The sequence below is a fragment of the Dermacentor silvarum genome, chromosome 1, assembly GCF_013339745.2.
Source record: "Dermacentor silvarum isolate Dsil-2018 chromosome 1, BIME_Dsil_1.4, whole genome shotgun sequence".
In the NCBI taxonomy this organism is placed as follows: domain Eukaryota; kingdom Metazoa; phylum Arthropoda; class Arachnida; order Ixodida; family Ixodidae; genus Dermacentor; species Dermacentor silvarum.
This window is the reverse complement of record NC_051154.1, coordinates 443,989,003-444,133,181: the sequence shown is the minus strand read 5'-3', so window position 1 is coordinate 444,133,181 and position 144,179 is coordinate 443,989,003. Positions and strand designations below refer to the sequence as shown.

At 46.5% G+C, this 144,179-nt stretch overlaps 2 protein-coding genes across 3 annotated transcripts in view; both read left to right on the top strand.

The window, feature by feature from the left end:
• Positions 1–36,597: 36,597 nt before the first annotated feature.
• Positions 36,598–113,120, top strand: LOC119448993 (uncharacterized). The gene is made up of 6 exons (XM_049660826.1): positions 36,598–36,797; positions 37,639–37,932; positions 50,089–50,189; positions 92,190–92,403; positions 105,837–106,031; positions 112,894–113,120. The coding sequence occupies exons 1-6, from the start codon at positions 36,599–36,601 to the stop codon at positions 112,995–112,997; spliced, it is 1,107 nt and encodes a 368-aa protein (XP_049516783.1). The 5' UTR covers position 36,598; the 3' UTR covers positions 112,998–113,120.
• A 14,533-nt stretch (positions 113,121–127,653) lies between these two features.
• Positions 127,654–144,179, top strand: part of LOC125942620 (uncharacterized) — a 66,438-nt gene continuing 49,912 nt past the window's right edge. For both annotated transcript variants that reach the window (XM_049660827.1, XM_049660828.1), the window contains exons 1-3: positions 127,654–127,778; positions 129,454–129,603; positions 130,883–131,209. In XM_049660827.1, the coding sequence (XP_049516784.1) occupies positions 127,730–127,778; positions 129,454–129,603; positions 130,883–131,209 (526 nt within the window). In that variant the 5' untranslated portion in view covers positions 127,654–127,729. The remainder of the gene's footprint in view (positions 127,779–129,453; positions 129,604–130,882; positions 131,210–144,179) is intronic.

Genomic DNA, 144,179 nt, shown 5'->3' with positions numbered 1-144,179 from the left:
AAAAAGCAGTTCTTCTTTCTGGGGTTTTACGTGCCAAAATCAGTTCTGATTATGAGGAACTCCTTAGTGGAGGGCTCCGGAATAATTTTGACCACCTGGGGTTCTTTGCCGCGCACTACAACGCAAGCACATGGCCGTTTTTGCATTTAGCCCCCATCGAATTGTGGCCACCGTGCCCGGGACTTGATCCCGCGACCTCGTGCTCAGCAGCGCAACGCCTTAGCTAACTCATCAACGCAAAAAGCAGCGTTGTTAAACTGTGTGGCGAATGCGGTAGTGAGAAACTGTCAAAGCAGAAATTGAAATGTAAACGGTGTTCCTTGGCTACATTTTTAGTGCAAAAACCACATGCCCTGTAAGGATGGCAACCTGTTTCGGTACCTTATAAGTGAAAAAGGGCCATGGCAACATCATGCCAACAGTTTTGCTCTAAAAACCTTTATCGACTTCAGGTTAGGGACCCTTTTAATGCGTAAGAATTCGTTGGTGAGTACCCCAGCAAAATCTTTCCATCACGCGTAAAAGTATAATGCCTTGTATCTGCACAAAAATGCGTAATTTGCAAAGTTAAGACATTTATTCGTTAGAATATTGTAAATGTTGATTATTGGTAGCTTTATAAGCGATAAGGAACAATTGAAACTGAAAAAAATCGCAGTTTCGCACGAAAGGCGAAGCATCGATTGCGATAGCAAATTAGTAGACAGCTATACGAAGTAAGGATGGTAGTTTTATCGACCGCATAAAATTGTGAACATTTGCTTATTAACTGAATTAACACGCACGATGTCACGCGCGCACACTTAAACATGAAAAGGTCTCACTCGACGACCACGGAAACTCGCTGTTAGAACCCTTGGGTGAGGAAGCGTGACAGCAACACCGAGCGAATTGACCTTCGCGCTACCTCTCGCTTCAACGCGAACTAAGCATCAAAAGCACTGCGCAAACTAAGCTACCAGCACTTGGCGCAATTTGTCCAAATCGCAGATCGCTTTGAAGGTGAGGCCCGCAAGACCGCGTACTTTGTCCACATCGCAGATCACTTTCAAGCTAAGGCGCCGCGCGGTCGCCCCGTACGCAGCAGCCCCTCCCCCCTGTGCCTCGCGAGGGACGGAAGACGGCGCGCTTCCTCTTCGCTTTCCTCCCATGTGCACACAAAATTGAGCCGCGATTATCGGCTGACCCTCGCAAGCTTTCACTCGCACATACAGCATACAGTAAGCGGCGACGATGTTGGGACTTTATACGGAACATCACGTATATGCTTGGACTTTATACAAAACATCACGGTAACGCCAACTGTGACGACAACTGCAGAAATATTCCAGAAGTGTCCGTATAATTTCTATCGCAATAAAAATAAAAGTGATCACACAGATTTTCCATAGGGATAAAAAAATGCAGGGGAAAACCTACATTAGAGGTTGGCCAACTGAAGTTTGGCGTTGGGCCAACCTAAAATTTAGAAGCGGGCCAACTTAAAATTCGGTGGGCCAACTTGAAATTTAGAGGTGCCCCAACAAATAGTCACAGGCCTGCGCGGCACACGCAGCACAGTCACAGCGTAAGCTGGTAGAGCGGCTCAGGTAGCTCCAATTGGGCACCACGCACAACAGGGTCTTCGCGGCAGTCTGTTGGCCTCGTTTCGGGTCTGGCCCCCGATAGCAAGCGCTTCCGTGGCTCAGTTGTAGAGTATCTGGCTCCCACGCAGCGGGCGCGGGCGCGATCCCGGCGCGAACCGGGTACTTTTTTTGCATTTCCAGCGATAGCGGTTACGTTTGCCGGATGCCGCCAGCGGAAGCGGCGGCGGCGGCGGACACCATCGCGAACCGAAACGGCTATTTGAATGAGCCCATAACAGCTTACGCTGTAAAATTAGGGGGTCTGCTTACACATAATTGGACAACTCCAGTGCAGTTTCAGCATACTTTTTTGGCTAAGAATTCTGAGGAAGTTGTAATTTTTGCGCAGTAGCGGCCGCGTCGGTTAGGGCTGCTCAGGCCTTGTATTCTTTGCCTGACTCTGAACTGTTCATCACAGTGAAAACAAGCATTCATAACAACGACGAGGCTGAGTTTGTGATCCATGGTGGCAAGTAGTGTAACATAACCGGGGACACAAGAACAACGAACTGCGAAACATAAGCGCTAACTTCAACTGCATTTGAATGCGAAAAGCGCTTGATGATCATGAAATAAACTTTAATTTTCGAGACAGTGTCCCGAGCGTTTGAGCTGTGGATCACTGTAGGTGGGAGGGTCCCTCATTCCAGGAATCCTCTGGCCGCGATAGCATCCCGGGCTCTGGCAACAAGACGTCGTTGTTCATCCAAGTCCGGGCTGGAGATCCTGGCCTCCCACGTCTCGGCGAGGAGGTTCACGTCTTCGGACGTTGTATGCTTGATAACGGCGTGCTCGGGACGCCACGGGCACTCGAGTAGTAAATGAGCCAGAGTGTCTGGCACGACGCATATCGGGCAGTTGTAGGTGTGCAGTGTCGGATGGATGCGATGCATTATGATCCCATGGGTGTACGTTTTGCTCTGGAGTCTTCGGAATGCGGTGCTTTCCTCTTTGGTTAGTTTTGGCTGAGGTGGCGGGTACACCCTGCGTCCCAGTCGGTAGTGTTGGAGGATGACGTTATACGTGGGGGGTATTGTCTACGCTTCCGTTGCGTCACCAGGCGGTCGGGGGTCTCGCGAGGCGGCGAGAGAAGCCCGGTTGACGTGATCGCGGGCCGCGGCGTGTGCCGCTTCGTTTCCCTCGAGCCACTCATGCCCTGGTACCCACGTGACGCAGGTGTAAGGGAGCGGAGTGCATCTTTTCTTCAGAATTTTGACAGCTTCCACCGATATTTGGCCTCTCGTGTAATTGCGTACTGCGGATTGGGAGTCAGTGAGGACTGCGACCGCGTTCGTGCTCGTGGTGGTGGCGAAAGCGATCGCCGCTTCTTCCGCTGTATCCGAGTTCCGCACCCTGACGGTGCGAAAAGCGCTTACATAAAAATATAAAGAAAGAAAGAAATCCACAAATAAACGTTATAACGCCACGTGTCATGCGCAAAGCACCATTCATACAAAATTATCTTGCGCTCCACCTAATATCTAAATTTTTTCATGTAAGCGAAGCATACGTTGCAATCACACATGTTAAATCATCACGCTGGATGGATTTGCTTGAATGGTGCTTAGTGTATGACAGGCGACATTAAACATTCGTCTGTGAATTTATTTCCTTTCTTCTTCATGCTTATATGTAAGCGATTTTTACATTAAAGCTCAGTGGAAGCTAACGCTTGTGTTTTGTTGTTCTTGTGCCCCTGTTAATTTTGCGCTACCTGCCACTAGGGACTCTCACCAACTAGCCCGATCAAGTTGCGTGTTGATTTTGTGAGTCAGGTTGAGAAGACAATCAGTATTTGGTACCATCAGCGACGTGACGAGCGATGGTACCAAAAATGGCCGACGGCGTAAAAAGTAAAAACACGTCAAAATACTCGAATTGACGTGAAAATTCTCACGAACGCTCCTGTTAATTAACGGATATGAAAATGATATTGTCGCGGTACAATGCGAACAGAAGACAGGGAGACGTTCTTCAAGAACAGCACAGGACGACCTGTTCCAACAAAACAGAACAGAGACGCGTCTTCTTCCTCTAAGAATCCCACTGACCCACTAGACGGGTTCCGCTAATGCCCCCATCGTCGTCGTCGTCTGCCTGTAGAGCACGCGTGTCATTTGTCCCTCCCTAAAAGAACATCGCCCCGATGCTAGACCGGAAACGTCACTTGCGGAAGTGAGGGTCCCTCGCATAGTCATTCGCTCACATACGGCTTCATGCGCACAACATGCACAAGCTCAAGGGGGTGCGGGCGGCCCCGCGTACAGTTGGGACTATCAGGGACGACCTCGTAGGTGACATCACTGAGTCGCCGCAATACTCGATATGGGCCGAAGTATCGCCTTAACAGCTTCTCGGAGAGGCCCCGTTTCCGTATGGGTGGCCAAACCTACACTAGGTCGCCGACTTCATAGGTTATGGTTCTACGGTGAGCATCATAGCGGCCTGCGTCGTAGTCTTGCTGCTGGCAGATCCGCAAGCGCGCGAGCTGCCGAGCCTCTTCGGCGCGTTGGGTAAACACATCGGCGTCCGTGCTAGTGTCGTCAAATTCGTGTGGAAGCATAGCATCCAACATCGTTCGTACATCCCGGCCGTGAACATGGCTGAACGGAGTCATGCGCGTCGTCTCTTGTTTCGCGGTGTTGTATGTAAACGTGATATAAGGGAGGATGTCATCCCAATTTTTATGTTCGACATCCACGTACATTGAAAGCAGGCGCGTAGCCAGGGGGGGGGGGGCTGATGGGGCTTCAGCCCCCCCCGAAATTTTTTCGTGCTGGCATGCACCGCCGACCAAAACTACCACCGACGACGGCAATCATGCTGGATTTTGTCTACAATGTCCTTTTCACGCTTGAAAAGACATTTCGGCACGAACATTGCGAACTCGGGCTGGATTTTATGACAACGCCCTTGCACCTGGAGTCACGTAACGCAAGGAGCCCCATCCGAGCACAACCTTTCAACGGCTTTTCGATAGCGAGCGGGCGCGTTGCGGCATCTCGCAGCGGCCGCGGAATAAACGGAGCGCATGGATTTCCATTACAAAAGTTTATGGGTATAAAGTTCTCATAAACGTTTGACGCGAAAGGTGCGCTGACATTTCCAAAGGCATGCTTTAAAAGATTTTCAGTTCTAGAACTTTATGGGGTTAATGTTCTTATAAACTTGGGCCAACATGCGCGCACTGGAACGCTCGTGTCCAAGCCGTTCCATAAATGGAAGCGCACGCTCGCAATCTCCCACACACACGAAAATACTAAATATCACCGTGACTGTCAGCTAGCAGCTGATAATTTTCTCCAAACATTTTCAGGAAGCGTGCCCAATGTGATTGATCATGCTGGACCAGGGCAGACAAAGTAAAATGTGAGAAAACAGAAGAAAGTGAACGGCCTATTATTGAGGATTTTTTTTTTTTTTTGCGGGCGACAAGGTCTGACTCGCCGTGGCCACATGCAGGGACAGGGTCCCTATGGATTTAAGCAATGCCCCTGCTGAAAATACAGGCATTTTCAGAGTGCTTCTTCGCATGCGAGCTGATTGTAGAGATGCATATCTGTAGAACCATTTGTAAAGTTGCCCCAGTATTGCCTCGTATTTAAGCCTAGACGCACAAAACCAAATTATAGAAATCTGTGGTGACATTATCAAAGAAAGCTTAGATTCAAAAGCAGGCTGCTTCTCCATACTTCCTGACTAAACGACGGACATCGCTGGAATCGAACAGCTTGCTGTTTTTGCAAGGTACCTAAACAAGTATGCCAACGACATCAAGGGAGTGTTTCAGGTTTTAGCACCGGAATAGATGCCCATCTCTCACTGCGACAGCAGGTTCTATGTAAATGTGTAAATACTGCTGCAGCTTCTAGTCACCCTTCCAGTGACCACTGCCAGCAAAGAGAATATTTTGTTAACAATAGTTTACTAAAAAACTACTTGCGCTCTACAATGTCTGTGGAACGCATGGTTAGGCTGGCGCTTCTATACACCGACAGAGACGTCGGCATCAGCGTGTCCGAAGTCATTGACCGCTTCGCTCAACTTTCCCGCCGTGAGAAGTTTGTCCTTTAGATAGCGAAGCAGCAAAAATCAATGCAAGTAAAAAGCAATGTTCCTTCAGGTCCATAACTTTTTAATTATGAAAACGTATGACCGTTCATTAGCTTTTAAAACCACAGAAATTTTCGCCATTTATTCTAGCAGTTAACATCATGATCACAATTATCACGCGAATAGAAAAATTACGAGGATACCAATAACCAATTTTGACCAGCCTTGCTCATTGAAAGCCCGGCCCACGCGCCGTTCGCCAAAAACACACTCGGATATTGGGTAGTTCAACTTACCGCATCATCTGTGGCCTTCGTTTGTCCTTTTCTTTCCTTTTGAGCTACCTGCTTTTATTTCTTTTTTGAAACGAAGGAATACCCACCTTTATTTTGGGTGCAGAATAATTGTTGGCGTTGTGCAGGCAGTTAAATTAGACATTTTAGTAATGATTTATGCATTATTCCTTCATTATTCTACCCACATGGCACTGTCGCGACCGCTGCATGGCCCAAGTAAATATCACGATTTCTGCGATCATAGTTGTGTTCTTGCATAGATCATCTGTCTTTCTGTGCGCAAAGTTTACTATCTGTGACTGAGCAACATGTTTATTTGTCTTATTTGACGCATTATATACACTGACGTTCGCTTAAATACGTAGCTTTATTGGAGACTCATACGTATTCTTAAATATCTTATTGCGAGGTTTTGTGTATACAAGCAGTGAACTTTGTTTCCAGCGACTCTTTTTTTGCCCTTTAGCGAGCTTTATCTTCGCATTTGTATATTCTATTCTATCTTCGCATTTCTAATATATATTTAGCAGAACTCCCACTTTTTATTTCTACTCACTGCTGCGAGTATTATCTCGGTGTAATTACAATACACGACGAATTACAGCTGCTCCTGCGCAATCGACTGCAACGAGGGATAGCATCATTGAGGTTTCTTCCTGGCCGTTGCACATGTAGAAAAATGTAAACAAGGTTCTTGAATGACAAAGATTCATCAAAATATTTGTCCTCAACTTATTCATTTCATGGCCTTTACGTTTTTCATATAAGCTGCATGCAGTGATTTGCTGGTTTCGAACTGATTTTGGCCCTTTTCGCGGCGATCCCGTGGGCGCTGCCGTGTTTGATCACGTGGGGACGCGTCTATTGCTTGCCTCAACTGCCTCCGTTGCCTCCTTGTTTACAATGGAATGTATGACGCCGGCGCGGCTTAGAAAACCTCTTTTTTCGGAGAAATCGTAGACGGTGACTAGGTGGACGACACGAAGCTTTGATCACCTGCAGCTTCAGAGAACATGCAAAAGCGCTTTCGGAGCTGATTAAGCTATGTCCAAACGGCGCAAGCAGTGTATATGGTGCTTCTAAAAGCGGGGCTAAATATGCATTTCAAGCTTTGCGATTATGAATTCAGTCAGGATTAGTGTGTTTTGCTCTTTGTTCTTTATTCGGCAAATATTTTGAAGCAGTGAGTGGCTTGTTAGTTTCTGACTCAGTGAAGTTCCTCGTTGCGGCCACTATCTGATTATTTTCTGCCTAATCGCTCGCGGGTGTGCTCAGTTCTGAATCCGATAGATTTGTTCTTGCTGCGCATAAGGCTTGCAACGTAGCTGTTTTGTACATTGTAAGACCTTGTAGCAAATATTATTACAGCTAGTAACTTGCTTACTCTTGTGGACCGTCACGAAACATTCAGCTTCGACCATTGCAGCACCATAGGTGTAGTCCGTCATTTATGGTGTGTATACAGTGCGCATATACTCAAGTGTGCGTCCATTCACTTATTCTTGATACGTCGGCGATAGAGTGGGCGTAAGTTTTCCTGCCATTAGGACAGATGTGTATAGATAACGTGCGCGAAACTTACTATGACAGGAAGCGGCGCTACTCCCTTTGTCATTGTTTAACGAGTGGTACTCACTCCTGCCGACGTTATGGGTATGAAGCCCTGTCTTTGAAGGTTAGCGATAGAAGGCTGGCGGATGAGTAAATTTTTGTATTCTCGAGGAAAGCCGTACATCACGAAGTGCCGGTAACACGTTCGGACAATTGCAGCAGCGGTCCACGAACTTCGCCACACAGATTCATTCTATTCCTTAACATGCCAGTCACTATTTTTGCAGCCAACTACTGCACACGTCTTCAATCCACATTATTCAATCTAGCATGATTGGAGCACAGTGTGTTAGCGAAAACTCAGTTGCATTTCCGACAGCTGATCGCACAGAAGCAAGGTAGAAGCGGTAATGGTTTCGTATTCGTGCGCGGTCGCTGAGGAGAGGTATGGCGCGCCGCCGTGAGCGCCATCTCGTTTCTCTAAAACAAACTGCTCCGCGAAAAGGGTCAATAGTCCTAAAGTGCATGTGTTGTTTTTTTACTGATTAATTAGGCAAAAAAAAAAAACGCGGAAGCACTGATAGCAGTTATTTCTGCCACAATTTTTGGGGCATACGGATATGTTCTTTTATGAAAACATACATATTTTAATGGACACTGCATAGCGTTCAATAATTCGTTTGCAGCATCTAATATACAATGAAATTGGCAATGCAGTTATTATTCATGCATTTGATCCCACGACAAATTCTATAAGGAGGAGGCCGCGCTGAAACCTGAGCCCCCCCCGAACAAAATTTCTGGCTACGCCACTGATTGAAAGCATGTCTTCAATGGTTTTGTTGAGGCGCTCCGTCAATCCGTTGGTTTGTGGATGGTAGGCAGTTGACTTCCGATGAGCCGTTCCACTTAGCAGCAAGACGTGATCTAAAAGCGCAGCTGTGAAAGCGGTGCCTCGGTCGGTTATTACGACGCGTGGTGCACCGTGTCGCAACACAACATTCTCGATAAAAAATCGCGCCACCTCGGCTGCTGTGCCTCTCTGGATGGCCTTTGTTTAAGCGTAACGTGTCAGGTAGTCGGTTGCGACGAGAACAAAGCGATTTCCCGCTGTAGAAGTAGGAAGTACACCCAAAATATCCATTCCGATTTGATAAAATGTTGTTCGTGGAACCTGAACAGGTTGTAGGAGGCCGACTGGTTTCGTCGGGGGCGACTTGCGCCTCTGGCAGTCGAGGCAAGTGCGAACGTGATGTTTCACGGCGGTGGTAAGTCTCGGCCAGTAGTAGCTTTGACGCACTCTGCCCAATGTTCGCGTGTAGCCTATGTGACCAGAAGTCACCTCGTTGTGACAGGCTTGAAGTACTTCCCTACGAAGAGCTGCAGGAATGACGACCAGATAGGGGGATCCGGTCGAAGAAAAGTTTCTTTTGTAAAGGACGTTGGCCCGTAAACAAAACGATGACAATCCTCTTGCGAAAACTCTAGGTGCTTTCGCAGATCTTCTTTCTAAGTAATTGACTAGACCAAGCAACTCAGGGTCGTCCCGTTGTTGAGCGACGGCGGAGGTGTCCAGAACACAAAGAAATGCTGTTTCATCTTCTTCGAGTGAACAAGCCGACTCTATCGGTGATCGAGACAGGCAGTCAGCATCCGTATGTCGCTTCCCCGACTTGTACGTGACTGTCATGTCAAATTCCTGCAGCCTTAGGCTCCAACGTGCCAATCGTCCAGAAGGATCTTTAAGGTTCGTCAACCAACACAGTGAATGGTGGTCGCTGACAACTTTGAATGGGTGGCCATACAAATATGGGCGAAATTTCATAGCCGCCCATACCATGGCGAGGCATTCCTTCTCAGTTGTGGATTAATTTGCCTCTGTGCATGAGAGCGTTCTGCTTGCGTAGGCAATCACTCTTTCCGTGTCCTCCTGCCGTTGCACAAGAACAGCTCCCAAGCCAACATTGCTGGCATCAGTGTGGAGCAATGTAGGAGCGGTCTCATCAAAGTGGGCCAGCACTGGAGGTGTCTGGAGACGCCGCAAGACGTTCAATGCACTTTGCTCTTCGTCGCCCCATACAAAAGCAACGTCGTCTCTTGTGAGGCGAGTTAACGGCGACGCAATGTGAGCAAAAGCTGCAATAAACCGCCGGTAATAGGCGCAGAGACCGAGGAAGCGCCTGACAGCCTTTTTATCGGATGGTACGGGAAACTGTGCGACGGCGGCAATTTTTTCGGGATCTGGGCGGACACCGGCGTGGCTGAAGACGTGGCCAAGAAACTGTAGTTCCGCAAAGCCAAAGTGGCACTTCTCCGGCTTCAGGGTGAGGCCGGCGGATCGTATGGACTGCAAAACCGCTTCAAGCCGTGCGAGATGTTCGTCGAACGTTGCGGAGAACACGATGACGTCGTCGAGGTACACTAAGCAGGTTTTCCACTTCAGACCCGAAAGCACAGTATCCATGAGGCGTTGGAACGTAGCAGGGGCAGAGCACAAGCCGAAAGGCAAAACCTTAAATTCGTATAGGCCATCTGGCGTCACAAAAGCAGTTTTTTCACGGTCCCTCGGGTCTACCTCAATTTGCCAATATCCGCTCTTTAAGTCCATGGAAGAGAAGTAACGTGCGTGTCGAAGCCTGTCGAGGGAATCGTCGATACGGGGAAGCGGGTACACGTCTTTCTTCGTCACCTGATTTAGTTTTCGGTAGTCCACACAGAAACGCAAGCTGCCATCTTTTTTCTTGACTAGAACTACAGGGGATGCCCAGGGACTCGTTGATGGTTGGATCACGTCGTCTTCAAGCATTTTCGTCACCTGTTGTTGTATGGCTTCACGTTCTCTGGGAGCCACACGGTAAGGATTTTGGTGAATTGGTCTTGCCGTATCCTCTGTAATTATTCGGTGCTTTGTTAGAGGCGTCCGATCGACTCTTGACGTCGACGCAAAGCAGTCGTTGAACTTGGCTAGTAGCGTACGAAGCCGTTCGCGTTCGTGCTGCGGCAAAACAGTGCTGACGTCAAGTGCAGGAGCTGGGTCTTGTGTAGGCGCTTCTTCGAGTGGTGAACAGCAGCCGCGAACATCCGCAACACCGTCAAAATAAGCCACAGCCATGCCTTTTGGAAGGTGCCGTCGCTCTGTGCTAAAGTTTGTTAGCAATAGATTCGTGCGCCCGTCGGTGACATTTACAATTCCTCGTGCGACAGAGATACCGTGAGTAAACAACAAAATGGTTATTTGGTCGGCAACTCCTTCGCAATGAAACGGTACGTCACATGCCACGAAACAAGGATACATGACCGAGGTGGGATTACGACGTCGTCTTCTGTTAGACGAAAGGAGTTGTGTTGCGGCGATAAGCAATGAATAAACGAGGGCTTTTATAAAACGTCACCATGCGGTCTGGGAATGTTAATTACGGCGCCATATTCTCATAGAAAATCCATTCCAATAATCAAAGCTTTACAGCACACGGGAAGAACAATGAAAGCGGCCACGAACGACGAATCTCCAATGTTAAGCCTAGCAGTACATCTTCCAGTAGGCATCAGCAATTGTCCACCTGCCGTCCTTATGTGAGGTCCCGTCCATGGCGTCTGTACTTTCTTCAGCCGGAGGGCGAGTTCCTGACTCATTATAGAGAAGTCGGCACCAGTGTCGACTAACGCTGTCACCGGCTGTCCATCCACGAAAATATCAAGTTCGGCGCTCACAATTTCTTCGGGGTCAGTGATTATCGGCTTCTCGGCGTTCTGCAGCGGGAGAGTTTGGGGGCTTTTTATGGTCTTGCGGCGGGCCTGCAACCTTACCCCCAGAGGTCGCCGCCTTTAGTTTCCCCGGCGGGGACTGGGTGACCTTCGTCTTTGAACGTCAGCAAAAGTGCGTCCAGCAGTCAGCTCGCGTGGAGGGGTTGGAGAGCATGACCAACGGCCGAAATCAGTTCGATCATTGGGCGCAGATGCTTGATTTGGGTGCGCTATGGGAGGAAAAGCAGCGTCATCACGCCGTAGCATGGAGTCGTCATTTGCACGTCGAAAATCAGACCACGGACGAAGAGGGCGAAATGATGAGTCGCGATGCCAGCAATGGCGCGAAATATACCCGGCACCCCCGCAGTTAAAACAGAGAGGGTGGTTATCGGCGGTGCGCCACGCGTCGGATCTCCGATATTGTGGCCGTCTCGTAGGGTCATTTTGCGGCGTGGTCCACGGCGCGGCGAATGATGGCTGGCGGTATGACTGCATCGGCATCACGGGTGCGCGCCTCAAAGCCTCCTCTTGTGGCGGCGACCAAGGAGCGGCTGTCGGAAGCTGGTGGTACGGCGGTGTGACTGTAGCGGGTGGGGGACATCGGACGGCGGCGGCGTAACTCATGGGACGCTGTTGGTCTTGAAGATCGGCAGCCGGGAACGCCTGCCTGATTTCGTCGCGAACCACTTCGGCGATTGACGTGACGGGTCTATCCACTGTCGGTGTCATAATTCTGTGAAGTTCTTCTCTGACGACCTCTCTGATCATTTCCCGCAAGGAGCTCTGATACTGTGGAGTCAATGCGGCGGCATTGATTGCGGTGTTGTTGGACAGTCGATCGTACTGCCTGCACCGTTGATGAAGAGCGCGCTCAATAGCCGCAGCCTCTTTGATAAAATCAGCGACGGTGACTGGAGGATTTCGCACAAGCCCCGCGAACAACTGCTCTTTTACACCTCGCATGAGGTAGCGCACCTTTCTATCCTCGGTCATGTTCGGGTCGGCTCTACGAAAGAGACGGGCCATGTCTTCGGCAAACATTGTGACCGACTCATTGGGTTGTTGCACCCGTAGCTCCATCAACTGCTGGGCGCGGTCGCGTCGGTTGGCGCTTGCAAATGTATCTGTGAATTTCTGCCGAAAGTCATTCCATGTCGTTAGGCCAGCTTCGCGGTTCTCGTACCAAGTACGGCCACTGTCGTCAAGGGCGAAATAGACGTAAGAGTGCTTCTGCTGCTCTGTCCACTGGTTAATCTGTGCGACGCGGTCATACTTGTCAAGCCAGTCTTCAATGTCTTCGAAGGCTGCACCGCGATAGCGATCGGGGACCAGCGGATGAAGAACGGTTACCTGTTGCGGGCTGGGAGACCCGCTGCTTTGGGGTGCTAGCGGTGGGCTGGTTTCGGCCATTGCCCGATGTGTGGATCTCCTGTGAGGTGGTTGAAGAGGGGAGAACTCCGCGGCAAGGCCTAGCAGTCGACGACTGAAGTGATGCACGGGTGTCGTAACTGGTGACAATGCGTCCGGGCTAGATGAACGACTCCCAGAAGGAGTCCGGGGCATCAGGCGCTGTCAATACCCAGCACATCCACCAGTGTCGCGGTACAATGCGAACAGAAGACAGGGAGACGTTCTTCAAGAACAGCACAGGACGACCTGTTCCAACAAAACAGAACAGAGACACGTCTTCTTCCTCTAAGAATCCCACTGACCCACTAGACAGAGTCCGCTAATGCCCCCATTGTCGTCGTCGTCTGCCTGTAGAGCACGCGTGTCAATATTTGGCAGATTCCGGTCTGGGTGGGAGTCGAACCCGGCACTCCGAAGTGCGAGACGAGCACGCTTTTCCGACGGCGGCTCCACGGTTCTTGCTGACTGAAGCTGTGCCTAGTGCGTGCGTTATTGCACACATCGCAGCCATCTGGCTGACTAAATGTTTCACAAAAGGGACTATGTTTTCGCATTCCCACATATAAGCAGTCTTAAGTGTATCTGCCGGATTTTTATACACCATACTGCTTCGTTTACATGTTAAAGCTACAGTCCAATTTGGTCGTATGTAAAAAAATTACATTATGCGGTTATACTTCCCGATACCACGATATGATTATGAGGCACGCCATAGTGGGGGACTCCGGAATATTTTGGACCGCCTGGGGTTCTTTAACGTTCACGTAAATCTAAGTACACGAGTGTTTTCACATTTCGCCCCCATCGAAATGCGGCCGTTGTGACCGGGATTCGATCCCGCGAACCCGTGCTTAGCAGTCCACCAACACCATAGCCACTAAGCAACCACAGTGGGTATTGTCGTATATAGAAACTGTGAACAGGTGAAACATAAATTATTATGAGCTACTTACAGCAAATGAAATTATTGACAGTGATATTCAATCTTGTTTTATGGAGCTCTTTCTCTTCGCTAAAACTGTTCGTAAAAATTACTGAAAATATTCGCTGCAAGGCCTGCTACATTATTAGTTCATACATGTGGTGGTTCATTAGCGAATTTTATTTTTTTTTCAGCTGACGGTCTACACCTATTCGGTGAGTACTTTTCCACACTTCTCTTTCGGCATTGGTCAATAGAAAGCAGAACATAATACGCTATTAAGGAGAACTCTATCACTAGCTACGGAGGTTCTATGCAACGCTAATTTTTGCGCAACTTATTGCACATCTTGTATGGTTGCTACTCTTACCAAAGCCACATTTACACCGATGGCCCTTCCACTCAGGTCTACCAATAAGTTGTAGTGATTATCCTGTCATGGTCAACTGGCAAGGAAGTCTAAATTTTACACGTGCTGACTTCAACGCATTCAGAGCTCATTGCCTTTGTGGAAGCATTGATCGAACCACATTTTTTACAGTGAAGCTTTCTTCTAGAACCCTCCCGGAATTTGATAACTGCTGATGCTGCCTGCCGCCGCCACCAACACTGAATCTGCTTATATATAGCCATCTGGACTACCGCCCCCGATGTGTCGGTTGCCTGCTGTGTTCTCTACCTTCTTCCGCAGTGAAACAACAATGTACCTAAATATCCTCACCGCAACAAATATACACCGTCACCCGCAGTTATTTTATTGAAGGGAAACTTTCTATGCTTTATTTCCCAAAATTTCGCGCGTATTCTCGGTCGGTTTCTCGTCGAGTAACGTGGGCCGATCCTCACGCCAGTGGAATTGTAAAGTGGGCCGATCCCGCTGATGATGTAATAAAAACTAGGCCTACCTCGGAGACAGTGTAACTCCCGTGGTCACGTGGGACGTGGGTCGCGTGGCGGGGGTCTCCGCGCATTTCCGTTTTGCCGGGCAGGCACGTAATCGCTATGCAGCAAACCGCCGTGAAGAAGATGAACAGCATTAGAGCATTTCATTAAGTGCTTCAAGAAAGTTGCTCGAACTTCGCTGTACCTGTGCAATGCCTATAACGTGTTTGACTCCTCCATTCGCTGTTAACTTTTCGCGTTAATGTGCACCATCAAAGCACAATGCATGTGCAGTAGAATTATGCATAACAATGAATAGGAAGGTAATTAGTTCATTGTTTCACTTAAGGCCGAACATCTGTGATTCAACAGGATAATTTCGGCCCGTCGCATTTCGTGCATTCGCCATGGCGAAGCGTACATTGTTCCGGCACTGTCAAACATATGCTAGTAGCGGACGAAGAGTTATATATTTCAACTTATAGATTGGCACGCTGAATAAACCTTTTTCATCAAGCCTTCACACATCACAGAAGGCGACGAGATCTAAGCGCTGCGATTATTGCGCGTCATTGGTTTTTACCTGCATAAAAATCAGGGTTAACACGACTTCGTCGGCACTGAAACTAATGAGTTGACTCACGGAGACTCACACCAATCTGCGAAACTGACTCTAAAGTGAGCCCGAATGAGACCTAGGGATTCGAGTCCGGTAGTTAGTTAGCCGCGGTGACTTCAAGTATCAGTATTGTGAGTGAGTCGAGGTGAGTAAGATAGAGCGTTAATCAGTGAGTCCAGATGATGCTCATTGGCTATGAATCTGAGTCAGAGTCCCACAGTAAATTGTAAATACAGTTGAACCCGGATATATGGCACCCACATATAACGAGTTATTGTGTATATCGAACAACTGTAAAATCTCCTTCACATTATTATTGTTTATTTATTGTTCGCCACATCGAATTACCCATTTATCCAACTATTTCGCGATCCCCATCTAGTTCGATATATCCGGGTTCGACTGTAGCACGAGTCTGAGTGAGATTAGGTGAGTGTGTATCAGGCCATTCTGTTGGATTATGAGTTCACAAAACTACATGCGAAGATGATTTCACATGATCTACAATGAATGTTTGCAACAAGGAGCGGTGTCAGTTCAAAAAGAGAAAAAAAGAACGAGTCTGAGCGAGTACTAAACAACAATGGGCTTACGTAGGTGCAATAAGGAAATATTGCCAGGATTAATGTCCCAAAATTGCACAAACTGTTATAAGGGCTCTGGAATAATTTCAACCACACGGAGTTCCTTAACGTGTGTCTAAATCTAAGCATAGGTGCTTTTTTTTTATTTAGTCCCCATCAAAATGCGGCCGCCGCGGCCCGCAATCGAACCCGCGGCATCGTGCTCGCCAGTAAAACGCCTAAGCACTGAGCCATCCCGATGGGAGGTGCCATAATTCAAAATTTTTAAACGTAAGGTGCCATCATATCGAGTAATTTGGGCAAGTCTACTGTTGTGAAATATGAGTTGAACTAAGGTTTACCTGCTAAGCCAGCTGGCATTGATAGTGCTCCTTCTACACCTTTGTCCAGGTTTTGTATCATAGGTCGGCGTACTTCCTCGAGAATGCACCCATCTAAACACTCCTTTCACAGATATAAATGCAAGTTACCAATTGTGTGAGTGGCCGGGAATATAAGCAGTAGTCACACTTTGAATGACCGAATGAATTCTGGGGTTTTATGTGCCAAAACCAGGATTTGATTATGAGGCACGCCGTAGTGGGGGACTCCGGATTAATTTTGACCACCAGGAATGCTTAACGTGCCTCCAATGGGCGTTTTTGGACATGGGCGTTTTTGCATTTCGCCTCCATCGAAGTGCGCCTGCCGCGGCCGGGATTTGATCCCGCAACCTCGCGCTTAGCAGTGCAACACCATAACCGCTAAGCCACCGCGGCGAGTGTGTCAGCGAGCGTGAATAGATGTGAGTGTCAACGCGAGTGATTGTCGCTGAGTACTGCACGCGATGGGAATGCAAGTGCTTGAGTGGAGGCGAGCATAACAGGGGAGGTATTCTGTAAGAGTCCACCTAGTGGACATGTCCATTTCGTCTGCTGTTGAACTTCTGATTGGCTGGGCTGGGTGCGCTTCAGCAGGAGCCACGCCAGGTCACAGGTCAAACAAAATTCTGTGAGTGAGTACAACAATGTAAATCTCACTCGCAATTTAACCTCAAGCGTACGCGTGAGTCCAAGGTTGAGTGAACTGGAATGGTCAGTGAGTTCGAGATCCGCGGTCGACTAGGTGTACTTTTACAGAATACCTCCCCAGGTGTTCTAATCCAGACCCTTCCTCAATCCCCTCCATGCTTCAACCCTTCACCACACTCCGCACCCGCAAATATCTCCTCCAGCAGGCCACAATCTCTCTCTTATCCCAACGTGTGTCCTTACCCTCCTTAGACACCTTTTGAGTGTCATGCTACAGAGCAGGTGGATGGTAATTTCTCTCTTTAATGAAACTTCCTCCAGTATGCGGACTTCCGCAAATCTGATTTGTCATATTCAGTGTTCCTCCACTTCGAGTTGTTAATAATTTCGGCCTCACCCTGAATATGTCCAAGCCTCCTGGTTAGCTCAAATGGCAGAGCAACCACTCCGGAAAAGCATTGGTGCTGGGTTCAATCCCCAGATCCGGACTAAGTTTGCAACTGTGAAACTTCCTCTTTGAGAAAGTCGCATGGGTTTCGTTTATAGCTTCGTGCTACAGTTCAGTGGATTCCAATTTTCCCCTTTGTTGTTTCTATGTGTTCACTAATAGCTCTGCTCTCTGAACTGTGTCCCACCCATCTTATCTCATCAAGAAAGTGATTTTTATTTCAGAACCGTCAAGATTTACGAAGGTTATTGCGTGCCTTCATGGTCTATGACATTTACTTTATCTTAATGGAACGAATTCTCAGGATGACACCAGTTTCTAGATATTAATTCCCGAACTTCGCGGAGAAATGCATTGGCGTTCCAGTTGGTTTCTTAACAAAACGTAGCTTTATGCATTGAAGCACAAAATTAACTGGAAAGCCAATGCATTTCTCCGCAAAGATCGGGAATTAATTTCTTGAAACTGATGTCATCCTGAGAATTAATTCCAAGTGGATCCGCCTTGCGAACGCCATGGCTGCAATTTGTAAATTGCAATATGGGTCATAAGGTAATTAGTTAAAAACTTAATTATATAATTTTTGTTAATTAGTTGATTATGCATTTCAAGTTTTTGTGCAAGTAATGCCCGCCTGTTCGAGTAGACGAACTCATTAATTAGAATTGGGCTATGAGCCACAGGCAACCTGAAATAAGTTTTCAAAGTGTTCGCTGAAACATCCTGTAGATATATATATATATATATATATATATATATATATATATATATATATATATAAAGGGAACGAACATAAAGTATGCACAAGTGGGGGGTGAGGGAGATAAAAATAAAGTACGTCATAAAGTTGAGACCCTGTCGCACTATCGCGCGAAATAAGGTTTGAGTCGTACAACGTGCACAATCTCCGAGTGGTGTCTTCGACGCTGGGGCGATATGGCACTATCCGGGAGAACCTCGTAATTCACATCACTAACGCGACGCAGCACTTTGTAGGGTCCAAAGTAGCGACTGAGCAGTTTCTCTGACAACCCCTGGCGGCGCACCGGCGTCCATACCCAAACTCGATCGCCCGGGTGGTATTCCACTTGGCGATGGCGAAGATTGTAGCGGCGTGCATCTACACTCTGCTGTTGTGTGATGTGTAGGCGTGCCAATTGGCGAGCTTCTTCGGCGTACTGCGTAAATTGCTCAGCGTCAGGGGTGAGCAGTGCGTCGTAATCGTGTGGAAGCATCGCATCCAGCATGGTCTGAACCTCACGTCCATAGACAAGACGAAACGGCGTGAATCGCGTTGTCTCCTAGATGGCAGAGTTGTACGCAAATGTTACCTACGGTAGAACCTGATCCCACGTCTTGTGTTAATTGTACATCGGCGTACATGGATAACATGTCGACGATGGTTTTGTTCAATCGTTCCGTCAACCGGTTGATCTGCGGATGATATGCAGTGGTCTTGCGATGGCTCGTGTAGCTTAGCTTGAATACGTCGTCAATCAGCTGGGCCGTGAAAGCTGTGCCTCTGTCAGTGATCACGTAAGACGGGGCTCCATGTCGAAGAATGATCTGGTCTATAAAGAACTGGGCAACATCGGCAGCCGTAGCACGTTGTAGAGCGCTTGTCTCGGCGTATCTGGTTAACCCTTTGATGCCCAAAACTTTATTTCAATAAGGAGCATCACAGGAACTTTAGCATGCATAAAGGACGAACAAAATATGCGAATTATGCTGTCAGAAAAAAATTATGTTTATTCATGGCTGCATAATGAGGTGTTGCTCCAGAGCAACGTTGGGCATTAGTGGTCCTACTTCACATAGAATGCCTTGAAGCAGTTGCGGCTTGGAAGGAGGCATAGGTCACTATTTATTATTCCGCTATTATTTGACTATTATTTTATTACTAATATTTATGCTAATTATTGTTATTATTATTATATTTATTATTGTTATTATTAATATTATTATTATTTTATTATTATTTCTTATCCCATTATTATTCATTCCAGTCAATGTCATCAACTGAAAGGTCTTCTTTCCTCCTTGTTCTGCGAACGTTTTGTTTCTTTTTCTTGCGCTGAGCCACCAAGTCGCCACGAGAAGTTACCGGCAAAGCTGAATTCACATTAGCGCTTGACATTATCGTCATCCTCTACGCATGGCTCTTTATCGCGAAGATTGGTCACTATTTCTAGTGGAAACGCATCAATCAATTTTCGAGTATCTCTCGGATCATAGCCGGGGTCATCCGGTCGCTGTCGAAGTCAGCGTCGGACAATTCACCGTCCGGAAGAAAGATAAGCTCCTGAATTTCTTCATCAGTCAGCCACGTTTTTTTCTTTTGACATCGCCATGTATATATGACAGACAAAAAATCTGACCTTATGACGAACCCTTATTCTACTCGGTAGAATGAACACTCTAGCTATTGCTTTGATTTACCTTCAGCACAGCAAAAAACTGCCACAAACGATATCTCCCTACATGTGATCACGCCTTCGCATATGCCCGTTGTTGCTCCTGGGCAACACCACTTTTGGCGAGTAAAAGTTTGTTGTACAAATTGCGGCCACACCGTTTAGCCTCCTCATAAATGTCGTACAAGGCCTTATGAGCTATTCTAAGTATGGCAGTTGTCATAGTAGTGTCCTATACCGCCGTAGCTGAACAAATTTACTCGCGTGTGGGATCCTTGCGCTGGCACCTCTCAGAACAGTCAAGAAAAACAACAAAAAAGGAGCGGTGCTGCCATCTCAACGTATTTACTTTAAGCTCAAGATGCTCGGTAGTCTTGGTACATTCCATAGATGGCGCCAGCGGTATCGTTCAGCAAGGTGCGTTCAAGAAACAAAATTGTTTTTAGGCTGTTGCTCCTGGGCAACAGTGGGCACCAAAGGGTTAAGTAGTCTGTGGCGACTACGATCCACTTGTTCCCGGCTGATGATAGTGGAAAAGGCCCGTGTAAATCCTTTCCTATTTGATCGAATAGTGCCCTGGCTGGTGCGATCGGTTACAGCAGCCCCGCGGGCTTTAGTGGCGGGGATTTGTGGCGTTGACATTCACAACAACTCTTGACGTAGCGCTTTACAGATGTAGAAAGTTTGGGCCAGTAGTACGCCTGTTGAACTCTGGCGAGAGTTCGTGAGGATGACCAGATGTGGGCTCGTCATGGCAGACAAGATGAATGTCGTCGCGCATGTCAGCAGGTATGAGGAGAAGGTAGGGTTTTCCGTTGCTATTTGAGTTTTTCTTATACAGGACACCTCTTCGAAGGCAGAAGGACGAGAGACTGCGAGAAGGGCGTCGAGGTGGGGGAGTTGCGTCCAGCGAGCTTTGGATCATTGCGCGGATTTCGGCATTCGCGCGCTGTCGTGCGATCAAGTCCGTTGCGGTGAGGGACCCAAGGGATCCGCTGTCATCCTCAGCGGCCGGATCACAAAATTCGGTGGGTGCACGCGACAATGAATCCGCATCTTCGTGCTTGCGGCCTGATCTGTATACGATGGTCAGATCTAATTCTTGCAGACGAAGGCTCCATCGTGCGAGTCGCCCAGCGGGGTCTCGTATATTGGTCAACCAGCACAATGAATGGTGGTAGGTCACTACTTTGAAGGGGCGACAGTATAGGTAAGGCCGAAACTTCATGGTCGCCCATACCACTGCAAGGCACTCATTTTCTGAGGTGGAATAGTTTGCTTCTGCTCGTGAAATAGTGCCGCTGGCGTAAGCTATCACGCGCTCTTGGCCCTCTTGGTGTTGGACCAGGATGGCGCCAAGACCCACGTTGCTGGCGTCGGTATGGACTTCAGTATCCGCGTCTTCGTCAAAGTGAGCAAGAACTGGTGGTGTCTGCAAACGCTCCCGCAGTTCGGTGAAAGCCGCGTCCTGCCCTTCATTCCAGCCAAATGGTACATCTCCTCGTGTGAGGCGAGTCAGAGGTTCGGCAATCCTAGAAAAATTGCCGATGAAGCGGCGATAGTATGCGCAGAGCCCCAGAAAGCGACGGACTGCTTTCTTGTCACGGGGAACAGGAAACGAGGCTACGGCGGTGGTCTTGTCAGGGTCAGGCCGAACGCCATCCGCGCTCACAACATGGCCGAGAAACTTAAGTTCTTTATAACCGAAGTGGCATTTCTCTAGCTTCAGAGTGAGGTTAGCGGCGCTGAGTGCGTCCAGCACAGTCTTTAGACGATTCAGGTGTTCCTCAAAGGTCGCCGAAAATACGACGACGTCATCAAGATAAACGAGGCAAGTATGCCACTTCAAACCAGTGAGAACAGTGTCCATCATTCTCTGGAATGTCGCAGGTGCAGAACACAAGCCGAAAGGGAGCACTTTGAATTCATACAGGCCATCAGGTGTAAAAAAGGCAGTTTTCTCGCGATCTCGTTCATCAACTTCAGTCTGCCAGTATCCGCTTTTCAAGTCTATAGATGAAAAATACTTGGCGCGTCGCAGTCTGTCGAGTGAATCATCGATGCGGGGCAGTAGATAGACATATTTTTTAGTCACGCTGTTTAGCCGCCTGTAGTCAACGCAGAAACGTAGCGTTCCGTCCTTCTTCTTCACGAGGGCGACCGGCGATGACCAGGGACTTTTGGAAGGCTGTATAACATCGTCCTGAAGCATCTCTTCGACTTGCGTATGTATCGCGTCCCGTTTTTTGGCCGAAACTCGGTAAGGCTGTTGTTTTATGGACGAGACGTTGGTATACGTAATGATTCGGTGTTTCGGGATGGGCGTCTAACGCACCTTAGAGGACGAGGCGAAACATTCTTGGAACTGAAGCAGCAATTCATGCAGCGCTATTTGTTGTTCCTCCGGTAGAGTCGAATTAATGTCTACTTTGCCTAGTGATGCCGTCGCAGCCCCCGATGTCCATTGGAGAGCATTGTCCAGTGATGCAGACGTAAAACATTCAGCAGTCTCTGTTATGGGGTAGGCGAGAGCGATGGCAGTGCGACGAAAAAGGTGACGGTGCTCATTACTAAAATTCGTCACAAGCAGCGTAGAACGTCCGTCACGAAGCGTGACGAGGATGCGAGCGGCGCAGAGACCTAGTGTGAGCAAGAGCGACATGTTGCCTTCAGCGACTGCCTCACCATCACGTTACTTGTCACACACGACATCAACGAGGACACTCGAACGCGGGGGTAACGCGATGTTGTCGGCATAAACGCGAAACGGGCTGAGATGGCTGTTGTCGGCTTTGTCTGCTGCTCCCTCTGTCAAGGTCACGGTGCGCTCCCACAGGTCGATAATAGCGCCATATTCCCGTAGAAAGTCGATTCCCAGGATGATGTCTCGGGAACATTCGCGAAGTACAAGGCAACTGGAGAGAAACGTACGTCCACGAATGCCAACTCGGAGTGTGCATATACCAAGTGGGGTGACTACATGTCCGCCGGCAGTACGAATTTGTGTTCCGTACCAAGGCGTAACTACTTTCTTCAGGTGTGTCGCTAGTTTTCGGCTCACGATCGAGTAATCAGCCCCTGTGTCCAATAACGCACTGACTTCATGGTGACCGTCGAGCACCACAGGTATATCCAAAGACAGTCGGCTTCCGAGTTCAGTTGTTGTCGTCGAATCACTGCCGGCACCTGGTCGCGTCGCTGGGAGTCCTTGCTCGCGTCGATTATCAGCGGCCTCGCCCCCGAAGGTCACTGTCTTTAGTTTTCCCGTCTAGGGCTTGGTGAACGTCCCTGCGCCGCCACTGCGGAGCTCCGGGAATTTGGGGAAAATCGTCTCGGCGACGGTGACCATGACTGCCGTCGCAAGGGCAGTGGCATGCGCTGTTGAGACAGGTATTCCTCAATGGCTCTTGGTCTTTCGCCGAATCTTGGCCTTGGAGAGTCGACGGCAAAACCCTGAAGTCCAAGGCGGCGATACGGGCATTCACGGTATACATGTCCGGCTTCGCCACAGTGATAGCACAGTGGTCGCCTGTCCGGTGTGCGACAGACGTCCGATTTTCTTTGAAGTGGTTGGCGGTTCTCCAAGTGCTGGATCGGTTGCACTGATGGAAGTGTATCGTGAGGTGTGGGGCGGACGAAGCGCGGAGAAGCAGGTATATACCGGCTCGCAGCTTCCGCGTATGATGCGCGCCGAAGCTCCGTCGGCACAGGTGGTGTGACCTCCCTGGCAAGCGGGACTTGCAGAGCATGCTGCACCTCGTTCCTGATGAGGCTGGATATGGATCCCGCAGTAGGTTGAGGCGGGCAGTGGATTCTTTGCAGCTCGTCGCATACCACTGATCAGATGAGGTCGCAGAGGGAGTCGATGTTGATGCTAGCTCCGGCAGCTCCGATCTGATCCATCGATGACGCGACGCTGATTTGCCGGTCGTCCACTGCTGACCGCTGCTAAAGCACTTTTTCCATTGTCGTGGCTTCCGTTAAGCACTCGGCCACAGTCGTCGGGGGACTCCGAACAAGGCCAGCGAAAAGCTGCTCCTTGACCCCTGGCATTAAGTGGCGGAGCTTCCTATCTTCTGCCATGTCCGGGTCATCTCGACGAAAGAGGCGCGTCATGTCCTCAACGTACATCATCACACTTTCATTGGGCATTCGTGGGGCATTTTCGTTGGGCAAGATGGCTGACCCCAAAAACGAAAAGCCTCTTCTTCTTCTTCTCTCCTTGCCTGAATACTGGCTCGCGCCCGCCGCAGCTCGTGACCTGGTGGCAATTTATCTATATATACACGAGGGCGATTCAGAAAGCCTTTGCCCCTATATTTATTAGCCCAAATAAGACGCATACTGGTAAATACAAACATACCTACTTTCCAACGTACCTTACACAATTTTCACATAGTGCCCTTACCGGTTCCGACATTTGACGTATTGCAACACGTTCTGATTCGCCCTCGTATATATATATATATATATATATATATATATATATATATATATATATATATATATGGCATCCCTGCTCAAGTCAGCTGGGACACATTGTATACAGGGTGTCCCAACTATCATGCACCAAGATTTTATAATATGCGAATGCCACGTTGAGGAGAGGTTGCTGACAGGTCAAACAAAATTCTGTCAGCGAGGTCAACCATGCAAAACTCCCTCGCAATTGAAGCTCAATCGTACGCGTGAGTCTAAGGTTGAGTGAAATGGAATGCTGAGTGAGTGCGAGCTCCGAGATCGATCTTTTCCCCAGATGCTTACGTGCATGTTTGCCCCCCCCCCCCGGAACAATAGAGCCACGGAGCAATTATTATTTCTCCTGATAACATTTTTTACATCGTTTGAAGTGTGTCTACGTGCATCTATGAGCCCCGAGAAATTTGAGTGCACCCTTTCGTGTGTAATGTCATTTGTTTTTCTCTGGTGCCATGCCGTGCGCGTGCTCGCTGTACGTGAAGATTGCTTGATGCTGTCGTCGAGTTCACATTGTTGGTCTTCAAGTTTGTACTACAGTTTACGGTATTTCTAGTACACTATTAGCCGTGAGGTCAAGCGGGCAGAGACGCCGCCTGCAGGCCGTTGGAAAAACGCTTAGTCTGAATGGAGTGCCATGCTATCTGGCAGTGCGCGCACGTGCGCGACGCCCTGAATATCTTACGAAGACTGTTCGATGGTTGCTGCGCCATCGTAATAGTTTGTTGGCCTTTATTATACAAATAACTGCAGAATTGGGCGTTGTGCTGCCGTCTCTGGGCTGTAATAAATACAATGTTCTTGCCAAGCGCGCCCTGAGAGGTCAGTCGGACGCGCTCTTGGCTACTGAAGTTTCATTTTAATTGTTGCCAAGCGCTTTGAGCGTCCTTCGCCATTTGTCTAATTGTGACCGCTGCACAAAGTACATAATGAATGCATACCAACTCGCTCAGTTTACAATTCTAACACTGTGAGAACATCACTGAAAGCGTTTCATGTTATTCTCAAGAAATGAGGAAGTCGTTGCGGTGCATTATTGCTCCGTTCTAGGAGCAGTACGTCCAGCATATTAGCAGTAAAATGGGGTGTCAATTTAGCGACGGGTCAGAACATGATGAGGCATGATGCAAGCCGAACATGCTAATAAACTAGAAAGCTAATAAATCCAGAGAGAATAAACATCTTTATTATGTAAATGCAGCTTTGGAGAGGCGTTGTCATTCCAGAATGCCTTGAGCTTGGGCCGCGTCCTGGGCCCTCGCAATCAGCCGTTTCTGATCTTCGAGGTCGGAGCTGGCCAAGGCTCTCTCACAAAGCTCGTTGTTGTGGTAAGGATTCGGACGATTGAGTGGTGCCTCTCTGCAATCCCCTACTATGTGCCTGAGGGACCTGGGCTCTGCGCAGAAGCGGCATTGCGAAGAGAATTGTGCAGGGGCTATGAGGTGATTTTTGGTTGGGTGGGGGAATGTATTAACCTGTAGAGCTCGGAGGAATCGCTCCTGCTCTCTAGCTAGGGTCTTGTGTGGGTGTGCATATGTTCTGCGGGTTAGCTTGTAGTGTTGTGTGATGTCTTGGTACGAGACTAGAGGATGCATGCGGTCGGGTTCAGATTCCTCGGCGTCGGCTCGGTGGGTCAAATCTCGAGCCACGTGGTTGGCGACCTCGTTGCCAGGAATGCCGTGATGAGCTGGCGCCCAGATGATCATGACTGATCTGGTTGGCGGCTTTTGATTGATGATCTTGAGCGTAGTGGCATGAATTCTGCCGCTAGCGAAGTTGCGGCACGCCTGTTGGGAGTCGGTCACTATGACTTCAACCTGTGTTTGGGAGAGCGCAATGTCTATGGCCGCTTCCTCGGCTTGGAGGGTATTGTATCGGGTGAGCGAAATGCTGCTCCGATGTTCTTTGTTGACGATTACGGTGGCTGTTGTGGCTGCGCGTCTGGGGCAAGACCCCGCAATCGTGTAGGCTGTAGAGGGTAAAGTCCCGTATCGCTTGTGTATGGCCCGGGCCTCCCTTCGCTGTGCGCGGTGCACTGGGTGCATGTTGCGAGGTAGAGGAAGTAAGGTGATGTTGCTCCGGATGGCATGGGGTAAGCTAACAGTCTAAGGCGACGGATGGCTCAGAGAAGCAGATAGCCCCAGACGTAAGAGGATCCAGAGCCCTTCCCCTGTCGCAGGCTTTTCGCTTCGTTTGCCCTAAACGCAGGGTCGGTGGCTCATCGCTGACGTTTGGCCTAAACATCGCGCTCCCGCAACTCGGGGTCTGCGGCTCTTCGCTGATGTTTCGCCTGGGCTTCGGAAGCCCTCACGCTAGACATGGCACGTCGAACACGAGCCCTTTCCCGAGCGAGTTCGCGGCGCCGTTGCTCAAACGCAGCCAGCTCCTCGGCGGAACACACCATGCGCGGCCTTCCTATCCAGGCACCGAAACTGATCTGAGGCGAGGGGAGCCTGGCTGAGCGCGCGCCAACCCCCTTTCCTGCCCTTTCCCTCCGCGTAACACACCAAACGACCCTCATTGGTCGCGCGCGTCACGTGAACCGGCGCAGCTTTCCCCGCACCTCCTCTTCCTTCCTTCCTTTTTTCCTACCTTATTTCTTTATTTGTTGTCCCTGGCTCGCAAATACACGCAGAATTGCCGCGCGACTCGCCGCTCGAGGCACTTTGCGTGCATTCGCGGGCTTCTTTTACGCCCGGAAAAACACTTTTATGTAGCACGTATTGAGCAACAGAAAACTGTATAGGGAGTTTTTCGTGTTGCCCTACAACTTTCTCATTGACACTTTGATAATTAGGACAGTACTTAACGAGTTAGACAATTAATTACAATTCCCTAATCAAAGCTCAATAACGAAAAAATTACTGGCGGCTACTACACTGTACTGAAAACAATACGCACTAGATTTGCTTCGCGTAACGCCATTCCTCTTTTTTAAAATCGTGCTGCGTGATAGCGGGGACGCCCTGTATATATATATATATATATATATATATATATATATATATACGAAAGGCTATAAACGTCCATCCCCACGTCGCAAGCTGCCGTCGTCACGGTAGCTTTCGCACCAGTAATCTTTACCGAGCAACGTATGCGGGGAGCACTGTGTGATTCACATTGTTATCAGGCGCACCTTATCATCCATTATGTGGCTCAGATGCTTGTTTTGTGCCCGTTTTTCATTGAAACGAATGCTATTCTGTATATTGAATGCGTGATCCAAAGAATGCATGCACGTTTCCCTTCACTAGGCTGAGTGCTTGAAGGATACTTGCTTGGCCTTACGGAGGTACGGGCCACTACTCATGATCTGCATGGCCGCCGAGATCGGCCCACATTTTTGCTCACGGATGCGGACACGACAATCTCTGGACACCAAGTAGAGAATGCGCAAAAAATAAGGGGCAAAGAGAGAGAGAAAATGGCGCAAGGAGAGGAATAAGGGATAAAGTAGGCAAAGTTACTTAGTGATGTGCCGCAGTGCTGACCTACCTAGCAAAATAAACTTTGTTTACAAATGCTGAACTGCCTATAGGAAAAATTAACGTGATGATTCCATCATGCCACTAGCCATAAGAGCAACATGTCACGAAGGACACTTTTCTTTGCCCTGCACGGTGATTGGTTTGAACCACCGCCCAAGCGTCAGTTCATAAGACAACAATATTTTCACTTGTGCATCAACCTCTCATACAGTCCTATCATAAGCCAACAAACAGTGACTCCAAGGACAGCATAGGGGAAACCGCGTGTAGTTCTTAACTGAAATAAATAAATTATAAATAAATGGGATTTGAAAGTGGAAGAAAAAAACTACTGCGGCAACTGCCTGCAGGTAGGATACGAAACGATGTCATCGCCTTACCCGTGCGATGCTATTATCAATAGAGCTACTGCGGCCTCCTTTTTCCTGCATCCACTTTACGTATTTACGTATTTACGTCTGTCTACTAGAACTAACGCTGGAAGTGTTAGCTAGCAGCACCACTCACGACCATGGCAGTGGATGTAGAACATCCTACCGCAGGTGTCACTTAACACATGAAACTTTTGGCGTGAATTCAGCTGTTAAATAAACCCAAGCATGCTTCCTGCAGGCATCAAAGCTGCCAGATTCGACACCCTCGCTATGTAATGAACGAGAAGAAAGGAAACCGAGGAGCCCGAAGCGAAGAAGGCACTCGAAGAACCAGAGTCGATGCTTGCAATTCCTTTTTCAAGAGCAGACGCCAACTGCCTTCTCTCCAGTGTCATCCGAAAATCGACAGAACAGCACCGGGACAATCCGGATAATCAACACAGATGACTGCAGAGATTGGACCCTACCATGAAATTTATGCTACCACCGAAAATTCAGCGCAGCTGTGCCAGTCTTCTGCACAGACTAAGGCTGGGGGTAGCGTTTACGCGCGGATACGTTCACCTCATGCGATGCACCGAGTCTCCAGACTGTGAATTGTGCAATGTCAATGAGGCTATAGGTCATGTGCTTTGTCTAAGTACGTGGAAGCGCGTTAAAGGTTGAATAATGACCTTACGCGTCTCGACAGCCCACCGTTGTCGGAGGACGTTATTTTAGACCCTTGGCCAGACGCTCAATCGAGTTTCAAGGCCATTCAGGCGCTACTAAACTTTTTAAAAAGTACGGGCCTGGACTGTAGGCTTTGAGCATGCGAAAGTGTTTGCCGTATGTTTTACATCCTCCTTCTCTCGTCATCGTCACCCATCATGCGCCTCTTTCTTTCCCTCTTCCCCTTCCCCAACGCCGAGTAGCTGGCTAGAGGAATTTACCTCAGGCCTATCTCTCTGCATTTCGCATCATTAAACTTCTCTCTATATTTAGTATGTACGCGTGATACCTTGACCTGGGTGCGTTGGGTCATATTGCTAACAGCGTTCTAGCAGCACAAAGCACGAAGACGAAAAGGAACACCCCCATAAGACAGACGTCGTGCCTTATAGCATGTAGCGGAGTTTACGTGAATGCGGCAAGTGGCGCATCGCAACGCATGTCAATCGGGTCGCATTCATATTGTCACGAGCGGCGATCCTGTGGTCGGTGCTTGGACGACAACGACGGCGTGGCTTTCTGGTGTGCACGCGATCTCCTGAACGATTGCTGGCTGTAGCGTTGTGCGCCTTACCCTGTAAATATATCCATTGTATATATATTCTCCCCGTAACATCTTTGGTGGAGGTGCGGGGTACGCTCGCTACAACACCGGGAACTGGATCTTCGCAGCGGACGGCACATTGCTGCCACCACAATGACCGACCAAGCGACCCACTGTGAGCAAGGCCCGTCACCGATCATTCTCTTGCATCCTCGTGACCCCGGGACATTCAACGGCACAAGCGGCGTGGACGTCGATGAATGGCTGGCAATGTATGAGCGCGTCAGCCGCACTAACAAGTGGGACCCGGCAATAATGCTTCGAATCTCATCTTCTATTTGCGGGGCACTGCGTTACTCTGGTTCAAGACGCATGAGGCAGATCTGACAAGTTGGGATGTCTGTAAGCAGAAATTACGCGATCTATTTGGGAGACCTATCGGACGACAACTAGCGGCCAAGCAGGAGCGCGCAATTCGTGCTCAGACGTCCACAGAGCCGTACATCTCGTATATTCAGGACGTGTTGTCTCTGTGCCACAAGGTCGACAAGGACATCCCTGAAGCGGATAAAGTGGGCCACGTACTGAAAGGCATAGCCGATCACGCATTCAATCTGCTTCTTTGTAAGAACTGCTCTACGGTGGAGTCGGTCATCGCTGAATGTCGTCGTTTTGAGCTGGCCAAAAGTCAACGTATCACTCACCACTTCGAACGACTTCCCAATACGGCTGCCACGTCCTCATGCGAAGTTTTAGCCACGCTTCGGCAAGCGCAAGTTCCAGAAAACGTCACCAGGATCGTCCGTCGAGAACTCGAGGCCATGGCACCCGTTACCCCTCATGGCGGTATGCAAAGCAACAACCTAGCTCCGATTTCGCTAATTCAGGCCGTTGTTCGCCAAGAGGTCGCGAATATGGGCATTTTACCCACCATTGATAACGGTCATGCTGCTACCAACCCGGTCGCCCCTGTCGTCGCTGCTGCAAGACCGAACACGACCTTCAGGCCACGTTATCGAAATCCAGCCGATTGGCGCACACCTGATGACCGGCCCATCTTTTTCACGTGCTCTAGGATTGGACACATCGCCCGCCATTGCCGCAGCCGCTGGCCCACGTCCTATCGACCAAACACTTACAATCGCCCGGACAGTGCACCATATGCCCCGTCGTTCCGTCCTGAGGCATCAAGTGCTGAACGTCCTCCTAGGGAAAACCAGATCAGCCGCTCACCACCGCCCCAGCGCCATCAGTCCCGCTCGCCCCAACCTCGCCGCTCTCGGTCTCCCTTTGACCGCCTCTGGGAAAACTAGCCCGTGCAGCCCCCGGAGGTGACGTTGCATTTTACGACCCGGCCTTTAATATCTTCTGATTGTCCCTCATACCCGATGCAACCTTCTTGAAGTTGTGGTTGGTGGTGTGGCAGTTACCGCTTTGTTGATACGGGCGCACAAATTTCTGTAATGAGCTCGAGCCTCCGGCGCCGCCTCCAGAAAGTCCTGACGCCCGCGACTTCACCTACCGTCCGAGCAGCCGACGGGAGTACACCTGCCGTACTTGGAATGTGCACTGCACGCATCACCATTTCTGGTCGCCATACATCTCTTCTTTTTGCGGTTCTTGAACAGTGCCCCCGTGACCTCATCTTGGGAATCGACTTTCTGTCCACACACGCCGCCCTTATCAACTGCTCCGCGGGCCTTCTCCAGCTGGAACTTCCTTCGTGCTCCGACAACGTCGATGCCGGCCCACCCCACCTACGCTCCGTCGAGTTTCTTCGGAATCACCAAGAAGGCCAATCATCCATCGTTGGCTCTGAAGCAACTGACGCTCCTATTAATGCACCAGACATATCATGACTACGTACATATATACACCGACGGCTCGACCTCACCTACCAGCTCAACTGCCGCATTCGTCGTTCCAGCCAAGCAAGTTGCAGTTAAATTCAAATTGTCACATATGACTACATCTACGTCGGCAGAACTTGCAGCCCTCCATGCAGCTGTGACCTACGTCACCGAAGAGCCGGCACAGAAATGGGTCATATGCTGTGACTCTAAGGCAGCCCTTCACAGTATCAAGTCAGCCTTACATCACAGAACTTACGAGCAGATGATATCCGACATCAGGGAAGTACATCACCATGCTCTGGAAACAGGGCACAGCATAGTCTTCCAGTGGATTCCTGCTCACTGTGGCATCATCGGCAACGACATTGCTGACAGGGCTGCCCGATCTGCCCACGAAGACACCCAGACGCGTACAATACCTTTGATGAGGACGGACACTGCCAGGGAACTTCGTTTGCTTGCACGCAAAACGTCACAAGCTTTATGGAGTTCAAGTACCTTCAATTGCCGATTATATAAGTTGGACCCCTTGCTACGGCTACAACTGCCATCTAGCCTTTCCCGCGGCGAAGCAACCTTGCTGTGCCGCTTGTGGCTGGGAGTGGCGTTCACGAACGCTTACTCACATCGTATGGGAATGGCCGAGAGCCCGATGTGCGACTCCTGTATGTGCTAGGAAACCATCGAGCACCTATTGTGTACCTGTCCTCGCTACGACGTACAACGCCTCTCTCTCAGGACAACTTTAAACCGGCTGGACTCGAGACCATTCTCTGAGTCAAAGATACTCGGACCGTGGCTACAGCCGTCACTGGCACAAAAAGCGTTGCGTGCATTAGTACTGTATTTGAAGTGCACCGGTTTAAGAGACCGCCTATAGTGTCCCTGTACATCGTCCCACGTGTACTCAGTGTTCATTCTCTCCCTATTTTTCTCTTTCTATCTCCCCTTTCCCTCACTCCTAGTGCAGGGTAGCAAACCGGATGCTCTTCTGGTTGACGTCCCTGCCTTTCCTCTCCTTGCTCTCTCTCTCTCTCTCTTTCTTCGACTGCCTCCCCAAGCCGCAATATACGTCCAGCTTTCAGCCTTTCCGCCCCTACCCGACGGCCACTATGTTGCCTGCCCTATTCCTGAGGTCGCCATGACACGCAACGTCGCGCTCCCCTATATGGTGGTGACAGTCACAAACAACGGCACCTCCTTTCCCATCCTCAATTTTGGCTACTCGACGCAAGTTCGTCCTCGCGGCATGTCACTCGCTCATCTGACCCCATTGGCCGGCCACACGGTTTCTGCCCTGACCACAGAACGTCCACCGGATTTTTCACCGCCGTCATCGCAGTCGGGTTCGTCCTACGACCACTTTGCCCCCATGATATCAGGAGACCTCACTCCGGCACAGTCCGCTGCCCTTCGCCGCGTGCTGGTTTCCTACCAGGCTATCTTTGACTTTGGCGACCGTCCTTTGGGCCAGACTTCCGTCGTCACCCATCGCATTCATACCGGCGATGCGATTCCTATTCACCGACGGCCTACCGTGTGACAGCTCCAGAGCGTGTTGTCATCTAACAGGAAGTGGAGAAAATGCTGGGCAAAGGCATAATTCAACCCTCATGCAGTCCTTGGGCCTCTCCCGTCGCTCTTGTGAAAAAGAAGGACAATAGCTGCAGATTCTGTGTAGACTACCCCCATCTCTGCCAGATTACCAAGAAGGATGTGTATCCTCTCCCGCGTATTGATGACGCACTGGACTGCTTGCACGGCGCCAGATATTTCTCTTCCATCGACCTGCGCTCAGGATACTGGCAATCGCTGTGGACGACCAAGACCGCGAGAAGACCGCCTTCGTGACTCCTGATGGTCTCTATCAATTTAAAGTGATGCCTTTTGGTTTATGTAACGCCCCTGCTACTTTCGAGCGCATGATGGACTCTCTTCTTCGAGGCATCAAGTGGTGCATATGCCTTTGCTACCTGGACGATGTTATCGTTTTTTCGACTACGTTTGAAAACCATCTCACTCGCCTATCCACCGTCCTTGATGTTTTTCGCCGTGCTCGTCTTCAGCTTAACTCATCGAAATGTCGCTTTGGGCACCCTCAAATCTGCGTACTCGGCCACCTTGTTGACGCTGCCGGCGTGCCGCCAGACCCTGACAAAGTCCGCGCGGTTAGTCAGTTCCCTACTCCACGGTCGGCCAAGGACGTCCACAGTTTTCTTGGCCTGTGCTCGTACTTCCGTCGTTTTGTTCAGAACTTCGCGGAAGTGGCCCGCCCTCTAACTGGCCTACACAAGAAGGACGTCGTTTTCACTTGGGGTCGTGACCAAGCGGAAGCCTTTTCATCGCTCGTTGCCATCCTAACGAACCCACCTGTTTTAGCACATTTCGACCCGTCAGCCAGCACGGACGTTCGTACCGACGCCAGTGGCCTCGGTATAGGCGCCGTACTTGCACAACAGCAGCACGGCCTCCACCGCGTGGTCGCCTATGCAAGCCGCCTTCTGTCGCCGTCGGAGCAAAATTACTCGATCACAGAACGCGAGTGCTCAGCACTCGTCTGGGCCATCGCAAAATTCCGCCCGTACCTGTATGGCTGGCACTTTTCAGTTATTACAGACCACCATGCGCTTTGCTGGCTTTCCTCGCTCAAAGACCCCACTGGTCGCCTTGGCCGTTGGGCACTCCGCTTGCAAGAGTACTCATTTTCTGTTTTCTACAAATCTGGACGGCTTCACCAAGACGCTGACTGCTTGTCACGATACCCGGTCGATCCCCCTGACACACTGGAATATGAACCTGACACCTTTGTTCTGGCCATTACAGACTTCGTCCACATAGCTGACGAACAGCGCCGCGACTCATCTTTGCGGCCTATTATAGACGGTCTCAACTCACCACACCCTGACCCTTCCCTACGGATGTTTGTGCTCCACAACGACACCTTACACCGCTACAACGCCCGGCCAGACGGCGCTGAGCTCTTGCTTGTTGTTCCCGCGCATCTACGCTCTACTGTTTTGCGCCAGCTTCACGATGCACCGACGGCCGGACATCTAGGCGTGTCACGCACGTATGATCGCATCCGTAGGTGCTTCTTTTGGCCTGGTCTCTACCGTTCTGTGCGACAGTACGTTGCGGCTTGTGACCTCTACCAGCGACGCAAGACTCCTGCCCTACTGCCTGCTGGCAGCCTTCAGCCCCTCGACATCCCTGATGAACCATTTTTCGGGTGGGACTCGATCTTCTAGGGCCTTTTCCCATGTTGACCACTGGCAATAGATGGGTTGCAGTCACTACTGACTACGCAACGCGCGGTACGCTGTTACACGAGCACTTCCCACCAGCTGTGCCACTGATGTAGCCGATTTCATTCTTCACGACGTCATCCTGCGCCACCGTGCTCCTCGTCAGTTAATCACGGACCGCGGCGGCTGCTTCCTGTCTAAAGTAGTCGACGACATTCTTCGTTCTTGCTCGACCAATCACAAGTTCACGACTGCGTACCATCCACAGACAAACGGCCTTACTGAACGCCTCAACCGCAATCTCACAGATAGGCTTGCTATGTACGTGTCTGAGGACCACCGAGACTAGGACATTCACTTGCCTTTTGTGACCTTCGCCTACAACTCTTCTCGTCACGACACAGCTGGATACTCACCTTTTTATCTACTGTTTGGCTACGACCCACCATTGCCTATGGACACCATGCTTCATCCTCACGCAGACACATCCTCTGCCTATGCTCGTGATGCTCTTGCCCGTGCTGACATCGCCCGTCCAGGTTGCCCGCGATAGCTTCTCGGCTTCACAGGTCAATCAAAAATTTCTCTATGACCACCGACACTGGGAGGTGAACTTCCCTCCAGGATCGCTCGTCTTGCTGTGGTTCCCGTCACGTCGCGTTGGCCTATGCGAAAAACTCCATTCCCGTTATGCTGGCCCTTACCGCGTCGTACGCAAAGTCACTCATGTGACCTATGAAATCGCTCCGCTAAATCCTAAGTCGGCCTCTGCAACAATCGCGAGTGACATATTCCATGTCTTGCGCCTTAAACCGTACCACTCTCGGCCCGGGCCCTAATTGCACCGGGACAGGTGCTTCTGCCGCGGCGGGTAATGTCACGAGCGGCGATCCTGTGGTCGGTGCTTGGACGATGACGACGACGACGGCGTGGCTTTCTGGTGTGCACTCGCTCTCCCTGAACGATTGCTGTAGCGTTGTGCGCCTTGCCCTGTAAATATATCCATTGTATATATATTCCCCCAGTAACAATATGAACGCCGGTCATGCGCTACGAAGGCGAAGTGCATTGACGCAACCGGAGGGTTCCAGACGGCGTAGGTCGTCTCACGCGGTGCATGTTAATGATGGCGGATCGCATTCAGAGAGAGTGACGGCTACTTCCATGTGGCTTCAGCTTAAGGAACAGCGCAAATATACACGGACAAGAACGAAAGAAGCAGTGGGTCAGCGCTTCTCTCATTGCTTCTTTCCTTATGGTTCGTCGCTTGCTTAAGATAAAGCTACAATAACACACCCAAATGTCAGTGCTACCCTGTGCTGTCCTCCGCTCAGCAGCGGAGCGTAAATCGCCGGAAACACGTTCCAACGTGGAACCGAAGGGGATATGCCTTGATTTCGAAGAGGGCAAGGAGCCGAGTATAAACGCTGTCCCATAGTGATTTTTGTGATTCGGTAACGAATACGACATGCTACTGCCACATTCTATGTAAACGTGGCTTATGTTTATTTTCTTTTTTGTCTTTGCGCTCTTATTTCGCTGTTAGAAAATGTAATTTGAACCACCAAGACATTCGTATTTTCGTCAATGCGATGGCTGCAAACGCTCTAGATGCAACATCATTGGTTCGGGTTGCTCCTATCCGTTAGCACTCTCTCCCCTCTTGAGCACAAAGCCACAAAGCCTTCCACCCATGAAGTCATGCTACCCCACCCGACTGCCATAGAATCTAATGTGGACGCTCGTGAGTAAGTCGCGGTGATTCGACGTCACCCTTTCGTCACGCTGCGCTTGACAGTGGGAATTTCGTCCCAAGTAGGACGACGTCATAATGTAGATGCGCAGACGTGCTTTGCAGGAGGCGTTGGCGAAGATCGACCCTTGGGCGAGGGCGTTTTTGTGGCACCCTCTCTAATCGGCTACACATAATGGCGCCCGGAATACTCTCTCTATTCTCGACTTGTTTGACCAGGGTGGTTTGCCACACCCCCTTGGCTTGTTTAGACATTGGCATGGCAGACATGCATCCTGTCTATTCGCAGTTCCAGGTTTTCACAACACACTGGCAATACCTAATCGTCAATGACAAAGCCCTTCCGCCAACAGAGCAGCGCTTGGGTGTGGTTTTCTCTTTCTCTAGTTGGCGCGCTCCGGGCCTCCCAAGTGCAAGTGCAACAACCGGCTACGTGTACACGATGGCTCGCCACCGGAGGCCGATGACTCGCCAGAAAGTTTTAACAGCTGGGAGGCACTAGGCCTGTGAGCTGTTAAATGCTTCCGCATTCGGCATGTCACTCCGAGAGAATATTGGAATGTAAAGAAGTGTACTTCGCGAGTGCTTGAACAATGTCTCCTCCTTTCCAGGACGGAAACTTGCGTTTCCACAGAAGCTGGAAATTTGAAGGTGCCAATAAGATGTCCTCGAGGTGTACTGTTCCTATTAACGACCTGCAGCCTTGGATGCACTACATGGCAAGCCTCGAAGGTTGCTCCGGTGAAATCTGCAGCGCTGCGGTGAACACAACATTCATAACGCCACCCACATGTAAGAACACACATTTAAAAAAACAAAAAAAAAACTTTCGAATAAAAAAGTATTGCAGACATGTAAGCATGTATTTATGCATGATGCATGCAGAAAGTGTCAAAGCGATCTTATAAAGAAAATGCTCCGGTCGGCCTGAACGAGCGTGCTACAGTCAGCTATTCAGCGTTGAGGTAATGGGTGGGGGGAAGGAGAAAGTTGAAGATATTCTTGAGCCAGAAATCAAGTTCGCTGAGGTTCCGTGTGCACCACGGATCCCAAACAAACTATTTAAAGAAATGACGCTCTGACCATGCAGGCATGTGCCGTTTGATAGCAACATAGATCTGTGCCATTCCGCAGGAAAAATAAACGGTGAAAGTTGCATGGCGCCGCAACGCGCAATTCACACTCTATTCCGCTACCAAATGCTGCTTGTCGGATTCCGCGTACGATAGCGATGTGTTCGTAAAGCGGCCACGCGATCATATTTTTACCCCAGATATGGGCACTGAGCACTTAACACTTAACTTTCATGGCGCTAAAAAGCGATTCTGCCGTTGCTCATTGTTTCCGCTCCTGTTATTTTATTTCACGCGCCGAGTGTCGGAACATCCCCCCAAACGGATTCAGCCATACTCAACGCTTCCACTCCAGCTGCTTGAAGTGTGGCTTCCGCTCCAACTCTCTACCACTGGCTAACGCAACACATGCACCGGCAATTTCACCGAATGCCTCGCTAGAGCCAAGCACATGCACGGCGCCATGGGAGTGGGTTAGGGAACGACACGGTACCTTGGATTGGACTGACTCTTGACACAACCCTATTTTTCTCTCTTTTCTACTTTTCTATTTTTTGTAGACTTATCAAGCCCCTCTGTGACCAGAGTTGAAGCCACGAGCAACAGCTCGTTCGAACTTGCGTGGGACTTCTCGCAACATGACAACCGTCTCTACCACGGCTTCCGTGTGAAGTACTGTCCGAGTAACATTGCATCGTGCCCAGTGCTTGACACCACTGACAAAAATCTGATCGTGCACGGGCTCAATCCTGGCACCACCGTCAACATTTACGTGCGAGCGCAGTTTAGAAGTTCGGACGGAAGATTACGGCTTGGGAATGTTGCAGCGGCGTCTGTTACTACGTGGAATGACAGTAAGTGTGACATTCACCTCATCTGCAGAGCCCGGTCAGTATATCTGTCCGCTGCCTATGGATAACTCCTCACTTTATTTCCCAATGTCATACCGACATCCCGGCACCGACCGCTGGTGCAGACGGCAAAGGCAGCTGTTGTTTCACCACTGCAATGATGAGAAAGCTCGGAATTATGGATATTGCGCTTTTAGTTGCAGAAGATACTGTGACCTCAAGTCCAGGAATCCGGTACATCGACTACTGTGGCGATGCGCTCGGTCTAACTCTATGGGAAGCATTAAAAAAATCAGTTGCTGAGCAATGCCTCATTTTTCACAAATTGCACTTTAGGCTCTTAATCCCGACAATGATCTCAGGCTATATGTGTCGTCTAGTTTAATTTCACTGGCTGGATTTTTTTTCCTGGGACACTTTTGTACACCCGTTAAAAACGCATAGGGTGATTTTTTACACGCTGATTGCAGCGCAGCGAAAATTCATCCGCTAATTACACTCTAGTGGCACATACTTTAGGCCTCCCTCTATACCTGCGCCCAGTTTCGTAGTATTCCACTGGCTGATTTTTTTTCCTTGGGGCGCTTTTGTTCGGCTACTTTGCGGCGAAGCACCACATCAGGGGCAGAAGATTCGTCCGTCGTTGCATTGAAAGGAAAAGTTGTGTCAATCACCCACAGAACTCAGCGAACAGAATGGATTTATGGAGTGACATCCCAGCATTAAGCCCGGCAACGCGCGCTATTTTTTTCTATCAAATTTCAGCGCATGGTAAAATGTTTTACTTTGGTATTTAGAAAGATATACATTACGTTCTAGGTTAGCAAATGAAAAGGAATCCGCAATTCCCCTGAATGAAGGAGTAATTACCTGACTGTTTACACAATACAGCTCATTAATAGGACTATAGTAACTTGTACTCGCTAGTACTAGCATACAGTGCTTAGTTATCTCGATTTTACTTACTAGTGAAGCCATGGAGATCAAATCACATATCACAAAACGAGTAATTCAACAATGAGCCCTGCTGGCAACTGTTATGATGAAGTTATTAGGGATTATGAATCTTTCATTTTACAGGTGCGACAGTTGTTTTGATTCTTGCATGTCGTAATTGGGGTCATTCGCACGTTAAAATAATGAGCATTTTGGTTAACACTGCTAACTGATAACGCCGAGTCTACCTTTCATACAGTAATGCGTCATGGATAGGAAATGAAAAGTCATTTTAACAGTGACTCAATTATGATAACTAGGAGTGGCAGGAATGAGTTACTTATAATCACGAATCACTTTGCTTACTATGTCAGTGGTATTCTTAATTCATATACATCGTCATTGGTACCCATCCAATAGTCATTAAAGAAGTATTTCTTTGGTTACCGCTATACCGCTGCTGATCGAGTACGCCCGGTTATTAGGGATCACTAGTGATACTCTCAGTACAGTTTCGTATTTTATACAGTATAGCTTAATGGATATCAAATGAGAAGTCATACAAGCACTGATTCAATAACAACTAGGAGATGGTTGAACCCAGTCACTAGTCATCAAAATCCGTACGTTTATTTAGTATGACCGTGGTAGCCTTGATTTGTGCACGTCGTCATTGGCATCATTCAAAAAGTGATTACGTGAATATTTTGAGTAACATTATTAATTGATGAAGCCAAATATTTGGTGATCACTATTGGTACGCTAAGTTCGATCTGCTCGTATGTTTAAGCAGCATAGCTTCATAGATCTCAAATAAAAGGTTATAAAAATGGTAATTCAAATATTATAACTAGGAGATGGTAGGCTCACTCACTAGGGATTACGAATCACTTTGTTTAGTATGACAATGGTATTAATTTATTCATGCTCGTTACGATGAATCAGTTTCAATAAACTTCTTTTTTCTGAATGTGTAGCGGACATGGTCGAAATATTGGTGATCACTATAATGAATTATTCGATCAGTGTTCTCGACTATTTACAAAACTTAACTTTATGGATATCAAATAAAGAGTAATTAAAAGGGTGATTCGACTGTGATCATTAGGAACAGAGCAGTCTGAGTCACAAGATATTACCAATCACTTTTTGCTAAGATTGCCTTTATTTTCCGCGTCGTCGTAGGGTAGGATGAAAGTATAAATAAACAAGCAGTTATGTGAACAATATGACAAATACCGAGAGTGAATAGTCATGGCGATATTTCAAGTCTGGTGTTGTCAGGTATTTACGGCCCATAACTTTAGGGTATCAAGTGCAGAGTTATTGGCAGGGAAAATCACATTTTTACTGTGGCATCTATAGCCGTCATTCGTCCGCGTCGCCAGCGGAAACTATTGAAGTGACAATAAATGAACGAGTAGCTGAAAAAGATAGCGAATAACGCTGAGTATTTAGTGATCACTAATTTTGAGCTCATCTATATTCTTGGATTTTAACACAGCATAGCTTATAGATATAATTTGAAAAGTCAAATAATGGCTAATTTATTTATTATAAAAGGAAATGGTGCGAGGAGCAAGCTGGCTGTCTGCCGCTTGTTGACGTCAGCAGAACAATCCCTCGAAAACCGCAGCTATGCGGAAGCCTCCCAGTTTAGGTTTCGCGCGCTCTGATAGCCGAATTTTGTCATGGCGCAGTTCCGCGAGCAATCGCATTTTTTCCGGATCCTAAACATGAAATGGCTAGTACCTATGATTAGTATGGTGATCTGACTCCAATGACCCAGTCCAATGAGCCCGCTGAAATTCAAAGTTTAGAAGTTATTTATTAGAGTTTTGTTAAATAGTTACCAATTACCTCGTATCACCTGTCACCCCGCGGTCACCATGTCTCTGAAGGAACGATCATTTTGTTACAAACCATCTATTTTGAAATAATGTTGAAATTCTTCGTAGAAACACCTGGTATAGGCACACTGGGAGGCAGGCAGTGCCAGTGGGCTAGCAGCTCACGAAAACTTCAGGTCTAATCTTTTTCCATGCACTGGCGGCCTCTTCAACTCGCTGCGTAACATGACCGTTGGGGTAGCGGAAGCACCGTAACAGCGCTTTTTGGAATGTGAATGAAGCAGCCGAATTATACCTTGTCTGACGAGATACATGGACGGCATCAGTTTGTAACTTAATTGGAAGGCTACTTGATGGCATCGATGGGAGCAATTTTGAAATTAACATCGTTGAGCCTTCGTAAGACCTTGCAGGGGTCGATGTAGCATGAAAAAAGTTTCTCAGACAGGCCAACGTGGTAATATATAAACCATAGAAGAACAAAATTTCGAGCAAATAACTGAACTTTTTGGAGGCGACTGTTGTATTCGGTCTGTTGCTTGTGAGACTTCGTCTTTTCCAGTCCTTGCGGCTTTATAGCAGTGTTTGGTAAGGATGAAAACACTGCTATAAATCAGCAGGAACGTTACTTAAGTACCGTAAATACGCATGTTATTAAGGAGAGATGCTACCCGAAAAAGGCGAGTGTTTTTTCTCAAAAGATACCGATTTCTTGTTCTCAATTATTTCGATAAGTTTAGTGTCTTTACTTTTACGAAAATAAAAGTCAATGCCGACACTAAATTGGAAATGGGTTAAAATGGCGTCTAAACAGCACAAGGTGGCTGTTACAAGCCCTAAAGTGTCCAGTGTTCTAGCGTCTCGCGGCCGACAACGCGCGGTGGCTTGCCATTGCGGGTCGCATGAGGAGCTCGGCCAAGCCTCATTCTCCCAATAACCATGATTGCCCGAGCTGCTGCCGCGCAAGCCATATTTTAAAGAGGCTTGCATTTGCCGCGTTTTTCGAGTGCTCCGACTTTAAATTTTTAACTTTAAACTTTCAAACGTCTTTTTCTCAGCTCTTCATATTGTAACACATTTAGAGAATGTGCACTTTATGTAGTCTGAACGTAATAAATTTTGACACGCTTATTGTTTAACATATCCTGAATTCAAAGAAACAACTTCCACAGCATTCCACAAATGTATTCAGTAAGATAATTTCAAAAGTTTCTTCATTGTGAATGGTAAAACTGAAACTCAGCGTTGGAATTTTTCTCTGAGAGATGAAGTTTAAAGTTTATTGAATACTTTGTGCAGATACAAAGTGTAGATAATTTGTACAGAAAAAGGTCCCATAGTGTAAACACTGTAGGGGGACCTTTTATTATGTTGAAAAACGCAAATACTAATTAACAGCAGAAAAGCAGCGAAATGTAAAAATACAAAAATACAAATACAAATGCAAATAAATACATATTGAGGCGAAAAAGTAGTACAATTGAAAATATAAAACGATACGGATAAGGCATAAGCTGAAGTAGAAAACGAAGCAAACAGTATTCAAAACGACAGATTGAAATTTGAGTTTAAAAGACCTATTTAATAAATGGTGCTACAGGTTAAACATGAAATTGCGAAGCTGATGTTTGAATGACGATATAGAAAAGGCACACTTAATGTTATAAGGCAAAGAATTCCAAAGTTTGATTAAAACAAATGCTACTCTTTGAGAACCATATTAGTTCGTACATTGGGAAGTATAAAATTGTTATTGGAGGAAAGGCGCGTAATATTTGAATTAGTAAGATGTTGGATAAGAACAAATTTCAGAAGACTATAGTATTTAACTGCTTGATAAGCAAATATGCAGACATTAAATTTGATTAGATTGTCAATATTCAGTATGTGCAGTTCCCGGTACAGATCAGTAACATGCGAACGTCGGTTGCTCCAGGTGACAATGCAAATGGCTTGTTCTGTAGATGTTGGAGGGAAGAAAGGTGGCAATGATATGTTTGACCCCAGGAAGCAATACAATAATTTAGATGACTGTGAATGAATGCATATTATAAGGTGATCAAAGTAGTCAAGTCAAAGTAACATCTTGCTTTTAGTAATACCCTAATACCATAAGAAGTTTTCCGCTATAGCTCATTAATATGCAAATTAAATTTTAAGCGGGAATCTCACTTGATACCAAGGAAGGAACAATGATCTGATAAATGAATTGCATGTTTGTTTATAAAGAGGGGCTTGACTTGTGCGTTATTTATTGACCTGGAATTAAAAATTAAAACTTACTTTTGGAGGGAGTTATCAAGGACTTCTTTTTAGCACACCCTGCACTAACGTTAATAAGTTCTGCATTAAGGGTTGTTGTAAGGCTGCTGAGCGAATTACTCGAACATAGGAGAGTCGTGTCGTCAGCATATAAGATGCATTCTGATAATGTGGTTAGACACTGTGGAAGGTCATTAATGTATAGTAGAAATAAAAACGGACCCATAATTGAGCCTTGCGGAACGCCGATGTTAATTATTTTTTAGTGGAATAGATGCCGGAGAAGGATATTAATTGCTCACGATCACATAAGTAACTGCGGAAAAGATTCAGAGAGTTGCCACTAATGCCATAAGATGCAAGTTTAGAAAATAGAATGTCATGATTAAGTGTATAAAAGGCTTTCGTAAAATCTAAGAAAACAGAACCAACGAAGTTACCATTATCTATTACTAGTTTACATTTTTCTGTGAAGTGAATGAGGGCTAGGTTAGTCGAGTATCCTTGTCTAAACCCAAATTGTTTCGGATTAAATAGGTTAAATTGCGTTAGGTAGCTAGACAGGCGAACATGTATTAGTTTTTCAATTACTTTGCTAAAAAAGATGAGAATGGATATCGGCCTATAATGAGAAATTAAGCATCTGTCACCTTTTTTTAAATACCGGAATAACCTTACTCATCTTTACCTCACGGGGAAATACACCGGTTTCAAAATTATATTGATTCTGTAGGGGAGCACATCCGCAATATCATAAGCAATCATTTTCACCTGGTTAGCAGAAATGTTATCGATACCTGCACTAGATGATTTTGTACTGGCAATTGTTCTTCTTACCTCCTCTGGGGTAGCAGGAAAAAGAAAAAATGAGTGACCACAATGATCAAGTTCGTCATGCGTACTGGATGGAACAAGCATGGGAGATGAGAAGTAGTCACTTAAGGCATTAGCGATATCTAATGGGTTACATATTTCTGATCCTTCATGATGAATGTTGGCTATAGGCGGAATAATGGTTTTATTGAGCAAGGAATTGATCAAGCGCCATTGTTTTTTATGTCTGAACCAGTACAATTAATTTCATTTTGATAATAGCGCTTTTTCGCATCGTTCATTACAGCATTCAGTGTGTTACAATACTGCATATAACGATCAAGTAGATGCACATTAAATGGTTGTCTTTTTGTTTTTTTATATAAGTTATCTTTCTTACGCAGGCTATTAAGTAGTCGCTTTGTTAACCATGGGTTTCTAGGGGAAGAATAACGTTTATGGCACTGTATACATGTTGTCGATGAAGATACGCAATTGGATATTACAGAGATGAAAGCGGTGTATACAGATTCAGAATTGTTCATTAACGAGACACAAGACCAATCAGAATTAGATACCATTTCTTTAAATTTGCCGCGATCAAACTTATTCTTAACAAAACTTACCCTATTACTGCGAGGACTGTTCTCAAAGCAAAGTGCAACTGGGAAATGATCTGTAATATTCCTTTGAAGAATGAATGCGGAGGGAGGATGAAGGAGGTTCGAAAGCGCATGGTCAATAAGTGTTCCCAAACCATTATTAGTGCAGCGGGTGGGAAGGGAGAGAATAGATTCAAGACCATAAGCTTCGAAGCAGCTGATATACTGAGTTAGATAAGAGGAGGATACATCAAGTAAATTGATGTTAATGTCACCCAAGATGATAACGGACTTTTTTTCCTTTGAAAGAATGTCAAGAATAGTGTCAAGTGCTTTGCAAAAAGCAGGAATTGATGAATGTGGTGATCGATAAATGGTACCAAAGACAAGATTAATATAAATGCCTATTAGATAGAGGTCCACCTCAATCAACACAAACTCATAATCAAAGATATTTAAGTGAAGATCAAGCCTACACTTGTATCTAATGTATCTAATGTCGGACCGAATAAACATGGCTGAGCCACCATGTTGTGATGAAAAGCGATTGCAATATTCTGCATTGTATTATCTAAAACCATAAAGATTTTTTATCGAAATCACTCAGCCATGTCTCAGAAACACATATAATTGAGAAATAATGAAGACAAGACGACAATAGTCTCTTATAATCGCGAAAATGTTTGCGAAGACTGCGTTAATTGAAATGAATCGCTGAATGATGCTTATGCCAAAGGTGGGATTGGACATCGTTAACGGAAATGTACGACATGCGATCAGATCAGAATACGAGGAACCGAGGAAACAATAAAATCAAAAAACGAGAAAAACTGGTCAAATGAGCCAAAAACCGCAAGGTCCGAGTCACTCTTTATGCGAAAAACTTTGCTATCAGTAGATTTCCTCGCCTTGATGACGCAGTCATCAGTCCACAAAAAAAGTCACTTTTCTTTCTTTTTTCAGTCGCAAACAGCTTTGCCTCGTGCTTTGCTGAATCCAATGTCACTAGTGCTAAGGCGTGCCTTTTGGGCTTTGCCCATGAACTCGGTTTTCAAGGCGCGAGAGTGAAATCCGACAAGCAAGTGCTTTGTATCAGAACCAGACAGGAACATGATGAATGACATCAATATCATTTGCAGAAACAGGACATTCTATTTTAGATGCAATAGTTTGCAGAATTGTCATGCAGTCTTCGCCCTGGGTACACGGAACGCCGTTGATTTCCAGGTTGTTTTTTCGCGAGTACTGTTCTATGTCACCAATTCGTCTTTCCAAAGATTCGTTATGCGCAATTAGGGATTTGTTCATTGCAGTTAGTTCTTCCTTTTCTGTTTTGAGGGATTCAACAGTCCTGTTCAGAAAATCAAGACTGCTTGTTAGTCCCTCTATCTCGTCCTTTAGACCTTTAATGATCAAGGAAGGCTGGGAATCTAGCTTGGATGCTACAGTTGTCGTTATCTTGTCGAGCAGGTTATCAAGTTTGTCTTTGAAAGTATTTTCTAGCTGTTCCACGCGTTTGGACAGTTCAGCGACAGTTGGCATGGTTGAAAGACAACACCGGAAGCAGCAGCAGCAGCAGCAGCAGCAGCAGTGGCAATAAGACTAGACTAGACTAGACTAAAACACGGAAGTTACAGTATATTTTTTCGCTTTATTCAATTCTACTATTAATTGGGAGAAATATGAGCAATTTCTTGCGTTTTCGTGTGCTCACTGGTAACACCTGAGCTTTCTTAGTTTTCTTAGTTTGCGCGCTCGCGTTTGTGTGCATGTGTGTGAATATGTGCGGGTTTCCGTGCGTGTTTGTGTTTATTGTTATTTCTGTCGTTTTATTTATTTCGGTACACTGATGTCCCGCAGGCCGTTACAGGGGTGGGTTACAGTAAAATTATTAATACAAATCACGCCTTCAGCATTATATGAAGTACGCAATTTAACTGCTATTTACAAGTACAGTAATTCAATGGTACATCAGTGCAATTAGTACACAATTTTTTAACAATTCAACAGCAATTAAAATGCTGCAGTAACGCAATCAGCACATCGCTTTTTAGTTAACCCAACATGAACATGAAAAAATTATATAATATCAGCTTTCTAAAGGAATGAGTACTTCAATTTGTACTACAATCAGTACATCAATTTTTAGGTAATACAACATGAACATGGTAAAATAGTATCAGCTTTGTAAACCAGACTGCGAAAAGAATTTATTGAGCCCTTTCTCAAAATTTTCTAGAGAGCTACATTGTAGCAGTGATAATGGCAATGAATTCCATTGTCGAGTTGTTTTTGGGAAAAATTAATTTGCATATACATTGATACGCTGTTGAGGTACTTCATACGTATGTTCATTTATTCCTCTAAAAATTCTGCCTCTGTGCTGAGGTAAGTATTCTGTGATATCTATGTTCAGTTTATTTTTGACAAGTAGAAGCACTTTAGCGTAGCCACTTCTCGACGTTCTGCTAACGTAGGAAGTTTTAACAGACGTAACATTTCTGTTACTGACTGTCGAAAAGAAGTTTGAAAGAATTTTATATTTGCGTTTTTGTAAGTTTTCTTTCAGCTACGTTTTGTTTTCACAATTTCATTAACTCATCTCATTCAAAACACCAAGTCCTGCGAATAGCAGGGCTGGTCCCTTCGATCTCATTAAAAAATTTCTCTCTCGTCTACCTTGTCTTTTCTATCTGCCTTCACGCAGCCTTTTCTCCTACTTTTCTGTCCTTGCGTGTTGTGTTGCTGCCGCACTGTGATTAATCAATTTGCACAAAGGAAAGTTCTATCAGCAATGACAAAAGAAAAGTTTACAGATACATTATGTTAAAAGCATCACGTGAGTTGCACAGTAACTTTGCCTCTTACCCCTTTTCATGGGTTTATGTATCAGTGCATGAGGCAGCTCACCAGAATTGCACATGACAGGGTGCCATATTGTGAAAAAGCACATCGCTATATTGTTGGTTTTTTAACGCTTCCAGTCTTTCTAAACAGACGGTTTCACTGCCCATAGCACGGTTGTTCACATTTTTAACATAGATAACATTAGCAGTAGGGTGTCATTTCCTGTCTGACGCCTTCATTATTACGAAGGCAGTTTCCAGTGAATGGAGCCCAGTAATGCAGTGCACTGAAACCATTTCCAACTTTCACCATTTATTATTTGACCAATTTCATTGTCTGTATCGGGCCCTCACTTTCCCTACGGCTTGTGCAATGAACAAAATGCCTCAGTAAACACGTTCAACGTTACTCAGCACTTCTTGGTACAGAAAACGAAAAAAAATGCTAGCACGAAGACCACAAAGCTACTATCGCGGTAGCTTGATGAGGTCCCTGCCCTTCTAGAGAGTTGACGTCGAATTACATTGTGATTTTCTGTCTGAGTACTTGTCTTGCATTCTCATTTCTGCAGAATGCTTATCAAGTTTGACAGCTGCTCCAATAATATGGAATTTAGACCTCCCAAAGTTATTCAGGGTTAATAATTCGGCTTGCATTAGCATTACTTCCCGGAGTCAGACAAACTAATTAAACAATGGCTACGACATGACTGCGCTTTGAAGTGCAGACTGCTAACGCTTCCCTTCAAGTGTGCCCCGACTACTGCTATTTCACCATGCGGCCCGTCAAGCTGCCCGAATAATTATTTTGAGTCTTCTCACATTGGCATTATTCATCTCAACAGGCTGTAAAGAACAATAGACGCAGCACGACAATCTTCAAGCAGGCAACGAGGGCATGTCATTGTGCTTGCATTGCTATTATTTGTTCAAGTGGCTGAACGAAATTAGCAATGACTGTGCTGTGGATACACTGAGCCGGCGGCGTGCTTTTGTTATCGCTTGTCTGCATTTCTTGGCCTTTAGATGTATGTAAAGCTTTACGATGGCTCTAACATGACTGCTTTTGTTTTCGTTTCGACATGGTGTGTTTTGGTTTCGACATACAGGCTGCCAACATCGGTGGTCAGTTTTGCCTCGGCTGCTGCTACTGCCCCCTGTGACCCCTCAAGCTCGACATTGTCTGCCCGAATGAGCATATGAGGCCTCACTAGGCTAACGATGTTTTATAATTTTTCTCTTATTCGCATTACTTGTCTGAGCCAAATAAGCAAAATAATCAATGCAACCACATAAATGTGATTTGGCGTGCAGGCTGCTAACAGTGTCTGTCAATTTCACGTTGACTACTTCTCTTTCACTATAGGGCGTGTCAAGCGTGACGGTGGCTACCCAAATGAGCATTTTGGGCCCCACAGTGTTATTCAGGGTTAATTCTTGTATTTGCATTCGGGTTTGCCAGCATTGACACACTATCAGTGACACACTGTCATAAAAGATTACTTTGGCAACACAGTAGAAAATTGGGGAAGAGAAAAAAGAAAAAACAAAACAGAAAAATCATTACACAAAAGTGCCACACTTTTTGTCTTTATTTCACAGGACTTTCTTAAATGTGATATACTGTACCAGGTGTGTTTCTTAGCTGCACCAAACTTAAAAATTGACTGTGGCCGATACTACAATTCTAACCGTTGAACTAAATTACTCGGTGAGGCAGGCACTACATCTACGCGAAATTGAAATGCTTATTTATTAATTACCACGATTGCACTAATAAGCTTTTAATTATTTACGTTTCAGTACATATTGCAATTTACAAATTGTGGCCGGTGAGTTTGCGTCTACTGGGAACGAATTCTCAGGATGGCAGCGATTTCGAGATATTAATTTGCTAAATTTGTAACGAAATACGTTAGCGTTACCGTTACTTTTGTACTTCAATGCATCAAAATCATTTCCTAAAAGAAATAAGTGAAACAATTGGGCAATATTGCTGCGAGTTCGATGGCACATATCAAGAAACCGGTGCTGTCCTGAGAATTCGTTCCAAGTCGATATGCCTTGCAAACTCACTAGCTACAATTCGTAAATATTAATGCGCTTTATATAATTTAGTAAAATAACTAATTAGTGATTTTTCACTAATTTGTTACGCATTTAATGGCCCGTGGAAGTATTGTCTGCCTCAACGAGTAATTTAGTTCAAGAGTTAGAATTGTGCTATCTCCCACAGGTCAAATTTGGTGCAGCTAAAAAAACTCCCTTATCGCTTAATACCTTCAAAACACTGCAGATACTAAGAAGATGCGTGCAGTGGATGCTTTTTTTTAATATCGCACGCAGATTGTCTTTTTTTGAAAAAAAATTATTCTTTCGAGGTGCTATGAATGAATTCAAACGCGTATGCCCGACGTAGTATTTTAACATGAAACATTTGGAAATTAATCAGGTAAATCGGGCGTACCTTCTATAAATTACTACTGCGTCCATCTAACATACCTCTAAAATTTTTAATGAATACATCAGGCATACCTATGGCCACAACCTAAAAAGGTAAGCTTTTTAGGTTATGGCCAAAACGAAGTGAGAGTTTTATTTGCCCACTAGGCGCACTCACCGGAAAGTAATTCTCCTCTTCAAAAGCTGTTCAACAGAAACACGAAGAGCCTATGTTGTTGATTCTCGTGGCCCTTCACCTGACTGTCTTCCCTTTGTATTGTCTCTGGCGAATCAATTTATTCCTGTCCAAGATACCACCTGTAACAAAGAAATGCATACGCAACATTTTCAACATAAGTTCATTACATTTGCTTTTGTCATTTATTTTTTTTATTATATCACTCGCAGTCCCCGACCTAGAAGTCACCTACGAAACCAACGTTCAAGATGAAGTTGGAACCTGTTTGCTACGCTGGGTGTGCGTCAACAGCAGCGTCGATTACATCCAGGTATGAGTCATTTGAAGCGCCAAAAACGAGTAAGAAACAACCGACGTTGAACAGTTGATGTTTGGGCGAGTTGGAGATAGTTCATGGCGGTGTTTCGCGCAGCGCATGAACGGTTTTAAGAGAAATTTTACATAGGAAAACGGGCGCTCTTACCCTTTGGTACATTTTATGGCGTAGCTGTATATTTCTAGGGTTCTAAGCAATTTTCGTGTCCGTCCACAGATCTGCGTGTGCAAAAACTCAGCTCCCAAATTTGATGCAAAATCACATCATTCTATGTAAAAGCTTATACGTCTCATCACTTGGATATGCATTTTCACTATAGTTATCAATAGGCACCATTTTCTAAATCACTCAGGCAGATAATAAGGGTTTCTGAAACATTTGCCGCTGTGCGACCCGCGTCGACCATGTGTACGCTTGCGCCGCCGTCTCTTTGTCATCGTTCCAAGCGGTTGCGTGCCCAGTTTCCTTCCACTCTCCCGGCTTGGCGGTGCCGCCGCGCGCTCCTACTTTCCGCCGGGTGGCGGTCCCGTTGCGCCTGTGTAGTTTCCTCCGGCTCCCGAGGTGGCGGTAGCCTTCCACGCGAATATATGCCGCCGATGAAGACCGCTGATCAAAATAATAGTGTGTGTGCATGTCTCATTCTTCGGGATGACCGCCGTCGCCGCGCAAGGGAAAGAAAATTCGCTCATACCTTTGACCTAAATTCTGTGCCACCTCTATGTCGTGTGCTAAACTGCTTCGCTGGTAATCCACCTTAGAGCACTGCACGGGCCTATTTTTTCATCCCGGGCCCGGCCCGTGCGGGCCCACCCGAGCCCGACCAAAAGTTTTATGGCGACACCCGGGCCCGGCCCGGGCCCAGAAATAATCTACGTTACCCGCCCGGCCCGGCCCGCCACCCCTTTACCTCAGGCCCGAGCCCGGCCCGAACCCAGCCCGAGACTGAAAAAGTTCACCGAGCGTCATTAAAAAATGAAATAAAGAGGAGAATGCAAGGAATTTATTCTTAAGGCATAAATACATGTCATATGCAACTATTAACACTATTTGATCGGTATGAACGCAAACAAATACCCGCGCGCGAAGTAGTACAAATGACCTCGCCAAGCAGTATCGCCAGCAGTTTCCAACGGCGCGACCTTGATGCGGCCCAATCCACTTCTATCGCAACGCCGCCACAGTATTTTTCCACGTCGTGCACCTCACTGCAAAGCATGCGCCGTCCCAGCCGCTCGTCCCACTCAACCGTATTCTAGTACACTACAAGGGGCGAGGAGCTAAGGAGTCGCCATCTGTCAGAAGCGCCTCGCTTGCGTAGTGTGAGGGATAACGCGGCGTGCTCCTCATGGGTTTGGCTGTCGGCGCTCAATTAAAACACCACGCGGGAGCCCTCCTTGCCATTTCTGTAAGTACTCTAAGTGCAGAATAGTTTACAGGCGCTATCTCTTTACCGAATACGTACAGTGAACGCCCATTGCGCGCTATCGCCGTCATGGAGTCCCCCGAACCGGCCTCGCGTCAAAGCTAGGCAATCGCTGAGAGCAGACTATATAAAATATGTTCTTATAGTGTGCTGTCTGTATAATCAAATGGAGCATAACAAAATCAAGCCTCAATGCAGCGATCGTACTGGTTCACATCGACCGACTGCGCGTCTACATGCATGTCCGCGCGCAATGTTTCGCTTTCGCTGCGAGCGCGTTTTCGCACCGTGCCGTGAGCTTTGGCCGTAGCATATGAACATTTGACAGTACACAAGCAACCATTGTTGCGTTGACGCTATCAGAGCTGGTCAATAATAATTTCGCTACAAATAAGGACTTCGACGCCATACGGCGGCTCGTGATTTGCCATCGCGATGATTGAATCTTTTTTTCTTTTCCTTCTAAATTATTGGACGTTTCAATATCGTTATTTCTCAAGTTGCGTCCCACTGTATGTTTATCGGTCTTCTCAGCCAGGAAGTTCGGGCTGCTTCTTTTTGTTAATCCAGTACATTCATCGTTTGGTGCTAACACTAACATGAACATATGCCAGGCGAACAAAAGGCATGGCACATGCCAGACCCGTAGCCAGGAATTGAGCAAGCGCCCCTCCCCCCCGAAAAAAATTCCTGGCTACCGGCCTAGCATATGCCATGCCTTTTTTTGAATGTGCTTCTTACCGTCCCCTTTCCATTCTGGTGAACTAGCCAGTATTTAGCATCAACAAGTTCATAGACCTAATCTTTATGACATTAACCGGGCAGCGCGCGCTTTCTGCTACTCACCGAACATCGCAGCCCCAATGCCGTAGCAGAAATTTTCCTCGCGGAAGTGCTTGCTACACACCCGAGTTGCAGCCGATGGCTGCTTTTCGGTTCTAATTTCGCAATCCCAGCTACACGCAGCTTCTTGGCCTGCGGGTACGTGTGAAGGCTGACACCGGGCTCCGTTGCGTATGCGTCCGGCACTGCGGTACCGAGCAGTATCCTACCATGTCGGACGCCTTCAAAGGCAGCCACTACCTAATAATGATTTCAGATGTTGTCAAGCAGACACCCAAAGCGGGAAAACATCGCCACTTAATCAGAACCGTAGCGCAGGTGGAACTAAACTTTCAGTTTTCAGCTCGCTTCGGCGCTTCCGAAGCAGACGACAGCGGCCGCTGTGTCCACGTGATCCCTCATACCACGTCACGCCGATGGTGGCGCCAGCTTTTCCAGTGGTGGAGCTCGCCCCCAGCGCAGCCACGACCGGTCGTGAGCGCAGAGCATGGATGGAGTAAATGGAGAAAGAAAGAATCTCGTTCCTCCATGGTGCAGCGTAATGCGCTGCTGCTAGGCGGCCGGTTCAGAACCTAACGGTTCTGAACCCCTAAGTGCCGACGGCTTTTCATGGTGACACATTTGAAGACGTGGAAGACTGGCTGGCGGAGTTCTAGCGCGTGGCTGCGTGTAACGAGTGGGACAACAACGCCAAACTCAGGCACGTCTACTTCAGCCTCCAGGATGGTGCTCGCACATGGTTTATGAACCGCGAAAGTGCCCTGTCATCCTGGCCTGAGTTCCAGCGCAGGCTACTGCAGACTTACTCCAGCCCCGATCGCCAGGAAAAAGCGGAGCGAGCCCTTCAATCACGCGTTCAAAAGGCCAACGAGAGCGTCACGATGTACGTGGAGGACATGACGCGTCTCTTTCAGCATGCCCACCCGAGCATGTCCGAAGAGAAGAAGGTGCGTCATCTGATGAGAGGCGTAAAGGAGCAGCTCTTTGGCGGTCTTGTCCGGAATACGCCCAAGACTGTTGCGGAGTTCCACACCGAAGCCACCGCGATGGAGAAGACGCTTCAGCAATGGTCGACCATGTACAACCGGCAATTCAATGCCGCCTGCACTCCGGATACGCCGGTAGCTTCGGGTGCAACGTCGCCTTGCTTTGCGAGCTGATTCGCTCCGTGGTTCGCGACGAGCTGCAGAATCACCACGGTAAGTCACCACCTCCAGTCAGCTCCCTCGCCAGCGTCGTACGCAACGAAGTGCAGCAGGCACTGCAGGCATCTATTTCCAGCAGTGAAGCGCATCACCTCTGCCAAGTGAGTCCCAGCGCAAGACTTATGCAGAAACATTGCTGAGCCCTGCCCAAGCTTTCGCACCTACTTATGTTGCATCGCCAGTCGAGTTGCAGGCAGCGCAAGGCGCTCCGACAACCCCGCTGCCGTACTTCGACGACCGCCGAATACCGTCGAGGAAATCAGAGGTTTGGCGAGCAGACGATCGACGACCGCTGTGCTACCACTGCGGAGAAGCGGGTCATGTATATCGGGAGTCCCCCTACCGACGGGGTTTTTCTATCGATTCGCCTCGACCCAGGTTCGGCCAAAGGCCTCCCGACATCGCAGAATTCGTCGACCAGCAGCGCAGGCTGGACACATTGCAGCGGCAGTCACGCTCATCCTCACCGCCGTGATATTTCCCTGCTCGTGACACCACCTCGAGGACGACGCAAGGGAGATCACCAAGTCCACGCCGGGAAAAACTGACGTCAGCGACCTTCCGAGGCGGGGCCACTGATACTCGACACGCTGAAGACCTCGTATCGTCCCGACGACCGCATAACAACGAAAACCCAATGACGCCAGAACCAGTTCCCGCGAACAAGATTTCACTGGACATACCTGTGTTGATCGACGGCAGAAAGATGAGTGCACGTGTAGATAACGGCGCCGATTACTCTATTATTAGTGGCAAACTGGCGAGCGTTCTGAAAAAAGTTACGTTGCTCTGGAATAGGGCACCAGTTCGTACGGCAGGTGGCCACGTCGTCACACCGCTTGGCTTATGCACCGCCAGAGTAGAAATTCGCGATGCTGCTTTTCTCGCCACTTGTCTGGTTCTACGCGAGTGTTCCCACGATGTAAATCTTGGGTTGGACTTTCTCCGGGACTATGGCGCCATTATTGACCTCCGCGAGCGCTGCATCACTTTCTCGACACAAACGGCAACAACGCAGACCGACGCCATTGGACGCAGATCCGCAATTCGCGTTTCGGACGACAGCATCACGATACCGCCGCGTGCGAGTGTTATGGTTCCGGTCAAGTCCGACGAGCTACAAGATGGTGAAGCCATTGTAGAAGGCAACATTTCTATGCTGCTGACCCAATGTATTTGTGTAGAGCGAAGCCTTGTGAAACTTCGTGATAGCCAGACAGCGGTCCTCATTACAAACTTTACTTTTGAGCGTCGGCACATTTTTCGTGGCACTGCTGTCGCCTACGCCGAACCATCAACGGAGATCGTCGAGTGTTTTGCTGCTGAAGTGGACAAAGACGACGGTTCGCTCAGAGACATCGATGTGAACTCTGAGCTTATATGACCAAAAGAACGCACTGCAGGAATTCTTGCATGAATTCTTGGCGTGCTTCGCTCGGTCTACTAAGGTGGGCCAAACGCCAATCACGAAGCACCGAATAACGACATCCGACGACGCACGCCCATCAAACAACAGCCTTATCGTGTCTCGCCGAAAGAACGTGAGGCAATTCAAGCCCAAGTCAAGGAGATGCTAGATGATGGTGTCATTTAGCCTTCGCACAGTCCGTGGCCCTCCCCGGTCATTCTGGTCAAGAAAAAAGACGGGACGCTTCGTTTCTGTGTTGATTATCGACGCCTGAACGATATTACCAAGAAGGACGTGTACGCACTACCGCGTATCGATTACTCTTTAGACAGGTTGCGGCGAGCTAAATATTTTTCGGCTCTCGATCTCAAGAGCGGCTACTGGCAAATTGAGGTAGATGAACGAGACCGCATAAAAACTGCTTTCGTCGCTCCAGATGGCCTTTAAGAATTCAGAGTACTTCCTTTCGGTCTTTATTCGGCACCAGCAACTTTCCAGCGAATGATGGACACCGTTCTCGCTGGTCTGAAGTGACAAAGCTGCCTCGTTTACCTCGATGACGTGGTTGTTTTTTCGGCGACATTTGACGACCACCTCAAATGACTGCGGCAAGTTCTCGAAGCCATCCGATCGGCTAACCTCACCCTTAAGCCTCAGAAGTGTTCATTTCGGCTACAAGGAGCTCATATTTCTGGGACACGGGGTCAGCGCGGAAGGCGTGAGCCCCGATCCCCTGAAAACTGCCGCTGTAGTCACGTTTCCAACACCGACCGACAAGAAGGGTGTCCGACGCTTCCTGGGCTCTTGCGCATACTACCGGCATTTCATCGAAAATTTTTCGAAGATGGCGGAGCCGCTGCCTCGCCTCACGAGGGACGATATATCGTTCGTCTGGGCCGCAGAGCAAGAGACTGCTTTCACCGAGCATCGACAGCCTCTGGTGTCAGCACCAGTTTTGGCCCACTTTGACGAGGAGGCGGACACGTAAGTTCATACAGACGCCAGTAACGTTGGTCTTGGTGTGGTGCTTGTACAACGGCAGGAAGGTATTGAAAGACTGTTCGCATACGCAAGTCGCACGCTATCGCCTGCAGAGACCAACTACACCACCACAGAGAAAGGGTGTCTTGCATTCGTATGGGCGCTGGCCAAATTTCGACGTCATTTCTACGGCCGCCCATTCAAAGTTGTAACCGATCATCACTCGTTATGCATGCCGACTTGCAAATCTGCGGGACCCTTCTGGACGACTGGCACGGTGGAGTCTACGTTTGCAGGAGTACGACGTGGCCATCGTGTACAAGTCGGGCCGCATACACGAAGACGCTGACGCATTCAAGCGCCGCTATTGACACTACCGAAAAAGACAGTGAGGACGACGGCGCTTTCCTTGGGGCCGTAAGCGTGACTGATTTGTCCACACGGCAGTGCGCAGACGACGCACTACGGCCTATATTCGAACGTCTAGAAGTACGAAACCCGTCAATGCCGCGGCATATCGCTCGAGGATTGACGTCTTTTTGTTTATGACATGGCGTTTTGTATAAGCACTCCGCCGCCACCAACAAGACCTACCTTTTGGTCGTTCCAACACACCTCCGTGCCGAACTTTTTTTCGCCTGTCATGACGAGCCTCCGTCTGGCCATGTGAATTTTACGCGAACGCTTGATAGAGTGCGCAAATCCTACTACTGGCCGAAACTTGCCGAGTGTGTTAAGCGGTACGTCCAAGCCTGCCGTGAATACCAGCGCCGAAAGTCGCCAGCTGTGAAGCCTGCGGGATTGCTGAATCCGATTGACCCACCTGGCAAACCTTTCGACCAGGTCGGCATGTATCTTCTGGGTCCGTTTCCACTGTCATCTTCTGGCAACGGTTGGATAATCGTTGCACATATTATTTAACGCGGTATGCTGAGACAAAGGCGCTGCCTCGAGGCACATCTTCCGAGGTTGCCCAGTTTTTCACACAGAGCATCGTCCTACGGCATGGCACCCCATCGCACGTCATCACAGACCGAGGCAAAGCCTTTACAGCACAGCTCATTGAAGACGTTTTTAAACTCAGCTGCACGACCCACCGAAGGACAACTGCCTATCATCCGCAGACAAACGGCTTGACCGAACGACTGAACAAAACGATGTCTGACATGCCGTCTATGTACGTAGACGTACAGCAAAAGACGTGGGACGAGATTCTCACTTACGTAACGTTTGCCTATAACACTGCTACGCAAGAAACAACACGCTTCACGCGGTTTTACTTCGTTTACGGCCGTGAAGCGCAGACTATGTTAGAAGCAATGCTGCCGTGCGACAACATCGATAATCTTAATCTCACCCAAGGTGCCGAACTTTTCGTGCAACGCGCTGAAGAAGCCCATCAGGGCTTCTTCAGCGCGTTGCACCGAGTTCACATAAAGAAACCGAGTTCCTGCACCGAGTTCACATAAAGAAACAACAGAGCATCGATGCGCACCGTTGCAATCTCCGCCATCGACAAGTCGAGTTCCAACCTGGTGATCAAGTCTTGGTCTGGACTCCCATGCGCCGAAAAGGACTATCTGAGAAGCTTTTGAATCACTACTTCGGAGCATTACAGAGTGTTGCAGCGAATTAGTGACGTGAATTACGAAGTCCTTCCTGACGGAAGCCAGCCTCCCCGACGTCGACAACCGCAATCTGAGATTGTGCACGTTGTGCGGTTGAAACCATACTATAGCCCTATAGCCCCTAATATCCGACGTTTTCAGCCACTTAGGTTAGATTTGGTTGTTTGTCGTCCCTGAGTGCCTTGTGGCTATATCGCACACCAAATTGATTGTGACTGCAGCCTATGTGTTCGTGCTAGGCCATCTCGGCGCTCTCACGTCAAGCCTGTGTATGTTTTACTTCTTTGTCTTTTTATTGAAGAGGGGGTAATACCACATGGTGTGGCACAGCAAGGGGACTGGAGAAGAAGAGAACGAGGTTCGGCTCTGCATCGCGCGTCGACGCTTACGCTTCCCTGGATCTACATTCAGCGTGTATTCTACAACAGGGTATACGCGACAATATTTCGCGGGGTTTTTTCTCACTTCGAAAAAATGAGTACGCAATTAGTACGGCGCTGAAAATACCGCAGTTAGATGCCCCACGTGGTTGCCTACAAACGCCACATTGACACTTTTATAATTAGGACAGTACTTCTCGAGTTAGATTATGAATTAAAATAATTAATTAAATATCAGTAACGAAAAAAGTTGCTTTCGGCTACTACACTGTACTGGAAACAAATACGCACTAGGTTTGCTGCGCGTAACGCCGTTGTTCAATTTTTTTAAATCATGCTGCGTGATAGCTGGGACACCCTGTATGTATATATATATATATATATATATATATATATATTGACGTGTCTCTTTAATCTCGACGACAAGGACAACGACGGGAGCTTTCGTAGGGTTCATCTTCTGCGTTGGCCTAGCAGAGATTGGAAGATGAAGAGGAAGTCTCTACGCTCGATTACTAAAACACGCCGTTTTGTAATACGTGTACATGGATCCCGACCCACGCGGGCACTGTCCACCCACACCTCCCCAACCTCAACGAGGTCACCCACTCCATTGCGCGACTCCTAGTCAACCGCGCCGGAGACACTGGAGACGAGTTCGACACCTGGGACAATCTGACTACTTATAACGAGTAGTAGTAAGTGGTTCGTGTGGAAAGGGAAATGTTAGCGCTATCTTCTGCAGCCCTTGAGGGAGCACGGCTCAGCGCCATTTCGTTAAGATATTTACCTTAGTCGCCGAACCTTCCCCCCTCCTCACCCTAAGTTCAGCCGGGCGCAGGCTGCCACCCTGCGTCTGCTACAAACAAATACGTACCCTTCACCCGCTCGCCTCCACCTTATATTCCCTGAAGTTTACAGTACCCCCAACTGCCGGTGCTGTGGCACTCACCCGGCTACGCTTCCGCATATGCTGTGGAGTGCCCAGCACAGTGCACAAACATTAACACCACGACCCTCTCGTCGAGGTTGCATGAGGCTCTGTGGAGCTCCGCCCTCAACGACCAAACCTGGGCGACCCTGCACACCCGTGAGGCGGCGGCGAGGCAAGCCCTCGACGTCCCCTCATGAGAGGCTTAGGCCCGGCCATCTTAAAGTGCTGGTTCCGCAATAAAAGTTTATTCCTCCTCCTCCTCCTGTAATACGTGTCCTCGTCCACTATTCTTGCTGCATCATGACAGTGTTACAGTGTACATATATATATATATATATATATATATTGTAATGAAGAGAATGACTCACTGAGGCTCCCGCGCTCGGACTGCGGGCGCGGGCAGGAGGAAGACGACGAGGCAGAAGATAGAAGAGCCGGCGCAGTAACATACTGCAAAAGAACATATTGCTTGCGGGTGACTTCAACTCGCATCATGTGTCACGGGGCTTCCGCACAGACTCATCTGGAAAACGTTTATGGGATTGGGCTAATGTTAAAATTTTTATATGTTTAAATGCTAAAGTTGCCACTTTCGTGCGTTCGCAGTCACGGTCTGTCCTAGATTTGACATTTGCTAGCTCAGGTATTTCCATTTCTTCTTGGACTGTGGTTGATGCCGCCACTAGTAGTGACCGCCACCCGATTGCTATCGATATTAACCACCCCCTCATTTCTTTAAATAAGCATACGCATACATTCCTGGACTATTCAAAATTTAAAAACAATTTACAGTTAACTTTGTCTTCTAGGACAGATATAGAAACAGATATTAAAGCGATGAGCATTTGTGCAATTTTGAAGGGAACTATTAAAAAATCTAAATGTGTAGTATCATCAACAAAAGAGCGCATTGACTGTCCATGGTGGAATAGTGATTGCGCACGAGATTATCGACGCCGAGAAGCTGCATGGAAGAAACTTATTTCCAATCAGTGCCCTACTAATTGGAGTAATTATAAATATGCTGCTGCTATGTTTAAAAGAACAGTTTTCTTAGCGAAGGATAATTATGATGAAAAACGGTACAACGTTTTATCGGAAAGTGATAATAAAAAGCACTATTTAGGTTTCTTCGCTCTCGTAAGGCCAGTTCCAGTGCCCATAAATATTGATTCAGTGGTTCTGTCACCAAAAGAATTATTAGAATCATTAAATAAGATCGCAAAAGCCTTAGAAAAGCCTTTTACAACTCAGCTGCAAGTAAAATTCGTAGAGGTTCTATCAGGGGATGACTATATAGAGGTATCAATGGAAGAACTTCAGCACGTTATTCGGCTGCTCCCTGGCACAGCTCCAGGTCCAGATCGCCTTGCATCAGGCATGTGGAAAATATTGTTTGACCTCTCCCCACGAAACCTCTCCAATATCGTTAACTACTCCCTAATGAACGCATGGATTCCGCCTGACTGGAAACTCGTAAAAATAATACCCCTGCTCAAAAACAAAGGAGCAGGATTGGACCCAGATAATATAAGACCAATCGCATTAACCTCAAATGTTATGAAATGAATAGAAAGGGTATTGCACATTCGTATTATGGATTTTTTTACGGATAATACATTATTGAGCCTATGTCAGATTGGATTTAGACCCGGATGCTCGATATATTGCGCCCATGTCGATTTAGAGGAACGCATTAAGCTTGCCCGGCACAGGCGGCAGTATGCAGCTTTAGTGATCCTTGATTTAGCTAAAGCCTACGATAGTGTAGAACATGTCACACTCCTTAACGTTTTAAATAGCATGGATTTTCCTCGATATATTATAAATTGGATACATGAATTTTTAAAAGATAGAAACTTTCATTGTTCTCAGCGTGGCTTTGTGACACAAAAATATAGTCAAACAAGAGGAGTTCCCCAGGAATCTGTCCTTTCACCTATGTTATTTAACATTTTGCTAAGTTCAATCCCATTGTGCGATAGTGTACAAGTATATGTCTATGCTGATGACATAGCATTCTTTGCGTCTGTGAGTGATATTCACTCATTACAGAGTAGTCATACTTGGAAACACTTGAAGCCTGGTTTGCGAATATTCGAATGTCGCTCAATGTTAACAAAAGCGCCTTGATTGTGTTTCCATTGAATGTACCAATTAATATCTCTCTCCAATATCATCAGGAAATTATTCCGCATGTTGACTCTATCAAATATCTCGGTGTAATATAAGACACAAACCTGCGCTGGCGAAATCACATTGATCATGTTAAATCTAGGGTGACACGCGCGGTTGGCATGATAAGCTAACTTGGCCGACATCGCTCTGGGCTGCGCAGAGACACTTTAATGATGATTTATCGCATGTATGTCCCATATAGGAATTTGGGTGCGTGCTATTCTCTGTTGGGCCAGCGTACAAAATTAACCCCCTGGTTCTTCTAGAGTGGGAGGCAATTCGGAATTGTTTCGGTTTGCCAAAATTTGTAGCTAACAATGTATTATATCAAGAAGCATGACTGCCTACACTTCCCTGCAGATTCTGCATTCTAACGGTAAAAACATATTTAAACATTTATGCATCTTCTTTGAGAAGATCACAATTTGTATTTATTAGAGAAATGAGGGCATTTTTCGATGAGCATTGGTCCCGTCTACTTCGACCTCAAGTTTTGCTTGTACAAGCTGAGCTCGATCAATTAAATGTTAATATGCGCGAGATCGCTTACTCAGACAAACCCTTACCTAATATAATGATAGAATTTGACAATATATTTCCATCTAATGCCAAACTCCTGCCCACTACATATTTAAACGGCATGTTGCAAGATCATTAACGCAACTAGGAATAGGTCATGTGATCGCGACTGACGCGTCAATGAATGAAGAGAAAGCGGGTGTGGGTATTTTCTCCGAATCACTATTCTGGTCTTATGTAGTACGCCTTCCGGATTTCACACCCATATTTTTTGCTGAACTAGCAGCGATTATCTTAGCTCTGCGGAAACTTCCTTCAAATTACTCAACAGTGGTTATAATGACTGATTCACTGTCAGTATGTACATCGCTCACTTCATCTGCAGACACTACTGTAACCAATACATTTAAATTGTTAACCCCTCCTAACTGGTACTGGTCTGGTACGATTGGTATGGGTTCCAGGCCATCGTGGTATATTCTTAAATGAAATGGCTGACACACTTGCGCGGATATCTCTTGATGGACCAGTTATGTCTGTCATAACTAGTTCGGCTGCGGCTAGGTTTAGAAAATTTTCCCTATTACAAGATTCTACAAAACTGAAAAACCAAATGTCGGAATTTAATCATTTGTCCTTTTCGTGGGACAATAAATGGTGCCCCACACGTAAATTATAAATCTCCATAACAAAATTACGCTGCCGAATCCCACCATTAAATTTTTACCTACACAGGTGCGGTCTGGCACCGTCCCCTCTGTGTCCTACCTGCCAGGACACAGAGGGGACCACTTTCTATTATTTTGTCGTCGCTTTAGGAATCGGAGGAAGAAATTCGAATTTTCATTTCGTAAATTGGGTATTTCTCTAACTACTCAACATATCTTCTCCTTCGGGGCTTCTTCAATTTGCTTTAGCCACAGGAGCACCTGCGTGGCCCTCTGTGACTATATCTGTGACACAAAAAAGGCTACCCAGTTAATTCTCGAAATAAATAATAGGATAACTCATTAAATCGCTAATTGTTATTTTGAAATTATTCTAATACCACGAAAACTTTTTTGCTGTTTATATACAATTACAATCATTTTAATTCTATCTCTGCCCTGTAAATCTCTTCCCAAAGTATCATAAACGCAATACTTCACCCTGATTTACTTTTTCGTCTAGTTTGTTTCCTTCTCTCCCTTCCCTTTAACCTTTAACCGCCAGCTTCTTGGCCAATCCCCCGTAGTGGGTAAGCGCCACGGATGAGGATCAAGCAAGCAAGCCGGCCCAGTAAACGGGTGCTGTGTCTCTGTCTCCTGTCTCTCCTTTACAATGGCGCAGCCGACAATGAACCTGCCCTAAGGTGAGCCAGCCTTGAGTGTTCCTCGCACGGTGCTTCGGCGTGCCGGGTCCCTCCTCCCCAGGAACGGCGTTCACGCTTCCTCGGGTATGGAGCCCGCCACCCTACCGTCGCAGGTACTCACTGCACCGTCCGAGGACGGCGTCCAAGCCTCCTCGGCGGCTCTCGGACAGGGATGTACCGATGCCCTCGTCAACGCCATCGCCGAGCTGACACAACGGCTCCAGGGTATGACGACCGCTCTCGCGTCCGTCGGCGGTTGCGTCCTGCCTGGGAACGCCGTCCACGCTTCCCTGCCACCGGCGTTCCTGGAAATACCAACGTTTGGCGGCTTTCCAGACGAGGTGATCCTTTGGCTCCACAACATCAATGCCTTGGGTGATCGTCATGCCTGGCCCGACCACACAAGATGGCTGGTTGCAGCACAACGAATTTGCGGTGGCGCGAAGGCTTGTGAAAACTATGAAGACATCAAGCAGCTGTCCTGGTCTGCATGGAGCGCAGCTTTGATAGCTGCTTTTGGCCCGTTTCCCTATGCCTGCGGAGAGTGCGATCAGCACAGTTCTGCGCACGGCGCTCCGGGGAGCTACCACTTCGACCCTGCGGCAGGTGTGCCCAGCAACACCTCGACAAGGACAGCCGCAGGCTGTCCCGCCGTAGGCACCGGCTCACCGGCTGTCGTCGTCGGCTCTACCGAAGACGGTGGGACTACCGGTCCGCAACCGTGATCTGTCTATGGATTGCCCAGGCGATAAACTTCTGGACCCGCCGGAGCCACACCTCGGGATTTCGCAGCAACCGTTGGCTGAACGTGCGACCATTCGCTACGCACTGAGTGAGGTCTCGCTAAAGCAAGCCCAGGCGGCTGGCATCGCTGAGACCGTAATTATCGAAGACCTTATCGTGCCGCCTAAAAGTTCCTATCATACGAACAAATACTACAGACGAAAGCGAAGAAACAGCAGTTCCCTGGTTCCGACGCGGAAAATATCGTGCGCTCTGACCAGGCATCGCTTTTGACTCCGCCTTCTGACATAGACGACTCGGCAGCAGTCGGCATATTGTTGAGCTTCGCCCGATTCGAGTGCATTTGCGAGCCTTGACCCATCAACGGCAACGTTGCGAAGAGGCACACGATGGTTGAGCACAGGATTTCGCTGTATGCATGGCGCAACAGTGCGGCCAGCCGCTGTGCAGTGTGCCGTGCTTTGCCAAGTGCGACCCGAGCGCGACACTCAGTGCCGACCCCCAGAGAAGCTGGTTGCGAACAGGACGGCCCTAACGATGACGACTCCCATTCCCAAGTCATGTCGATTATAGATGTCCATCACCAGCCCGCTCTCCCAATCACCTGAGCTATCTTCGGCAGCGTGGCTGAGTGTAATGATGAGAATGGCTGACTGAGGCTCCCGCGCTCGGACTGCGGGCGCGGGCAGGAGGAAGACGACGAGGCAGAAAATAGAAGAGCCGGCCCAGTAAACGGGTGCTGTGTCTATCTCCTGTCTCTCCTTTACAATATATATATATATATATATATATATATATATATATATCACAAGGAGGTTATTGTCACATGATGTGCGAAAAAAAGTCGCAGTTGCACCTGATAGGCGAAGCATCGATTGCGATAGCAAATTAGCAGACAGCTATACGAAATAAGGATAGTAGTTTTATCAGTCGTATACAGTTGTAAATATACGCTTACTAACTAAATACACAAGCATGGTGACACGCACGCACAGGTCAACATGAACACATCTCGCTCGATGACCGCGGAAACTCGTCAAAGCAGTGGAGTGAGAAAGCGCGCCAGCGGTAGCGATCAAATGGACCTTCGCGCTGGCTCTCGCTTCAACGCGAACGTCGAAAGCACAGCGCATACGAAGCTACCGGCACTCGACGCATGCACTTGGAACCTATCGCAGATCGCTTTGAAGATGAGGTACCCGCGGGCGCACACTTAGGCCACATCGCCATATCGCTTTCAAGATAGGCGCCTGTGCGGAAGCTCCGTGAGCAGCAGCCGCAAGAGCAGAACGCACCCCCCCCCCCCCCCCCACGGTCTCCGTCGCCTCCTCCCCGTGCCTCGCGCGCGAACGAAGACCGCGCGCGCGCTTCCGGCCGCCTTCCTCTCACGTGCGCAAGATTAAGCTGCGGTTTCTGGCTCACCATCGCACGCTGTCACTCGCACACACAGTGTACGGCGTGGAGCGACGGTTTTATCGCCATTGGACTTTATACGCAACCTCACGGTGATGGCAACGGCGTCGGCAGAAATATGCTTGGAGTGTCCATAGGATTGCTATCGCAATAAAACGTCTTTATTGTCGAAGGCCGGGCCAACGCTGAAACCATAATAGGTGTTTTTTTTCGTATGTCAGCCAATTATTTGCTTCTGCTGCACTACAGCTCCATCCTGTTATGTCTGGCGGTCCTTCTGAACAAAAAATGCACACCGGCGAGCGTGCTTGCTTGCTTGCTTGCTTGCTTTCCTTCAAAAGTGGCTCGTGTAGTTATGGAATGCCATTCACGCTTCATCGTCTTTTCGGCGCCAAAGAATTGGCGACGAAACCAGCGTCACGTCAAGATAATTGGCAAGCGATTATGTGTCCGTTCAACGGCCCGGAGTTGACTAACGAGACGAGTTCTGTGACCCCAAACCGTAAAAGGGTCATCGGCCATGCGCAACCTACTAATTGCTGCTAAGAGTCTGCGCTAATGACTTCGTGAAAGCAGCATCGACCCCGGTTTCACATGAAATTGCATCTTCATTGCATCGAGGGCGGGTCAAAGGTTGGACACGAGAAGCGTAGTCGGGCGGGGTGGTGCGACACCATGGGCGGGATTTCGCAGACTGTGCGACAGTTCCATTTGGCCGAGAAGGAGGACATTGAATTCCCTTATCGAGCGATAGAGCGGAAATCGACTGCTTAAATAGGGGAACTTGAGTGTTGTGATAGATGCTTGGTAATCATGGAGCCGTTCTTGTAAACAATCATCATACAAATTTGTAGATAAATGTGTGTGCACGCGAGAAGGAAAACCGAGGGGCCCAATTTTTGTTAGTCACAATCATATGAAACCAACTGACAATGCAACCAAGAAAATCATAGTGCTAATTACTTTGAAAAGGTCGAGAAAATCATCCACCGGCCCGCTGACGTTTCCGCGATGCTGCGTACTTATGAATGTCCAAGGCCTCCGACGTAGCAGTCATGATGCGGGCCTGTGTAAGCATTCAAAGTCTGCGCAGGGGGTTTACGACGCGGCGTGAATGATTCCCCGGTGGCCTGAGGTTGATCGAGTCCCTAGCCTAAGCAGACATGGTCGCCCGAACACTGCCTTTATTGTTCCTCTCCATCGCCTTTCCTGGCATAGGGACGGAGAGGTGTTGCTTAATGCAGGTGGACCTAGCCTAGCAAAAGATGCCTGCAACTGCTCCGCCTGCACGCCACCTATCAACCGCGATACGGTTTGGAACACTTCGCAGTACAACTAAAGCGCGAGACACATGGTGCAATTTTGCGTGCGATCCGTCGTACGACGCGTCGGAGTCCGACTTGCCGCATACGACGATTCGGGACACATGGTACGAACGACGTGCGATGCGTAGCTCCGCCCACAACCGGCGGCCCTGCATGGACGCTCGGAATACTGCGGAACTTTGCAAAGTGAAAACAAACGTATTTGCACAGTTCTCTAGTTTCGCACAAACGATCACAATAAAAACGCGTCTGTGCGAGCAGCGTAGATGTGTTTCCGCAAAGCCGCGTCCGCAGTGTGGGCTCCGTCGACAGCCGCCGATGGCTAGGAGCTGCCAGGCCTAGCTCGCTGGGCCGTCGAATCCGAGACCGGTGTCGCTTGCGACACGACCGCTTGTAGCTCGTAATAAACCTCCTACGTCGGTCAGCACAACGTGCACACAGTTATGTCGCGCTTAAATTGCGATACATTTGATTTTATCGGTGCGGACGAAAGCGAACGATCAAGCCAGGCGAGCTTGCGATCGCTGGGAGACGGTATATAAGCCTAGCTCGCTGGGAGACGGTATATAGGCCTAGCTCGCTGGCCGTCGGATCCGGGGTCGACAGCCCTTGCGATCCGTCCGCAGCTCGTTATAAAGCGCCCATATTCGCCAACACAATCAACGTCTGAACATTTATGTCGCTCATAAGTGGCAATACAATTAGTTTTCCCGACGCCGTTGGTAGCGATGAGAAAACATGCCAGTCAGGCGAGCCGCTTCGCATAGACGACTGTTGCGGCGTCTGCGCTGACCGCTTCCGAATCGATACCACGTCAAAGATTTACTACTTAGCGCAACGTTTTATAACATACACAACTTTGAGTTCACTTCATTCTATAGGTTATTTCGTGTCAGAAACAAAGTGTACCCGATTTTTGTGACGCCGTCAGCGGCAAAGAGGCCAGCGCCTCGACCAGGGAGAAAAAAAAAAAACATCATCGGGACGATCGGAGCGCTTGCTCGCCGGCGCCGCCCCGCCGGCTTTACCACGTCACCATGACGTACACGCTGGCGGCGCTGTCATTGGCCGCGGCCGTCCGACCGATCGCATAGTCGTACGACTATATCCAGGAGGTTGGTCGCATGCGGCGGCGGCGGTCCGCCGCCGCCTGCAGGAGGATATGTTGAAAACTTGTTGAGTGCGGCGGCCGATGCGGCGCGTCGTACGACGAATCGCACGCAAAATCGCATCGTGTGTCTCGCCCTTATCACCACCAGGTATCAAAAAAGTCACAAGCCTACGCGGCACACGCAACACAGTCACAGCGTAAGCTAGTGCAGTGGCGGAAGAGTATCTCCAATTTCGGCACCACGCATAACAGGGTCTTCGCCGCAAAGTCTCTTTGCCTCGTTTTGATGAGAACAATCTGAACTGTCCGCCCGGCGTCGACGGTGAGCTGCAGCTTGTAATGCTCTCTGCACAGCAGCCTGCTGAGCCTGATGATGCCTGCTTGTAGCCGCGCATGTAGCTCTACGTTTGTAGGCGCCTTAACTAGATGGCGCCACCATACTGGCGGAGGCTCCTGAATCGCATGTCATCATCTGCGCTTGCCAAGGGCGCGCTTATAGGACATTTTTCGGCTACCTGATAGCAAGCGCTTGCGTGGCTCAGTGGTAGAATATCTGACTCCCGCGCAGCGGGCCCGGGTTCGATCCCGGTGTCAGCCGGGTGGTTTTTTTCGCATTTCAGGTGATAGCGAAAACGGTCACTGGACATCATCGGCGGTGGCGACGGCGGACACCATCGCGAACCAAAACGGCTATTGGAATGAGCGAATAACAGCTTACGCTGTAAAAAAATTGACACGGAGCCCCATATATTTCGAGTTTTCTGCCCCAGGACGACCCATACAGCTCACCATTCACTTCCGAACCCTGTATCATAGAGGAACTTTAGGATTAACCGAAGCACCTCCCTCCTAAATATGCAATGTCCTCGCGGGAACGCAATGTCACTTGCATTTGAGAGTGGTACCGTCTTGCGCTTGAGTTCATCTATTAATTTCTTGCGTTATGCTTCAAATTCAGGACATCTTTGTATGTAATGTTTAATGTCACCAAGAGCTTGACAATGCACACCCAACAATGATGGGCCAAGTCCTGTCTTGCACCACCAAACCGGAATTTCGGGTGACCCTGTGTGGGTGCAATATAGGAGAGGGACATCATTTCTGTTAAATCATTTAATCACGCCGTTGCTGCGATGAGACCACAAGGACCGGAAGTGACTTAATGTGGTCTTTGTCATGTCTTATTTTGTGTCCTGGGGAGCGTTCTTCGTTGGTCTGAATTGCAGCGCTTTGCGCGCCAGATTGTCAGCGGCCTCGTTGCCTTCTACGCTGATATGGGAAAGTACCCACGGTAACACAATGGTAAATCCGAATTTGTGTAATTATTTAACAGCATGTAATTCACGCTCAATACACCTGCTAAGGGGAAACCCGCACAGTAATCGTTGCAGCGCAGCCTTGCTGTTTGAAAAGAGAACAACAGGCTAAGGCTGATAGGAATTCAGTTTCCGCGTGGATGCTGCAATGGCGGTACTTTCACATCGCGTAGAAGGCACAACGTTCATTTTGCAGACAGTGCATACGTGCAGCTTTATATATACCATGTTTCCCTAGTGACATCTGCCAAAATTTAAAAACATGCAAGTGCCACGTTGCTGGAGAAAACTAAACATATGTTGTTTGCGGTCGCTTGAACCAGTCAGAGTATTTTTTCAAGCAAAGATTGTATTGTGTTACAGATTTCGGTGGTGGCATCGTCACACAATAAGCCACGTGTGGCATATACCTGAATTGTATATGCGGGTGTGAGCCACGAACACGAAAGAATGACAGAAGGAGGGAAAGAAAGAAAGAAAGAAAGAAGGGAAGAAAGAAAGAACAGGTGCAGGGGAAAGCTGCGCCGGCGCCGGATCACGTGACGCGTGCGACCAATCAGGGTCGTTTGGTGTGTCACGGGGAGGTAGAGGGAAGGAAAGAGGGTTGGCGCACGCTCCGCGCGGCTTCCCTCGCCTCAGATTAGTTGCAGCTACCGGATGGGAAGGCGGCGCGTGGTTCGTTCCGCCGAGGAGCAGGCTGCATTTGAGAAACGGCGACGCGAACTCGCTCGGGAAAGGGCTCGTCATCGACATGCCGATTCTAGCGTGAGGGCTTCCGAAGCCCAGGTCAAACGTCAGCGAAGAACCACGGACCCCGAGTTGCGGGAGCGCGATCATGAGACCAAACGTCAGCGAAGTGCCGCCTACCTTGATTTTATGTCAAACGAAGCGGAACGCCTGCGACAGCGTCGTCTTGCCACAAGTTTGCGTTATCCCCATTTTCTCTACAGGGGAAGGGCTCTGAGTTTTTTTCTTTCGCCTAATTACATCGTTATTGATAATAATTGAGCCTCTCAAGCAATATATTCATTGGAAAAGTGTCAATGACAAATTGTAGACCATCCAGAAAAAATTCCGATCTCGCTTTCTGTTGCTCAATACGTGCTACATAAAAGTTTTATAGTGATAGAAGTGATACACGAGAAGGAGAATTCCATAGCATACGTGCACACACATGCAAAACCGTTCGTCGTTCAGTCTGTTCAGGTCGTCAGTAAGCAGGCAGGCCTCAAGGAGTGCAGCAGCGTTTCTTAAGTAGGTCGTAATCCTTGTGCATCCAAAAACCAAAGAACGCGTAAAATTTCGGAACCGTACACAATTCACAGCAGACGCCCCTTGCGTTACCGCAACATCGCTTAATCTGCTTCACCAGGAATTGAAGTAATTTGATAGTGTACTCGTGTGACCAGATGTCAGAGCTGTGAGCTCCGGCTATAATTCTACTTTGTGACGTTGCTATGCGGTGCCGCGCTTTAGCGTATTTGTCCATTTCTGCAACGTCACCCAGCATATGTCTTTTAAAATAAATTTAGCTTTTAGTCTCAGCTCGCTTTCTTTGATCTTGTTCCATTTTCTTGCTCTGTTCCCAAGTAATATATTATAAAAAAAACAAGCGATTTTGCGTCAGACTACTACAACAAACCACCGGAATTCTGCGGCAGTACGACGAAAACCGTAACACGCAACGGCGCCGAAACAGACGGGATAAAATGTTAGACGTAATTGAGGCACTGGTGGAAGATGGCGCCCAAATATGCCCTCGCGTGTCGTATATATATATATATATATATATATATATATATATATAACCTCGCCGGCTACCGCCGATTACCTGATCGCGTAACATGACAGCGGCCAGGCCGCCCACTTCAATTCGAATTTGCCATGGCTACTCCCGCCTCATAGGGACCGCAAGTAAACGTTACAATCAACATTCGATTAGTCTGATCTCACACTCTAGACAAAAGCATTAGTCATATTTCATCAGTACTGCGATGATCTGTTTATGTCGACGAACTTACAAGATATGGTGCCGCGGAGGTGCGCAGCTGTCGTGATTTTTGGGTGCAAAATGGTGCCGCAGCATTAGTGTTGAGGATGAGTTAGCAATGACAAACGCTTTAAAAGCCTAATTTTTCACTGGACAATAATTTACTTCTACCCTCAAGCATGATGTGCGATGACGAGCCGCAGTTTCGCCCGCAAGGCGAAGCATCGATTGCGATCGCAAATTAGCGGACATCTATTCAAAGTAGAGATATTAGTCATATCGGCTGTATAAGCATGTAAACATTCGATCACTAACTAAATTAACAAGCACAGTGTGTCGCGCGCACAGGTGAACATGAACACAATTCACTCGATGACCGCGAAAACTCATTGTCAGAACTCTGGAGTGAGGAAGCGCGGTAGCAACAGCGAGCGAATTGACCTTCGCGCTGCCTCTCGATTCAACGCGAACTAAGCGTCGAAATCGCAGTGCATACCAAGCTACTAGCACTCGGCGCAGTTTGTCCACATCACAGATGCTTCGAAGAGTCCTGCGCGAGCGCGAACTTTGTCCATATCGCAGATCGCTTTCAAGGTAAGGCGGCCGCGATGTACGCAGCCGCCGCCAGAGTAGAACTTCCCTCCGTACCTCCCCTCCGCCTGGTGCCTCGCGCGCGACGAAAGACGGCGCACTTCGTCCCCGCTTTCCTTCCATGCGCACGCGAGATTGAGCCGCTATCCTCGGCTGATCGTCACAAGCTTTCGCTTGCATATGCAGCGGCGCCTGGCAGCGATGTTATTCTGCTTTGGCTTTCTACGGAACATCAGGGTGACGCCGACAACGACACCAGAAATGCTTCTGGAGTGTCCATATAATTGCTATCGCAATAAAAGCTGATTTCGTTGTATATATCTACCACCGTTCCGCGAAGAGGCGTCAACGTTGGGGCATAATAAAACTTGCTGTTTGGCTTGTTGGTAACTCGTCATAGTGAAGTAATTAAACGTAATTTTGCACTCCCGCACTCCCGCACATGCACACCCACACAGGCATACACTTGTTTAGATTGTGGAAGAGCTTTCCCGAAATCTAAAGAAGGTCGCGGTCTGGCATGGAGTGCCGCAGGTTTTTTCGGCGCCCAAGAAACTCGAGAAACTGTGCCCGCGCATATACAATGGACAAAGCGCGGATGCCAGTAAAAACAAGAGACGACCTTCGTAAAATGTTCCATGGCAGTAGTATACTCTATTCCACAATCCTGCGGAAAAATGTACGTCGGGAAAATAGGAAGATGCTTAAATGACCAGTCAAGCTAACATGCGCTAAAAGGAAAAAACAAGAAAAGTAGAAGAGGACAAGTTGCTCATCTCATTGCGCAGGTTGCATGATGTAGATGTGAACCATGATTTTCTGATGCCCAGGTTCTCGGAGAGAGCGCACAAGTAACGACCCGTGTAGCTTTAGAAGCTTTTCTCATCCAAAAAAATTATGGATCAGTGCGTGAGAGAATCATACATATATTTGTGTCCTGCGGAATTTTCCTTTCTTGATAGAAGGCTTTAAAGTGTGGTACTTGCTTGATTTTGATTTGTCTGGCTTTGATGTTGGTCACTGTGCATGCGTGTCCCTGTATAAAAATGGCTTCTATTCACTGTATAAACAGTTAGTAGTGAGCGCTGTGTGTGTGTGTGTGTGTGTGCGTGCGTGCGTGCGTGCGTGCGTGCGTGCGTGCGTGTGTGTGTGTGTGTGTGTGTGTGTGTGTGTGTTTGTGTGTGTGTGTGTGTGTGTGTGTAGGGGGGTGCGTGAATGCGCGAGTGCGAAATTGCGCCTTGTAACTGCGGAAAGTTTGCTATAATGAACGAAGCTGCTGCTAGAGGCGCCTCTGCAGACAATGAGGCTTGAGTGGCACCTCCCATTCTGAACTTTGCACATTCAACTTTTTTGCATCAAGTTGTTTATATTATGCAGGAGACCCCACAGAAAAAGCTGTCATAGATTACAGCTTCAAGGAGTCACGGGCCCACGTTTATTGGCAGAGGGGCGGGCACAATAAGCGACAAATAATACGTATTATAATGCATATGATGCATAATAAACACATACATAAGATACAGTGCATAATAAACAAGTAGCAATGGAAATTACGCTCACTCTAAAAGCATTCGATGCTTAACAGCACCAACGAAATGTTTTTCGTTCTGGTGAAAAAAGTTTCGTTCCGGTTCTGCTCCGGCAGAAAAAAAGAAAAACATTCGTAACGGTTCATAACAGTTTTGCTTCTCATGCAAAAATTTTCGAAGAAAAGTAACGTCAAAAACGGTATCTATTTTTCCTCAATATTTTGAGCATACCTTTCTCAATATTCGTGTTTCTCAATATATTTCTGAAATGCTTTTTCTCTCAGTTTATTTGTCTATGGGTGCGGTAACCATTTTGCGCGTCGTTTGATACGGTAGCGCGAATGTGATGCGGCTGAAGACGAGGGCTTGCACTGGTCGTCTCGTCCTCGATGAGGACATCCTTGCTTCGCGGTTTTCGGGCTATTGTGAATTATTAATTCTGAGATCATGCTCAGTGCCTTGAGACAAGGCACTGAGCATCATCTCAGAAGAAGCACGTCATCGAGCTTACTCGCCGAAATGGGAGACCGCTGTTCTGATAAAACAAACTTAAACGAACATAAACGAACGATAAATCTTCGATAACAAAGCGTTGTACAGGGTGAAAACATAACGATAAGCTATTCAGTGCGCAAGCCCTGGGTTTCGCTACGGTGTCGATCTGCTAGTGCACCGAGCGGCAGGCTTAGATAAATGAAGCGCTCGACCGGCTGTCGCTCGCACTATCGCTGCCTCAGAAATGCGCTTTTGCGGACCCCTGAGATACGCGCTAATTCTGACGTTGCCTAAAGTCGATTGTTCTGGACTGCCGACTTTCTCGTTGAACCGAAAACCGATAAAAAAAAACAAAATAATGAATAACGTTTCGGTTGCGTTTCTGTTCCGGTCAAAATATCGTTTTTTTTTTGTTTTTCTTTCCTGTTTTGTTCCGTTCCGACACATTGCTTAACACACATCTTGTCGGGGTAGAAGTTAACCAAAGATCGGCAGGCCGGTTGGCTTAGGGAGCGCACGGTATAACCATAGATGGGGCAGGGCAGGGTGACATGGCTTGGACCTCTTTTGAAGTCAGAGAAGTGCAGATCAGAATTAGTTTTGAAGAAAGACTCAGGAACATGGAGGAAAATAAATGAATGTCAAAGTGCACAAATATCTGTACCTCATAACGTGAAAACAGAATGGAGGAAGAAGTCAAGAAAGTTGGTTACTAATTAAAAGGTAACTGAAAGTGTAAATTGGCGTCCAAGAGGCCAATTGTTGGGCTGCTAAGCGTAAGGTCGCGGGATCAAATACCGGTCACGGCGGCCGCATTTCGATGGAGGCGAAATGCGAAAACTCTTATGTACTTAGATTTAGGTGCACGTTAACGAACCCCAGGTGGTCCAAAATATTCCGGAGTCCCCCACTACGGCGTGCCTCATAATCAGATCGTGGTTTTGGCTCCTAAAAACCAATAATTTAAAAAACTTTTCCTTTCAGAAGTTATCAAAAAGAAATTGAGAGCAACAAAGAGAGCAAATTCAACACAAATCGTGGAAACAAGAAAGACCATGGATATTTACAAGCATGGCAAGAAAGAAATCATAAATGAAACTAAAAATAAATAAGGACAGTGTCTTGGTATTTGAGGCCTGAGCTGGTTGCCTATAAACAAAAACATACCGGAGCAAATATGCCAGAGCAAAAATGACATGTGTGTGCTGCAGCACAAATCCGTAAACAACTCGGTAAATTCAAATGGAATATGAAGGTGTTCACCCACTGAGAACCGTAGGTAACGTCCGCCTTCCAGAAGCACTTCGATTCAATGCGGATAGAAGCATTAACCAGTCAGCCGTCCAGATAAGCAAAAGACGTTTATAGTATTCGTGGAAAAAATGCAGGGAAGAGATTGATGGGCATGGATGCATTTCAGGTATATGTAATTGTTCGAAGAAGATATAGAAGTTTTAAGGAAGAGAGAAAATATTAAGACAGGCAAAATGCTAAACTGATAAATATTTACAGATTACTTGATTAGCTCAAGCAGACTAGGTGACTATTTGTCGCTACCCCGTTTCGAAGGGGAAGCTGAAAAATCATCATCATCATCATCAGGCTACGACCGACACCGGTGTCGGCTTGCGTTGGCGGTTTCCGCTGCAATGACCCAGTCCCATGATTTCACGATCATCTATAGTTCATTCACATTCTGGTATTCCCCTCACGTGCGTGGGACAAATATGTTAAGACAGGATTCTCTTTCGTGACGATGTACGAGCTTGAGCGGAAACAGTGAAATAACATGACGTGTGGAAAGGACTGACAACCTTGTCTCACGTCCTGTTTTTGCATTGTTTCCGCTCTGGTCATGAACCAACCAGCCCAAACGCGTATGCCTCGGATGTACTAGCGTTGTGAAGAATGTCCGTATTAATATGTTCTGCTGCGTGTCAGTCAGTAAAAGGACATTATTGAAAGGTCCTGCGAGTTTGTGGGACGGGCAAATGGTCCCGCCTAGGTGACAGCCAGGAGTTCTTGAGTCCTGGTGGCTTCCTCGGCCCGCTGGACAGCCCAAAGTTGATTATCAGTAGCAGAGCTGAGCAAAACAGTCTTCCAGCGCACGCAGAGGCGATCGCGCGAGGCTGCATTAGAGCACTGCACGGCCCGATTTTTGCGGCCCGGGCCCGGCCCGGGCTCGTTTTTACATTAGGCGGCCCGCCCGAGCCCGATCAAAACTTTTATGGCGAGACCCGGGCCCGGCCCGGGCCCGGAAATAATCTACATTACCCGCCCGGCCCGGCCCGCCACCCCTTTACCTTAAGCCCGAGCCCGGCCCGAGCCCGGCTCGAAACCGGCCCGAACCCGGACCGAGACCGAAAAATACATGTTTTTCAGAGTTGAGAAGCCCGAGAATAACTCGCAGAAAGCCCGAGCCCGGCCCGGGTCCGGGTCAAAAAGTACACGCCGTGCCCGAGCCCGGCCCGAGCCCGTAAAAAAACTGCTCTACTCGGCCCGGCCCGGCCCACGGGCCGGGCCGGGCCCGAGCTTTCGGGTAAGCCCGAGCCCGTGCAGTGCTCTAGGCTGCATCACCATTATTGTTTCTTATGCCTCGACATTCCCATAGTATATGCTCCAGATTGGCTCTAGAACCACAGTTCTTGCATTTATCTGTCTTGCGCATGTCTGGATAAATGATGTGCGAGATCGGTGGTTCGGATAAGTTCTGGTCTGTAACTGCCGCCATTCAACAGACTGCTTTTTGCTGAGCTTTTGATGAGTTGGTGGGAAAAGGCTCCTTTGCAATTTGTAATGTTGTGTGATGTCATTAAATCTTGTCATACGATCCTCCCACTCCCACTCCTCTCCATCCTTGTTCTCCGGAGACGCTAAGGTACTGGCACTATTACCGGACGTGACTCGGTCCGTAAGCCCTCGAGCCACGTCATGCGCCGTCTTATTATTATTGCTGTCTCCTGGCGAGGTGGAGGTGTGAGCGGGTGTCCATATTAAATAAACATTCCTTTCATGACTTTTGTTGCCTGCCATCAGGATTTGTAGTGCTTCCGGAGAGATTCGGTCGTTAGCGAAATTTCGTACTGCCACCTGAGAGTCACTGACTATTACGTCCGCTTCGGTCTGTGATACTGCTAGCACAATGACTATCTCCTCCGCAGTATCGATTTTTGGTGTGCTTGCCGTAATGCATGTTTTCCACTTCTTTTCGTGATCAAGTACGACGGCTGTAAAGCCGCGCCTGTGCTTGTATCTAGCAGCGTCTACAAATGCTGCGTCTTTACTATTCCCAAATTTCTTTTGTACGTCCATTGCTCTGCTTTCTCTTCCACCTTTATGGTATACGGGGTGCATGTTCTTTGGTAAGGGGAGAACGGTTATCGTGTCCCTGACACCATTCGGTTCCGTGTTAAGTATGGTACACAGTCTTTCTAGTATGTGTCTTCCTGCCTTGGTGATAAAAAGGTGTTAGTACTGCGCTATCCACTGCACTTCTATGAGCTTGTCCGTTGTGTTGTGCAGGCCTCATTGTATAGCCTGTCGGTACTAGAGCTGATTGGTAGTCCTACGGCTTGTTTATAAATTTTCCTAATTAGGCATTCTATATTGATCTTTTCTGGAGCGTACAATCTAAGGTAGGGTGCGACGTATGCGATCCTGCTGATAATAAACGCCTGTACCAGTCTGACCATGTTTCCTTCCTTCATTCCACTGTGTCTATTGGTTATCCTTTTGATCAACCTCATAACTTGAGATACTGTCCCTTCCACCTTCCTAATGATTTCTCCATTGTTGCCTTTTGCTTTAATGAGCAGTCCCAAAACTCTGATTTTGTCAACCTTACGTATGAGTTCACCATCGGCAGTCTTCAATTGTATGTCCCTTTCTAGATTGTCTGCCCCCCTGTAGCTGTTTGGTTTACGGCCCCTGCGAGTCGGCCTGTACAATAATAATTCTGATTTTTCAGCCGAGCAAACCAATCCGGTTCCCTCTAGGTATTCTTCGACTGCTTCAATCGCACTTGCAGATGATGGGCAGATATAACTTGTCTGTTCTATCTGCCCATCATTACCCTCCTTTACCCATAGGGTAATGTCATCCACATATTTAGTGTGGTTAAGGCCCTCAATTTCTTGTAGTTTCACTGGTAATCCGATTAATGCCAGATTAAACAGCATCGGCGATATCACTGACCCCTGTGTTATGCCAGCACTACCAATCTCAATCTCTTCCGAGACGAGGTCCCCCGCGGTGATCTTTGCCTTTCTGCCGGTTAGCAAGTCACGAACATGATTGTATGTTCTCCTTCCGAATCCTAGCTCCTCAAGGCTGCTGAGTACTGTCTGATGTGTTACACAATCAAAGCTTTCTTTAAGTCTAAGCCGAAGATGGCTGTGGGGGATCTGCCAGGGTTGTCTATGATTTGGTTCTTAAGCTGGAGCATCGCCTCATGCGTGGAAAGGTTCCTTCTGAAACCCACCATCGTGAAGGGGAGCAGGTCCCTGTCCTCGAGATAGTTGGTTAGTCTCGCTAGGACCGCATGCTCATGAGCTTTCCAACGCAAGATGTGAGAGATATGGGTCTCAGATTCTCCAGCTGTAAGAGCCTGCCGGGCTTAGGCATTAGGATTACGTGTGCTGTCTTCCATTATTGTGTTATTTTGCCGGTTTTCCAGCATTTATTGATATATTCTGTCAATTTTATTATAGAATAATCATCTAGGTTCCTGAGTATCTTATTTGTGATTCCGTCTGTTCCAGGTGCTGATTTAGCATTAAGTTTTTGCGAGGCTGCCTTTACTTTTGCTTTACTAATTTTCCTGTCAAGTTCGTTGTTGAGTACTCCTGTATAGTCTGGGTGTATAACCGGTCTTACCTGAGAGATATATTTCTCTGCAACCTCCAGTAGAAAGCCTTGTTCTAAACCTCCGCAGGCATGAATTACCTTGTTAATATTTTGCCTGTATACCGCCTTAGTTTCCTCTGGGTGTAGCAGGTACTTGAGAAGATTCCATGTCTTTGCTAGCCCTAATTGGTTGTCCATGTTACTACAAGTCTCCTCCCATTGCTGCTTACATAGCTGTTGTGCATGCTGGTCTATGACTCTGTTTACTCTGGCTATCCTCCTTCTGAATGCCCGTTTGTGTCTCTGACTCCTCCATCTCCTTTGTAGCCCTTCCTTAGCCTCCCACATGTGCAGGAGCCTACTGTCTATGACTTTTAACTGTGCTTCTGGTGGAACTATTTGTGTAGCCGTGGTTACGTCTTTCCTTAACTGTTCAGTCCATTCTGCGATGTTTTTAATTTCCCCGCTTGTATCCTCTCTAATTTTCCGGAATTTATCCCAGTCGACAATTTGAGCTTCTTCCCTTTGTGTTGGCGCGGTCCCGCCCGGACAGTTATTTCTATTATACTGTTACATCTAAATATTTCTGACAGATTTTACTTTGCGAGTTTACTTTAGGGTATGCTATGGCATCTTACGGCATCATAGCTAAGCTCGAAGCTGCAACCACCAAGCTAGAAGATGTCGTTAGAAGTAATTGCGCAGCGCTTGCGATGTCCTCCCTGCTTAGCTCTACGTTGATGCATCGCTGTGGATGTTATCTTTTTTTTGCTCGCTATGCATGCCTATATTTATATACATGCCTATATGCGTGTATTTATTAGAATGAAATATAGGAATGTGGGCCCGATTCATGCAGATACTGGAAAAGCGACGTATAATATGTATTGTCTATGAGGCATCGTTCATAACCTCCACGTTGCTACCTTCTCAACTTTACACCTCTGAGTAAACTTTCGCGGGCAGTCTGGCCCAGGGCACGTCCAAAGTAGATGGGGAGCATCCACTGCAGAAGCAGGAGAAGAGCACTTTGGACACTTAAAATTGTTTTCATATGGATGACGCCAGCACAAGTGATGGAATGTGGAAGGGATGCCCCATCCCGAAGCCTCCTGAGAGAGGCTTTCTCCATACGAGAAAGATTGTGGGGAAGGAAGCAGCCATACGGCGGGATGAGGGCACGCGTGTACCGCTAGAGAATATCTTTTCGCGCAGTGAGAACAGAGCGCGGGTAAGAGGAAAGGGGGAGAGGAAGAGTGACATGTGTCGAGAAAGAGTGAGCAATGCGCTCCGCAAGGTCATTATTGGTGTTATGACAATGTGCTTGCACCCAGTGGACAGTATAGTTCACATGTGAAGACTTGTGAATTTGGTGAAACTGCTCACAATTACGCAGCAATTTTGTTACTTGTTTGAGCTGCTTAACTGCTCTGAGGCTGTCAGTATAGATGTGGGCTTCGTTGACGTTAGGTAAGTGGACAAGGGTTCCCATCACATTGTGTAAATCCTGGAGCTCAAATATTAAGGGATCTGAAAAGTATGTTGCCTAGATGCGGGAAACTCGGATCTCGGGGTGTGTCGCACCTGAGACAGCTCTTTATCCTCCTCTTACCCGCTCGGGCGTCTGCGTCAGCAGGTGTTTGGTGTGTTGCAACACCACGTGCCCGAGCACACGACGGTTGGACCCTCCCGCGTCTTACCCTGTGCGGCTTAGCCGTGTCCGGGGAAAAAGGGATCGTGGAGGTTGATCGAATGCTGAGTGTTTCGACCTCTAAGGTCCCTCGGCGGAGGCAACACACCCCTTTGGCCTTGGCTTCACGCAGATGACACCCCCCGATTTACCCACCCGGGGGAAATCAGTAGTTGCCTTATCCAACATTCTCCAAGCTCTCTCGCCAACATTGGCCTTTCTTTCTCACTTACACTCTTTCCTGTCTTTACTTGACTACTTTTTACTTCCGATCTTCCCGGCAGCAAGGGCTAACCTTGTAAGGAACAACCAACCTTGGCTGTACATATTCGGTTACAGCGGAAACGTACAGTTGGCATCCGCAGGACTTGTTTATGTATAACACCAATGGCATCCCCTTGTTGGGTTCCACGGTGGGCGGCTGGTGTTGCTGCCGAAAACTGAAAACTTCCTATGAATAGCTCCTTTCCCAAACTCCCTGATCGCCCTCAGAAAAGAGAGCGCACCGAAGAAGTATTTGCATTTTTTTTGCCGAAACACTGAGAACTTCCCCCGCGATCAAGTGATTCATTCTGAAAACCAGGAAAGACAACGAGAATGATCTCGCCTTTCCACATTTCCAAATGTCTAACTCAGACAAATGGCCCAGGCTATAAGGTATCCAGACTAGCAAGTGGCGACCTCCTCTTGGAACTTCATCACAAAATGCAATATGAAAAAATTGCCCGCCAATCCACCCTGTGAAGGTGGTTGGAAAGCGAAGCTTTTTACGCCACCCTCACGGTGACTGCGGCGCACTTGATATTTCACACACTACAACGTAACTTTAACCACGGCCTTTATTATTATTTCACAACAATGTTCACTGCTGCTTTATGATCGGTGTGATATACACTACTAGACTACCCCATAGTGGGGTAGTCTAGAAAATGAACCGAAGCAGTTACTAGGCTGGAAGGGTTTCGAATGACGTCAACCCTCTTTCAAGCAGCTGCATAAGCTTTGCAACAGCTGCAATTTAATCTTACGGACCGCGCCGAGCCTGTTTCCGTTGTTTGCCCGCAGCCCTTATCATCCATCACGTTGGCTCATCACTTTGAAGCTTGTTTTTGTGGGTTTTTTTTCTTGCGAAAACGAGTGCTTAGTTGTACGCTGAATGCCTGAATTCAAGTAAGCTATACTGCTATACCTGCAATTGTTAGCGGTTCGTCGGGATCGTTTTTTGCTTACAACGACGGACACGACAGAACCCTTGGCTGGTAGAGGTACAAAGCTTCGCTTTCAAACTGCGTAACCTAGTGTCTGTCGGGGACATGCCAGTTTCAGTGACCCAACACCGCACCGTGAACACCATCCATGGTGTAATTTCCGATGATGATGTGATGGAGCTGACCGAGATTTAACTTCGGGAAGAATAGAAAGAACAAAATGTTATCAATGTAAAACGAACCAGAATCAGGCATGATGGGAAAGAAAGTGACACGGAGCACCTACGTCTCGCATCCGATTCCAGTGTGCTGCCACAAACCGTCGAGGCAGGTTATATTAAAATCCGAGTAAGGTCGTACATCCCCAACCCTCTCCGTTGCTTCATATGCCAAAGATTTGGCCACAGTTCACAGAACTGCCAAGGCCATCAGAGTTGTGCGAAATGCAGTGCCAACGAACATCTCTCTGAATCATGTGAAATCTCTCTTCACTGTGTTAACTGTGATGGGGAGTACGCCGCATACTCGCGGTCCTGCCCATCATGGAAAAGGGAAAAAGAAATCGTGACAATCAAAGTAAAAGAGAACATATCATTCAATGAGGCACGTAGGCGGCTTTCATAACTGCCCAAGAACAGCTTTGGCGATGTGGCGCCTCAGGGGGCAGCGACACAACGGCTTCCGGTGGCTGTCCGGCCTATACACAGTGAGCCACCAGCGATGCCATTCACCCCTTTGGCGGCTGCAGCTAGCGCTGCTCCGCCACCCCGGCAGAAGGGGCCAACCACGTCTGGGCTGGTGGCCTCACAGGTCTCGTCCGACGTCTCGAGGCCGTCACGTCAGTCACAGCGCTCACAAGAGCGCGTGCCTAGCGCCTCGCAAGAGGCGATAGGCACAACTGGCCGGCCAGACGGCGCAGCCAGCGCCTAAGTAATGGCGGGAACATCTCGACCGCACCCAAAAAACAAAAATATCGTGTCACGGTGCCTGAAAAGGGCCCCGCGAGCTAATCTTCGTCTCTTAAATACACAGCACAAACACAATTCTTATTATGGAGACACAAATAATGTCAGAGGACTTGTTCACAACCTCGACGACATTACACAACTCCTACACAAACACAATCCAAAGTTGCTGTGTGTTCAAGAGACACATTTGAAACCTACAAACACAAACTTTCTCCGTCAATACACCATCTTCCAGAAAGACCGTGACGAGGCTAACGCCTCCGGCGGTGTAGCAGTAGTAGCAGACAAGTCTGTAGGTTATCAACATGTCACCCTTCAGACGCCCCTTGAGGCAGTGTCAGTTCGGGCAATTATTTTTAATAAATTGATCACTGTGTGTTCGATATACATACCACCAAAATTATCATCACGGAAAAACTGATTTTTATAACCTCATTGATGAGCTTCTGGACCCTTACATACTCGTAGGTGAGTTTAGCACCCACAACACGATGTGGGGAGACTCGCGATGCGACGCAAGAGGTCGACTCATTGAACACTTCCTTTTAAACTCAGGTGCGTGGCTCTTCATTAAGGAGCCAACCTATTATAATTGTCATTATAATTCATATTCATCAATGGACCTGTCGATTGGCTCTGCTTCTATTTTCCCTGACTTGGAATGGAATGTAACCAAATCCTTATGGAAGTGACCACTTCCCTCTAATGTGAAATTTAATACAGAAACCCGAATGCCCTCCACATATCCTTCGGTGGAAGTTAGCGTCCACCGAATGGAATCATTTTAAGGAACCGTCTTACTTTTCATGACATTTCATTATCCATTTTCTATAAGCGACGCCGTAGCGTATTTCACCGCTTTATCATTGACGCGGCGAACAAGTTCGCTCCACAATCAAGCGGTAGGTCACACAAAAGATGAGTGTCGTGGTGGAATGAGTGCATGGAGTCGCGGAAAAAAACAAAATAAAGCCTGGGTCATACTCCTTCGATTCCGAACTGCACAAAATTTGATCAAATTTAAAAACGTTAGATCATAAGATAGGCGAACACGACAAGTTAACAGGGCAAGCTGGGAGAGGTTCCTAGCCGCCAATAATACATACACACAGGAGGCAAAAGTGTGAAACAGGCTAAGGAGGCTTAACGGACAACAAATTCATCTATTCGCTCTGGTGGATAAAGAAGCAAACAAGTTTGAAGGCCAGGTCGACGCTCTTGGTGAACACTTCATGCGCGTGTTTAGCTTCACCCACTATCCGGATCATTTCCTCTATTCATCTATTCTGGGTATGTAGACGGCGTACAATTAGGCTTCAAATCTTGTAACTTAGCAATCTTGTAACTGGCCAAAACTTAGCATCCACGTTTAGACACTTTTTTTAGGCCTTGCTGTACCTGTCGTTCACAAGAACGACAGGTACAGCAAGGCCTAAAAAAAGTGTCTAAACGGGCAGAAGAAAACGGATTTAAACTTAACCGCCAGAAAAGTTCCTGTGTCCTTTTCACAAGAAAGCGAAGACTAGTTCCAGATCCCAGTATCAAAGTATCTGGGCAACGAATACCTGTGAACAAGGAGCTCAAGTTTTTAGGTATTGTGGTTGATGCAAAATTAACTTTCAATGCACACATCAAATATCTGAAGCCGAAGTGCCTAAAAACATGAACTTAGTGAAAATTCTCATCTCACACAACATGGGGAAGTGATAGGTAGTGCCTGTTGAACCTCTACAAGAACCTTTTTCAGTCACGTTTGGATTATGGTGCCGTGGTATATCACTCTGTCACGCCGAGCGCACTAAAAATACTGGATCCCGTCCACAATCTGGGTATCCGTCTGGCCACAGGTGCCTTCAGAACAAACCCTATTGAGAGACTAAACGTAGAATCAAATGAGTATTCGCTTCACCTACAAAGAACATACAGCAGTTTCACATATTTCCTCAAAGTAAAGTCTAACCCTCGATATCCTTTCTACAGACACGTTAAAGATTAAAGATGCGGCGTTTGGTCCACTATTCCATAATCGACCCCCAGTGAGAGAGCTTTTCTCAATGCCGGTCAGAAAACTTGGTGATGCAATGAAGGTCCCAATCCACGAACCTTGCCTAATGGCTCTAGTAAAGCTGTTACCACTGTGGCAATGGCAAATCGTTCAATGCGACACATCATTTGTAGATGTTACAAAACACGCTTCAGATGCGCACCTACATATGCACTTTGGGGAGCTACAGTCGAAGTACACCTACCCAGTGTTCTACGCAGATGTGTCAAAATTACAAGCCGGCGTATCTTACGCGGCTGTCGGACCATCAATTTCGGAATCTGACATTCTACATCCTGAAACATCTTCACGGCAGAGGCCTATGCAATATCATCGGCAAAGAACGCAAAACTCCCAAAGGCGAATATATTCACAGATTCCCTAGTTTCGTCAAAGCTTTAAAATCATTACGAAAACAGAAAAATCCTGTAATAAACGACCTCTATTCACTGGTCTGCAATACGTATGCTTCTAACCAACAGGTTGTAGTATATTTGGTGCGGGGCAGGTGATTAAAGGGTGACGAGCTCGAATATAAAATGGTAGCCTCCATAGCAACAAAACCTAGCAAACTGGCCATACCCATTCCTGCCACAGACTTGAAGCCATTTTTACGCAAAAACTCTGAAACTATTGGCAGCACTTATGGGATGAAAAAACATTGAATAATCTCCATGTAATTAAGCCACTTTTAGGGAACTGGCCATCAGTAACAAAGTCATGACGATCTGAAGTTCTCTTCTGCCGCTTCAGAATAAGGCGTACATATGGTACACACTCATACCTTTTAACTGGCGCTGAACCTCCTCTCAGCGGCAGATGTGGCGAAAGGCTGGCCGTATTCTACGTCTTGTTGGAGTGGCGGGAATAGAGCTCTGCACGGGCCCGGCCCGGGCCCGTTTTTACATTGCAGCTACCCGCCCGAGCCGACCAAAAGTTTTATGGCGAGACCCGGGCCCGGCCCGGGCCCTGAAATAATCGACGTTACCCGCCCGGCCCGGCCCGCCACCCCTTTACCTTAAGCCCGAGCCCGGCCCGAGCCCGGCTCGAAACCGGCCCGAACCTGGCCCGAGACCGCAAAATACATGTTTTTCAGAGTTGAGAAGCCCGAGAATAACTCGCAGAAAGCCCGAGCCCGGCCCGGGCCCGGGTCAAAAAGCACACGCTGTGCCCGAGCCCGGCCCGAGCCCGTGAGAAAACTGCTCTATCCGGCCCGGCCCGGCCCGTGGGCCGGGCCTGGCCCGGGCTTTCGGGTAAGCCCAAGCCCGTGCAGTGCTCTAGTGGAGCTCGCCCCAGCGCATCCACGACCGGTCGTGAGCGCAGCGCATGGATGGAGTAAATGGAGAAAGAAAGCATGTCGTTCCTCCATGGTGCACCATAATGCGCTGCTGCTAGACGGCCGGTTGAGAACATGCGTGCAATCATGGATGGACGCAGTTCAATCATGGATGGACGCATTTCAGCCGCGTGACGAATTATCTTATTTTACCAGTCATCGTGTGGCCAATTCGCCTTTGAAGAATCAGCAAGTCACGAACGCGCTTGTACCGCGCTCAATGCATTAATTAAATTGATTTAGGTAAGGAATACAATGGCATCCTTTGTTTTGAGGCAACTTCGGTCTTTCTGGACTTTTACATCCTGTTCAAACAGCGCAAAATACGACGGAAGAATAGCTAAGTACACAGGAGTAGCACTGCTAGCTTCCAGCTGCGCCGGGGCAACATGTTTTTCAGAGTCGAGACGCGCGAGGATAACTCGCTGCACGTTACATGCACACCACCAGAAAGTTCGAGCCCGGCCCGGGCCCGCGTAAAAATATCCGAGCCTGGCCCGGGCCCGGGTCAAAAAGCACATGCCGTGCCCAAGCCCGAGCCCGTGCAGTGCTCTAGCCGGGAAGCAGAAGCAGAGCGAAGAAGGCACTTTCCTTTAGCATGCAAAAAGCATATTCCCTTACATCCGACACTGTTTCTTGGCCCAGAACCTTTGTTTTGAAACCAAGGCAGTGCGTAACTTTTTCAGTGATGTTGCGCTGCATGTTATTAGCCCGAGAGATTCGTGGGTATCTAGAGGGTATTGCTGCGAGAGCACTGTTTTGTAGAGCACGTGGCTCCAGGCCCTTGTGTCCAAGGGTCTCAGTGAGGCGGTAGTGCTACTGGAAGCGATGCGTAATTTCTTTCTAGAGTAATTTTATGGTCATCGCTCTCATCACTCCTTCTTGACATTATTTTAAAACTTCTATATTTTACGTACCTTACACTGAATATCTTAGGGCTCTATACAGCCGCGTTACATTTGACTTATTTTATTCACCGCATCATCAATTTCCCCATGCCATTTCTTGGCGCTCTTTGGCCGTCCCTGGCCCTTGTGCCAAAACAAAAACACATGCATCATCCTCGTCCTCTTATGTATAGACCACACAGCGACCCCTAGGTGCGACCGTTTCATTTGTTTGAAACAGTTACACCCATCGGTGGATCTTAGTCGTCTTGTTAGTGATTATTGATGGGTAATGGCACAGTGAAAGATTGCCCAAGGTTACAGTCATGATGAAATATTTGTAGAAATAGGGCGTTTCGGTATGTGGTGTCTTTTAACCTATCTTTCTTGTTGTTGCTGACCAACATACGCAGGATTATGGTGTAAGGTTACACGTACGCTTGTGCCGTTTGCATCGCTGTTAAACGAGGAAGGTACGTAATTGTTTTCATGGCCTTCCTGCTGAGAGCATTAGACTTATACCTGTATGTTCCCGATATATCACAGAACTGCTGCTGCTGTCAGCACGACGTGGCGGCAAAGGAATCTCTATTCGGGTTTTACAAAAAAGGCCATGTGCTCGTAACTAGTCTCGTTATCTCGCATATATAGTTTACTCTATTAATACACCTCTGCAGCGCAGATCGGTATAATGTGTACCAATATACTCGTGAAGGTGCGGAAATTGTTCTCGAAGGCTGAACAGTTACATAGAATAAGCACTGCGGAACGTGGTCGTTACCGCACAGAAAGCACTCGAGGGAGCATTGTGTTTGCGGTCGACGCCCTGTCTGCACAGCAACAACAATAACAACAGTCTGAGCTCAAAAGCGCCGCGCTGGCAGGTTCAGGTTGCGATTTTTTTTACGTTTGTGATAACGGCCAAGGTGTTGACTTGTTTGTCGTCTAACAAGCCCGGAGGCCTTCAAATTAACACTTGTGGGACAAAACAGCGCAAAAACGGAATGACACTGCGCTGTCATCTGCACTTAGTCCAGTCCTTTTAAGGCCGAAACATGGTCAATCCGCCCGCCTGCTCCGCCCGCGTCCGCCCTCGTGCGGACGGGGGCGGACGCCCTAAAGACGAATCGTCTCGCAAAATTGGGTGCGCGCTGAATCCGCACGAGCGGATCGCACGCGTACTCTTATTGAATGACGCGGTTTGTTGACAGCTGACTACCATTCGGCAGAGTAAAGGTGTCAAGGTTAGCAACTATCTTTGACAGCGGACGACACTGGCGTATTTTTGCAGATGCGACTTCAAGTTTCTGCGTCACGGTGAAAATGCGACTCTAGGCTGTCACATTCCGTTCTGCAGCCGCATGTGTTGCATTGGCGACGTCATACTTGTTCGAAATACTGCACAGTCAGCTTATCGGCGCAACCTTTTAATAATACATTGCAATTGCATCATGTCTCAACATGGGCCATATTCTCGGACGATCACTTTCAGTGAGCGCTGCGATGGCTAGTTGAGCAAAACCTCTCGAATCATCCAACGTGCCGCGTTCTACGTAACGCGAAAGTGATAGTATCACCGAGTGATTCGTCCGAAATCGCCGTGTTCGGCGCGATGGCGCAGTTTCTGTCGTGCTAGTGAGTGTTTGCAAGAACACGGAACACACACACAACTGTCGCGGAATACAGCTGCGTATGTCGACAAGACAGCCCTCCTTACTATTCAGCTCGCGTGTGAGGCTCCGAGTACACCTTGCTGATATGCTTGCATTTGCTTGTTCATGGTTTTTGTTTTTTTCACTCTGCGAATTTTAAGAGTGTGCTTGAAGCACTTGGATGCATGAAATGCCGTTTCCTTTTTTTTACATATATAAACCTACCAAAGACGTAGTGCGGCATTAAACGTCCCTCTTAGAGATTGAATACTTGCTGTTTGTAAGCTTTCCAAACAAAATAAAACCTTAGAAGATGTGCTCAGTCATGAAAGAAGTCCTCACCATGTGTAAAAAGGTTTGCATAAGTGGTTAACGTGACGCAGCGGGGAATTGAAGGTTAAGCACCAAGTGTACAATTCATTATGACTGGCATAAAAGCAACATTTACATATAGTGGTCACCTTATTCCAATATATACTCATGAAATGTTTTCAAGTAGAATATTTATTTGAAAGCAAATAATAATTTATATTGCTAATAAGACACCTTATTCGAGTGATATCAAATGATTACATCAATTCTTGCCAGCCTGGGGGGCCAATCTGTTGCCCCTTTAATACTTAAAGAGAGAGAGAGAAAGCTCTTTATTGAAAATGCAGTGTGTTCCGCCAGCGTATTTTCGCCTACATGCTATTCTCCAGGGAATGAGACAAAGGAGCAGACAGGCCCTAGAAGAAGGTGAGCAGACGAAAAAAAAAGGGGGGGGGATACAGGTCGTGTGATGGTATCAGCAGAAGACTAAGTGTCCGAGGCGATGAAGGTAGGTGGTGCATGCAAAAGAAAAGATCACCCTTTTGATAACGCGACGTGCATGAGTCATAGTTTACCAGGAAACCAATTGACTCGATACATTAAAACAAGAAGTCCATGTATTTGTGCTCTTTTGATGGGCAAGGCCAGGGACCCAGCATTTGTGTCAATGTCAAGGGGCCTTGGTCGAGTGTTTCCATGGTCATTTTATATCGACGTCACTAGTCTTCGTAACCTGGGCACGTGAGCAAATTGTGCTCTAGACACTACATGGCGCCACAGTTGCCACAACAAGGATTTGTGGTCTGAAAACGAACATTGTTCATGTACGCAACGTTCAGTCGAAGCCGGTGATAAAGGGTCTCCAGATGCCGTGGTAGACATTGTGGTAGCCTTGATTAGAGTTCTGGGTTGATGTTGCACACAAACGGGCAATTGCCTGAAGGTGAAGACCATGTTCTACGCCGTTCATTGAGTACTTATTGCTTCGCCAAAGCTGAAGCCTCACTTATAGTGAAGAACACTTTTAGTAATTTTATGTGATTATGATCTTTGCGGGCTGCCTCATTCGCCTTTTCATCGTCTATTATACCGCAGTTATACCTAATTCAGCATTTAAACATTGTGCAACACTTTTCGAAGTGCACAAAAATTAAGCAGTAGCGTAATAGGCATGCTCCCTCTCTCAACCATGGCAGCAAACAAAGATGTTCGACTTGCGGCTGTTTGATACTGTCACCATCGTAAATGCGTGTTCTATTTTCATTACCTCTTAATCTAAAAACTAAGCTCACACAGGATGCACATGATAAATCAAGTATTGTAAGCTCTACCCTGGTTATTTGAGTGAGTTAGGCATGGGTCTCGTGTTGCTTATGTATTTATGTAGCAACAACCTAGCTAGCTGATGCACAGACATATTTAAGGAAAATGAAAAAAAATGCATAGCATAGCGAACGGCTGGCCAGTACCTGTATGTTATCTGACAGCAAACCAAGATTATCAAGTGACTTAGCTTCGTAGTGAGCTCAGTGATCTCTCGTGGTATGAAAAGGTTGATGTAGTAAATCGTTTTGGGTTTGTTTTTCTTAATTAGCTGCTGCTTTAACGTGCACATGACAATGAAATTAAGGCTCATATGGTAAAAGACATGCCCACACAAAAAGGGAGGAAATATTTATTGCCATTTTTTATTTTCATAAAAAACCAACGACTAGTTCATTCGGTTCAGCTTTGTCAATAATGCGCAAGGTGTTCGGTCTACAACTACAAGATCGGTGTGCTCCATTATCTGTTCACTATTCAAGTAGCCAAATGAATGGTACCCCCATGAGCACTGTGTAAAAGAGCACTGAAATTTGCAGTCAGGAGACCACAGTGGCTCAGCTTCTGTCCCAAACGTACATTGTTCCAGAAGAAACCAATACTGGTAAATTGGGTATGCATTCACATGTTCTAGTCATGTCATCTGCACATCACAAGTAACCTTTCATTCCTTGCTGCATTACTCACCATTGTACAGACTTTATTGCAGCGCTGTGTGTCAAAGCTGTGGTAATTCAGTACACTGAAAGCTACTTTGCGTGTGGCTTAGATAATATAATGCTCCTACCTATGAGTCAGCTTAGTATCAGCTAATTTCTTACTAGTTCAATGTTACATGTGAAATATATGGTGCCACCAGTCACTGCTGCATTCCTGCAGGCCGGCTAGAGCAGCTTGGCTATGCACAAACATTCCTTTCCATCGTGCTTAACCCCACAAAACCCGAATGCCATTCCACATCAAAGAAAATTAAAACAGCTTATTCACATTTATTTACGGCTATAGGGGGGTATATTGGTACAAAGAAAACAATGAAACAATAATTGTCAACACATAATTAGTACGGTAATTAATTAATTAGTAATTGATTTGCTGAACTATCTACAACTGAGAACTCCCTCCGGTATATCAAAAACACTTGTATGGGTCCTGCATAGGGTTTGCAGTCCTTAAATCAGAGTTTTAGGTGCCAAAATCAGCGTATCAAAAATTATACATTGGGCTTTGTGGGGTTATATTAGGGTGGTGCAGACTTGCTGTCAGAATATGCTTATAATGATAACTGCCTAGCATTGAAAAAAGCGTTTTAAATATAAGGGTGGATGCTCAACTTTGGTGGTGTGACATTTTACATTTCTAGTGCAAGAACACGTCGATGGTCAGAAAGGACAACACAAATACTCGCGTTGTGACCTCCCATTCACAATGCCGGTAGTTTGCTGTGGTTTTCTCTGTCGTTTTTAGCTATAAACTTGTGAAGCAATCTGTAAATTCAAAACAGATTAAAGTGAACTCAGACACTATGAAAAGCAACATAACTCAGGTGTACACATTTTTTTGTCACATCAGCTCTTTGTGGTACTGGTCAAATATATATATGCACTATTTGTAGCTGAAAAAGCATGCATTTCACATTTAGAGCTCAGAATGATCAGTGCAAAAATTTTTAATGCGTTAGACATACCTATGATCACTTGTCCAAAGTTTTGCACACTGATAGCTATGCTTTGTGCAACTTGAGTAGCATGTATATAATGGACTACTACATACAACGTCCGTTTTGCACCTCTCCTGCGATATTCTACCCTCCGACACAGAAGACAAAAGTACGGACTGGAATTTTTCTTTACGTCAATATTCAAAAGGCAAGCAGGTTTTGGCACCACACATCTCCATTTTCCACACATGGCACTTATTGCATGTCTTGAATGTGCATTCGTTGCCGGTGGAGTATCTTCTAATGCGAAATTACTTTGTTCGGCGTAGTTTTACCTGTGATGTTTTTTACTTACTCATATCTCTGCTCTACTTGTACAGATACTTCCTTCGGTAGTGGTATCTGTGATGTGCCTTCATTAGTGCAGTAACTGTTATCAAAGCTATGAATTCATAAAATAGAAAGCCTATCCAATGTGAACGAGAAACCTAAAGACAAGAGCACCATGATAAACTAGCTGAGATGGTGGCAATATTCTAGAGCTTAGTTCCCACTTGTGCTGTCGCATAGTTGTAAACGTTATGCTCAAGAAGGTATGGGTCATTCACATTTCAAGGGATGAGTGATGATTACATACGTGTAGTTGGTGAACTTAATGGTGTGACATGGATGTTAACAACGTAAGCATGTTTTCTGTTCTTCCTTCAGTACAGGACATCGGACAGAGGAAACTGGACCACATGCAGTGATTCGGCTGACTGCGATGTAACTGTTAACAATGGGCGGACCGCCGCGTTGTCGAGTGGATACCTACGGCTCACCCACCAAAAACCACAAGCCGACTTCATTATTTGGATCCGCGGCTGTAATGACCATGGATGCGGACGAGAGCGCACTTTGTCAGTGCGCTCGTACGATGCAGGTATCAACTTCCTGCGCTTTTCGTACCCACATTTTTCATACATCTTCAAATTCAAACATCTTCCGAACGATTGTTTGCGTGCACGGTAGATAAGCAATCATGCAGATAGCACTGTTACAGCCTGGTGCGCAGCTCACGCATGGTTATATGGTTATATTTGATGCGCTATTTCAGGATGCACAGTTGGAAATTCTACAAAAATTTGCAAGTTTAGACACTTAAAAGGTTTCGCTTTTACTGGAGCTTCAGACGTCTTAAATGACCCGCGGTAGGAATTGGGCCACTGGTTATAAAAATTAAAATAAATAACGTCTTAACTAGGAGAATCATACGATCGAATTCAAGGCAATATTTGAAGCCAAGCCCATCGTCCTAAGATTTTATAAGTTCTGTCGCACTTGCAAAGAGTCTCAGGCCTGCGTGGCACACGCAGCACAGTCACAGCGTAAACTGGTTGAGCAGCGCAAGAGTAGGTCCAATTTCGGCACCACGCCCAACAAGATCTTCGCGGCAAAGTCTCTTCGCCTCGTTTTGACGAGAACGATCTGAACTGTCCGCCCGGCGTCGACGGCGAGCTACGGCTTGTAATGCTCTCTGCACAGCAGTCTGCTTGAGCCCGATGATGCCTGGTTGTAGCCGTACACATAGCTCTACGATTCGCTTCTTCAGCAGCAGTTCGTACCTTGCGAGGAGATGCCATAACGTGTACCGAAAAGGCATCCAGAATACGTGGCGCACATCTCACATCCCTTGACCCGTGGCACGGTACATTTGTTGTGGTTGGTGGTGGTGATGATGATTTTTATTGTAATCTTGAAAACGGGCTGGTGACAAATAGTCACGTAGCCTGCTTGAGTTAACGAGGTCCAGTTACATGCAGCATGCAACGGCTATATGGAGCTTACCCTTTGGGCACGCTGCGTTTGCAGGCTCCTTAACTAGATGGTGCCAGCATACTGGCGGAGGCTCGGAATGGCGTTGATTGCGCGCCTCGTCTGAGTCGCATCTCGTCGTCTGCACCTGCGCGCCTGCCTAGGGCACGATTATAGGGCATTTTTCCGCTTCGTGATAACAAGCGACTACGTGGCTCAGAGGTAGAGTATCTGACTCCCGCGGAGCGGGCCTGGGTTCGATCCCGGCGGGAATCGAGTGCTTTTTTCGCATTTCCGGCGATAGCGGTTATGGTCACCGGACAGGGTCGGCGGAGGCGGCGGACACTATAGCGAAACGAAGCGGGTACTGGAAGGAGCTTGTTTAAGATGACGTACGGTTTACTGAGAAGAAGCGAGGTTTAAAGCATCAGGCATACTATTTATTCTTTGCCGTTCCGGTAGCCTCTAGCCGCACGTGCTCGTGAGCACGGGCTCTCTCCAGGAAGGAGGCTCTTCTTCGATCAAAGACTGTGCTGAGATTTATTCTACACACTCCCGGCCACCAAATCACTCGTTCAGCTCGAGCGAATAATGTTTTTGTATTCTTCTGGTGGTAATAACTTCTTGCTGTTGCTGATTCTCGCCAGAGCGGACATGGCCATCAACACCCTTGTAGACTTCAAGAACCCTTGCCAGTTGCCACATTTGTCGAGGTAATATCTCGGCGTGGACTATAACGATATCTCCTGTCTTTATTTCGTTGGTGGGTCTCCCATGGGAAAAGTGCACTGATCGAAGTTGTAGCACATATTCTTTCGTCCACCTCTTCCAAAAGTTCTCAGGCGTTTCCTGTAGGTGTGTCGTCGGACAGCTTCTGTGCGCGTAAACTCTACTGACACGTCATTGCTACCCTGTGGTAGCGTCTTTAGTCTCCGTCTTATGATGAGGTTTGCTGGTGATGATGCGCCAGGTTCGCCGCTGTCCGCCTCAACGTAGGTGAGAGGCCTCGAGTTCACGACCGCTTCGACTTCCGTTAGTACAGTCGTCAGCTCTTCAAAGTTAAGTCGAGCTTTCCGAGAACCTTTCTCAGTGGAAGCTTGATCGTCCTGACCAGACGCTCCCACCAGCCGCCCCACCATGGGGCGCTGGGAAGAATAAACTTCCAAGTGATACTCTTCTGGCTCAAGTATGCCGTTACGTCCTCTTGATAAAGCAACTTGAAGAGCTTCTCTAAGTCTTTTGACGTCTTCTTAAATGTTCTTGCGTTGTCTGAACAAATCACGCGAGGTAGACCCCTTCGCGCTACAAAGCGTCGTAAAGACATGAGGAAAGCTTCTGAGGTCATGCTGGAAACCAGTTCCAGGTGCAATGCTCGTGATGTGGCACATGCGAAGAGCGCTATGTGACATTTTGTTTTTCAGGCTTGAGTCACAACAAATAGTGTTCCTGCGAAGTCAACTCCAGTGACTTCAAGTGGGTTCGTCAGTCTTACACAATGACGTGCTATAGGAGCAGTTGGAGTGTCGCCAGGGCGAATTATAAAACGTCTGCCCGTATAGCAGCCGTGTATGACTTTCTTCACTAATGTTCGTGCCCGGCAGTTCCAAAAGTGCTCTCGCAACTGTGTCAGAGTGTCTCTCACGCTTCCGTGTAGTATTTCGCAGTGTACTCGCACTGTCAGTAACATAGAAAAGTGATGATCGTGCGAGAGGATGACTGGGTGCTTTAGCTCCTCAGATGCGACAAGTTGCAACAGGCGCCCGCCAACCTGGAGGATGCTGTCAGCATCCAAGAACGGGTTGAGGTCTTTGATGCGAGAGGTTGCCTTTGCTGATGTCACTGTCGAAATTGAACATATATCTTCGCTGAAGGCTTGCTGCTGTACATATCTGATCCAATATTTTTCTGCTTCAGTGATCTCTTCGGCTACTAAGAAACCAGTGTACGCTCTGTTTTTGAATCGGCAGCGTTTGATGAATCTGAATATCCATGCCGTCACCCTGAGCAGCTTTTTGATTCTGCTGTAGCTGTCAATGTGCAGAAGCAATGCCGACATCGTCGTACTGTGAACGGCAGAATTTCACAGATTATCCTATCGTCGGAGCTGATAGGCTCTGTGGGTTGTAGTGGCTATCTTCTGACTCGCCTAGCCAGTCTGGTCCATGCAGCCACGTACGGCTATACAATAACTTATCCATTGAAACTCCACGTGTCAGTAGGTCAGCAGGATTCGCCTGTCCTGGACAATACTTCCACATAGAAGGATCGCTTTTTTCCCTCATCTCTTTCACTCTGTTAGACACGAATTGCTTGCACTTCGTTGCGTCACCTTTTATCCATAACTACGTAATTGTGGAATCCGACCACGTTGTACAGTGGATCTCAAAGTCAGTGAGGGCACTTGAGCCGTAATAAGTTACCTTGCTCCTATCAAGGCTCCTAGAAGCTCCAGCCGTGGCAGTGTCGTTGTCTTGATAAGTGCCACACGTGCTTTTGCGATCAACAACTCGGGCCTCGCTTAGCAGCTCGGTACGATGTAGAGCGCTGTGCCGTATGCCGAAGGGCTTGCGTCGCAAAATACGTGAGCCTGTAGCACTCGGGGCGATTTGGTTCCGCTGCCAAGATAACGTAGTATGGAAATATTCTGCAAGAGTGGTAGTTGGCGCACCCATTCATGCCATTCTTCTCGCAGATCCTGAGGTAGCTGCTCATACAAGCTTATTTCACGTATCCACAATTTCTGGAAGATCTTGATGGCAATGGTGAACGGCGCAACAAATCCCATTGGGTCGAATATCCGTGAAGCAGCTTGAAGAACGAACCACTTGGTATCATCTTTTTCTTTCATAAATTCGAGAAGGCCCCTCAAAGACAAAGTGAAAGTATCCGTGTACGGATTCTATGTGATTCCAAGTACCTTCACGTTTGCCTCGTGGAGGACAGCCAGTTCTTTGCTTGCGGACTGTTGTTCATGCTTCAATGCGTTAATCAGGCCATCTGAGTTGGTCGTCCATTTCCTTAGGGTAATTCCTGGCTCTTGCATAATCTCTTTGGCTTCACGGCAGATTTGAAGTGCTTCTTCGTCTGACTGGGCTCCAACCACTAAATCATCTAAGTAGAATGACTCGCTGAGAAGTTTCGCGGTACTGGCTATGCTTGAAGGCACACTCTTTAGGTGATGGAGTATAGTTGCCGTCAGTAGGAAGGGGTTACATGTTGCTCCGAATGGCGCTCGCATCATCCTCCCCTCTTGAATCTCCTCTTCCGAGAAACGCAGTGCTCTTTTTTTCCAAACCAGAGGAATCGAGAGGCATCTCTATTCTTCTCTGCGATTGAGATTTGAAGGAATGCTTTCTCAATGTCTGCTGGCAGAGCTATACGGTGCGTTTTGAAGCGTAATAGTACCTTCACCAGATCCTGGTACAGGTTTTCACCCTTTTCGAGGCATTCATTTAATGAGAAGCTCCCTTTGGCAGGCGAAGAAGCATCAAAACTATTCTGGCTTTTGTGGTTAGTGCACGCTCTCGGATCACCTTCCTTGTGCGGCATGTAATAAACCTTTGTCGGATCCAGGGGTGGCCTTTCAACAATCTCCGCATGTCCAGCCGCAGGTACTCCCGTATGGTGTTGTCATACGTCTCTAAAAGTCTTTGCTTGCTCGACAGTCGGGAGATAAGTTTCCAAAGTCTTGTCATTGCGACTTGCTTCTTGTCCGACAGCTCTACCTCTTCCTTCCAGGGCAACATCACTTCGTATCTTCCATCCCTAAGAGTGATGGTTTCTTTGAATTTTATCAATACGTGACTGAGCCTGCTCTCATTGTCAACGGCGTCTGATATTCCAACGCTCTCGAGTTCCCAAAATGAGCGGAGGAATTTGTCGCTCTCTTGTACACTCGTCTTCAGTACGCAGACCATGATCCGCGAAGCTGTAATGTCTGATGCCATCCAGTTGGTGTTGCCTTAAAACATCCACCCTGGCTTAGAGTTCATAGTAGTCAGTGTCTCATTGCTCTCGCATCGAGTGAGTTCAACCGTCCTCACAGTCCACATTTGGTCGGAAGCGAGGAGAACGCTTATTCCTGCTTCCCCGACAACGGATTCGTATAGTCGGTAATCAGCGATGTCCTTTCCAGACTTCTGAATTTCCGCGATTAACGGTGAGCTGGTCGTACTTGCCTCGATATCTTGACATATGTGTAGAATTTCTATCGCTTGCAAGGCAACTTCCATATCTGAGAACTGGCTCCACAGACGGAGCAGCACAACACGCCGCTTCTGCGCTGCTGGACTCGACTTGCTTGCAAACGTATTGAGCACAATGATGGTAGAGCCCATACGCAGCAACTTCAGCTGTCGTGATAGCTGTTCTGTGACGAATGTGCGCTGACTGCCTCCGTCTATGACTCCTCTGATATATCAACAGGCGACGCCTGTTACTGCCCAAGCTCGGAACGTCTGCAGGAGGACGCTTGTCGATGAATCCTCGACGGCACGCCGATCTCTCCTTATAGATGCGCACACAGTCGTGTTTATGCTTGCATTCCTTGTTGGTATTCTGGCAGTTGTTCGGCCGGTTTCCCGTTTCTTCTGGCTCACTTTTTGCGGATCACACACACTCGTCACATGACGTCCTTGGCAGGTAGAGCACGTAATGTTGAGTCTACAATCACACGCCCTGTGACCTATAGTCGTGCATCAAAAGCACCTCATGACTCCTGCTAAAATTTGCTTCTTTTGCGATAGGGGGGGGGGGGGGGCAGATCAAGTGTGCAGTCTTCCGTGGATTGTTGACTCGACTTACAAAACACACAGTTCTCAGGTACTTTCATAGTGTTGTTGTGGAGAACTGCCGACGTGGGTTTCGAGCCGCGGAACTGGCGAGTTGTGTTTGGCTCATTTTCTCTTCCGGGATTCCCAAACTTGCTTTTCTCTAAGCTCTCCAACTCGATGGACCGGAAATTTAATAGGCTTTCGAGATCCGTGATAGACACTGCATTACTGCTATCACTTGTCGCCCGAATAGCGCAAGACCGGTGGTACTGTACCACTATATCGTGTGATAAAGCCCGCAGCAACAGGTCGCACAGCATTGTGGAAAAGGACGCCTTGCTCACCCCCAGGATCTCCAGTCCGCGGATGTTGATGACGATCTGGTCGTACAGCTTGCGAAGAGCTGTCGGGTCACTTCAACGGACCCAAGGCAATGTACGAAGGCTGGAGAAGTACTCCTGTTCGAGTATCGTTCCATCGCCGAAGCGTTTCTTCAGTGTGTCGATGGCGTCCTTGTAGCAAGCTTCTGTTGTAGGCAGTCCCACAATAGCTGAGGCTGCGTCAAGTCTTAGGAAGCACCTCAGGTAGTTAAACTTGTCCGTCGCTTTGAGGCTTCCGTTGCGGTGAATCATATGGTCGCATTGTTCCCAGAAGTCATTCCATCGACACAAATCACCAGCAAATGGGACGATGGTAAGCTTGGGCAGCTTGGCTCCAGAGGCTCCCGCTGTACTGGCTGCCGATGAAGTCCGAAGCTCCGGTGTTCATGACGTGACAACACGGTCTCGCTTGCTAAGCAGCTCACTCATGACGCTGGTAGCGTTGTCCTCGTATTCCACAACGGTGCTGTATTCTTGCTCAAACTCTTCATCAGCTATGTGTTCTCTAGCTCCTCATTCATCTTGTTCAGCTCATCGTTATTCACCTTGAGACGTCCGTAAATAGTGTTGAAATGATCTACGGTGGCAGTTTCATCGCTTAGAAGAGCTCTTGCCTCGTTGATAAGCCTGGTGTTCAGAGATTGTCTCCGCGTCCGCTTTGATCGCTGCCTCTACATGATGGTCAGTTCACTCGTAGCCTTCCGTGGTCTCCGGTAGTAGATCTCGGGTCTTCAGCACCAAATTTTTAGGATGGCGTACGGTTTACTGACAAGAAGCGAGGTTTAAAGCATCAGGCATACTATTTATTCTTCGCCTTTCCGGTAGCCTCTGACCGCACGTGCTCGTGAGCACGAGCTCTCTCCAGGAAGGAGGCGCTTCTTCTTCTTCGATCAGAGACTGTGCGGAGATTAATTCAACAAGCCCATAACACAATACGCTGCAAAAAGGCGAAGCTGCCAATTTCTGCATAATAATGAAGAGCCAAGTTGTCACACCCTCATCAGATGACCCTGCGGTCTAGTTTAAAGAAGGGTATAACGCCGGCACGCGCATGTGTGCGCGGGCGTTACGCTAACGCTGAGAACAGGTGAGCGCTTTATAGTCCTGCGCTAACTGTCATTTTTCATTCTCACCATTCGCTAAAGCTCTGAACAGTACTGTACATACGTCCAATATGTAAAATCCTTCAAACTTGTAACTATTTATTTATTTATTTATTTATTTATTTATTTATTTATTTATTTATTTATTTATTTATTTATTTATTTATTTATTTATTATACAGTCAGCACGCAATGGTTTCAGAGATGGAAGTGGGTGAATCATAATAAGAAATACGTGACAAGCCACAGTTAATATTATTCTATTTTTTTTCGGTATTGCGCATCTCGAAAACCCACGCAAACGAAACACAATACGGTAACAGGATGTAAGAGCCTAGTGTCTGCCTGGTCACAATGTTAGGTACAATGACTCAGTAGCTTCAAAATGTGAGTAGCATAAATGACAATAACGTTCACGCACCTGACAGCATGCAATATTTCTTACAGCGTCTGGATGGCGCACATGACCTTTAGTAGAAGCAGCTTCTGTGAAAGCGTAGTTCCTATCACGTGAAGTCCGAAGTACAAAATACCTAAGAAGGGTTTTAGAATTCCTTGTGAACGGTGGCTCGATTCGTTGGGTGATGTAGAGCGTTTGATGCATGAAGAACCCGCATCAAACAACTCACGTAGTAAGCTGCAGAAACCCGCTTATCTGCGGGACGCTAAGGATTAGAATAACGCATTCGATTCCATGCTTCTTATGTTTGCATTTCGGTTATATTACGTGAACAAAACAAGCAAGGACTTCAGCAACGGCATTTGTTCTGTCTAGTATATCAAACGAATGGCGCATGTTCTAACATATAACTAACGAGTGTCTTCAAAAATTGGTTGTACGAACGAGGTGTCAATATAAACGTTACCATATATACAAGTCTTTCTTTTTTGCGTTAGCAGAAGAGGCGGACACTACTTAGGCTGCAAATAAAAATGCATAATTGACTAATTCACAAAATTGGACTTCTCGACTTTCTAACTAGTTATTTTAGCTTGCACATTGGAATACACTAAAGAAGGAGCCGTTTTGCCCGAAAGGTTAAGCGTTGATTGTGATGGCAAATCATTAGACAGTTACACGAGGTCAGGGTAGTAGTTTTTCCGCAATGTATATTGCAGTAAACATTCGCTTACCAACTAAATTGACAAGCATGGTGTCACGCGCGCACAGGCAAACAAAAACCTTAAACACTTGGCCTTAAACATTTGGTGACCTTCAACACTTGGCGCGCGAGAGCACAGCACGCACGCAGCCACGAGTAATCTTGGCTCATGTAGCCTTTGTACCCACCGCAGATTACGTCCAGGAGAGGGCGTACATGGTCGTGCTACGCCACGTCACGCGCTGCAACGGCCAGACGATGGACCTTAGGCACTGCTGCTATCTATCGGCAGCTTTGCGCAAATCCGCTACGCTTAAGGGGAGCCAAGAGAATGGTAATAGTGCGTGAAACGCGTCCTTCGCGCTATCTTAGCATCTGAATCAAGCTCTATTTGTTATGCTGCAAAGTAAATTTATGAACGAATGCTCAACTGGAAATGAGCAAGGAGAGCATCACATGAACTCTTCATATCTCGTCACCTCTAATTTGAGAGGGTGGCTAACGCGGCTTCAGGCGCTCGGTTTTACACCCGTAATTTTATCGTTGGGTTAACCAGATTATAATTTTCTCGACGAAGCACACAAGATCCTGGTTCTACATTGTTTCGATGACTGGTAAATTTGTTGCAGGAGTCATATGCTTGCGAATTCTCCATGAGTGCAATATTGTAATTTTCTTGTGGCGATTTACTATCTGTTTTTAGCAGCGAAGCTGTTTAAGCTATCCATAACTCCGTTAGTCGTCCACGAAAAACTGCGCCAGGCTATATCGTCACCTCGCGTTGCCTAGTAACCACCGGCGCAGGTGCGCGCTCGCTTCGCCCGACGCAGACACGGCTCCGCCGAGCTCCCGCCAGCTGCGCGCTACTGCGCATGCGGCGTGACGTAATCCCGACGCGTCTGCGCTCGCCGCCCATACACTGTGCATAGCTTTCGCACCACTTTTCTACGACTTCGCCACCAGCTGCGCACTACTGCGCATGCGCCGCCAGTCAGACGGGACGTCACGGCCAACTGTGCCTGCACTCCTTCGTTCCGTATGAAAGCCGGTGCGCGGCGGCGGTGCGCCAGACGCCGACATGGGGATGCCAAGGAAGTTTCGCACAGCCGAGGAAAAAGCCGCTTACCAAGAATCGCGGCGCGCTGCTAAGCGAGACTGCCAGCATCGACGCCGATTGGACCCAGCACGGTTACCCGAAGAAGCCGCTGCAAAACGACGACCGCGAGCTGGAGACCCCGAGTACGTCCAACGAGAGAATGCTAGGGAACGGAAGAGAAAGCATCGGCACCGGGACGATCCTGACGTGAGAGAAGCCGAGAACGAACGATACCGATCAGCCCCACTGTGTCTTTAGCCTTGCGCCACTAGTGCAAGCTTACCCCGAATTTTTTCACTTGTTTTGTGCGTATTGGTTTCATGCCATCAGCACTCGCGCATCTACTGCCCAAAATCTACTTAATTTATCGCAGCCAATCTCTCGTTCGACTGCGCTGTTGGTGTCGTTCGTCTTCTCACATAGCCAAAAAAGAAGAAAATCTCCCACAAACGCGTTAGCCTCACTGAGCTAGCTCAGTACGTCACTGGTACGTAATCTTTCACCGTCTACGTAGGATTGAACGTTCACACTAAGCAACACGAGAACGCCTTCGCAGACTGCGTGACAGTGCCCGCAGAAACAGTTCTGTTTTGTGTGCGTGTGTGATTTTCTTTTCTTTCCTTCCTTTTTTTATTGTTTATTTTTACTTATTTTTCTCTCCCTCTCCTTTCGCATCCCTTTACCCCTCCCCTGGTACAGGGTAGCCAACCGGAGATAACCTCTGGTTAACCTCCCTGTCTTTCCTTTACCTTTTTCTCTCTCTCTTCACCGTCTTTGACGCAATATGTATTACGAAACGCCAGTACTGCAAGAAATGCCGAAAACAGGTTGTCACTTCGCTTCAATTAGCTGTTTGACAAGGCTCCGCGATCACCAAATAATTTTCATCTTTACGACTGAAACAGAACAAATTGCCTCGCAAAAATTCAGTTCTTATACACCTGATTGTCAAGCTTTTTAAAAAGAATTTTGTGCTAGCGTAAGGCAACACTCAAAGATACTAATACACACAAAAAAATTAGTCGTTCGGCGCCTCTCCATGGACAGTGCGATTGGTCCAACGTTGTGATTGGTCTACAACTGCTTGATGGCCGCCGCTTTTTTCATGTTTTCATTATGTTATGACACTAACTACTGCATTTCAGCACGTGCTCTTCACACAACGGCATGATGGGTGCATGAAAAAAATTATTTGTCACACATGCACTTAAAATACGTTCTTTATATGCGTAGGGTACCAATTCGTCCCAGAAGCTTAGAAAATAGATTTTTTGCGTTTGCGAGGGGCGTAGAGAACAGAATTTTTATCACAAATGCTATAAATTTTATTTGGGTAAACGTTATGACGCTCGACGTTTTCTAGTGCAGAAACAAACGAACGCGACACTTGTTTCAAACAAGATTGCTGTGATTAGAAACCACGAAAAATGTCATTTATTTTTTGATAATGAGAAAGCAGTCATGTGTTCGATCATGTTCTTCACATTACATTTGTCGCCTATTGAAATGTGTTTTCTATATGGCTGGAGTAAAGTGGTTGCCACTCCTTGTTCGCTAATCATTCAGTGCGTTTCATTAAGTGTGGCTAGAACGTTACCTCCAAGAACTGCTTGAATTTTGTCTCTACCGGCGCTGTAAAATGCTAGTTCACATGTTTGAATTCGAACACCTAACAATTATTTAACACAGCGTTCACTCTGAAAAATCACTCCTGTACGATGGCAATACGATCTCTTGGTTTTGCGGCCACTGCCATGTAAGCATGTTGCACCGCGACACTAAAGATGGCAACACCTCCCCCCGTCCACCACCCCGTCCCCGCCTTTCGAGCACAACACTGAAGGAGCTGGCATCAAACCACCATCCTTCTCAGCTCACTCTCACACGCTTTCCCACGTGCCTACAGCGTACGGTGCCGCGAGACGGGATAGGATCATGTCGCGCTTGGACTTCATAAGGAACATTACGGTGACGGCGCACATTCGCTTGCAGTGTCCCATAATTTCTCTCGCAATAATAAAGCCAGTGATTTCGCAAGGCACATCTGCTTTGAAAGAATTCTGAAACTAGCACCAGATTGGAGATACGTGCCTTTAAGTGTCTTTTCACTTTTCTAACAAAAATTAACAAAACGCTATTTTATACATGAAGCAAAAAAGTTGTCGCAGTTTCACCTGAAAGGCGAAGCATCAATTGCGATAGCAAACTTGTAGAGAGCTATACGGAGTAATGATATTAGCTTTATCAGTTGTATAAACTTGGACATGCAGCAACATCGGCAACACGCAGAACTGTTGAAGACGCCATCGGCGTTTTGCCCGCGTTCGCTCAAAATGCGTGCGGCGTTGGTGACTGTTGCCGGAGCCTCTGATATAAATAGGCACTGCGTGCCGCAGCTAAACGTCGCCTCCCTTCCCTCCCCCTCCCCCACGGCCTCTCGCTCGTCGAAAGAAGGCGCGTTTGCTCTACATACATGGTGATTGTGAAGGAGAACCGAGACGCCTACTTTTGCAGCCCTTTAGCGAGCACGGCGCAGAACGCGCGTTTGTTCTCCGCCGTGCGTTCACTCCCCGTGAAAGACGCACCCCTCGCGCCCTTTCACTCGCACATACAGCGTTCGGCGCGCGGCGACGATTTCTTCTCCAAATGACGTCATACGGAAACTCACGGCGACGGCGACGCTGACGGCAGAAATCTACTTTTGAGTGTCCATATAATTGCTATCGCAATAAAAAGGCTTATGTGAACACCAATGCATTCTGTCGCAAATTTGAGAATGCATATCTAGAAACAGGTGTGAAACTCAGAATTCATCCCAGGCTTTTGAGTGAACTGCTAAAATTTGTAAATTGCGCAATATATGCCGTAAATATTAAGTTCAAAATTTAATTAGTAAAACTTTGTTTATTAGTCAAACATTCACTTTGATTTCTCGTGAAAATAATGCGCACCTCAAAGAGTAATCTAGCTCACAAAGTAGAATTGTGCTATATACCATGACTGATGTTTGATAATTCTGGTAACGAATAAAAGACACACCCTATATACAGGGTGTTTCGTTTTAGCTGCATCAATTTTTTTTTAAATTGCCTGTGGCAGAGAGCACAATTGTAATCCTTGATCTTAAGTACTCGATGAGGCGGCCATTAATTCCACGAGGAATCAAAACGCCTAATTGAATAATAACATAATTACGCTAATTAACGTTTTAAATAATTTTTACGGCACACCTTTCAATCTGCGAATTATAGCGGATGAGTTAGCAAGGCGTATTCACTTGAAACGAATTCTCACGACTGAACCAGTTCCCAGATAATAATTTTCAAAGCGTCTGACGAAATGCATGGGCGTTCCAGTTAACTTAGTGATTCAATGCATATAACAGCGTTTTCCTCAAAAAGTTAAATGGAACGCCCATGCATTTCGTCGGACACTTTGAAAATTATATCTCGGAACTGGTTCCGTCCTGAGAATTCGTTTCAAGAGGATACGCCTTGCGAACTCAGCGGCTATAATTCGTACATTGAAAGATTTGCCGTAAAATAATTATTTGAAAAGTTAGTTCGCATAATAATGGTAAATATTCAATTGGGCGTGTGATTTCTCATAAAAGTAATGACCACCTCATCGAGTAGTTTAGATCAAGGATTATAATTGTGCTCTCTGCCACAGGCAGTTTTAAAAAATTTGGCGCAGCTAAAATTAAACACCCTGTATAGCTCAGCGTATACCACCAAACTTATTAACTATGGAAGCCTTATCGGACAAGTGAGACACAATTTCATGTCAACGCCTAGGTATGAGTCGCGGGATTATTTATATGTGAAAAAAAAATGCTCACACTATCCCAGCTGACACCTGTCCTTTGCTCTCTCGCAATTATCCTGAATTTTCTATTTATGTCTTCTTAGTTGTTGTCACCTGTTGATGTATCTTTAAACACCCAGAGTTAATTCGATAAAACATATACAAAAGCATACATATGAACAAGTTGTACACTATATATAAAAGTGCAGTATTATTACTTATGTTAAAGCCATCTCATTTCATAGTATCTATATCGTCCTGGATGTATTGACCCTCACCTCGACCCATTTGCAATTTCAGGTCCACCTTCGCTCTCCACTGTCACTATCTTACTAAGAGAACCTGACGCACTGCTTAGATGGAATGTGTCATATCCAAGTTCTTATGATGGCGTCGAAGTTACCTGGCTGTGTGATGGCAACAAAAGCACCTTTGATCGCACCAGAATAAATGACTTTCCCAATTACGAGATCTACAAGCAGGCACTTCTAAAAGGTGAGATGCAGTATGTCGTTCCTGTACGCTGCTGACATGCAAATCCAATGCATCCAGTACATCTTTAATGCTCGCACTTTATGCGGTGTGGATCTTTCAGAAGATATCAACTTGGTTATCATAATGACTAACGAAGATGATCAATTGAACTTTTGTCTCCCACATAATTATAATGCATTGTTTTGTTTAGTTGCCGGATGTGGTTTCGGCGCCTTTCAATGCCCCTGTATAATGTGATCAGTAGGCTTACTAGTCGTATCAATCATCGTATTGTCACAAGGGCATCCAAGATCTCTCATTACTAGCCCAAAGAGAGGTTGCAAAGCGTACTTATCCTTTCTCGCTGCCAGTTTCCATGGTCATATGAATGGCAGACCGGCACCAAGTAATAGGACACACTCAGGCGTGTCGTTCACATGAAGCTGAAGCACTTTCTGAAAAAAAAAATAAGTTGAGTTTAAAGCACATCTTTATATTTGTAGCCGGTTTTATTATTTTATCACGCAAAAACTTACCAAACCTGCCCAGAAGCACATTTTTTTGAAAAAATAAAATGCGGATCCCACGTGCTGCGGAATTACCGTCAAGCGAAGCTTTCTTCGATGTTTGCGAGGAACGCTGCGCTTGTTTAGAGACCATTTTCGAGTATAGAGTGCCAAGTTAGAGACACTGTCACCGGGAGACGCTTCAGCCAACGTAAACTTGTGGCACTTCAACACCCCGGCATGTCTGACCGAAACCAGAGCTTGTCGCATAATCAACCTGGTCCCGTAACTAGAATTTCTTTGCACCCGCAAACGACATGGCACGGTTCCGCTGCTCTCGCATCACTGCGTCACTGCTTAAGGACGCTGCACGACGTCGCATTTATCAGCAAGTGGGCATTGGCATTCCAAGCCATCCTTCGCCGCGTGTTGACGCTTCGCGCTTCAGTTCGAATGTTCATCGCACTGCTCGGAGCTCATCGCCGCTACTGGATGCTGCGTCTCGTTTGCGACCCAGCTTGCTTTCGTGTTCTAAACCACGCTTCGCTACGTATCGAAAACGTTCCTGCTTCGTTCGACGCTACTTCAAAACCTTCCGCCCAATTTTGTTTGGGCTGGAGCACGCATGTGTAGGTGCTTAATACCTCCTGTTGCCATGCGACGTACGTGACGTCTTTTAAAAAACTGCTGTTGTCCCTGCTCCCCGCGCGTCGCGTGCCACCGACTGTGCTTGGCACTCTGACTTCGCGTTTTCCTTCTCCGGTCCAACGCCCACCCCGTGCACATATTAGAGAGTTTTAAAATAGGGGCCCCAAACGTTTTGGGGCCCCAAAGAAATAGCGTCGAAGCCACTGCGCGTGCGCGAGACGCAAACTGCGTTTGGCTTTTGCGTCAGGCACGCTAGTTCACTGATTTATCGGGAGCCGTGAAAGCTGCCCTAAAGTCAACAAACATGGCGGCACCCATCGAAGCGACAGCTCTAACCAAGCACAAAGTGGGCTTGATTCGTGGTAACGCGTGATCGAAGTTCGTAAACTAGGAGAACTGACTGCAGTTATCACTTTCTCTCAACTAACATATGTGATGAAGATTCATTCATTAGACACCGCTGATTCCGAATTCGATTGTTGATTTCATGGCTCGTAGGCCTAAAATAGATTGGCTTGGCTGGTGAAGGCACGTAAAGTTTACTCAAATAAATGGAATAACCGCTGGCTGCTAATAGAATAACCTTTAAATTTGAATTAAACCAAAAACACGAAAGTCAACATTACTCTTCTTATCATAAAATTTGGTCGTTTTAATATTTATAATAGCTTTTTTTGACGATTTTGTGGCGCTGCAAGCGAAAGTCGTTATTGGCAAACGCGAAGCCCTATTCTAAAACTCGTCACTCCTACTTGCCCCAACGCTGACACCCGCAAAGCTCTTTGGAAGGATGGATGATTGCAAAAACTTTATTATGGTCCACTGGGTCGCGCTAGTTTCCTAGCCCGAAGCGGGCCGCTCCCACGTTGGGACTGAAAGGCCTAGCCTACCGGCCGCTTGGCGGGCCCGTTGGACTGCCCATAGCTGATGATCTAATTTGAGACTGCGTAGAGCTGCGTCCCACCACTCTTAAGTGTTGTCCTTGTCGCTACGTAACGCGCAACCACGCCAGAGCATATGACTAAGATCTATGGTGTCGTCACATTTATCGCATGTTGTAGGAGTAGAGATCTCCGGATAGATCTTGTTGATTAATAGCGGGTTCGGATAAGTTCTTGTTTGTGAGAGCCTTAGCGTAATACCCTGAGCTCTATTTAGTTTACTGTGCGGAGGTGGGAAGACCCTGCGTTCTAGGTAGAAGTGCTTGGTTAGCTCGTTGTACGTGAGGAGGTGGTCCTTGCAATCAGGAATCTCAGCATCTTCTTGCATTGTGGCTGCATGGTTGGCAAGTCCTTGGGCAGCATTGTGGGCAGATTCGTTGAGGTTCACGGGAGCACCGTTGATTTCTCCCATATGAGCAGGAAACCAGATGATCGTGTGGGGTTTGACGACCTTTCCGTCGAGAATTGCCACGGCCTGTCTAGAGATGACTTCTTTGGAAAATGCTCGGACGGCTGCCCTAGAATCGCTGTGGATACTGGATCTCTTTTGGTCTGAAAGTGCCAATGCGATGGCTACTTGTTCTGCAGTGTCTGGTTGCGTGGTGTACGTGGAAGCCGAGTTGACGACTTCACCTTTGCCGTTCAGAAGGACTGCTGTGAAGGCTCGTCTATTGGGCATGAAAGCTGCGTCGACGAACGAACATTCTTCAGGCTGATTTTGAGCTTTCTCTAGCAGGGCTTTGGCTCTGGCTTGCCTTCTGCCAACGTTATGAATGGGGTGAACATTCTTTCGAACAGGCATGACTGTGATATTCTTCCGCAGATCTTTGGGAATTTCTCTATGGTTATTATCTATTGCTGTAATTGGTATACCAATTCGTTTGAGGATCTGTCTTCCTCATCGCGTGGTAGAGAGTCTAAAGAACTGTGCTCTTTCTTGTGCCTCGGCTATTTCCTGCAGTGTATTGTGTATCCCTAGTTGCATGAGTCTTTCGGTTTCCGTGTCCATAGGTAGCCCAAGAGCTACCTTGATTACCTTCCTTAACAATGCACTGAGTTTGTCTCTTTCGGATCTCTGCACTAGTGCATGGATGCTACGTAGGCGAAGTGACATAGCACAAAGGCGTGAAGCAGTCTAACGACGTTGTCCTCTCCAGGCCCATGTCGGCACTTAGTTACTCTTTTGATCAGCCTGATTGCGTTGTCCACTTTCTTGGCGATACGTCGAATCATAAGATTATTGGACCCGTTGGCTTCTATCACCAAGCCGACATCGGTCGTAGATTCTCGAGGCCAGGGGGCTTCCCCGGTTTTGGGATTAAAATGTTGTTAGCGGTCTTCCATTCGCCAGGAACTTCACCGCTCTTCCACATCTCATTAATTGGTTTTGTCAAGTACTCTATGAAGTCATCATCCAAGTTGCGGAGCTCCTTATTTGTTATCCTATTGGGATCAGGGGCAGATTTCCTTTTAAGGTCGTGTAAAACCGCCCTGACCTCTCATACTTTGAAATCAGCATCTGAAGTTGCGTTGTGTGTTCCCCTATATTCCAATCGAGGAGGTGGCTTCTGCGTGTCCTCGACGGATAGGTGCCTATCCACTAGCTGTAAAATAACTTCTGACTTTGATGACTAATTCTGTACCATGTGCAAGATTTTGCTTAACGTGTTGCGTTGATTCGATTTCGTGTTAGTTTCATCTAGTAGGTGTTTCAGTAGATTACAGGTTCCTCCTTTTCTCATTCGGCCGTCTATAGAGTTGCAAACCTCATCCCACTGTTGCTTAGAGTGGGTTTTGCAGTGCTCCTCTATCGCTCGATTAGTTTCGGCAATTTTCTTTTTCAGCCTACGGTTGACTACCCTTCCATCGGTTGAGCAGGGATTGTTTAGCTTCGATGAGATGAGGTGCGCCAATCGGCTGTCCATCTAGCTGATCGGGAGATCCGTTAGCAACTCTTTAGTTGCGGCGCCAACGTCCTCCCTTAGTTGTGCAGTCCATTGTTCCAAGCTTAGGTTGACTTCTCCAATCACCCTTTCCTTTCTGTTTTTTCTTTCTGATTTTGCACAATTCGTCCCAGTCTACGACCGAAAATTTTCGTAGTCTCTTCTGCCTAATCCGTAGGTTGATCAGTACTATATTTTTATCACTACTTAAGTCTTTGTTCAAGTTAGCACAGGTGGGTTCCGTAGTGTTGCGAACAAAAGTGAGGTTCGGAGTGGTGTCTCTACATGTCGATGTGCCGCATCTAGTTGGGAACGCTGTGTCCGTGATGAGCGCAAATTCTAGGTCCGTTATGAGCGCCATAGACTTTCCCCTTTGTTCGTAGTATAGGAGTAACTCTGAGCGTGGCAGGGGACGTTAAAGTCTCTGGCAACGATTAACGGTGAGCCTCGAGCTAGTTTGACTGCTTTGGTAAGTAGGGACTTGAATCTTTGCTTCAGATCTTTAGGGCTGCTGTACACATTGACAATAAAGATGCTGTTCTGATTGCCAAGTGAAGATTTTGGAATGATTTCCGTCATGATGTATTCAATCTGATTACCAGTCATCTTTAGATCGTGCCTGATGTGCGTAGCCCTGTTATAACTAGGTAGGCGATACCTCTTCCCGGGGACCCTCGTTACTATTCATCTCTGAGCGATACCCGGGCAAAGTGACGTTGGGGTGACGTTGGGCGACATTGGGTGGCGTTTGATTTAGAATTTACGCTCTTTGGGGCCCATATTCTAAAACTCTCTATTGCTCCCACACGATAGGCTCAAATCCGCCGTCAACACACCGCAGCGCGCTACACAGCAGACAAAATAAATTTCAAAGCATGGTCGAAGAAATCCTCAGCGGGGAGCCTGCGTTGGACCCACTTACCCAATCTAGTACACTCTAGTTATACCATAGTCATCGTTTCGGAATCGTCATGCCATCGTCGTCATACTGCCTTCGTCGTTTGATTGAGGTCAATCGTTCTACGTCATTAAATGGGCACTGCGCGTTCGTCATACAGTCGTAGTCACGCCGTCGTGGTCAGGGCGGAGCCTGGCAAACGATTGTCATAGCAAAGTGGGTTCATCCCGAAAACACAATATGTCACATATAGCCAAAGATACGTAAATCTCAACATAACTACTATACGATTCTAAATAAAGGTGCCTTCAGCAATACGGTACGTCGCTACGTTGCGTGAACGCTAATCGCATTAACGTTGAGAGTCCTTGTGAGATGTGTATTGTGAAAATTTCTTTATAGTAAAAAAAGCTTTATTCAGCCCAATTACTAGTGCCTCATGCGTCGTCATGCTAAAAGTGTCATGCTCTGCGATCAATGTACCACACTTTCGAAGCAAATGATTTAATGTATGCGGTTTTACGACGCAGAACCACGATCTGATTGTGAGGCACGCCGTAGTGGGGGCTACAGATTAATTTCACCAACTCAGAACCTATCACACGAGTGTTATTGGATTTCGGCCCCATCAAAACCCACCCCAGCCACCTCGAGCTCAGCAGCGTAATGCTATAGCCAGAGAGTTACAGCGGCTGGTCGAACCAAATGTGATGACGAACATAGCTTAGTCTATTCGGTGGAACTTGTAATATTCAACATTAGTTATTCAATTCACCTGTACAACTAAACACTAATGACAACAGAGGTTCACATTATTTTATGTGCTGCAAAGCCAATATCTGCAAACAAAACAAAGCGACGTGCTGGTAGTAAGAACAAATAAGGCTGCCTTGGGAAAATGAGGCAAATGAATATTCTGGGAGTCTCGAAAGCCAGGAAGCTCGAGAATGACTGCATAAATTATAGTGGGAACACGTTAACAGGAAACAGTGGCCCTTTTTAGAAATATCACATAAATGTCACGGAAGTCACACTAGTCACTGGAATTAGATGTGTCCCTTGAGAGCGAGTGACTTTAGTAGCAGAATGGGCCGGGTAGGTTTTGCTGATTTGTTTCGCATTTAAATGAAGTTTGACTGACCAAATAGAGCAGTGTAATTTTGATTTCATATTTTTTATGCCCCGCGCAGTCTAGGATCTGCATTTTCTTCCACTTGCAGCATCTTATACAGTCTTCGGTTTGCGCATATTTCCCTCCCCAACCATCACTATCTCGAAGCAATGTGCATTTAGTGCAACCTTCAAGCTTTGAACGTTTAATCAATATTGCCCTAATGTCTCATAACCCCAGAATATCCTGCAACGTCTTACGTCTCCGTTTATCCCTTAGCAACGCTCGACGAGATCAACACCGGTCAAATGAGCCGTTAGCTATTGCCTGGGCGCAAATTTATTCCATCTGTATAGTTTATCGCAGTGCTAAGCTAAGAGTATAGGGTGATTATACCTTTTGTCGTCTAACAATAATGGAACTTCCCTGCTGATGATGATGAAGATTTCCAGGCATCCCCTTTGAAATGGGGCGGTAAGAAATAGGGACTTCGCCTGTCTGAATTATACAGATATGTTATCCATGCTTTTCATTCTAGCATTTTTGTTCACATATCCTTACCCTTTCTTATCTTCCTCAAAACTTCTCTATCTAACTTGTACCGCCACCTATGCCTGTAACGGATCCGGTCGTATCAATCTTTCCTGCTTTTTTTCCCACCAATACCCTAAACGCCTCTTGCTTCTCTGGACTGCTGAGTGGTTGATGCTTCTGTCCACTTTACTCTCATTTATTTTGTCAGCACCATACTTAAAAAAATCATTTCAAAACCTCTAAGTCCGACTTTAACTCTAAGACCCGGTGTCATTGCTTGAGCTCATTTGTTGCCTTTACAGGTATTCCTGCCAACGCCGAACAGTGCAAGTTCGTTGTCTCAACGTACGACGACCGAAACGGAGAAACCTATTACGGTCCACCGATGGATGCCACTCTCCAATAACAATGAGACGGCGATGACAGCGAGGAGGCAGCCTTACGCACTGGCAGTCTACGTAATTTGAGCTCTTGGATCATTATTGGAAATAAATACGACTTCTTCAATCTACCTGGCATCTGTAAGCGAATATCGCATTAAAAAACTCGCGCGACGGCTTTACTACGCCTCCGCAAGGATGCTACCAGCTTTGAACATGTGATGCCATCTTCGCGTGTCTTCTTATGCCTGCTGGCCTGGCAGAGACAAATGCACAGGAAAACATTATTTTTTCTGGTAGAATTGTCATTCGGCCGCGATGTAATGTTGACGTCCGAAAGCACCAACAGAAAGTTATTGCTGGTGATAATTCTTATAGTGCCTTATTTTAGCCTGATGACACCGAGATATATTCTCCAAGTAGCCGCGTGGTCGTCCTCTGATAAAATAATAGGCGATTGCGAGTACTTATTTTCATTCTATTTTCTCCTAAGAGTAGATAGCGCACACAACCTCAGTAATGCGTGATCCGCCGTTGCACTGCTTATGCGCGCACAATTTGTTGGCGATATTATTTTTAGCGCTATTAAAGAATGTCTCTGATGTTTTCAGTCCCTCTGGCTGCAGTCGGTTGTTCGGAACATGCAGGATACTGATAATTTCCGGACATTCATAAGCAGCGCGAACAGTCGACGCTAAATATTGATTAATGTCGGCCCGCTTAGCTAAGCTGTGGTGATATATGCATATTGGCTCCCGAATACGTCATTCGAATAAAGAGAAAAATGGGAAGTAATAAAGTTGTGGTGCCAAAATTAATCTTCAAGATAAATGTTTGGACTAAATTGCCGCTAGTTGAGGATATTTCTTTATTTATATTGGTTACACTACATTATTCATGCATTACTGCTAGCTTTAAAACAAGGCTGTAAGTAGGAGTAGGAAATACAGGGATTCTCTATATTAAATTAACAGGGCGGGGAGTATGACAGAAAAACGAAAATGCTAACATTAAATCAAAGCACGGAAATATATACAGGGTGTTTCAGTGAACACTTTTAAAATTTATTTAAGGTTGCCTGTGGCAGATAGCCCAATTCTAGTTAATGAGCTGGTCTACTCGAAGATGCGGACGTTACTTGCACAAAAAATTGAAATGCATAATCAACTAATTAGCAAAAAATTCACTAATTAAATTTCAACTAATTAACTGATGGCTTATCTTGCAATTTACAAATTGTAGCCATGTAGTTCGCAAGGCGGATCCACTTAGAAATTATTCTCAGGATGACACCAGTTTCGAGATATTAATTCCCGAACTTTGCGGAGAAATGCATTGGCGTTCCAGGTAATTTCGTGCTTCAATACAAAAGCGGCGTTTTGTTAAGAACCTAACTGGAACGCCAATGCATTTCATCGCATAGTTCGGGAATTAATACCTTGAAACTGGTGTCATCCCGTGAATTCGTTCCAAGTGCAATATGGGCCATCAGGCAATTAATTAAAAACGTAATTAATAAATTCCTGTTCATTATTTAAATGTGCATTTCAATTTCTGCTTAAAGTAATGTCCGCCTCTTCGAGTAGACCAGCTCATTAACTAGAATTGGGCTATCGGCCACAGGCAACCTTAAATAAATTTTGGAAGTGTTTGCTGAAACACCCTGTTAAGGGGAATAAATATAAAGCAGATTTACAAGTTTGACAATTTTAAAAGGACATTTAAAACGGAAAATACAAATCCAACTGCGAAAAAGCATAAAAGGAGGGAAAGAAAAGAAATTATGATAAGTAGCACGCATAATTTTGCGTTCCTATGACAAGTGACATTTCACGGCAGTCACAAAAGATGTGCAAGTGCATTCCACAATATCGGCAGGAAGTCTGTTTTACTCTCAGATAGTGCGCGGAAAGAATGCATTCGGAAACAATGCGTCCGACAGTAACAATCCTTTAGTTTGTTCGAATGATTGGAGCGCGGGCGCCGTTGGTCAACCTACTGATTATAATCGCAATTTGTCATTCCTAGTTTAGGACAAAAAAGTAGAAAAAGATATTGTCGCCCATCGCTTTACCGTTGCGATTCCGAAGAATTTCAAGTTTGCTTTCTAGATCAAAGTTCTTGCAGATACGTACAGGCTGTAGGAACCATACACTAGTATTACTGATTTCCTTTTACCGCTTTCTGATCTATTTTCTTTAATCGCACAATTTACATTCGGCATATTATTGTTAAATAAATGCCTGCAGTCCTTCTTCGTGAAGAAGCTGCATAAGTGGCGAGTGGAACTGATCGTTCTTAAGTAGCCACTCGTAGTCTGGCCTGTCGAAACCCCGATGCTTATAAGCACATCTCGTGGACTTAGTCACGGGACACAGCCACAGCAGACGGTGAGCGCCACTGCACATGGGGGCAGTGCAGTTGGGACACTTCGCAGGGTAGTTGGGTGAAGTTTTCGTTTGTGTATGGATCTCAGACCACTGAAGGGCATTTACTGATTTGCGGGACTATCATGCTATATTCCAGGAATTTATTACATTCTGGTGACTGTTGCAACGCCCATGTTAGATATCCAAGTTTAGTCATAGCGTACTTTTTAACATAGGAAATGTGTTTGTTCCAAATAAGATTAGAAATAATTTTAAGGCCTAAGTAGTCTATTCATAACTGTCTCTCGCCGAGAGACAAACTATTCTTACATTATTCAGTATTAGTGGATTCGGCTTTCTAGTTCCTCAACAGCTGTTGCCTAGGTTGATTTTTGCTTTCCTCAATTTATCAGATTTATTTAAAATAAATAATGTGTAATTTAAATGAACAGAGAAAAATCAAAAAAGAAATTGTTGGGAGGAAATAATGCCCTCGCTCAACGAAATCTTGGACGGCCGCGTACGGTGCATTTATGAGATCAAATAAAATAGCCATAAAGAATGCAACAAAGAACAGAAAAAAATTCTGATAGTGGACAGTCATTTGACCCCGATAAGCTTAAATAAAACAAGGCATCTCTGCTCTGGATAGGACTCATATAATCGGCCTCTAAATTCTCGGGGCCCTTATCTATCGGATGTGAAAATATTGCTGTTGAAGCTTAATGCTCCAGCGAAGGACTAGTGTAGCGCAACCAAGACGAGGACACCAGAACAGCACATCAACACATAAACCCGACGCTAACTTCAAAGGAGATTCTTTTAATGCGAATATCATTCTTGACATACTCAGACCAGTTTTCTTTTTTCGGCTATCTAGCTATCCCACCAAAAATATGGGCGGATCAGAGAGATAGTGCAGTCTAAAAAAGTTGGCCGATCCGGAAGGTAGTTCAGTCTAAAACTGTGGGCCGTTTGCGTGGATATGCGACCACTGGGTATATGCTGCTCTGCAATAAACCACTTTCAGGCCAACTTGGGTGACTGTCTATGCACCGCTGGTTATGCTCGGACTTCACCACGGCACCGCCAAAAGACGCAGCGTGCCCACGGGAAAGTGCGAGACAGGAGCCTGGCTCCAGTACACGCCTCATACATGACCCGTTTCAGCTATTAGGATACTTGGATATTCAACGAAGATGAACTCGGCGCACAATTTTGGTACTATTAGCATTCTTTGGGAACTTACCCTAGTTTGTGGTATGTCTCTATGCGCCTAACCTCTTTCCCGTCAACTTAAGTCACCAGGTACTCCTTGGCCAAATGGGTAGAGCGCCGGGCAGTTTTGATGGGGGAACAGGTTTTAAAATCACCCATTGGACTAAGTTGGGTCACTGGGGATGTAACTCTGGGTGTGTGTTGCTCTTTGAGTTATTTATTTATTCATCCGTCTATGCATTTTATTCCCATCTGTACGTGCACCCAGAGGGCATTATTGTAGCGGGGGTGCACTGCAAGATAAACGAAGAGAAATACAGTACAAGCTATAAAAAAAATCACGAGCCATTCCACTATACGAATGTGCATGACCAGCGAAGCTGTTTAGCACACGACACAGAGGTGACACAGAATGTAGAGGCCGTGTATAGTCTGGACTCACGAGGAACAATGCGCCTACGGAGAACGACAGCCAGCAACACAGACAAGAACGCAATCGTCGCCGGGAGTGCGCACTACACGTGGCCTCCCCACTACGATGAGAGAAGTGAAATTCAAAATGGTGAACAGCACCTTGCCTTATATAAACGCGCGTCGGTGCCGCCGCCACGGGAGAGCGGCAGGAAACTAGGCACGCATGCGGTTGGAATACCACCAAATCTGAGGGTTAGCTTTCCATATTTTGATGTGATTTTTGGTAAAAGGATGTTATCCTATTCAGAAAACTTTGTGTTGTATGAATTGACGATGTGCCACCAAGAAAGGACATCCGTAGGTATGTCAACATGAATGAAGCGAAACATGAAAAGTGATAACTTCCCCCCCCCTCCTTTTTTATGAAGTACCGTTTCAAAAGCTGCACACCGCCACCTACAAAGCATAGCCCCTGAAGAAGGAGCCGAATCGGCTCCGAAACGTCGAGCTAATAAATTCTCTTGTTTAGTTGCAGTCACTCTCAAAGGCCTAATTATTTTCCCAACCAGACAGGTAATTGGGTCGAAATGTTTACCTTCAATTCTATTCTTGTAGTATGGCGATTTGTCAACATGAAAACATTGCCACCTACATTTGTCATTCCATCATCCTTTAGTAGCTTGACCTGCAGGGACGGGCCCTACTGTATGATGTACTTTATTCTTTGAGATTTGTCATCTCGCTCTTCCTTTCCTCCTTCCTCCCCTCCTTCCTATCTTTCATTCTATGTTTCTCTCGTCCTTTCCGAAGAGTAGGCAGGCGTTGTGCCCCTTCTGGTGGCAGTTGCCAGCTTTGCTTCTCCCTTTCTCTTTTCTGTTTATATGTTTACAAATCAAAATGATAAATAATCTCTCATAATATTAGTTTTTATTTTCCACCGCAAGCATCTCCTCCACATCGTTGGTACTATACTAGCAAAACAATGGCTACTGCATTAACATAATATTCGGCCTATCTTCTTTTCAACTCTGGGCCAGCCTTGGATTGAGTGGCACTTTGCCAATATGCCAGCATTGGTTAAGGACTGGTACGAATTTCTGCCGGAAATGGGCCATGCTTGGACCATTGCTGGTGTGCTGCCTGGGTACTGTACAGTAGTGGGTAAGAGTGCTCAAATAATGCTAGAAATATTATCATAGGTCTTGAAGTTTTTTTACCTATTTGTACTGGTACTCCTTCGCCATTTTTTGTTGTATAACTACGAAACTACCCAGGCAGCACACCAGCAATGGTCCAAGCATGGCCCAATTTTGGCAGAAATTTGTACCAGTCCTTAACCAATGCTGGCATATTGGCAAAGTGCAACCCAATCCAAGGCTGGCCCAGAGTTGAAACCAAGATAGGCCGAATATTATGTCAATGCAGCAGCCATTGTTTTGCTAGCGTAGTAGCAGCGTTGAGCCATAACGTTGCCATTATGACAGCTTTCGGCCAATCCCCTTTGCATGACGAATATTGTAAATAGGCTAAATTTAGACATTGCAGCCTTTATTATCGCGAGCTTTTGCTAGTGGCATTTTTTATAGCAATTGTCCCCATACTGGCTATATCGTTTGTCGCTAGGAAAACGCGATATAAATATATTAGGTCAAGAATCAGAAGTCCTCTACACATGCAAATTATAACAAAAGAATACTGAAAGACTATTTTATAACAATTTATTTACAAATAAATAGGTACAAGCAGGCATTTTCAGTCGACCTAAATGGGTGACGCTGGGTTGTGTTAAAACAGTTTATTTACAAGCAAGTGCCATCTCTCGTGAAGCTAGGTGGATGACGGTGGATTAGGCAGAGTCCTGAGGATAGGAATTAGGCAAGGTGCCGAGGACGGTGGGCTAGCCAGGGATTTCAGGGCAGGGAGAAGACGTGGGCAGGCTGGTTGGTTAGCGCTCGGATGATGGCGGCCTGGTCAGGCCCTTGAGGATCCGCGATAACGCAGCGGTTTCGTTGCATTTGCTGCCACCTCCCACAGCGACTCCCCCCTTATGTGGAGGAGATGCTTGCGGTGGAAAATAAAAACAAATATTATCAGAGATGATGGAATGACAAATGTAGGTGGCAATGTTTTCATGTTGGCAAATCACCATACTGCAAGAATAGAATTGAAGGTAAACATTTCGACACAATTACGTGTCTGGTGGGGAAAATAATTCGGCCTTTTGGAGTGACTCCAATCAAACAAGAGAATTTATTAGCCCGACGTTTCGGAGCCGATTCGGCTCCTTCTTCAGGGGCTATGCTTTGTAGGTGGCGGTGTGCAGCTTCTGAAACAGTCCTTCGTAAAAAAGGAGGGGGGGGGGAGCAGGAGGTGGGGAGATACTTGATAAGGCACCTTTTGTTGACAGACCGAAAATGCGAAAGGGTGGGGTGGCGTTGGCGTTGCTGGCGGGGATGATTGATGCTGGGGTCCCTTGACCTCTGAATGCCTTTGAAGAGGTGGGGGGGGGGATGGAAGTTTGAGCAGAGAGTTCGAAGGAGTTAGCATACTTTGCTGCAAAAATTGGTGAGGCAACATTATTTATTATTCCAACATATATGGCATCTTTCGTAGAAGGCGTTACAAAAAAGATTTCTAACAAATAAAATGCGCAGGATCCGTCCGTCTTGTTTACACCCCACACGTAGTCAATGTAGCACTTTTGAATGAAAGAAGTGCAAGAAAACTTATTACAGTGTAGTGAAGATGAGGAAGAAGTGCTCTTGCGTCTGTCGCTGTGCGCACCATCAGCGTTCGTGGACTGCCTCGATGGCGTGAGACGTCTAATAAATCGTCATATCACATTTGGTGGAGCTGCTGCAATCCCCGACCTCACCCTGGAACTTCGCAGCCGAAAGTTGCCGACTGCTTCAGCCGCTACCATGCTCGAGCCTACCGACAATCCGACAGCAGCTTCCGCCGCGCCCATCATTTGCGGCGCCGTCCAGCGGCAGCGGGTCCCCCCCGTCTTTAGCGGAGCCGGTGAGACTGACGTGGAAGATTGGCTCTCTACCTATGAGCGCGTCAGTGAGAACAACAAGTGGGATGTCCCGACGAAGTTACGTTCCGTGATCTTCTATCTTGCTGACGTTGCGAACCTCTGGTTCCGCAATCATGAGCGGGACCTCCAAACCTGGTCCGCTTTCAAGGCCACATTCACGGAAGTCTTCTGCTGCCCAGCCTTACGAAAGCTCCGTGCTGAACAGCGTCTACGCCAGCGCGCTCAACAGCCCGGTGAGACGTACACCAGCTACATAGAGGATGTCGTCGATATTTGCGCCCGCGTCGATTCTACCATGAGTGAAGAGGACAAGGTGAAGCACATCCTCAAGGGCATCGAGGACGACGCATTTCAAATGCTTCTCGCGCGAAACCCTTCATCTGTCGCAGCTGTCGTCACTCTTTGCCAGAGCTTCGATGAGCTGCGTCGCCAGAGGGTCCTTGCGCGCAGCGCTGTTGCACCCGGCCACTCTCTCTCGGGCCTCACGCTTCCCTCCAACTCCTCGCCAGAATCCTCACTCTCCGTTCAGATTAAGGATTTTATTCGTGAGGAGGTGGCGCGCCAACTTATAATGGTCACGCCATAATGGTCACGCCGCTCCTCATAATGGTCACGCCGGCGTTCTGAAAACGTACACTCGGCCGAGGCAGCGTTTCTACTGGCCCGGCATGTATCACTTCGTGCGCCAGTACGTACGCGCTTGCACGGCGTGCCAAAGGCGTAAAATTCAACAGCGCCCTCCTGGCGAGTTACAGCCGCTCCCCTGCCCGGCCCGGCCATTTGATCGCGTCGGCATAGACCTATACGGGCCACTTCCCTACAGTTCCTCGGGTAACCGATGGATAATTGTAGGCGTCGACCACTTGACGCGCAAAGCCGAGACTGCCACACTTCCGGCGGCTTCTGCGCGTGACGTTGCCTTCTTCATCTTGCGGAACTTCGTTCTTCGACATGGAGCACCACGCGAACTGCTCAGCGACCGGGGCGTGTGTTCCTGTCCGAGGTAATACAAGCCCTTCTCTTCGCATGCAGCATCGTTCACCGCAAGTCTACCGCCTACCACCCGCAAACGAACGGCTTGACAGAGAGGTTCAACCGCACACTCGGTGACATGTTGACTATGTACGTTGCCTCGGACCACAGTAACTGGGACACTGTTTTGCCGTTTGTAACGTATGCCTATAATACCGCCACACAAGCTACCACTGGCTTTTCGCCATTCTTTCTGTTATATGGCCGCGAGCCCTCGCGTACAATGGACACCCTGCTCCCATACCGCCCCGACGCTTCTGAATGCACGCCAGTGTCTGAAGCCGCCAAATACGCAGATGACTGTATAGGCAGCTCGCCCGTACCCTTACGACCGCCGCCCAAGGTCGCCAAAAGCTGCGGCATGACAGTAACGTGCCTACACCACATTTTCCGCCTGGTTCCCTTGTTTGGTTGTGGATCCCACCTCACAGCCCTGGCCTTTCAACCAAACTTCTTGCACGCTATGATGGTCCCTACCGCGTCATCGACCGTACCTCGGCTGTCAACTACGTTGTCGAGCCTGTGACGCCATCACACGACCTTAGACATCGCGGACGTGACACGGTTCATGTCAGCCGACTTAAGCCATACTATGAACCCTTGATCCTACCTACGCCGTAGGTCGCCAGGATGGCTCATCTTCTCTCCCGGGGGCCATTGTAGTGAATAAGAGGAAGAAGTGCTCTTGCGTCTGTCGCTGTGCGCACCATCAGCGTTCGTGGACTGCCTCGATTGCGTGAGACGTGTAATAAATCGTGATATCACAACAGTATAAAATGCCTAGTTTCAAGTAGTGTAGATACAATACGGCCTTCGTGCAAAATTTTACATGTGAAATTTGAGAGGTTGCGTCAGGAAGGACTAGCAAAAATAAGAATTCATTGCACGGAAACAAAAAAAAATACTGCTGAGTGCACTTGCGGGAAATGATGCTTACCTAGAACAGTGAGGACAAGCCCGGCTCCTCGGAATGACTACCAGGATCAGGCAGCAGCCATGGAATGATAAAACCAAAGCCCTGGAATTTGGGTGAAATTCACAAACCGAGATTTACACGTTTTCTACGCTTGGCATTACTCAAAGGTTGTTAATAAAAGAAGTTAGGCAATTACAGGCATTCTACCTCAGTCACAGCTGTTTCAGTAGTATATATACCGCGTGATAATGCTTGGGTTGGTAGCAGTTTATAGCATTCATCCTAATACAGTATAAAAGAATTGTCAGTCCAGCTCACAGCGTTTCTGTAAAGTAAACGTTGATGAATATACACCATAAATGTATCAGCACCTAAATTCACCCGGGCAAAAAATAAATAAAATAAGATAGTAGAATTCAATAATTATTTCGGCTCCTGGCTCACTTACTACGATAGCAGCATTTTACAGCAGTGAAGACCGCCATTTTACTTGCAATGTTATCATTACCATCGCCACGACACACCGTGCTCCCGGCCGTCGCAAAACAATCGACAAGTCGATGCAGTGCAGAGCAACATGTGTGGAAAAAATTTGCAACGTTAACGAAACAAAAAAAGTATAATAAATGTTAAAACTTCAACAGTAATATGCACACACATCGTGGAATTAAAGCGGCAAGAAAAAACACTTGAGTAGCTGGACATAATTTTTAAGGCAACATGCATTACCCTGAAATTCACTTCATTGAAACAATCTTGCCTGTAAAATACACAACTCAACGCACCGTTCCCTCATTGACTCCATCTAGCACCTTAGAAATTTTCCAACATGCGTAAAACAAATGCACTCACCGTTGTAATATCGACGTTCCTGTGTTTCCGAGTTCATCACAAATCGAAGACGGTTGCCGCTAGCGCCGACTTTTTTTTACTTGTTTCCTTTGCCTATAATTAGCTCTAACACCCGCAAAACGAACTGGCAACTTTGCTGCGTATTTCAAGATTTAGGCTTTTCAGTAGGAATAACAACCGCAAGCGAGCATTTTTTCCCGATAGCAATGCGCTGACAAGAGCGCGAAAGTCCACAAGCCGTCACGCCAGCCGTCAGTAGCTAGCTATGCATAGAAGGAAAGGTTACAGGGAAAGGGTGAATGAAGAAAACGGCGTAAAACACCCCACTCGCCCCCGCAGGACCTAGACACACCGCTATCTTCGGGGCGGCATTGACGGAGGGAGACAAGAGGGATCCCCTCCCCCCGCATTACGCCGTGCCTGCACGCGCAGCCGATTCTACTTAGCCACATGTAGCTGCCTGAGTGCTTAATTCACAGCTCTGACCAGGCTTACGTGGTGTGTAAGGGAGGGAAGGTGGGTGGCAAGTTTCAACGGCGGAAAAGTAGGCAGAAAAAAAGCGAAAGAAACATTACGCACCAAAGACCGGCAAGGACGCGAGGGTATCGACACGGACAAGCGCAACTAAATTCTGTTTCCACCAGAGGCGTCCTTATAATGAGTTAACTACACATGCGCAATAAAGGAATAAACAAACCCGTTGAAATATGAGCATGATTATTACGTCACCGCAACATGCCACGCATGGACCTCTCTTCGCTGCTAAACAAAGAAATAGAAGTTTAACTAACACATGCGTTCCATCTCGAGGCAATACAAAACGGTTCCATCAGCTTTTTGGTAGTGCAATTTTTTATTCTGCCCAGAATCTTGATCCTCCAAAGCCGCGGAGCCCACATGCGAAATGTACAATGCGCCGGCAAATGCGCGATGCCGTTGTTTCTTATCGAAAGCTCATATCCCATTGCACTATCCGTAAAGCAGCGGCTAGTTTGCCCGATTTACAATTTTTCCTCCTTACTACGTTGTGCGTTGGCTTTTCTTTTAGGAAGGCGCAATTCGGTGAGGGCAGAGTGGAAAAAATGCCCGTGTACCGTGCATGGGGTGCACGTGATTAAAACCACAGGTGGTTAGAATAAATCCCATGCCCCGCACTACGACGTGCCTCATAATATTATGGTTCAGGCACCTACAATCCCAGAAATTAAGTTGATATTGACTTTTTTAAACGTCAGTTAAGCTTACCAAGTTGTACAAAAATACATTGCAAAAATCGGGAACAAAACATTTGCTTACTACAAGCCCTATGTTCTTCCAAGAAAGCCAACATAGTAACCCATGTTGGCAAATCGACAGGAATGTCGGTCCAATAATCCCGGCCTTGATGAACGGCAGTGCTAATATTGTTCACTGCATGTGCAAAGAGGGCCAGCGTTGGATCTCGATCATAATGGTCCAGCCGATATTCGATCCACGCTGTTAATCTTAGGCCATAATTGGGCCAGGAATCAGAACGGCACAGCCCATATTGGAACCACGCTGTTAACCTTAGGCCATCATTCGGCCCGGAAGTGTCAATACGTATCGAACGTTGGTCCGAGCTGACGTGCCGCCTGGGGATGAATTAGAGCACTGCACGGGCTCGGGCTTACCCGAAAGCCCGGGCCCGGCCCGGCCCGTGGGCTGGGCCGGGCCGGGTAGAGCAGTTTTTTCACGGGCTCGGGCACGGCGTGTGCTTTTTGCCCCGGGCCCGGGCCGGGCTCGGGTTTTTTGACGCGGGCCCGTGCCGGGCTCGGGCTTTCTGCGAGTTATTCTCGGGCTTCTCAACTCTGAAAAACATGTATTTTTCGGTCTCGAGCCGGGTTCGGGCCGGTTTTGAGCCGGGCTCGGGCCGGGCTCGGGCTTAAGGTAAAGGGGTGGCGGGCCGGGCCGGGCGGGTAACGTATATTATTTCCGGGCCCGGGCCGGGCCCGGGTCTCGCCATAAAAGTTTTGATCGGGCTCGGGTGGGCCGCCCATTGTAAAAACGGGCCCGGGCCGGGCCCGGGCCGCAAAAATCGGCCCGTGCAGTGCTCTAGGATGAATACCAAGCCTAAGGCTTGGATAAGATAGGTTTTCGGTTTCGGTTTTCGAGAAGGAAGTTCCACTAACCTTGCCCTGCTTTCCCTGACTGACTATATCAAGTGCTCTATTGATTCAGGATGCGTAGTTGGCTCAGTTTTTTTTTGGACTTCAGAAAAGCATTTGACACTATTATTAATCATCTCGTCCTGTCTAACAAACTCGACGCATACGGTATTTCAGGTCCGGCCCTCAAGTTCTTAAAAAGTTACCTACTGAACAGAAATCACACGGTATACATATCGGGCTGTTTCTCCGCTAGTAAAACAATTAACCAAGGGGTGCCTCAAGGCTCAATAATTGGTCCATTACTTTTTTTACTTTACATCAACGATCTTCCTGACAGCATACACATGGCTCACTGCGTTTTATATGCCGACGATACCACTATTTCCTTTGGTGATACATGTATTATTGCTGTCGCTGCCAAGTTAAATGATGTCCTATGTGGCGTGTCCAAGTGGTGCCACGAAAATTGTTTACTTAATAATCCAAATAAATCTAAATTTCTTATTTTTAAATAACCTCAACGTAAGTTAGCCTCATTACCAGGCATCAGAATTGACTCGCATTTCATAAGTGTCAGTGATAGTGCATCATTCCTTGGCGTTCAACTCGATACTAACCTTAAGTTCGTTAACCATATTGCTCACATTGGAAAGATTGCAGCATTCGGCATTCGTGCATTGCTTAAAGCACGCTCATATTTCTCCCATCAGACCCTGCTTTGTCTTTACTTCGCTTTTATGCATTTTCATATCACTTATGGCATAGCATCATGGGGAAATACTTATCAGTATCATGTTTCATCCCTTCAGCATTTACAAAATCGAGCCATTCGCATTATTTTTCACTGTCCTCGCGACGTCAGCGCCACTGCTCTTCTTCGTTGCAACATCTTATCTATTAATAACTTGTTTCGGTTTAGTCTAATTTTGTTGTTATATAAACAATTAACAAATCAAATTGCCATCAATTTCATTGATTCAGATCTTTTAGTAAATCACAACTGTACTAGGTTTGCTGCTAACAATAATTTTTTGTTACCAAAGGTTTCTACCAATTACGGTAAATCATCTTCATCCTTCGGTGCGATCACATTGTGGAATCATTTACCCATGTCTGTTAAATCGAAAGTTTCCTTAATTTCATTCAAGAATTCATTAAAAGATTATTTGTTGAATTTTAGATGTTGATGCTTGTTAAGTTGTACTAGATTTGTGTTTTTATATACAGTATTTATTTCTCAATTTCCTCTTTTTTGATGTTCATGCATTTTGATGTTTTCTATTCCTTTATGCCTAATGTTATTTTTTACTTCATATATTTCTTCCATTGGTTCGCACTGCTGCTAATCCTTGTATTATTTATTTGTAACCTTCATCGAGGGTCCCGTTGCAGTCTTGTACTTTGGGACCCTCGTCTGTATGTTTTATACGGTGTGAATAACATACCATGTAATAATAACAATAAACTGATTTGATTTGATTTGAACCGCATATACTACACATACGCACCTCAGAAAAATATGTCGGGAACACTATCTTTATTTTCACTTTAGCCAGTAACCCAAATAGACAATCGCAGGACGCTCTGCAAAATTAAGCCTAATGTTGTTTTAAATTGTGGGTTTTTTTTTAAATACTACCATCGCAAACTACCTGATATAAATTATAAATACGTGCTTTTTCAGGCTGTTGCTGGTTTGAATTGGTGCTTTTGCATTCTTGTTTTGTATGCCGCGAACTATCCCCTCATGTCTGTCGTTACCCGACAGGCGCAATGCAACATCGTCAGCACGAAATGCGTTTCTTTTTTTGCTGTAGAACTAAATAGTGTATCTGTCATTAAATAATGCTTATTTTGAGCAGCACCTGAGCTCTAAAATGTTTATTTATTTATTTATTTATTTATTTATTTATTTATTTATTTATTTATTTATTTATTTATTTATTTATTTATTTATTTATTCATTGTCCACTCTCTTAAGCTGAGGTGAAAGCGTTTCATTGGAGAAGGCGTGCGATGATGCGCGGGTGTTGTTCTCGGCCTGTAGGTTTTGAAAGGAATGAGGAACGGACTTGTGCTTATAATAAGAAACCAGTCCTGAACCTATCTCATTCTGTACCCGTCTCTCAAGCGCACCTAGAGCAGCAGGTTTCAACAACAGCTTCGCATAGGCTCACATACAGCCGAAAGTCATAGTACGCGTTTACTTTATTTCTCTACACCTGTCATCGAAGAGCCCTCACATGTTTACAAACATGCACCTCGTCGATAAATGCGCGCATATCAGCTTTGTAAAAAGCACAGCCACATTTATTTACGTTATGTGTACCTAAAGTTCCATTTGACACGCATGACACTGGCGTGGAACTATCTCGCCCGTTCTTTAGCTGGAAGTGGTTTGAAATTTTATATGCTACTTAGCGATTACTCTGCTTGTTTCTATCTCACAGCTTTCCCAGCGAAATAGGATACACTTGCATTATCTCGACTTGCTTACGCCCTCGAGGGTTTCTCAAAACACTGGCCAGTATCGCAGAACTTGCCTTGTTGGCCAGTAAGTCTTTTGGCGGGCGCCCGTACGGACACGGAATAGTTTCGGTTTGGACTGGAGATATATAGGGTAGTACAACAGCTGGTCTTTTACTTTTTTGTAGATGCGTTTTCTTGTCTCGACTTACTCTTAGTTTCGGATTGGCTGCATACCTGAGTTGCCGCAAATTCGAGCCACGAAATTTTCAGTAAACTGCCTTCTGCGGAACGACGTGAGAGTGAGTGCTCCCACAGCAGGATGCGGACGGCATGCGTGGCTTTGCTGGTGCTGTTTCTGGGCTCAACAAGTGAGTACACGTGCTGCCAGGTGCAAATTTTATTTAATAAATTAAATTCTGGTGTATGGCGCACCACCGCCACGATATAATTATGAGGAGCACCGTAGTGGGGGACTCGAGATTACTTTTGGCCACTTGGGGTTCTTCAACGTGCACCACGATACACGAGAGTTTTTTTCCTTTCGCAGCCATCAAAATGCGCGATTCGATTCGGCGCCCTCGGGCTTAGCAACGCAACGTAAGAGCCACTATACCGCACCACGGCGGGTTAATTTCATTCCCCTTTCTGTTATATTAGTTTCAGCAGCTGAAATAGTTATTAACGTTGCATAGAAAGAAAAAAATGACCGCTAGCTAAGCTATATTCATTACTTGTGCCCACTTTTTTGCTATTGTTTTCACTTAGCGCTTAGCTCCTAAATGCTCCTAAAACTGCACGGCCAAATGGCAGCAAAAAGCGCATGCCTCAGTAAGACCGGACCGGTATTTCTACATTAGCCATTTTAACTATGAATTATGCGATTTATTGGGCTGCACATCCCAAAGCGGCACCTGAAATATAAGGGACGCTGTATTATGAGGATGCGGATTCACATGATGTTGTTTAACAAGCACCCAAATCTAAGTGCTCTCGCGTTTTTCCGTTTTTACGTTTTTCCTCGCATCTAAATGCGTCCGTGCCGGCCCGGAATCAAACCTGTGGCCTTCTGCTCAGCAGTAGAACGCTGTATACATTAATCCACAGCTCCCGCTCAAATCAGAATCCGTGAGTCAGAGTTTATTATGTCACTTCTGTCTTATACCGGGTAATTTTTTTTTATCCTGATACAAACTTATAGCGCTATTCATCCAGTTCACGCAGAATAATTGAGAGGCGCACATCACTTGACAGCAAATCGCAATGTTGAGGTAGATAATTAAAAATATTCACTACAGAACTTTTTGATTATTCACTTAGCCACATGTTAAAATTGCGAAATTTAATTCAAGCGGTAGACAATTTCTGACTGTAAAACAGAATTCTAACGTTAGCAGTATTTTAGGGATGCCCGTACCCTAATTTTGTTAGGTGGGCGTTCCAGTTAAGATCGCTCCGAACGGCTAGAGCGAGCGTTTTAGGAAACTGTTCGCTGGAAGTCTAATTTATTTTGTAGCACAATTCAAGAGCGGATATTTCGAAAGTGGCGACATTCTTCGTAATATTGCTAATGTAATGTAGGTATACTGGTTAGCCGGAATCACGGCGTCGAAACCAGAGGTTAGTGCAGTATTCCAAGGCCTAGCAATCTGCAACATGCAACCCCGGGTAAAGCGATAGCAATACAGCTTATATGCGCGCCAAACTTTTCCCTTGCCCCATGCAGAGATGTGTTCGCTACTCCTCGGCCTTGATTTCTCATCAGAAAAAATTGACCTATAGCGAATAATCAAAAGTGGTATTTATGAAACATATTTAATTCCCTGTTTCGGTATTCCAATTTCTTATTCCGGCGATTTACCCCTTTTCTCCAACTGCGTACATGAAAAGGCAGAACAGCGCCATCTGTCGCAAGCAATCACAAAAACATCTGATCAAACTAAAATAAATCTACCTTGGCTCAGATGCATCTGTGAGCATGAAAAGAAGGGGAGTGTGAAGGAAGGAAGGCGATAATTACGATCGGTTTGTTCCTTCTTCGTACAGGTTGCGGCTATGACGAGAAGGATTTCCAATGCCCACACACGGGTATGTCTGTTCCAACCACATCAGTTTGCAACGGGCTTTTGGACTGCACTCTCCCGTCTGATATTCGCAGTGGTGACGACCTGTCCGACGAAAGCGCGGAGATTTGCGGTGAGCTTCCCAAATTTGCACCAGGACCTGGGTGCACCGATACTATGGTTGGTGGCGAGGATTTACGGACTGATAGATGTATACTATATGAAATAGGGGCTAGCAAGTAGTAAAATTTTAGTCAAATTTTAAAATCTTCAATATGGCATCAATCTTCGCAACGGCGTCTGGCAACTTTTTTATCTTTTCTGAATTAAAAAAAGTCCTTTGTGCTTTAGCAAAGACGCGTACAGCTTTTCCGACGTCCTCGCCTCTATGAACACCCCGCCACGCAAAACCGCTTTTAACGGTTCCAAATCTCGATGATCACGCAGAGCAAGGACACATGAACACGAAGTTTATTCAAGATGCAGCAGAACAGAAAATTTCAGATATAAATATTATTTGCTTTAAGAGCAATTTAACTCTGTAATTCCCAACGTACAACTTATGCTACGCCTAGTTTGATACTTCAGAAATATTTAAGCATGACACTAACGCATAGCCTGTAGTGTTTTTGATACGCTGGAGTGACTTTTCAGTTTACTCATTAGCTTACTCTTAATTAACACTTAATTACCTCATAAAATTTAAACATTGTTTGCACTAATGTGCTCTCCATGGTGATAAATAAAAGTAAACATGTTGTTCTATGCTTCCTTGATGTGGAAGTGTGTTTGGGCAGCACATGGTTAAGTGTTCTGTTCTAATGTCTGAACAGAATTATCTTCTGCGCGCTAGCCAGCACTCTGGAAGCATTGCGAACGCGACAGTTTTCAGCTTCGTTCAAGACAAGACGTGGGTATATGTCTCTGATAGCAAATTTTCTGGCCTGGTAAATTCTAGGAAATGCTTCAATTTTGGTAAATAATATCATCAGGGCGACCCACATTATCAGTGGTTGCTCTGCTGAGGATCTCGGTGCATATCGAGTTGACGTCCGACCGTGTTTGTATGCGTAAGCATTTCAGTCATTAATCGCCTCTATACGCATGCACGATCCTATTGTGAGTTCGTGATGCTCTTCCCTCGTAGTACAAAGCTTTCGTAACTCATCGCAACACTTAGATGGAGCTAACAGTTGAAGGAGTCATCTTGTGCATGTCGACACTGATATTACAGCACCCTGCAATTTTTTTTCAATAATTTGTCTTCGATGATCATAAAATTTAAATGTCCCACAAATCTGTGTCAGAAATCCAATCTGTTGGCGGTTACTTTTCAGAGTAGCCCCACAAGATCCAACATTTGCTCGTCGAGCTTAAGCAGGCCACTAACTCACCGCATGGCTCTCTTTCAGCCCCTACGCCTTTCTTGGATAACGAGGTCGTGTTCCAGATCCGTGACATAACAAGCACGTCCGCGCAGCTCTCCTGGTCGAAGGCTACAACGCGCTTCTCCAACCACTCGCTGAAATTGGCCGGCTACTTTCTGACAGGAAAGTCGGAGCCCCACTTATTCCACAACACTATATCCGGACGTCTGCATTCGTACCATGCCCCGTCGCTGAAGCCATGGACACAATACACTTTCATTCTCAGGCCGTATTACACAGAGAGTGGCAAGCCCCAAACGTCGTACAAGATTGGAAGAGCAGCTTCCGTGAGCGCCTGGACACTATCTGCTGGTGAGTGTGTCGACATAACAAAAATATTGCCACTGTGGAACCTAAAGAGGCTCGCAAACGGTGCACGATAAAGCATGAACTCCGAAATGGCTGGAGCAACGTAGTGCTCTACACGCAAATTAGCCAGTGCTTCGTGTTGATTATATTTGCAGAAAAATTAGGCGGCTCCTTTTGTCAGCATTTTTCCTGCAGTTAAGATTCGTCCTGGCAAAAAAAATGATACGAAGTTTCAAAAGGGTATCTGACAGTTAAAATTTAAAAAAAGTGTTCCCCTTGACTACGAGTTTGAATAAGTGCGCTTTATATCTGAAGTCTTTTATTCATCTGCTTCGACAAAGGCCATAGGTAGATCGCAGCAAGACTGTCCTTGGCAATACTCTGAAGATCGTTGCCAGTCCCACCAGGGCAATATTCTTCCTCCAGAGGCATTGTTCATTCATGTTTATTTCTGTCCTTCTGTGTTTCTTGGTTAATTTCTTCCCTTACCCCTTACCCAGTGCAGAGTAGCAAACTGGAATATTTATCTCCTGGTTAACCCTCCGCCTTTTGCATTTTATTTGTTTCTCTCTCCCTATCATTCACGTTAGATGAGTGCAGAACTGATGAGACTCGTCAACGGGGAGCAAGTTCTGATTCACCATAGTCTCATTCAGAGCAAACCCGACTTGATGTTATCCGGAGTAAGATGCAGGCCTAGGTTTGTTTTTTCAAAACGTAATATTTTAACGTGTATATTTCATGCTGAGAACAGCCTTGAATACTCAAGATTTTTAAAAATACTCGGGGTTGTGTAGACTTACTAATGTTTTGTTTCATTTCCGTGTTTTTATGATAGAGGTTCCACGCGTGTCGTTTGCCTAAAAAGAAAAATAGATTAGCACGTTCCCGTTCTTCAGGGTCCTTTATTCGCGCAGTTGGCTGTAAGACGAGTGAAGCGATCTTCATTAGGTCGGCAATTGCTCGTGCGATGCGCTACCTGCAGAAAGAATGCCGAACGTCAGTCGTAAGCAATAGTAACCGAGTCTTCGTAATTCAGCATCGCCTCACCTGCGGGATCTAATTTCTCGGTTCCGCGCTTCCTGCCACCAGGCTAACCATTGTTTGAAATGAGTAAAATTGTTCTCCATGAGCGGTGCTTTTAATTCAGATTTGACAAGCCTCATGAAGGAGCTGGCGCCCTCGGGCTCCCGTAGTGTTCACATCAACATTGGAAGAGGGAGTTTGGATTTGCGGCGACCTGCGTTTAGGTGTCAATGACTTCTTTATAGGCAGGCAGCGTCTTGTTAATATTCTTTAGTAAGGTAGGGCGTTGGGCGAATATTTTAACGAGTTGTCTGGTGGTATTTGTAATATGTGTCCTGCATATGCCGCGGATGCTTCTGAACAAGGCCGTCTGTGATGGAGCAGACACTCCTCCCAGAAACCGCCTCAACTCTTGTACTGCAACATGCTCACCGAAGTAATATTCTCAACCCCAATATCAAATACTGTGTATTTTAATAAATAATCTGCAATGATTTTACGCTTACACATGTTCACGGCTGCTAATAAAACATTGCTAAAAAAAGGGTGCTATTTTCTCTTCTTCGCCATTGCTAAAAAATTGGGGTACAAATTGTTAAAGTCTTTTGCTCCTACATGCGCTTTGCTATTGGCCGGTGGCCTTCACTAGTAGTATGTCTAACGTCACAATTGGCTGGCTGGCCCGGGTGCATAAATTTGTATTTTGGGTGGAAAAATTAGACAATCCTTTCTTTAGGCCAGATATGATTAAACTAACCTCATTTTTTTAAAGAAACGGTTTGTTGCAAATTTCAGAGCGAGAATTGTTGCGCATCAAATATGACACGTCAAGAATTTACTGGTATAGTTTTTGACCATGCACAAAGACATTTGAATTGCATAAAACTTGCAAAAATATTACAACGATTGAAAAAACTTGACACACTGCTGGTGTATGGTGTAGCGTATTTCTCACAGCTGCAGCTAGTAAAGTTTCATTAAAATTTGATAACATGATCTTTGATCGACTGATTTATACCTTCCCTATCTAGGCCGGATCACTTGTAGACCTTCGTTTTGCGTCTTTGCACAGCCAAAAGAAAACCATCTCCCTCTTCTTCCGAGACTTAAATGTTTTGCTTCTATTGTTATTAGCTCATGTAATTAGTAAACAATACTGACATTTTTTTTATTTTCATACATATTGTGCACCAGTAATGGTTTTAAGAAAAAGTATAGCTCTAGCAAACAATAAGCTTCCCCGACCAATTCTTTCTGTCGCGAGGGAACATGTCTCGACTGTCTTCCACAAAAGAACCTAAATCTGCATGCTGCATCATGTATGATGCAGCCGTTAATTCTTGCCTCGCAAAACTACCTCAATGTATTTCTCGGTCTAAACATGGCAGTAGGCAAATGAAGAGGAAATAAGCAGCCTGGTATTTTTGTGCGTTGACTTGACGTCTATAAATTCAGGAAATAACCGGTTTATTTAGAAGCTTTTTGCACGTTGTGTGACGAGCAGCCGCCATACATTATTTAAGGCAAATTAACTCAAACAATATTTCCAATGCGGAGGTCGCTATGTATTTCATTGACAGAGAGGACATGCATTCTGGATTATTATGCATGATTGTCTTTCATTTCGATTCTGTAATGCTAAAAAACGTTGTTCTATGCACCTCGTATAAATACACCATGTGGGAAAGGGTTAACATGAAGCAAGCTGACGTCATCATTATTGTCATCATAATTTATGTGTACGGAGCAATGCTTTTTTGGCTACCACTGCAATTAATTGATAAGAAAGAAATCTAGTGTCCGCAGCAGGCGGATTATTTCTATAGGCCGCCCAATTTTTTTAGCGACGTAAATTGCTAATTAAAAAAACTACTCGTGTATCCCGCTTCCCCATATCTGCAACTCAGCAATAAAAAGCGATGTTACGAATTTCTAGACTCCGCCTGATATATATTAAGTCTTAAGCAGACAAAATTGATTTGTTATACGCCGTTTGGAAATATGCCTCTAATTTGTGGGTAAAGTATTTGCAAAGCCCCCCTAAACCGTAACGATTTCGGGTAAGTGGTAAATTTATCTTAAAATTTGTCCATTTCAGCTGCTCTAAGAGACGCAATTTACGGAATTGTGATATCTGTTTTTAGTGCGGAGTTATGCATTAGTAAACATCGTGCTTCATTTCTTTTTACTTGCTAGTTTACCGGAGTTGCTGTTCAGCATTGCAAGCCCTAAATCACAATTTTGCAGCCTGGAGTCACTAGAATATATCTTTTTGTTTCAAATGCAACAAATTTTATTCAAATCAATGCAGTGGTTGTCTCACACAGGCATTTGTACGTTTTACATGCATTTGAATAGGGAAATAAATACATAGGTGTTGGCCCCGAGCTAAAGCTTGCTTTTGATGTTAATCAGAATACCCCCGTTTGCTCTCTAATCCACACCGTTGTATTTTCCTTAACTCCACAAAGCCCAATGTATCATTTTTGATACGCTGATTTTGGCACCTAAAACTCTGATTTAAGCAATGGAAACCCTATGCAGGGCCCATACACGTGTTTTTGATATACCGGAGGGAGTTCTAAGCTGTGGATAGTTCTGCAAATAAATTACTAAGTAATTAATTACCGCACTAATTACTGTGTACGCAATTATTGTTTCATTGTTTTCTTTGTACCAATATACCCACCTATAGCCGTAAATAAATGTGCACACGCTGGTTTTTTTTTTCCTTGATGTGGAATGGCATTCGGGCTTTGTGGGGTTGACGTTACGCTTATCATTTTTCGTTCCATCGCTCTATGTGCGTTAAATAGCTTCTTATTGGACTTCTGTGTTAACCCTATGTTGGTCACATGTGCGATATATGTTAGTGCCGATAGATGTTAGCATCAGCAGTCTATAGAACAGTCTTAACAAACGTCATTCATGGCATGCATTAAGGTGCGAACCGTGTTTCTGCTAAATGAATCAGGGGCTCCATTTTAACATTCAGTGATATTCTTTTCGTATTGACATTGTGGAAAACAAAAAAGCCAAAGGGCTTAAATATGGATCACAGGTGGTCATAGCGCTAGAAGACACGGACAAGAATGAGAGAACCGGAAGAGCGCTAACTTTCAACTGAGTGTTTATTTCGAGAAACAACCGTATTTGTAGACCCGCATACAGAAAAGGCCCAATCATCGCACATGAAAACTGGCCGCATCCAGGAATGCAAATTCATTTGTAGTCAGAGCAACGGAACGGGAGCTGATGCAGCTACCACCGGCCCTCGCTATCAGATTGGAGGGTAAGTTTGCATCAAAAGCTTTTAAAGCGGTAACTTCTGTAATGAATAGATGTGATGAGGTGTCAGTGAAGAAAGTAAACGCTCGAGGGAAAAAGTTGTGCTCTCGCCTAAACCTAGCTCGGCTAGGGAAGTGCTTGGAGAAAAGTGAGGACCTTCACTTGAAAGTAATGTTTTCTGTGAAAACTCACAATCCGGAATGGCCTTTTAGAGTGATAGTGTCAAAGAGAGGTATTTGGCAGAAAGCACTCGTCAGTTTTTTTCAAGCTTCATTGCGCATGGTGCAACTCGATGATCGAACCGCATTTCAGCCTGTTCTATCGACATGAAGGACTTGTATTACTCCATGCCCTAAAGCCCCCTTTTGGCATGCGTTGAAGAATGCATTGATCATTTTGGAGTGATTGGATTTCAGACTAAGACAGGCATATCAGCTAGTGGGTTCTTAAAACGTCTTACGTTTTATTTGCAATAATACTACGTTGAATGCGATGGACACATCTACCTTCAAAAGACAGGGGTTTGCATTGGGTTGTGTCTGGCACCCATACTCCGTGACATATTCTTGGCTCATTATGACAAAGTTATAGAAACTTGTATGTCAGCGGTGAACATCACCAACATTCTTAGATACGTGGACGATTACTTAGTCCTATTTGATTCCACTCAATCTGTAAATGATGTATTTAACATTTTTTCTCGAGCTCTTGACAGTCTGAAGATAGCACATGAACTACCGGTCAATAATTCTATGCAGTTTTTAGACTTAATAATTTTTCTGTTCGATAATCATATTTGTTGGGAATATCATCCTCGTGACAATAAGATGCTGCTTCCGCATCATTCATCACATTCTAAGCTGGTGAAACGAGCAATCGCTAATCTGTGTCTTGAGATCGCATCCCGCAAGTCATGCCCCCATAAAATGTCTAGAAGCTTTGACATACAAAAAGAACGTCATCGGACGCAGGATACCCCGACCATGTACTTGTATGAGTAGCAGAAAATGCGGTAAAGAAGTTAAAGAAACAGAATGGCACGCACATGAGCAGTAGTGACAACATGAAAAAGGTTGTTGTGCCGTATTTGCATAACGTATCACAAGCTCTAAAGAAGCTATGACGAAAGGTTAAAGTAGATGTAATACTTTCCTCTCCTCAGAAATTGCTTAGTTTATGCAGCGCCACAAATCCGTTCGCCAAGAAACGCGCAGGTTGTAAAAAGAATCATCAGCCACCTCTTGTGCCGTGCGTAAAGAATGTTGTGTATCGCCTTGCGTTATCGTGCGGGAAAGTTGACATTGGGCAGTCTGGGAGGTGCCTGAATGGTAGGTTAAGAGAACACTAACAAAAATTGAACCGTTACCTAGATGGTCATGTTTCTGTGCATTGCAGTGATTGTGGGTGCAAACCCTTGTTCAAGAAGTGTTCTGTTTTCTATAGAAATGTAGATAAAGGTACACAAGAGGTTGTTGAAGCCACTCTGAAAGCGAGGGCCGGTGATAGCTGCATCAGCTCCCCTTCAGTTTCTCTGACTACAAATGAATTTGCGTTCCTGGATGCGGCCGCTTTTCATGTGCGATGATCGGGCCTTTATGTATGCGGGCCTACAATACGGTTGTTTCTCGAAATAAACACTCAGTTGAAAGGTAGCACTCGTCCTGTTCTCTCGTTCTTGTCCGTGTCTTCTAGCGCTATGACCCCCTCTGATGTATCTAACCAACTAGCCCAAAAAGCCATACTTGTTAAATATGGATCACACCTAATAAAATTATACTCCTGAATAACGAATAACTTTTGACAGAAACGGTTGGCTGTTGCCATCCGCTCTCTTTTAAAAGTCCTACAATTAATATTTAGGAAAATAAAAGTGCTGGGTAGACACGGACACAGGCAAAGACCATGACACTGTCTTCTTTGCCTGTGTCATTGTGTATTCAGCGCTGTTATTTTCCTAAACATAAATTCCCACCAACTCGCCCAAGTTTCTCTTCTAGTCCTACAATTAAATGGCTTGCTTAGTCAGGACAATTGCCCGAAAAGCCTTTCTATCGCACAAGATGCGAACCGGGTATACCGTCCTTTTGGGCCCCAATTCATGGCTATTAAGGGCACGGCGCACTCCGTCTCATCTTAGTTCTACACACATTGTAAGTGGTAAATGCTCGCGGTGTTCGCGTTTTGTTACGAGAAAAGCTTAGTGAGCGCTCCTGTCTGAGCGTTCCGCATGCGTGCCCGTTGCAGACTGATTCCGCAAGTGTACAGCACAGTTCAGATGAATGATGATGATCAATAAACTTTATTGTACGAAGAGACTCCGTGTACTCTCAGGTGGAGCCATCTTGTAGAGCCCCAAGTAGGTCTCACTGCTTCTCGCTTTTGTGTGTGCGAGTCCCTCGACACCTCCCGACGTGTAGACACCCTCAGACATAAGCTACCATCTCTTCCATGCATTGGTAGAAAAACATCCTTCATACATTTATTACCTCGATACGTACATACGCGCACGGCACTTACCCTCAGTGCATGTTATGTCATGATTTAAGCCTCGGGCTTGTGTTGAGAACCCACGAGAGCAATAATCACCGTCGCTTGCGGGTGTACACAACATGGATTATTGCATGAAAGATCCAATTTGGGACCGTCTTCTTTTCCCGAAGAGGAAAAGTAATAATCGTTGTCGGAAACCAGTACATCTGAAAATAAAAGTACTGGGTAGACAAGGACACAGGCAAAGACCATGACACTGTCTTCTTTGCCTGTGTCATTGTGTATCCAGCGCTGTTATTTTCCTAAACATAAATTCCCACCAACTCGCCCAAGTTTCTCTTCTAGTCCTACAATTAAATGGCTTGCTTAGTCAGGACAATTGCCCGAAAAGCCTTTCTATCGCACAAGATGCGAACCGGGTATACCGTCCTTTTGGGCCCCAATTCATGGCTATTAAGGGCACGGCGCACTCCGTCTCATCTTAGTTCTACACACATTGTAAGTGGTAAATGCTCGCGGTGTTCGCGTTTTGTTACGAGAAAAGCTTAGTGAGCGCTCCTGTCTGAGCGTTCCGCATGCGTGCCCGTTGCAGACTGATTCCGCAAGTGTACAGCACAGTTCAGATGAATGATGATGATCAATAAACTTTATTGTACGAAGAGACTCCGTGTACTCTCAGGTGGAGCCATCTTGCAGACCCCCAGGTAGGTCTCACTGCTTCTCGCTTTTGTGTGTGCGAGTCCCTCGACACCTCCCGACGTGTAGACACCCTCAGACATAAGCTACCATCTCTTCCATGCATTGGTAGAAAAACATCCTTCATACATTTATTACCTCGATACGTACATAAGCGCACGGCGCTTACCCTCAGTGCATGTTATGTCATGATTTAAGCCTCGGGCTTGTGTTGAGAACCCACGAGAGCAATAATCACCGTCGCTTGCGGGTGTACACAACATGGATTATTGCATGAAAGATCCAATTTGGGACCGTCTTCTTTTCCCGAAGAGGAAAAGTAATAATCGTTGTCGGAAACCAGTACATCTGAAAATAAAAGTGCTGGGTAGACAAGGACACAGGCAAAGACCATGACACTATCTTCTTTGCCTATGCCATTGTGTATCCAGCGCTGTTATTTTCCTAAACATAAATTCCACCAACTCGTCCAAGTTTCTCTTCTAGTCCTACCATGCCATATTTCACGTGATGAAACTAACTATACATCGTGTATAGTATCAAGTGAATGGTCTCCTTCAGTGTGGCTTTGTGCTGTTATTTTACTGTTCTTAAATCCAAACGGTACATGGCAAGCAATGTCAAGGAACAGGACAGGTTGTCTTCGTATTCTCCTTCGTCAAACTATTTTGCCAAACACATAGGTAGGAACCACTACCACGGCCGCAGTTAACGAACTGGCCATCGCAATAAAATAGACTGCATTGATGTTCTTCCGACGTAACGAAACTAAGGGCTTATTCTTTCACCTGGTGGAAGCATGAAAATGAAGTTATGCATACCAACAACAAAAGAAAAGAAGCAGATGAGGATTACAATGTCTTTTTGAATTTATTTTGCGAATGGTACGTGGCGTTTCTTAAAGAACAAGCTTCCTTTTGCAAGAAAAACTGATATAAACCCTGGGTAACTCAATCCCGCATTAAAATAAAGTAAAACGGCAGTCTCGTTAATTGTTTGCAGCTGTAAGATTCCGAGGCATGCACAGAGTACAAAAAAATATCGCAACGCGCAGATATTATTTTATCCTTTAATGAAAGCTAAATGACTAGGAAATGGTTCCTGCCATTCCTGGAAGACAGAAGACGAGATGCGGTATCATGGAAATACGTTAAGGAAACGTTGTAGAGCGCGGTGAAGACCTAGCAAATACCAAGCACCGTCATTTCGTCTATGCCGGCCCATACATAATTTGCTCGGGAAGCGAACAAAACTCTTGTTTTATGAAAGCCACAGCGCTGCAGACTTCTATATTTATGCTTTCCACTAACACTGCTATGATAGCTAAGATAGGCAACAGGCATATCTTCTCATTAAAAGTTGCATGGGCAAGTCCGATTTATAGAGGCGGTGGAATGAACAACTTGTAAAATTTTAGACCAATATCAGAACTCACAACATTGTGTAAGATTTTTAAGGTGTTATTCGTGACAACTAGGTTGTTATTTTTTAATATACATTTTTTACAGAAAATAAATGACTTTCAGGAAAAATAACCTACTGAACTTTACAGTAAACATAATCTACTCAAAGATAACATCATTGAAAACATGGAAAATAAGAAATTTAAACTGGGTTTATTTTTAGACATAAGAGAAGATTTTATTCCATACATTATGACATATTATTGCAGAAACTGTCACGATACGCCATACCCGGAGTTGCCCTTGAGCTTTTTGAAAATAACGTGCACAACCAGTATACCTAAAGCAAATTAAAACTTCTACATCAAGATAGCTTCAATTTAGTCACGGAGTTACCAAAGGTTTCATATTGAGTCCTTCACTCTAACTACTTTACGGGAATAATAGTGTCTCTATACCCACCTCCTCTCATCTTATTATGTATGCAGATGACACTAATGTATTCTTTACATGAGAACACTTAAAAACACCCGAAAGAAATGTAAAGGAGTATATGACATCACTCTCAAACTGGCTGAAACACAACCAACTACACTTGATTTATTTATATTATTTTCGATACCCACAATCGCCGAGGCATTGCAGAGGTGAGTGGGTAACATATAAATAACGAACAGAACCGAATGAAACGTGCAGCGTTACACAGTATTAGCGACGAATTGTAAAAGTGAAATGAAATATAACAGAATGGTACTAAAACAAATATGACTGAACTGAACAGAAATAAACACAGCAAGTTATACAATACTAGTGGCAAAATATGAACGTAACAGAAATTTGGGAAAGGGAGGAAAGAAAACATGAGAGGAAAAAACGTGAAAAAGCAAAAGAAATTGCAGGCATCACGACACATGTAAAAAAAAAAGAAAGGAGGGGGAGGAGAGATACATGAGACGATTAAGCAGTGCTATCACATTACAGGTGCGCCAATAAAGAATGGAAAAAAAGAGAATGATCAGAAATGGAAACAATGTCGTCAGGTAGTGGGTTCCAATCGTTTGATGTGTGGGGTATGAAGGAAAAATAAAATGTGTTTGTTTTTAAAAAAATGCCTTTACCTTTGTGTTTATGGTCAATCCCTGAAGAGCGATAAGTGGTTGGCGTGATAAGCTCGGTACGTAGTGATGAATGATGGAAGACCTTATGAAAGAGGCAAAGGCGGAAGTGCTAACGACGCAGTGACAGAAATGGCAGTGATAGAGCTTGTTTTAATGATGTTATACTTGTTGTACGATGGTAATTAGAAAGAATGAAACATGCAGCGTTATTCTGAATTAGTTCTAGAGATCTAATTAAATTTGCATGATGAGCGTTCCTGATTGCAGCGACGTATTCTAACTTCAAGCGCACAAGAGTTTTGTATAGAAGCATTTTAAGGGCAGGGGGGGGGGGCTTTTGTGAAATTGCGTCGTAAGTATCTAAATTTGCGGTTAGCACTGTTACTGATCATAATAATATGAGTATTCCATGTTATGTTATAGGTAATAGTAACCTCCAAGTATCGGTATGATGATACATGGTCGAGTTCGATGTCACCTAGTTCGTATGTTGAGGAGCTATCCTACTGCCGAGAAACAGTCATTAGTTTGCATTTGTTAGGATTTAAATTCATGAGCCAGTTATCGCACCCACTTGAAATGTTATTTAAGCCTGTCTGCAAGATATTTTTATCGTTATCGTTGCGTATTTTCCTGTAAAGTACACAGTTGTCGGCATAAAAATGCCCAGAAGAAGAAACGCAGTTAAGCAAATCGTTATTGTATATTAAAAACAAATTTGGGCCTAAAACGGAACCCTGGGGTACTGCCGATGTTACATTTATTTCAGGTGAGTTATGACCATTATTTTTGACGTACTGGAGGCGGGTTGTTAGAAAATATTCGAGCCAAGACAGTATGTTACATTCGAGATTAGGTAAAGAGAGTTTAAACATTAGTAAGGCGTGATAAACTTTTTCAAAGGCCTTCGCAAAGTCCATAAAAATGCTGTCTATGTTGGAGTGTTTGTCAAGTATAGTATGCAGATGATGAGTGAACAGAAGTAACTGGATTTCGCAGGGAAATGTAGGCCTAAAACCATGTTGAGCCGATGCAAAAAATGAATTAGATTCTAGAAATTTAGCTATATGCGAGTACAATATGCGTTCCATAAGTTTACACAGAATGCTTGTTAATGAAATGGGCCGGTAGTTGAGAGCGCAGTGTTTATTGCCAGACTTATGTATTGGAACCATCTTACAAATTTTCCAATCGAGATGAAAGATTCCTTGAAGAAGAGACTGCTGAAAGATCTTGTGCAAAAAGAGAGAAGAATACGCACATGTCTGTTTGAGAAACGTTGAGGTAATGTTGTCAGTACCACATGATGAGGATGGTATTAAGGAACTATTCAAATTCAAAATTCCAGCAGATTCAAAGATTATAGGAAGTATTGGGTAATATTCACGGCGCACAACTGTGTCCACAGGCACAGTGGTGTTTCCCCAGAAATTGGCGGAAAAAATATTGCTAAATTAAAGTGCACATTCAGATGCTGGTAGCGGCTCACCAAACTCATTGTTAATTGACAGTTCAGTACTTTCGTTAACATTGATTACGTTCCAGAATTGCTCTGGTTTCCTTGATAAAATTTCAGGTAATGTATGGTAATGCAAAATATTCTTAGCAGTATATACAGCTTCCCTATACTCCGCTTCTGCACTGTGATACGCTACCCAGCGATCTGAAGTGTTTTGCAACTGCGCCATGCGGAAAAGACGTTTTTTTTTTACAGCGTAAGCTCTTATGGGCTCATTCCAATAGCCGTTTCGGTTCCCGATGATGCCGCCGCCGGCATTTGGCCGTAACCGCTATCGCTGAAATGCGAAAAAAAAAGGCCCGCTCGCCAGTGGGATTGAACCCAGGCCCGCTGCGTGGGAGTCGGATACTTTACCACTTAGCCACGCAAGTTTTTTTTTGCTCTTCATCGCCGGAACTTTCACTTTGTGGACAAAAATTGCAACAATTTTTGCCAAAGAAAACAGTACATAATTATACATATACACATACCACGGCCGCTGGATAAAAAAAAGGTGCGGCCTGCCGCGTGCATCGAAAACGGTGTGATCCGCCGCGGCGCCACACGCCGGGGGCTGTTGTCTGGCATCGGCATAGCAAATGCGTCAGGAAGGCGCTTGGAACGCCGTCGAGCGTGCAAGCTGACGGGTTTCAACCCCGTCAGCTAACGCCGTTCGGCCCAGCCAAGCGGCCGACAATGCAACTACGGCCGTCACGTTCACTCCCATAGCAACGCGCCCGACGCAGCAGGCCGCACCTTTTTTTTTATCTAGCGGCCGTGCACATTCTTTCAAAGTTGGATGCATCCATGTTGTGCGGCCAGCCACATTTTGGCTGGCACTGTCATGTCAGGTTTAAAATTCTTTTAAAGTTGCGAGGGGCTCAATCCACGTCAGCCAATCCGGGGGGCATTCCTAATCTTTAATTACATCGATGAATTTGGAAGCACTGAGTGCTTGCTATCACGCAGCAGAAATATTCCCTTTAAGCGCGCAGACGCAGACGACCCGAGCCTCCGCCAGTATGGTGGCACCATCTAGTTAAAGTGCCTGCAACCGTCGCGCGCGCAGGCGCAGACCACGAGACGCGATCCAGACGAGGCGCGCAATCAACGCTATTCCTATGTTAGATGTGCGCCAGGTATTCTGGGTACCTCTTCGGTACACGTTATGACGTCTGTTCGCAAGGCACGAACCGCTGCTGAAGAAGCGAATCATAGAGCTATACGTGCGCGGCTACAACCAGGCATCATCGGGCTCAGCAGATTGCTCTGCAGAGAGCATTACAATCCGCAGCTCGCCGTCGATGGCGGGCGGACAGTTCAGATCGTTCTCGTGAAAGTCGAGGCGAAGACACTTTGCCGCGAAGACCCTGTTGTGCGTGGTGCCGAAATTGGAGCTACTCTTGCGCCGCTCAACCAGCTTACGCTGTGACTGTGCTGCGTGTGCCGCGCAG

Bases quoted from the DNA above. Each gene is read 5' to 3' on its own strand.
- LOC119448993 (XM_049660826.1), top strand. From the start codon at position 36,599: ATGTCTCCTCCTTTCCAGGACGGAAACTTGCGTTTCCACAGAAGCTGG. The intron at 37,933-50,088 runs GTAAGTGTGACA...TATCACTCGCAG, and splicing joins TGTTACTACGTGGAATGACA to TCCCCGACCTAGAAGTCACC. The intron at 106,032-112,893 runs GTGAGATGCAGT...TTGCCTTTACAG, and splicing joins CAAGCAGGCACTTCTAAAAG to GTATTCCTGCCAACGCCGAA.